Source organism: Amblyomma maculatum, chromosome 3 (assembly GCF_055883805.1).
Source record: "Amblyomma maculatum isolate TAMU_Amacu chromosome 3, ASM5588380v1, whole genome shotgun sequence".
NCBI lineage: Eukaryota > Metazoa > Arthropoda > Arachnida > Ixodida > Ixodidae > Amblyomma > Amblyomma maculatum.
In genome coordinates this window covers 99,453,837-99,598,015 of record NC_139346.1, presented here as the reverse complement: position 1 = coordinate 99,598,015, position 144,179 = coordinate 99,453,837, and the positions used below count along the sequence as shown (strand labels likewise).

General features: G+C 45.3%; 2 protein-coding genes and 2 long non-coding RNA genes across 6 annotated transcripts; 2 read left to right on the top strand and 2 right to left on the bottom strand.

Moving 5' to 3' along the window:
* The first annotated feature begins 26,201 nt into the window (after positions 1–26,201).
* On the top strand, positions 26,202–27,451 carry LOC146195413 (uncharacterized). The gene is made up of 2 exons (XR_014705566.1): positions 26,202–26,276; positions 27,121–27,451. It is a non-coding gene; the product is annotated as an uncharacterized LOC146195413 (long non-coding RNA).
* A 24,645-nt stretch (positions 27,452–52,096) lies between these two features.
* Positions 52,097–58,036, bottom strand: LOC146195412 (uncharacterized). 2 transcript variants are annotated; one of them, XR_014705564.1, is made up of 4 exons: positions 57,933–58,036; positions 56,329–56,448; positions 54,783–54,814; positions 52,097–52,393 (listed from the first exon to the last, which is right to left on the bottom strand). It is a non-coding gene; the product is annotated as an uncharacterized LOC146195412 (long non-coding RNA). The 2 variants fall into 2 exon arrangements; XR_014705565.1 differs by lacking the exons at positions 54,783–54,814; positions 56,329–56,448; positions 57,933–58,036 and adding an exon at positions 54,509–54,728.
* Positions 58,037–87,217: 29,181 nt separating this feature from the next.
* LOC146195411 (uncharacterized) lies at positions 87,218–95,676 on the top strand. The gene is made up of 3 exons (XM_084596230.1): positions 87,218–87,245; positions 94,304–94,370; positions 95,136–95,676. The coding sequence occupies exons 2-3, from the start codon at positions 94,316–94,318 to the stop codon at positions 95,459–95,461; spliced, it is 381 nt and encodes a 126-aa protein (XP_084452356.1). The 5' UTR covers positions 87,218–87,245; positions 94,304–94,315; the 3' UTR covers positions 95,462–95,676.
* Positions 95,677–117,840: 22,164 nt separating this feature from the next.
* On the bottom strand, positions 117,841–134,592 carry LOC146195410 (uncharacterized). 2 transcript variants are annotated; one of them, XM_084597818.1, is made up of 4 exons: positions 134,221–134,592; positions 131,122–131,211; positions 126,918–127,014; positions 117,841–118,106 (listed from the first exon to the last, which is right to left on the bottom strand). In XM_084597818.1, exons 1-3 carry the CDS (start codon positions 134,432–134,434, stop codon positions 126,938–126,940), a joined length of 381 nt encoding a protein of 126 aa, XP_084453944.1. In that variant the 5' UTR covers positions 134,435–134,592; the 3' UTR covers positions 117,841–118,106; positions 126,918–126,937. The 2 variants fall into 2 exon arrangements, with proteins under 2 accessions (XP_084453944.1, XP_084453943.1); XM_084597817.1 differs by having other exon boundaries at positions 131,122–131,244; positions 134,221–134,505.
* Positions 134,593–144,179: the final 9,587 nt, after the last annotated feature.

Below are 144,179 nucleotides of genomic sequence, written 5' to 3'. Positions count from 1 at the left end.
CCTCTTGCACAGCTCTATAAAAATGTCGTCGCTTGTACATTGCCTGGCCGGCGCATTGTGCTCCGTGCTTGTGCGCCTGCTGATTATGCAACCTTTGCTTTGATGTCAGTGAAGAAAAACTAAACAAAATATCTATTCATCTTAGAACGGCTCCTGGACCAACATTATGAATAAAAAATAAAGAAATAAAATAAATAAATAACAGCTGCTTTAAAGTGTCTTTTAAAGTTTCTTTTTCTATTTTCAGTCTTAACATCGCTCCAGGTCTCTTCGCGCGTTCTTTATATGTCGCACTTTCGCAGCGCGACTGTGCACACTGAATTATATCGTCTTTTTAGCACCTAATAAATCGTACATGCTTGTGTGCGCAGATAATTAATGACTCTGGAACCGAAATGGGCCATCGTCGGCCATTTAAAGAGGCAAATAAACAATACTAGAGGTAAGCTGCCCCTGAAATAACGATATAAAACAATATGGTAGTGAAAAAACCTGACAGTCAGCTGCACTCTAGCTTTCATATGCGGAATACGTCCCCCTACCGTCATATTAGTTTACAGTGAGTAAGGAAATCATTCCAGATAATAGGCATTTTTTTTCTGCATTTCACGAGGCCACCAGAACTGCGGAAACACCACATGGCCTTGTGGGCGTATAGGTGCGTATACAGGATTGCCAGTTTTTCTAGGACGATATCCTCCCCGTCCTTCAACAAATCTGTAGTTATCTGAACCTTTCCAGCTGATTTCTCCCTTTTCACAGTTTCTAATGCTTTCGAGACCTCTTCCTTCGTCACTGGTGGAACTTCGGACTGTTTTTCCCTACCGACAATCTCATTACGGTCCTGACTACTAGCTCTACAGTAGCAATCTGTGTAGAACTCCTCAGCTACTTTGACTATCTTGTCCATATTCATGACGACGTTGCCAGCCTTGTCACTTATTGCATACATCTGGTTTTTGCCTATTCCCAATTTCTTCTTTACCGCTTTAAGGCTTCCCCCGTTCATTACAGCATGCTCATTTTTCTCCATGTTATACTTCCTTATATCGGCCACCTTGCACTTATTGATTAGCTTTGATATCTCGACCAATTCGATCTGGTCTGTCGGATTGAAAGCTTTCATACTCTAGAGTTTCTTAATCAAATCTTTCGTCTCCTTAGACAGCTTACCAGTATCCTCTCTAACTATCCTACCGCCTACTTCTACCGCGCACTCAGCAATCATATCTCTGAAATTATTGTTTATTGCTTCTAGGGTAATGTCGCCATCCTCGGTTAGAGCTGAATATCTATGCTGTAGAGAGATCCTGAACTCTTCTGCTCTCGCTCTCACCGCTAATTCGTTTATGGGTTACTTTCTTACAAATCTGTTGCGTTCCTTCTTCAGATTTAGGCTAATTCTGGACCACGCCATCCTGTGGTCAGTGCATCGCACTTTGCCGATTACCTCTACATCTTGCATAATGGCGGGGGTTGAACACATTATGGAGTCAATTTCATTTTAGTCTCCCGTTAGGACTTTTCCATGTCCATTTCCAGTTCTTCCGTTTGCTGAAAAAAGGAATTCATGATTCTTATGTTATTGCGCTCTGCAAACTCAACTAGCAACTCCCCCTGGTATTCATAGAACGAATGCCATAGTCACCTACTGCTTGGTCTCCTGCCTGCTTTTTCCCTACCTTGACATTGATGTCGACCATTAGTACAGTATACTGCGTCTTTACTTTTCGCATTGCCGATTCTACATCTCCATAGAAGCTTTCAACTGCCTGGTCATCATAATTACATGTAGGTGCATAGGCCTGTACAACCTTCAGTTTATAGCCCTTATTAAGCCTAATTACGATGCCTGCCACCCTCTCATTAATGCTTTAAAATTCATGTCTATATACTTCCGCTATATACTTATTGATAACGAAAACCACTCCTAGTTGTTGCCTCTCTAGCAAACCTCGACAACACAGTACATGCCCAGTCTTCAATACAGTATATGCCTCATTCGGCCTCCTAACCTCACTAAGCCCTATGACATCCCATTTCCTACCCTCTAGTTACTCTAACAGCCCTGCTAAACTAGCTTCACTAGCTAGGGTTCTAGCGTTAAAAGTTGCCAGGGTCAGTTTCCAATGGCGGCCTGTCCAGTGGAGCCAGAAATTCTTAGCACCCTCTGCTGCGTCACAGGGCTGACCGCCGCCGTGGTCAGTTGTTCCGCAGCCGCTCGTGCCTGAGGGCCGGGGTTTTATGGATCTTATCATGAGAGGTGACAGACTTGAGAAGTGTGGGCTTAAACTGAATCACAAAGACGAAGATCGTGGCATCTTCCCCTATCAAGTCCTGGAGCATCAAGGGGCAAGAAGTCAAAGCCGTGACAGATTTTCTCTAATTGGGCTCCAAGATTAGCCGGGAAGGTGACTGCAGCCATGAAATTAGGAGTCGCCTGCTTTTGATAAAGAGAGCCATGGCTAGCATTGACCGCCTATTTAAGAGCAGAGATATCAGACTGCCCACAAGATCCGTATAACTCGTGCTGTGGTCTTTCCAGTTGTGATGTATGGATGCGAGAGTTTAACTGTGAAAAAGGCTGACGGCCGAAGAATTGACGCGTTTGAATTGTGGCAGTGTCGGAGAATCGTGCGAGTTCTTGGAATGCCAGAAGATCAAATCAGTCGATGTTGTCGACCATAAACTCGTCAAATTCTAAAGTTAAAGCTCAGCTACCTTGGTCATCTGAACAGAAGAGAGGAGTCGCTGGAGAAAGCTTTGATGTTGGGAAAAGTTGAGGGTTACCGGAGACGGGGTAGGCAGCGAAAGCGATGGTTAGGTGACATCCTCGAGGTGCTGCAGATGCAGTTATGTCATATTAAGAAGATAGTGACAGACCGTAAAGCTTGGCGTGAAATGGTCCATAGGGGCACAACGTGTCGGACATGACTGAAAGACTGAACTGAACTGTAATATAAATTACCGAGCCAGGTGTATACAGATATCTGTACGTACAGCCTGTTATAACCCTTATAGTTAAGATATGAAACTAGCGCGTTAAAAGGGATGCAAACCCCGAATTATGCGACAAACCTAAAGCAAACATTTTGATGTGGGCTGAGAAAAGTAGCATTCACAACAAAAACTTAAAAAAATATAAGTCAACCTTGTAATAACGCAGGTAAAGCTGATGCGCAGAGTCTGGTATAACTGTTCAAACAAAGCGCTCTACCGCGAGTTAACGTCAGCCTCAGTCTATCTGCTATAGTTGTGATCATCAGGCTCTGTTAGCAACCTCTGCAGCAACTGAGGAGGAGTTTCTGTCTTCTTCTCCAGCAGGTGTACGTTTATCAGGCCGTCTCGCCTGGAGTTTACTCGGCTTCTGCTAAGCTGAATAAAGAATAAAAAGACAAGTGTTATTGCTTCGATTCCCTCGAAATTGATGAAATAACGCACGCCAGTACAAGTATTAGAACTAACATCAAACAACACGGGCAATGATCTCACCTTTAGCATGCGGCGTCCATCCTACCAATTTCTTTCGAGGTAGTCCTCATCAGAGTAGTGATAAGAATAGATAACGCCAAAACGTAATTACTGGAGTTAATTCAGAGTAATACAAAGAAATACATTGAAGAAAAAGTATTAAGTGCTGAAAAGATTGTTTTTATAAAAATATTGCTGCACATTACCGAGCCTCAGATATTTGTAAACAATGCGCAGAATGCGACAGATATTCATGTAGAAAACCCAAGAGAAATTTGAATAACATAGAGCGTGGTGACTACGTGTTTACATGTACCACACCGTGCTTAGGCGTTTAGCCCCGCAACAAAATAGGTAGCACGGTCGGGAATGAACGTCGCAATAATCGGGTTGCGAGAATGTACCCGCAAACATAACATTGGCTACATCGCTTGCAACTACAAACGTGCAATATATACAAATCAAAAGAAATAAGCTAGGAGCCTTGACTTCAGATCCGCGAGATATCGGTACCAAAAAAAAATTTTCAATCAACTCTACATCAGCTAGGACACTGCTCGCACAGAAAAACAATGTACAAAATGAAACATAATTCAAAACTGTCTTGCAACTTACCTCGTTGGTATATAAACTCTCACTTCCTTTCCATCGATCCCACTTCTATCTCTCCTTGAGCCTAAGGAGGAATGAAAATAACCTAGTCTTTTACGGGTTTACTCAGCGCACACCAGTACAAACAAACGCTCGTAATGCTCGCTTGGTGAACCTGACAAGCGCATAAGTCACGCTGTCTAACATTATCAAACAAGTACAACCACCAGGGAGACAATCCCAGCCTCAAACAACGCAAGCTTGCTTGCACAGTGCAACTGCTACCGCTCTGAGCGCCCGCCGAGATTCAATATGGCGTCGCGGTGCGAAAGAGACGGCGTGGGTCCAGTTAAGGATGGCCAGACCCTGAACGGCGGCGCTGACATCGAGGCCTCCTAGTGTGGCACCAATTGTGGCGCAATCTGGTGGAGCGGAGCTAGTGCCTGAGTATGAAGCAGCGGCTTGGTGACACGGTGACACCACTGGGTGGAGCTCTGCTGAAAAGGTTGGTAGGCAAAGGCTGTTAAGGGCCATTGGTGACCACCGGCCACCGGCCACGCGACGAGGTTTCAGCCTGGTGTAATGTTGCTTTCGTAATAAAAGTGCCAATGCAAAGGTTGTAGACGTCCTCGAAAAACACATAGCTGCGTTGTTTCCAGCAAAGTACGGTATTCGCTCAGGAATATTTTAGCCAGGATAGCGAGAACATCGCTATCCATGTTTTGAGAAGGTCTACAAATTTTGCATCGACACTTTTCTGGGCAGCCAATATTTAGAAAATAGCTAGTATTCAAATGTAGTGAATGAACAAAACTCTGAAGCTTAGCGTAGGATATTCCTGAACATCTCTGAATTTTGTTCACTGCGCTGCGGCGAAGCGTATTTTATAAACCTTCCCAATTAACCATCGAACGTACGTCGGATGTTCGGTGTACGTCCATGTTCTGGACATATGTATATCCGTCGGAGATCAGCTGATGTCCGATGGACATCTCATGGATCTCCGACGGATGTACAAAAATAATTATTTGAATCTCTCAGGGAGATCCCCGCCGGATATTCGTTGGCGTATCTATTGAGGACATTGAGAAGAGGTGCCTCATCCACTTATAAAGTAATCTGTGATTACTGGAGGCAATTAATGATTCTGGTAGACTCCATGCACTTATACGGGCCCATAAAATCCTAGAATTTGGACAGACGCCCTGAGGAATGTGAGATGCATGCCTCTACAAAGCAATTAACGGCCACAAAGTACAATGGGTACAATGAATCACAATCACGGCAATTTTCAACAGGTTTTCAATCTGGTCCTACCAGGACAACATCGGGCCAAGCAGTACTCTTATGGCAGGATTCGTAGCCAAAGTTGGGATGATTTTCTAAAAAACAAAATTATGCCAAAGCAAAGCACTTTTATCGAAAGGCTAAGCAAATTTTCATGTCCAACATAGTTTACTACAAACGATATTAAAGATACGCAACTCAGTATTTCTGCAAACTTGTCTCTACTCTTCAATGCACCTCCTTGTCTGTAAGGCTTCGAAAAGTATTTGCAGTGCATCTTTTATTATTACCATCAACCTGAATGCAAAGTGCACAAGGCAAAATTGCGCACTTTGAATTTCCACCAGTGATAATAAGGTCTAAAATTTTCAAGATCGCAGTGTTATTCTGTAGCAGGTATAAAGCAAATAATTAATTCAGAAATTGATACTCCCTTTACGATGCAGTTAGCAGCCCTGTGAAAAGCAAGGGTGTGAAAAGGCCGAAGAGAGGTGGGCTGATGTTCGAGATATAATACAAGAAGTTGCTTCTAAGGTAGTTCCAAAGCAAAAGAAATGCAAGAAAGCAAACTGGTTTTCTGAAGAGGCTTTGCAAATAGCTGAGGAAAGGAGGATGGCAAAAGTTATGGGGGAAAGAGAACGATACAAGGTTCTCAATTCGGATTTTCAGAAAATAGCAAGGAGAGATAAGAATGCCTTCCTGAACATACAGTGCCAAGCAGTTGAGGACAATAGCCAATTAAGGAACACAAGAACTCTGTATAAGACAATCAAAGATATCAAAGGAAGCTCCTGTGCTAAGCTGGGCGTGATAAAGGACAAACGAGGCAAGGACCTCACTGAAGCCTCAGAGATAAAGAAGAGGTGGCAGGAATACACAGAAGAACTGTACAAGAAGGACGCGAATATGCAAACCCAACATAAGACGGTTGTGATTACTGATCTCGAGCCGGGCATCCTGAAGAATGAAGTTGAATAGGCCTTAGTCAGCCGTGCTTAGAACAAAGCTAGCGGAATTGATGGCACTCCAGCTGAGTTGCTTCAAAACCCCAACCATGATGCTGTTAACATTCTGCATACATTATGTCAGAAGATTTGGACAACCTTGCAGTGGCCACAGGATTAGAAGAGGTCAGTTTACATCCCCATTCCAAAGAAAGGCAGTGCCAAAGATTGTTCCAACTACCACACGATCGCACTTATTTCTCATACTAGCAAGGTGATTTCGAAAATCCTCCAAGTTAGGCTGCAGCAGTATGTGGATCAGGAGCTTCCGGACGTGCAAGCTGAGTTTCGCAAGGGCAGAGGAACTGGAGACCAAATTGCCAACCTTCGCTTGATCATGGAAAGAGCGAAAGAGTTCCAGAAACCCATCTACTTCTGCTTTATTGACTATGCAAAATTTATTTGACTGCGTGAATCACAGCAGATTGTGGCAAGCTCTCCAAGCGATGGGAGTTCCAATTCACCTCATTTGTCTCCTCAGGAACCTGTATGAAGGGCCACAGTTAGAACTGGGCATGGTCTTACTGATTGGTTTCCGATTGAGATAGGAGTGAGGCAAGGCTGCATACTGTCGCATTGCCTATTTACCCCATGTGCAGAGTGCATCATGAGGAAGGCCGGTCTGGACGAGTCTTCAGCTGGAGGGAAGATTGCTGGAAAACGTATCGACAACCTTAGATTTGCGGATGATACCACTTTAATGACAGAAAGTGAAGTGGAACTCAAGAGACTTCTGATGCACGTACAAGAAGAGAGTGATAAGTTTGGGCTTAAACTGAACATTAAAAACACAAAGATCATGGCGGGTTACCCTATCAAGTCCTGGAGCATCAATGGACAAGAAGTGGAAGCTGTGACAGATTTTCTGTTCTTGGGCACCAAGATTACCTCGGAGGGAGACTGCAGCCATGAAATTAGGAGACGCCTGCTTCTGAGAAAGAAAGCAATGGTTAGCCTTGACCGCCTAGTAAAGAGCAGAGACATTAGTCTGCCAACAAGGATCCGTATAACTCGTAATATGGTCTTTCCAGTTGTGATGTATGGATGCGAGAGTTGGACTGTGAAAAAGGCTGACCGCAGAAGAATTGACGCGTTTGAATTGTGGTGCTGGCGAAGGCTCTTGAGAGTTCCTTGGACTACCAGAAGATCAAATCAGTCGATATTGTCAACCATAAACCCTGACTGCTCATGTGGGTCAAATTCTAAAGTTAAAGCTAAGCTACTTTGGTCATCTGATGAGAAGAAAGGGGTCGCTGGAGAAAGATTTGATGTTGGGAGAAGTTGAGGGTCGCCGGAGAAGGTGAAGGCAGCGAACGCGACAGTTAGATGTCATCCTCGAGGCACTGCAGATGAAGCGATGTATTGTTAGGAAGATAATTAGAGACCGGGAACTGTGGCGTGACATTTTCCTTAGGTCACGAAGAGTCGGACACTACTGAACGACTGAACTGAACTGATCACCACCAGTGGAACTCTCAGGAAATTTCGACCGCGTCGGATTATTTTCATTGCACTGGCATTGCACAATACACGGGCGCCTTGCTTTTTGCCTCTTTAGAAAAGTAACCATGCTGTTAGAATTCGATCTTGCATACTAAGATTCAGCAGTCGAGCGCCCCAACTATTGCAACGCTGCGGCAAGACTGAAATGCAATGTATTTGTTTTCCAGACACACTGTAAACGCGAACCTTATTGCAAAGAGTCAGCATTATGCAACGCAGGTGCTGTAGATATGACCAACTCTTGCCACACAGTTGCAAGTAATCTGTGATTCAGTACATTGGTACTAGGTATAAGTTCACTGAACTATAGCTGGACATTCCTCTGACTACATACGGCAGAAAGCAAAAAAAAGGGCTGATTATGTGAGGAGAAAAAACCTGCGCTACAGTTCAAACGTAACTACACTGTGCTGCTGAAAACAGATACTATACTGTCACTAGCCAAGGCCAGTCACCTCCACAGCACATGGCAAAGGAATGAAGCCTGAGAGCAACTTATGTAACACACATGCACCATACTAGCTGATGTAATTATGCAGCATACTAGCTGTTCTCATTATGCAGCAAAACATGGCCTTTGTCAGAATTTCTCGGTATGAAAGGTTCATTGCTGAATATTTTGTGGTGGTCATTGGTTTTCAATAAGTTCCAGCAGCACATAGCAGGATGTGAACAGTGCATGAGAAACACACAGGATAAACAAGCACTGAATCAGATTTAAAAGTAAAAACGGTATCTATAAAATGAGGGCATAAAAAGGGTGCAAATAATATAAGATAAAACTATAGAAGAATGCAATCTATGTGCTTGAGAGGGATACAGGCTTGCTGTCACATTCATACTTGAGCTTCACGATCATGGCTGCTTCCACTATTTTGCGTATGAGATTATTATGGCATTTGTTCAGAATGGTGTTTGTTAAAAAGCTGGGGAATATATTCCATTGCTGCCACATTTGTACTAGTACACTGGAAGATTTCTGGACTATGAAACTTTAATATCATTGCTGCACTCCACAAATTAGTCTTCTATTGATAGTTCGGCCAGTTTGGCCAATGTATGCTTGCCAGGAGATAGTGGAATGTAGTATATGATGATTTCTGTGCATGCTACGATGGGATTCTTCAGTCATACAGTACGACCAGTGTTTTTCTTTACCGTACCTATCAATAAAAGACTAACAAAGCATTGCAATGACATTATATGCTCCCTGTTCAGAAATTCGCAGTGAGCATAGGAATTGTGACATCAATACAAAATGTACCCCTGTTTTTGGATAAACGACCATTTTGAAAGCCAAACAAAGCTCGCACGTTGATTAGAAGAAGCCGCCATTGTCGCAAACCTGGTGGATGAATGCATAAGCCCAGCCTACGTTTTTCTTTCGCGCAGGAAGGTTGCTTTCATCTCTGATTTTATCTTTGATTTCATTTGCACCCTTTACACGCCCTCACTTTGCACATTCTTTTTTCCTTTTAATAGTCTGGTTCAGCTAATCAACACTGAACGTTTCACCTTTCTGAAAATGAAAAGACACCAAATGTCTTAGCCAAAGCAGTGTCCACGCAAAGAGACAAAGCCAAACAAACAGAAAAAGCACTGTCACACATTTTGACTAGAAGGAGTCACAAGCCACACACATGCCTATACACAAAGCAAGACAGAGCTGAAACACAACCCTCACAACAAAACAGAAAACCGCACCAAGATACTTCATTTCTGTGCATATAGCTCGTGAATGTGTCGCCGACACTTAATTCCGTTTCCTCAACGGTAGCGTACCCAGCTTCCTTCTCTCCACTGGTTGTCTCTCAGCAAGTTAAATGGCAATTATTGCTGAGAGGTGTCTCTGAACGCAACATAAGATACACCCAATACACCCAACATAGCATACACCCAATGAAGCCAGACAATGATTACAGCGAAGGTAGTTGTAAAGTGTAACCAATGTCCTACCGTCACCTCCTGGCTGCGTTCACGGTTAGTTTTGCGGCTATTAAGGTATAAAACAATGACATAATGCAATCTAAAGAGACACACAGCCCAGCAAAGATGTCGGTAGCTCATTGGAACGTTGGAAATTAAAACAAAATCCACTTCGAAGATTCAAACAACATACCACTGTTCAGGTAAGTAGTGTTAATGAATTCCGGCAAAGAAGCTTTTTTTTAGAAGCAACGGGAACGGCAGGCTTCAAATGCACTCTTAATCATTTTGACAATATTTCCGCTGTTTGTCACCAGGTGACGCTTCTTGGAGGGCCGTACTAGAGTTACTACCCTACCAATGAGAGAACGCGATCATGCGTCGCTGACACATCGGCAACCTTTCTTTTTTACAATAAAAGCCGCTAAAATTTCACGTGCCACTTCATGCGTTATGGCAGACACTGCTTTGATTTATTTGGTATTTTTTTATTCTTGGAAAGGAAAAACATTCATTGTTTATTAGCCTTATGCATGGGTGATAGAAGTGTTTTGCGAGATAGCGATGTGCCATCAGCTTAGGTGTGAAGGAAGAATTTAGCTCCTTGTTTTCATAATGATTGCCAATATTGTACATGTGCTTGGGGTTCTCTCTTTGTGCTACTGTCGTTACGCCGTTGTTCCTGTGTTCATTGACAAATTATGCAGCAGGGCATTGACAGCATATCTGAAAAACCAGGGCTGCAATGAAGAAAAAGTGGTCTGCTCACAATTTCGCGACCTGTAGCTCCATGGCAGCCGTAAGGCGCTCATATCTGGCTCAGCATTTACCTCGGTGAGCTATACCATGCTAGTCAAGGCTGCACCAAAGCATGGTATCATCTCACTACGATCGATGTACAAAGATAAAGATTTAAGTAGAGAATATGAGTGAAGTCAGCAAATCTAACAGGACCTTTAAACTTTATGGTACACTTCTACTGAGCAGTGCAACATACGTGCCGTACATGTTTAATCCCTCTGTAAGCAAAAGGGAACGAGTCAAAATTATGCAAATGTAATATATTTACATTTTCAGCCTACCTGTTCTTTCTATAACCTGGTATTATTTTGGCACCAATCCGCTACGTGGGCAGGTCCCATCTACAAAAAGAAAGGACTTAAAAAGATAGCAAAGTCACGCATCTCTGCAAAGCCCTAGTTGTTCTGGCATTATGCTTCATTCACATTCCGTTCAACCACAACGACGAACCTGCATATCATTCAAGATTCACCCATAAAACTATTTTCTTTAACCACGACATCTGCGAGCTTTCTTTTGTCGCCGTGCGGCTGCGCACGGGTGAACATAATAATTACTCTCATTCCAAAACTACACTCTGCCTTGAGGGTTTCCTCTAAAATATTACCAAACACTAATAATAACCAACGCAGACAGCAGATAGAGGCGCGAGACACTCATTTCCGGGCCTTGGTGCTCAGCTCGTAAATGCGAATAATCTTGTGTCGTGGCAGGTATTGCCTCACGCTTGTAACCACTCCGAAGCTTGAAACTTCACGCCATGGTGAACAAAGTGCATCGTAGGTTGCAACTGTGTTATGACCCTTCACAAATCCGGCAATAACATCCAAAAGTAATGTTCACGCACTGTTACATTCGGGTGTGACTAGACGCTCCTTTTTTCATGAAAAGCAACCAAGCACCATCTCGGCGAAGTTAGTTGCACAAAGCTTCAGGACCAAAAGGAGGTCTCGACTAGCTCATAAGTGGAACATAACTTATGTAGCACAGCCAATTAAACACACAATAAACAAACAACTCAAAATAAGCTCGAAAAACGAAATTCCAAACAAGCACCACGGAACTTGTCTGCTGGATTGGCTTTGGATCGGATCACATCGACATTCCGGTGTTTGAGGTGAGCTTTTATGCTGTACTTCCATGATGCTGCCTGGTATGAGGTTCGTTTTCACCGATCGAAGAGTGCATGCCTCGGCACGTAAGACAGCTGGAGAAAGAAAACGGCATTATTTCTCAAATCAGATGCTAGAAAGACATATGATTAATTTAGTTGTTATTTTATATCAGCCCTAGTAGGAAGAAGTCAGATAATTCATCTGCACAACAGCCGAATCACTTGTAAAATAGTTTACGTGGGGACAGTTAAAACATGTATGTCGGTCACAAATTCGATCGTGGTCATAGACGGACATTCTATCATACCTCTCGGACCTCCGCTTGCGTACATCCGCTCGCCATCCAATAACGAATGCCCCTCGAACATACACCGAATTTCCGATTCGGGTATCCGAATTTGGACATATGTACGGATGCCTTGCGAACGTCTTCTCATGGCAATGGAGATTCGGATCCTAATCTGTCGTACCACGGATATCCGTGTGTTGACTGGCTTGGTCTAAGTTAGCTGAGGCATGGTATATACGAGTGCATACATGTATAACAGCAGCCACGAGGGGGCGAGGCCTGGGAAAGCTATTTTAAATTTTGCTATTGACCTGGATGAGTACAGTAAGCAATTCAGGACGCAGACATCACAGTAGGAGCAAACAGAATACGCTAATGGTGGAAACAGAACCAACGACCTCCGAATGTTCCGTCCGGTGTTCTTACCAACTGAACTACATCGAGGTCTGTCGACCCGTCTACTTGTTTGGGTTACCATCGCCTGTAAGCTAATCTTAACAGCGATCACCAGCGCCACCAATCATAGTGGCGTACGTGGAACGTCCTCGGAACCACCAGCGTTAGGTGGAACGTGATTAAGAGGGGAGGGCGGAAACTATGCAAGAGCACCTTTGCGCTATTCCTATAGCTGTGTGTTGGCGTTTACCTAGATTCTCGCAAGTTTTGAAGCAGGAAATAAAAGGGAAATGAAGGACTAAGAGGCATTAAGGAAAGGAGACAACAGTCTGCGAGGCCAATGAAAACGTCTGGGAACTTTTTTTAACGTTTTGCTATTGACTGGAACTAGTGTTGTATTATATATATAAGCATACTGTTTGATACACACACACACACACACAGATATATATATATATATATATATATATATATATATATATATATATATATATATATATATCGACATGGTTTACTTGTGACTAATGGGCCAGACTTAAATTCAAACCGGATATCACAAAGCTTTCTCGATTATCTATTTTATTCTAACAAGTTTCGGGCGGTGGACCTTCCTCCTTCAGGGTAGAATTTAGAATGGAGAATGAGTCCGCACATTGCACCACTGTTAAGAGATGGACAAAGAATTTCCGCTCTCAATGTTTGGAGAAACGCACATCACCGAATACATAGAAAGAAGGCCGAAAAGCTCCCGTTGATTCCTAATATACTGTAGTTCTACATTATTACCTAAAGGAACGCCACCCAGAGCGCATCGCCAGTCCCTTGGAGGTGCCCTGCATTTTTCAGATAAGCATCTCTTCTTCATTGCAGATAGGTGCCGCCAAATATTTGTGTATATTTAGAACCTCCTGTTTATTAACCTCCTGTTTTAATTTTTAAGAAATACGAAAAGCCCGCAGGTCTCTCATATATCCTGAAAATATTTTCAGCCCTATTTTTATTGGAACGTATTCAGGCTTGATGAGTTCTTATGAAGAGCAAAAGGCTGAGGGTCTCAGTTCAGACAGAGGCTTCACCGTTGTCATGGCACATTCTGCAAACTGTTAGCAAAACAAAAAAAACTACGCTATGCCCCATACAACGTGTACGCGACAGGCGACATGGCCAGGTCTATATTGACTGGAAGGCTCTCATGCGTCGCGCAAACAGGTCACCTGGCCTAATCTTTAGAAGGGTAGGTGTTGGCATTGTATGGGCATGGAAACAGAGAACCTTATAAAGAGTGCTGCAGTTGGCTTCAATCTCACGAAAGCCCGTCCATACAACTTACTTAATCGAGTCAGTTTATGCCGTTGTATCTACATCCTTCAGATGACATGTTGGCATGCAACTGCATGCTTATGAGTATTCTAAGCTAATAGATACACACAATCTGGGATCAGTAAGAGGAGATAGTTGAACAAGTTGGAGTTCATTACTGTCAAGAGGGCTATCGGTCTAGAATACAGTTTCAGTTGACATTAAGCGATAAGAAGCTTCCGCTTTTTTATTCGCTGGGCTTCATATCAGCTTTTGCACTAGGGATGAGCGATAAGGCCAAAAGCAAATGTCGCGTGCACGAACGAAGATCGAGAAAAGCAACCACAGACAAATGTTGCCTGCATTTCTGGTCACATCTCAGAGGCCAATCTTCAGGGTATTCCAAATATCATTCCACCGAGCACGTCTTTCATAGGAGAACATAAGGATATCTTGTCGGAAGATATTTCTTCTCATGAGAGCTGAAAAACCGCTTTATATAGCGTTTGAACAAGTTGATGAGCCACTCAGGCTGTATTTTCAACCCGTTTGATTTTAAAAAATACAAAAAAAGCTAAAAAATTGGCCTTTGAATCGGAAATGAGGCACAAATTTACGATTGCTTAAACATTATCATGACCTTCGCCGAGACGGTGCAGTTGGTTAGCGCGCTCGACAACTCTGTCCGTGCATGCGTGATTGCATCTGTTCCTCGGCGGTGGCTTTTTGCTGAAGACCGGAAACATGGTGCCCGAGTGCTGTGCGATGTCAGTGGACGTGAAAGAAACCCACGTGCTCCAAATTTCCGAGCCTTCCACTACCGCATCACTCACACCCCTAGTCGCTTTGTAATGCTAATCCAATAAGTCAAATCAAACAAATCACCATGACGCCTTGTAAATGCGCTCCAAGTATAGCATCAGCATTCTCTTTTCGCTCACAGTCTAATATTAACAGGACAGCGTCAAAGGTTGCTTTCTCCCTGTTGTCCTATACTGTGGCCGAGAAATAAATTGCCAGCCTCCTGCTCATTGTAATGGACGGGTAATATAGCAGGCCGTTGACCTTACTCAAGCTTCTATCAGGCCCAGACCACGTATAAAAAAACTTGGCAGCCCATCTAAACAAGAGTTGTTCCTTTGAAGTGCCATGGTGTGGAATAAATTTTGCGACACGCAAGGATGCCGATTCAGACGCGCCACCGTAAGGCAGCGCAGGTCGGATCGGAGATTTTCGTCAAGCAGGGCTTTAATTTATGTATTGTGGTTTATTACATATCATGGCATTTGAAGAGCCTCTAGGAATGCTGGTAGGAAAGATACTAGAGGGACAAATAAGGGGCGAGTAAAAAGGCGAATTACGAAGTGCAATTATGCGATTAAGAACACGCAAGAAAAGCCGCTGGTGGCATATGTAAACTCTGTCCTGAAAGGTCCCTATATGCGAAGCTATTCGATGTTTCGATTTACTGTTTGAATGACTTTCGGCCGCAGATGTTTTTCATTATCAATGTCATTTTACACAATATTATCAGGCAACATATCGGTACAAATGAATAATTTCAGATTTAGCTGAGCCATTTGCTGCGTGATCGTTTAGCTAAAAATCGTGTCTTTTTTCTGCAGAGGCATTGGTCTCGTGATTACCCAGTGTTAGATTTCCCGAAGAAGTCCTATCCAGGGCTATTTTCTAAAAAGCTTTCACTTCACTGTTGCAAAATAAAAACAGCTATTTCTCATTATTTCACTGAGTTATCTACTGAACGATTCAAAGCGTGATTGGCCTGAATACACTACTATATCAACGCACGCGTTATATTCAATAAAATCTAGCTTTTAAAACGAAAGTTTATACAACAAGAACTACCACGTTAGCAAAATAACTGGTCGAGGATAGTTAGAAGCTAACAATACGTCATGCGTTCAAGCTCCTTATATGTGCAGTAAATGCGAATATGCGTTACAAAAATAAAATGTCATCCTCATGTACCGCTAATTCTCGTAAAGATAAACCTGTTTTCTTTGCATCAATTAGATCAAATATTTGTGCATATATTTTGGGACTGAGTCTAAACATTTTTTCCGAGCACAAAATTTAAGGCTGTTTTTCACATTCTTAAACTGTCTTGTGCCAGACATTATTTGAAAAGTATTTGAAACTATAAATTTTATCTTCCAGTAACCTCAGACAAAAGGCATATAACTTGTTAAACTCCCAAGTAGAGAACATACGCTGGATTTTTATATAATTTCTTTATATTGTGGGAGCATCATAAAACGTTTTCTATTGCATGTCTACTAAATTCGCAAACTCACTAGAGCACAGCACAGAGATTAGTTCTATTTTCGTCATGGCAATGTCTCCCTCGCACGTGGAAAACAATCGTGAACAAAAGCAACAAAAGGAGCACAGCGGTCGCATAAATAAATCTACTCTCCGCACGTGCCAAGCAATCGTAAACGCTAGCATCGAAACAAGCAGAAGACCCGCACAATTACTGTCCCTCCCGACTGCTGTCAGTTTACATAGATAAATTATGCGGGCGTTTATAACGGTGAAGGCACATAGCGAGATACATTGGGAGTGAAAGAAAAAGGAAGCATTGCAATCTTTTGAAGAGTAAATTATTTTGTGCAAATTCGCGTACTTCTGTCCAATGACACGATTTTTCTTCATCAGTAAAAGCAGATGAGCTTTTGATAAGACTCATGTCATTACTTACGAAAATTGATCTCAAATTTGATAATTATGAAATTGCAAAGTTAAGACGCAACAATTTCGGGCTTCTCTATGAGGCCATTTTATCCTTCACAACGGGTAGTGCTATCTCTCCTAGGATGTGTAAGGAAGTGCTCTTTCGGGAGTGTTGTGCACTTGGTGACTGTTCAACGCCTGTAATACTACAAGGGGAAGCTTGACTAGTGATGAATTCAGATTACACCAAGATTTGACTCCACTATATGGTGCCTTGCAGTTGCTACCCAACTTTGAATATCAAAAATCTATCAGCATTTCGACACAAGCCTGTTTGTCTTAATGTAGCCCATGGGACTATTGTTCAAACCAAATTACATAGTCTGAAGTCGTATATGCATAGGGCCTGCTGCTAATGGGTCTCGTTCGTCACTGATGGTACGTTTATATTGCAGTCAAGGATTGCAGTAAGCGCTGAAACGCCTTTATGCGAATAATTAACCACTCGCAGAATTACTTCCCCCGCTTTCTAACTTTGTAATGGATTTGTGCGTGATGCACTGCAGTTAACGTCAAGCATGTATATATAGTAATATACGAAGACGTTATCTCTGCGCAATATCTGGCTACCGGAACAAGCAACTAGCCTTAGATGTTAGACAGAGCCTACTTTCCGTGTATGATCATTGTCAAGGCATGATAATATGTCCCTATATTTGGAGAAATTTGTTTGTTTTTCTCAAAGCATAATAATTTCCCTATATTTCGAGAAATTTGTTTGTTTGTTTTTTGTTTTAGGCAAAGGTAGATGTTTTGAGAATATAAATATAAACCTTCGTGAATTTAATACTGGGGAATAGTCTGACGCGCTTTTTTCTTTGTAGTGGTGACGGGCTGTTGACTAAACGTTCTCGCTGTCACCGTTGTGTTTAAACGTGATCTAAAGCATCACAAGAAAATGATGGTAAACCACACTCCTAATTTTCCTAACTGATGCTCTGATGCCAAGCCGCGTAACGTGCGATCTTCCACAATTTAAACGTTGCGTGGAAAAGGTATTTGAGAATTTCGCAGACGGCCGGTCCAATTCAAAAGTCTACGTTTCGATATAGAAACATCTTTTTTTTTTCACGTTTCCGTAATGTCTGTAAAGCAACTTTGCAGGCATGTAGAGATTGCAGAAAGACAAGGGGTTCAATATTCTGTGCAAAAGATATTTGAATCCAGGGCCTAATTTCAACTAGCACTCCTAGGGACTTATGCCTTGACAACACAATGCAAATTCAGGAGTTGAAACGGCCTTTTTCTTCGCGACCCTCGAATGCACGTTTCTTCTCTCTCACGTTTGCAAAAGACCTGTTTTGCAATTGCATCAACGAGATTGCTCGTTCTTAATAATAATAAAAATGAGGAAAGGCAGGGAGGTTAACCAGTAAAAGCAACTTGTTTGCTACCCTGCACTTGGGGGCGATGAGTGTATATTAAAGTTGTGAGAGAGGGATAGCTGAAGTTAGTACAGCCACATAACAGACACGCCACATCACATCACGTCACAGTCATATCATAGCATCATAGCAAACTCATAGCCTTTGGATTAGGCCTGTGCTTCTCGTAAAGCGGAGCAGTGCCTGGGGGGCCTTCTCCGCAGACGATAGCCGTTGCTAGTGACCTAAAATCTTAATTTCAGTCAATAGGCGTCCATCTAGACGCTCCAGCGCACGGCACAGACACTGTCTTTCCTCACTGTATATCGGGCACTAACAAAGAATGTTGCCTATAGATTCGTCGCATCCGCAGTTTGTACATGCAGGGCTGTTTGCCATGCCTATCATAAAAGAATACGAGTTTGTGAATGCTACACCATCCCACACGCGGCGAAGCAAAGTTTCTTCTCGTCGGGGTAGGCCAGGTGGAAGGCGGAGCTCTAGGTCAGGGTCCAGGGATTTTAAGCGGCAGTTCGCAAACTGGCTAGAATTCCACAGGGAGAGTGTGGGTTCCCGCGCAAGTGCGCGAAGCCTGCCCGCCGCGTGTGCCCTGGAAAAGGGAGTCAAAACACAATCGCCTGTTCGTGAAACCTCGTCCGCCCGAAGATTGCCCGCTATGCTGCTGTGTCCTGGAAGCCACTGGAAGATGAAGTCATATCCTCCATTAATTGCGCAGTGATGAATTTGTCGTATTTCCGCAACGACTTGTTCATCAACTTCACGGCGTAGAGAAGCTTTTAAGGCTTGCAGGGCTGCTTTTGAATCTGTGAAAATAGACCATCAATGGGGGCTCTGTTGACCGATATGCCTAATTGCGACACAAAGAGCGGTCAGCTCTGCAGCTGTTGAAGAAGTCTCTTCTTCTCATTCTTGAGAATTCTTAAACAGACTAGAGGAGCCACTTTGAAATTCACTTACGGCCCTTAAGACCAATTTATCTTCTGGTGAAGGTGCGGAACAACTTTGACATAAAGGGGCTCTGTCCTCATGTTGTGTAAGCAAAGGTATAGATTAGTGTCACGTATGTGCATTCCAAAAAAAAAGAAAGTAGAATGTGTTTAGAAGAAAGTGCGGGCTTAGCAAACTTCCTTGTATCATATCGCTTCTCCGTGCACAAAAGACGCATGATGCAAAGAGACTTTATACTTCTCTGATACTGTATCAAGAATTCCGATATGGAGTCGAAGTTATAGGTGTAACTATTCGCCACTATACCCGCTTAGTGTTGGCGAAGTTGGTTTATACTGGTTTATGGGGCTTATCCTCCGGAAGCAACCAAGCGTATGATAAATGCCTATGAGAAATGCCGTAGTGGAGGACGCCGGTAATTTCGACCCCATGTGGTTCGTTACCTTACACTGGCTTTGTACGGCACACTTGTGCCTTGCTTTTCGCCTCCATCGAAAAGTGGTGTCAACGGCGGCATTTCCTCTATCCTCCTTGTACCCCAAATAGTTGCGCCGATGTGGCAGTGCTTAGTTCCGCCATCGGACAACAATAAGTCCGCCTCGCGCGGCAACAGCCCATTATGTGGCCCTTTTTTTTCCTTCTTCTTGAACCAACATTTTGGTTCATGGCCCCTTTTCCCAAGCATTTCACCCCAGAAGAGCCGACCACCAGGCCGGGGGAAATCTTGCACCCATTGGAAACCGGTGGGTACCCGGCGGCACTGGGGATCGAACCCCGTACCTCCCGAATGCGAGGTGGATGCTCTACCACAAGTGTCCGACCCACTGAGTCACTACGGCGGGGTCTGTGGTGAAATAGCACCGCCGGGTCGCAGACATGTGCCTCAAATATGGACATTGATTAACATATAAATGTTCCACCAGTGGGACCATTGCGGGTTAAATTCGCAAGGCTAATTCCAAAGTGCCTTGCAACAACTGTAACCCTGCTTGATTCACGTAGTCGACTCCTGCACAAGTAAGCAAACTACATTGCTGCCACTATTTTGCAAACAAATTACACATCGAATACTCAATCTTCTCAGTCATTGTGGAAGCCTTATTTGGCTTCCTCATGTGGCTGCCTTCAATTTTGTGTGCCGCGCATTATCTCTCTCCGCTAAAATATCCTAGCAGATGGATGCGAATCAGAAGGGAGGAGATTTGAGCGATGTATTTACTCCACAGCTATGAAATGCAGCGAGTGTGAGGAATCGCGTTAAGCTTCAGGAAGATATAACCCAGGTTTTATTGTGACAGTGTAGTTTTAAGAGGAGCTTCGCTCCAGCTCATTGGTGGTAGTGAAAATACATATTTTCGCACATTTCGAATGCTTCTTGGTAGGAAGTGCGTCATTGCAGAATTCAGTGTGAATTCAACTTTATGCGCTAAAGCTTTTATGCGCTTATTCGCTTTATGCGCTAAAATAACTAAATTGAAGTTCGTGCAATGTAGGGACAATTAAAGTAAGGTATTATAATTAGGCAAGGAGACACAATCTTCCCAGTACAATTCATAGCTTGTTTAGAGGAAGTATTCAGAGACTTGGAATGGGAGCAGTTAGGGATAAGGGTAGATGGAGAATACCTCAGTAATCTGCAATTTCCTGATGACATTGCCTGGCTAAGCAACTCGGGGGATGAACTGCAAATAATGATTGATGACCTAGACAGGAAAAGTAGAAAGGAAGGCTTCAAAATCAATATGCAGAAGACTAAGGTAATGTTCAACAGCCTCGTGAAGGAACAGCAGTTTACATTAGGTAGCGAAATACTGGAAGTAGTAGGCGAATATGTCTACTTAGGACAGGTAGTAACCGCAGATCCGGACAACGAAAAGGAAATAACAAGAAGAATACGATTGGGATGGAGCGCATTTGGCAAGCACTCGCAGATTATGACTAGCAGCTTGCCGGTATCGCTCAAGAGGAAAGTATACAACAGTTGCATCTTGCCTGCACTCACCTATGGGGCTGAAACGTGGAGGCTAACCAAGAGAGTTCTACTTAAGTTGAGGACAACCCAGAGGGCTATGGAACGAAAAATGGTAGGGGTAACATTAAGAGATAGAAAGCGTGCAGAGTGGGTCAGAGACATAACTCAAGTTACCGACATTCTAGTAGAAATTAAGAAGAAGAAATGGACATGGGCAAGACATGTAGTGCGAAGAAAGGAAAACCGATGGTCGCTGAGGGTAACAAACTGGATTCCAAGGGAAGGAAAGCGTAGCAGGGGGCGGCAGAAAGTTAGGTGGGCGGATGAGATTAAGAAGTTCGCAGGGGTCAAGTGGATGCAGCTAGCACAGAACCGGGTTAAGTGGAGAAATATGGGAGAGGCCTTCGCCCTGCAGTGGGTATAATCAGGCTGATGATGATGATGATGATTATAATAAAATTAACATTTTTAAACCATATTAGAGATTTGTTTGGCAATCCGTATGCAGTGCTAAACTTGCAACATTTACATTACATAAATCTGCACTCTATTTTATAATTTTACACTATATAATACGACCGATCACACCGGGCTCTACGTCTCACACTACTAATAATACGTACATAATTGTTGTATATTAGTTTTACTCTTACCTTATTCTCTATCGCGAGACATATTTACCCAACGAGAGAGTTTAAAGCTTCATAAAGCTGCTCCTACTTTGACATTGTGTTTATAAGCGCATAATTAGTTATGTAGCGTCAGATATGCTAAACTCAGTATTGAGTCGAAAAAATTATTGTATAACAATATATTTATAAAAAGCTTCAGTGGCGCAATGAATTAGTTCAAATAAAGTGCTGACACGGTAAGAGGTCGCCGCGAATGAAGCTTTCACTTTGGATCAGGTGTAGAGCTAAAAGGCGTGGCCGAACGCCTCGTCGATTGCTTTACACAAAGCAAATTTATTGAAAAAGGAAAAAATCCACTGCAATAAAAAGGACGAATACTCAGCGCTGTGGACTTTTTTCCAAGGTCAATAGCCCCGAATATCCAAATATTTGTTTTTACTTCACTCCACCCAAAAAGCGCTAGAAGAGTCTAAGAATACTTGATTTAACTTGGTTTTTCTTATTCGATGTTCCATTGAGATTCGGGCTATTGGAGACGCTATTGTGGAGGCCTCCTGATCTATCTACCTATTGAGATTCATCGACGTACACTGACATCGCCCTGCTCATGACATCGCGTAGCTGTTCGTTTCAATAGAAAAGCGGGTGCCATGGGTACCCACAAAAGCACTAGTGGAGTGTAAGATAGCTTGGTTCTACTTTATGTGATTGGATGTTCGAATTCGACTCAGGCTGTGAGAGACACTGTTGTGGAGGCCTTTTGATATTTCGACCTACTGGGATTCATCGACATGCACTGACATCACGCAGCTCATAGACTCTTAAGGTTATAATAGAAAAGCGAGTGTCGCGGCGGAATTCAGTCCCACGTCCTTGCATACAACAGTCAAGTATCGTAAGCACTGCACCATTGAGGCGGGGCTGAGATAATTTGGACAGCTGGGAAAGCAATATATGGTGCAACTACTGGATAGTAAAATACCCCTTTTGAAACTTTCCTTCACAGCTTCACTATCTCCGCTCAATTCACACCACTTTCTTTTTTCGCAATAAATAATATCATGCAGGCTATCGTAAATGTTGCAAAAAATTAAGTCCTTCGAAACTTTGAAGGGCGTTCAAAGGAATTTAAGAGATATAGATGCCATAACCTATTATTTAAAGCTTATAAAGTTTCGAGGGGCAATTAAAATAGCAAAAGGGTAGATCGTAAAACGATACAATCCTATAATTTTAAAATTTTTGACTGCACCGCGCAGCCTGTCAGGAAAGCAGTTTAACGGCATTATTCCATGAAGGATTTTAGAACCACATGTCGCTTCACAAAGAAATAGTGAAGCGGTAGCATCGTTCTTATATGCACCTTTCCAAAATCACTTCGTTGTTAATAAATGTCTTCTTCCCTTTTAGGTGGCTCAAGAATAACATGTATCACTCATAGTGAAAAAAGAAATAAAGTGCGCAAAATAAATCCTTCCTTTCAAAGGTAACGATTACAGATAAGATGTGTTCGCATTGCATATTATTACCACACTAGATTTGTGAGAAAATTGTCCGAGCAAACAAACAGTAAAAGGTATTTTGCTGATTGCCATGTGGAGACAAGTTCTGACACGTGCTTCAATCAATGTGCGAGGTAGAGAAACGGTTATTCAAAATTGTCTAAGTTGGGATGTTGATGGTTCGTACTTCTGATGATTTTAGAAGTTTCTCGGCTTCCCAACGAAGTCCAGGATAAGCTGCAGCCGGTTCACCAAAATTCAAACAATTTATATACATAGTTACTAGCCATGATTAAGGTCGATGACCAAGATGAGAATCAAGATATTTGAACACTTCCCAGATGTTCCATTTTAAGGCTTCCGAATTGGGAGCGGAAATTTTGCTGCGTTTCAAATCATCCAATCAAACCCATTGACGAAAACCCTACCACGGTAAGGCGGTGCCTCCCCACCCTCGCCGGTCCTGCTACTACGCCGCTGGTCGATTGATATAACATCTCTCATTGGAGTGGAAATTCTTCGGGGCCGACGAAGGTGATCTATGCTCTTCCGGTGTCAATCCGACATCAGCCCGCGAACTTGCGCCTCCAAACGGCCGCTTCTCCATTGACTGTCGATTTACGGGCCTGCTGTTCTTCAGGTTCTGTCGCTCCACTTCTATTCAGTAGCTGCTGTTTTACAAGGAAGAGGTCCGCGCAAGTGTCTCCAGAGCGCAGCGGCTGGCGGCGGTTGCGCTGCTGCCATATGGGCGCCGGCCATTTCCGGACTCCATAGGAAATGGGGGGTTGGCGGCGTTTGGACCGCAATAAAATGGGCCGTCACCAGGAACACGTACGCGACCGGAGCAGGTATCCGAACTTGATTCCGGCGACTAAACAAGCACACGCACTCTGTCCTGCGGCAAGAGGCCGCTAATCCCATAATGCAGTCGGTATTCCTGACCAGTCGAGCCCAACAGTCTGAATCTTAAATGTTGCCCTTTCAAACAAAAAAAAATGTATGTATATATATATATATATATATATATATATATATATATATATATATATATAAATACCCGCTTGAAGGCTCGATTTGAAACAATCTCTTTGCTAGTCGTCATGAAATATGCAGTCTTCAGTCAAAAACTGATCTTTTGCCTAGGAGGACACCGTCAACATAAAAAAAGATTAAATATATTATTCTTTCCACATATTAATTAGTCTAATAAAATCCTGACATATTCTGTGGTTTCAAAATGTTGATTTTTGATACAAATACGGCATAGGAAAATAAAGCTCTGACATCCTATTAACAACTATTTCAAAGCGTTTAGAAATTATACGACAAAGCCCGAAATGGTTCCTTCCCTAATTGCAAAGAACATCTGATGCATCATTTCCCAAGAGGTTCTCGAAAATGTTTTGAGAAACAAAACAATTCGTTTAATACAAGCGTTTTGTGATAAAGTTTCAGGCGAGACACAAATTGCTCCTTATAAGCTGCGTTCGGCTGCCCTTAGCTAAGTGTAAACCAGGAGAAATGGGTAATCTGAAATCTTCCATTTTGTTGAACTCTGCTAGCTTTTAGTTTTTCACGGTGGGCGAATAAAGGTGGCTTAATAAATGAGGAAAGAAGACTGAAAGCTTTCTTTTGACGGTGTTGCAGATGAAAGAAGCAAATTTAAGGTATGCAGCTCTCAAGCCTTGTATTTCTCACATCATAACATCCTCACAACGTAGGTCGACGACACTGATGTTTAAAACGAAGTTGACTTCCCAAACAAACATATAATGTGCACTTGAAGAAACGCATTTCACTTTTTTAAACCTGGTACGCATGCTGCTTTGCGCTGCTTCAATGGCTGTCTCATGAAATGTGACATAATAAAAGTGTAATTTTATCGGCGCATTTCTACAGCAACGTCCACAACTTCGGATACGCCCTTTGTGGACTGATTTTCTTTGCCCATATCCGTAAAAGATCTGAAATTATTGGCTGCTTCAGGTATGTTTATCGTCTTTCTCGGTTTTACAAAAGTATGCAGTTTTTGATATATCACTACGTGACATGCTCTCAGGTTAGTATCCTGCTTTTTAGGTCTTGTGAAACTTTGTTCTGCTTCTATTGCGGTAAATCTTCCTGCCTATGCCAAGATAAGTATGTAATGCAGTTTTTGATGGACAAGGTCTGTAATGAAGCGTACATCTATGGTTCTTTTGATTGAGTATAAGCAGACAGCCTACGGTAGGGTTAATATCGTGTTGCTCTCTATTGCGAAACAAAATAGAAATATAGCATATCGTGATAAAAAATAGTTGCCCTCTTCGGCACGTGTAGCTCGAGCCGGATCATATAAATTGTGTAGCATCCAAGCTCCAGCCAGATATCTGAGCAGAGAAAGGTAGAGTTACTTCCTTTGCAACGCAGTCTCATTGTAAAAGGAGCAGGTAATTATTAAAGTGTTATCCAATTTTTGAGCAGATTTCACAGGCGAGAGTGCAAAACTGACATGTTTTTGTTAAGCTCTAATTATTGTTATTTTAGTATTTAAAATTCGCATTTATATTGTAGCTTTTTAAATAAAATCCCATGCTTGAATAGTCCTCACCAACTGCATATATTAGAAAAGAGTCGGAAGGTCTGAACGTGTGATATGAACTTAGCAGCGCTTACTATAAAATACCCGATTAGATACTTGGCCGCTTTATCTAAGCATAAATTAGAACAATCAGACAACTATATCAAGCACCGTTCCTCCATTATTCCTTTTCATTGCACTGACTCAAGTTGGTTACTCGCTGATAGCGGCACCTAAACTTATCACTTACGATACATGCTGGTTTCTTCCGCTTAAACCTGGCGCGTTTGAAGTTACACGTTTGATACACATTTTAAGTTTGGAACGCAAGCGATTAATTTATGTAGAGCCTTAAGTTCTAGGTTTTTATTTCATATAACGAAGCATGGTTTACATGTGCCTGTGTTCTAGGTCGGTATAATAAATGCCACAGGGCATACTGCTTGAACTAAAACATGATGGAGTTTATTAATAATGGGTGCTATGCCTAACCATACCTATGATACCTTACAACGAGCTTGTTATATGTGTGTTGTATCTGTTTGCGCCACGCAGTAGATACAGTACTTCGATTTCTATTCCCACAGACTCTCATGAGCAGCAAAGCGCAAATAATTTAATTTTCTTTACCGCATTGAAATAAACCTTCACAGCTAATACGATGTGTGTTGAAAGGCTCAGGAGCCACTGAGTAGAGTCAAAAAAAGTATTTCTGCACTATTGATCTTTTTATCTCAAGAGCAGTTTATTCTCCTCCTTCTCTTTACAGGTACATTCGCCTGGTGATGTGCACTTCAAAGTTGTTCTTGTCGGTTTGGCCATTTTGGCTTTTTGATTTCAGGTAAGACCAGTCAATAAGCAATTTCTTTTATTCTTTTTTTTTTTTTTGCGAGACACAATGAAAAATTTGTCAATGATTTATCGCCTCCTACTAAATTCATCATTACTGATGTGTGTCTCACTGCCTTTGACTGGTGCATATAAAAAGTCAGCCATTCGAAATCGATCAATGCCCGTTGAATAGCGAAAGTATTCAGCTATAATGGGACGTGCCAGAAGACAGAATACGAACATATAATTAAAAATAAGGATTATCGTTGACTCCTTTGCAAACCTTGAGATAACCGAGCCGTACAGTGCCCGAACATCAGTCAGAACTCGCATTTGTACCCATTAAGAGTTTCACGGCTAAAAATACTCGGTTAAGCAGGAGTTCGAGATCGCTGAGCCAAAATGTTACGGCCGGAAAACCGCCGCGTCTAAACCTTACAGGAGTACAAAAATAGGGCTACTCTGATACAGGAGGAATCTGCCTCGCTTATTATGCCGAAAACTGATGCAAGGTTGCGGCACTAAATACTAAAAGGTCCACGAATTAAGTACATAGCTAAAAAAGGCGAATCTACCCGCTATGCACAAAACCACTCATAGTTCTGCTTCGTTCAGTCTAGCTGATGGAGTACTTGAAAAGGTACAGCATCGATGTTTTCTTTGCCGGCCATCAGCATACAATACAAAATAAAGCATAAAAGTTTTCTTTGTGTTCATCTTTAACAGCTTTATTTGTCCTTGGAATCGTCATGATTTTTGACTCAAGCATCCAGCTACATTTATATCTGGTGCTCAGAAACCCGTCTGTGGGGTGAACCACTTTTCTGAAGTCCGCTTTTTCGCACCATTTTCAGAGGTGGTGCTTAGCACTGCAGAAACGACGTCGGAAGCAAAGCAGGCAGCAGAACCGCACGAACGCGCTGCGTCCGGAGCCCAAGGTGCTGAAGAGCGCATTGGTTCAGCCTGCATTACCACACTCTGTGGCGGTGGCCTGGGCTAGATGCCGAGACTCTGTCATGGAACTGTCCGGAGTGGGAGGAACACCAACTTTTACCACTTTTGCAAAAATATCGAAGGCACCATTATGTAACCAACAATTGTTTGCACAGCTCTCTCACCGTCAGTGGTGCCAGAATCCCTTTTGATAAGATCAATGCAATAAACGTGGATACGAAATGAACACAAGGCCTGCTCACTGGAACGTTTTAAATTGTACGTCTTTATATCCGTAAATAAATAGACGATATAGAAGAGGTCGCGATGAAAATATTAGCATAGTTGGCCTCAATTCTACAGCCTCTTACAACAGATTGTAGATTTGCAAATTGAGAAAGTTAAAAATAAGGATAATTTAAGGTGATTGGGCAAGCAGTGAGCTCTATTTGAGTGGCTGCCTGTCTTTAAAGAGTGTGAAAGAAAATCGTGACTTTAATCTTTCTCTCAAGATCAGCAAACTAGAGTTCAATCGGCTCAGGAATCAGAGCAGCCTACTTGGTTAGCCACTTCTGCTCTTAAGGATTAGCAGCTTGACACAGACAATTTGAACGTTTTGCTAATATTTATATGTGGACATATACTCTGGAACGCGAAGGCCGAAGCATAAGAAACGTTGCTCACCAGTCGAGCACATGCCCATGGAGACATTGCCGTACGTGGTGTACGTAGTTACGAGAAGGAGAGGAATGAGAGGGTAATGAAAGACACATTGTGCAGCTCTGGGATTGGCAAGCGCCTTTTCGTAGCCGTCATCCAGGTGGTTTAGTGACGAAGAAATCCGTATTTGCCTATCCGTAGCGTACAGTGTAGATCCGTTGAGCATAATAAACATGTACCCACACCCCGATGTCGCACAGACGCACGTCCAAAGAGGTCCTTAAGAATGCTCAACCAGTGCCTCTTGCACAGCTCTATAAAAATGTCGTCGCTTGTACATTGCCTGGCCGGCCTATTGCGCGGTGTGCTTGTGCGCCTGTTGATTATGCAACTTTTGCTGTGATGTGAGTGAAGAAAAACTAAGCAAAATATATATATCCACCCTAGAACGGCCCCTGGACCAACAGTATCAATAAATAAATAAGTAAATGAATAAAATAACTAACAGCTGCTTTAAAGTGTCTTTTAAAGTTTCCTTTTCTATTTACAGCTTTAACATCGCCTCCAGGTCGCCGCGCGCGTTCTTTAGATGTCATCGCACTTTCGCAGCGCGACATGTGCACACTGAATTATTCTGTCTTTTCAAAGCATCTAATAAATCGTAAAGTGCTTGTGCGCACTGATAAATAATGACTCTGGGACCAAAATGGGCCATCGTCGGCCACTAAAGATTAAAAAAAAACAATACTAGAAGTAAGGTGCCCATGAAATAGCGATCTAAAACAATCTGGTAGTCTAGAAACCTGACAGTCAGCTGCACTCAAGCTTTCATATACGGAATACTTTCCGCTACCGTCAAATAAGTTTACAGTGAGTAAGAAAATTATTTCAGATAATAAACTATTTTTTTTCTGCAATTCACAAGTCCAAAAGAACTCTGCTGAAACACCACATGGCCTTGTGGGCGTACAGGTGCATGTACATGATGACCAGTTTTTCTAGCACGATATACCCCCGTCCTTCAACAAATCTGTAGTTATCTGATCCTCTCCATCTGAATTCCCCCTTTTCATAGTTTGTAATGCGCTCTTGACATTGTCATTCCTCACTTGCGGAAGGTCTGTTTTTACCCACCGCCAATTTTATTACGGTCCTCACTACTTTTCTACTGTAAAAATCTGCATAGAACTCCTTGGCTACTTTGACTATCTTGTCCGTACTCGTGATGACGTTCCCAGCTTTGTCCCTTATCTTTATACATCTGGTTTTTGCCTATTCCCAATTTCTTCTTTACCGCTTTAAGGCTTTCCCCGTTCTTTACAGCATGATCAATTCTCTCCATGTCATACTTCCTTATATCGGCCAACTTGCAATTACTGATTAGCTTTGATATCTCGGCCATTTCGATCTGGTCTGTTTGATTGGAAGCTTTCATACTCGGGCGTTTCTTAATCAAATTTTCCGTCTCGTTAGACAGCTTACCGGTATCCTCTGTAACTATCCTACTGCCTACTTCTACCGCGCATTCAGTAATGATATCTCTGAAATTATTGTTGATCGCTTATAGGGTAATGTCGCGATCCTAGGTTAGAGCTGAATATCTATTCAGTAGTGAGATCATGAACTCTTCTGCCCTCCCCCTCACCGCTAATTCGTTGATGGATTTTTTTCTTACTTATCTGTTGCGTTCCTTCTTCAGATTTAGGCTAATTCGGGACCTCACCATCCTGTGGTCACTGCATCGCACTTACCTGATTACATCTACATCTTGCATAATGGCGGGGGTTGAACGCATTATGAAGTCAATTTTATTTTATTCTCCCCGTTAGGACTTTTCCATGTCCATTTCCGGTACTTCCGTTTGCTGAAGAAGGTATTCATAATTCTTAAGTTATTGCGCTCTACAAACTCAACTAGTAACTCCCCCCCTGCTATTCCTAAAACCAATGCCATAGTCACCTACTGCTTGGTCTCCCGCCTGCTTTTTCCCTACCTTGGCATTGAAGTCGCCGATTAGTACAGTATACTGCGTCTTTACTTTTTGCATTGCCGATTCTACATCTTCGTAGAAGCTTTCAAATGCCTGGTCATCATAATTACATGTAGGTGCATAGGCCTGTACAACGTTCAGTTTACACCGCTTTTTAGGCCCAATTACGATGCCTGCCACCCTCTCATTAATACTATAAAATTCATCTATATTACCCGCTATATACTTATTGTCAAGGGAAACTACTACTAATTGTCGCCCCTCTGGTAAACCTAGATAACACAGTACATGCCCATCCTTCAGTACAATATATGCCTCATTCGGCCTCCTAACCTCACTAAGCCCTATGACATCCCATTCCATACCCTCTAGTTACTCTAACAGCCCTGCTAAACTAGCTTCACTAGCTAGGGTTCTAACGTTAAAAGTTGCCAGGGTCAGTTTCCAATGGCGGCCTGTCCAGTGGAGCCAGAAATTCTTAGCACCCTCTGCTGCGTCATAGGGCTGACCGCCGCCGTGGTCAGTTGTTCCGCAGCCGCTCGTGCCTGAGGGCCGGGGTTTTATGGAGCTTATCATGAGAGGTGACAGACTGTAAAGAAAATAAAATTATTCAAATTTTTCTCAGATTGAAATGGGGAAATTTTCTTGATTAAATTCATTTTGCAGTATAATTGTCAGATGAGTTTGGCTCAGATTTGAAAAAATTTGTTCTGCGAAAGGTTGAACGTGCCTCAAAAGACAACCTTTGGATCACAAGAGACGTTATCCACGAGCAGCGTCGAGTAAAGCGAATACGCAGAGCGTTCAAGATCAAAGGCGTAAGTGAATTGAAAAGGTTTAATTTAAGAAATGCCGTTGATACGCTCAAGCAAGCTGTGAATCAAGCGTAAGATTACACTTTCAGCGTGACTTTATCAAACTTCTTGAAAATGAATCCTGAACGATTTTCAATCCATTTACGAGACCATGAAAAAGCACCATTCGGGCCTACACCAGAAGATAAAAATTGCACTGCTAATATGTGCAACAATTTTTTTCTTCAAAGATTTCACTTAAGATAACGGAAACTACCCAGGACCTGCACATTATCCATTATCAATATCGAACCTTTCAGAATTACAGATGGTGGCATATTTAACCATTCTCTCATCCTAGATCATAAAAAAATCAAAAGGCCCTGATAATATTCCGAACAATTTTTTTAAGTATGCGGAGTGGTGTAGCAGATACCTATGAGTTATCCTTCGCAAATCTATTTCGTCGTCAGGATTGGCAAAAGAGTGGAAAATGGCTAAATTGTTACCTATCCACAAATCATAGGACACCGCTTCTCCCGCAAACTATACACCAAATTCCGCCAAGTATCATCATCTAAAGTTCTCAAGCATATCATTTCGTAAATTCACTTTTCTTGAGAGCAATAGCATGTTGGCACCTTTTCAGCAAGGATCCCGACGCGGGTTTCGAATCGTTAAAGGGCTGTTAAAGGGCCGGTTTTCTATTGCAGTTCATTGGCCACTGTGTTTGAAACGATTGGTGCGAAAAAAATGAAAATAATACTGGAAACCTGGCACTGACAAAAAATGGCTTTAAGCTCCGGATGTCGCGGTTGCCCTTTTGGTAGAGAAATTCGACGAAGCGTTTTTCACTATGCCCTGAATTGTGACACTCTGCAACTGATGCTTGAGACGTCTCATAAAATATATAATTGTAAATTCAAGAAACAACTGATCAGACAGGTCCCTGCATATGTCCTTCAGTATCGAAAAAATATTTTAATAAAATTATCTTATGACGTTGTTTGGTCTTCACACTTCAAATGGCGTAGCCAGTAGGTGGGGTGTCCCAATTCGTGTACAGGGTGCCTTAATGAAGAAAATATATTGCATGATGCCAGCAAAAGGATATCTGATCCACACTATAGTGAAAGCCTATTGCTTTGTTTCATAATTAAGCAATAACCATACAGTGCACTGCGTAAAAAAGGTGAAAGCAACTGCTCTGAGCAGACACGTGCAATGAGCTGTGGCACTTTTGGAGGCGAATCCAACACTTCGCTGTACATCCCTCCTGACCGCAGTACTGGGAGCCCGGTGTGTTTATATGCTACAGCCAGTGGTGGCCGCCATCATACCTTATAGTGGCAATCGGCAGCGAATGCGGGCTAGCCTTTTTTCTAACATGTTCTTGGTACTAAGTGGTCGGCCAACTGCGGTATTTTGGAGGTGATTAGCTGCACGCTATTAGGCTAGTTGGTAAGTCAGCTTGCAAAACCTTAAGGTCCAATGTACTTTTCTGTGCAAGCTTGTCAGCACTCGTATTCCTCAGAAATTCTAGCGGGTGTTACACATCGCTAAAGATAGCAGGCGGAGAAACTGTCCTAACCGTCCACTGTCTGGTTCTTGACATAAGAAGGTGCAGCGACATAAGTCAAGTTTGTTGATGTCGAATGTGGCTTGTTTTGAAACATTTAAAATAGCCCTTTCATGCGCGAAAAAAATCTTTGCAATACAAAAAACTATCTGAGGGCCATGTATGGTTCTCCACGCTTCAAATGACATGGTCCTGAAGAAAAAAAATATTTATTTTTTGATTGTCGCTTTCAATGGCCCCATTCGAGGACAGGGAACCCCGATACAGAAAAATATCTGGCGCAAAGATGGTCATTGAATTATTGCAAGATTTCCTAAATAAATGGGTAATCTCAGAGTATATATACTGTGGAAAAGGTAAAAGCAATTGTTATGAGCAGAAGTAAAACGTTTTGTTAGGATAGTTGGTCCACAACGATTTGAAAAAACTTCAGTGCAAATAAAAATCCCGAATGCGAAAAGAAGGGACATGAAAGTGCGCTGACTGACAACTAATCTTTATTGAGTAAAAGCGTGCGCAATAAATACTAGAGCGGTGGCAGAACAGTTAGAGGCAGGCAAACGTCACATGGTGTAAAGGGCCTTTAAAGCGATAAAACGCAAAACAGGTGATAATGCTAAAAGATGCTGGAACTCAGATATAATGTTAAGATATTCAGTTGATATGGACGAAGCTATAAACAATATACCAACACAGATAAAAAATGAGGCAGGCATGCGGAATCATTATGAGAAAAAACCAGATGAGTCAACGCGACATATGAAAACGCCATAAGGCTTTTCATTCGCGCTGACGTTTTTTCAACTCGCTATGAGCAGGCATGCACAAAACGATGTAGGACTTTTGGCAGCGAATCCGACACTTCGCTGTGCGTCCTTCACGGCGGCAACGCTGTGACTTCGTTATATTCACATTCTCCGGTCATTGGTTGTAGCTGTCGTACCTAATGGAAGCTGTCAGTAGCAAATACGCTCTAGCCTTCATTCCAGCAGGCTCTGGTTACTCACTACTGGCCGACAGCGCTATTATTGAGGGGTTCTGCTCCACGCGATTAGGCTATTCACATTGTTATTTTAGAATGCCGTCATGGGGGGGGGGGGGTTCTGAATACATTTCTGTGAGTGGAAGCTTCTCAGCTTCTCCCTCGCCAGATGGGGCTCCGTCAAACCCTTTGCTCCATTGATCTTAGCGAAAGTAGCGAAGCTTCCCGTACTTGCTTCATTGCGATCAAGATATTTGTAAAAGCACCTAGATGCCAATATTTCTTAATTTCCTTTTTTTTCTACGACGTTTGACGGGGGTACGTTTTAATCATGTCAGTATGAATTTCTAATGCCAGACGGAATACTGCCGAACTCGGCACTTATTAGGCAGAAGTGAGCCCAAATGTTATATGGATGTTCATCTCCTTTAGGCAACTATGGCTATCATTCTGTAAACGCAAGGTTAAGCATTCTGTTTTGTTAAGGAAGTAACCATTTTGATATAAATAATGCACTTAAGACGCTGGTTTTCTTAATATACAACAACGTGAAAAGCTAAGTACTTCTTCTCCTTATAGCGAAACTGTATAAAATGGTGTCTATTCCCTTAAACTAAATTAATATTTGTTTTCCTTCCTTCTTCCAGTTTTGTACCTGAGAATGATATATTGTTTACTGTGAGCTCTTGAGCGAATGTGTCATATGTTTGTTCTTTTAATTCAATTATTGGAAGGTTGTCCGTAATGTGTTTTACCTTTGTGCATCTACGGTAATAAATTACTTGAATAAAACGTTCCTGATGTGTGCATAATTTTGATTGTTCTAAGATAGCGTTTCTGGAACGCAGTTGTTTACTTCACCTTTCCAAGCATCCTGCAACTTAGTTCTCTTAGCTGCGTGCAAACTTCTAGCAACTCCTTTGTGGCATCTTCACTTCACTTATTTTTCTGCATCTAGTTCGTCCAGCACAAAGTTTGCTCTCTCGCGTTTGCCTTCATCGAAGCGTGATACGCGAAACTCGTTCCCACAAAAAACAAAATAAATGGTCGCGAGGGTTATAGTACTTATTGTTTCAAATTAAACTGTCACGTGGTGGTAACAAGGTCGATGACACAAACGAAGAGTCGGAGATTGCACTGAAGAAACTCTTTATTAGGCTGACTTGCGCCCGCAAAAGAAATAAGCAATTTTGCGGCAGCGATAGCAACAAGCGTGCTCGTCGATGGTCGAATTAAGAATGCCCGTCGTACTCATGAACGCTCAATTTAAAGGCTGCTCAGAAAAATCACGATAACATCGCAAACTGCTACTAGCACAACCTGGAACATTGTAGAAACATACGCTAGTGGTCGCAATCTTCGAGACACATCTCGTCGCATGTTGCGCGAAAACGAAACTGATGAAGGTGCGTCTCGCGACATCGAGCATTAACAAACAAAGAATACAGAACTAATACGTGATCCAGAATCAGTGATAAGGTCATAAGCCGGCGGGTGCCAGAAAACAACAAATACAATTTTGTAGGTTTCGCGGCATTACTCCCACCTTAAAAAAATATCGCCTCAATGTTCCAAAATAAACAAAGCAACTTATATACAAACATTACTCCGTTCAAACATCATGGATTCTTTAACGCACGTAATAAGGCTTCAGATGAACAGCATGTACAATTTCTGGGCGCGCGACACCAATGTGATGCTGTCGTACTGTCGGGAAGGACTTCAAGTTGAGTTGTCCGGCGCGGCGAAGTATTTTGTACGGCTCAAAGTATCGACGCAGCAGCTTTTCACTGAGTACACGGCTGCGAATTGGAGTCCAAACCCACACTTGGTCTCCTGGATTGTACTCTGCGTGGCATAGGCGTAAGTTGTATCGTCGATTGTCGGTGCGCTGTTGGTCTTTAATACGCAGCCGTGTGAGTCGTCGGGCCTTCCTCTGCGAGCTGCAGGTAGATGGGGACGTCAGATTTGTCATCGTTATTTCTGTGCGGCGACATTGCGTCGACCGTCGTCGTGGGCTCCCTGCTGTCCACAAACTGGGAGGGGTCGCTCTGGTCGTCTCCTGTACTGCCGTGTTACACGCGAAGATCACGTGCGGCAAGATGGCGTCGCAGCTCTTGTGTTCAGCGTCGACGTACATGGCTATCATCTCCTCTATCATTTTGTTCAGGTGCTCCGTAAGGCCATTGGTCTGGGGATGGTACGCAGTTGTTCGTCGATGATTGCCAATCATCATTTATTGATGCCTTAAAAATTTATTTTCAAACACAATGACCTGTGCTTGTATTTTCTCATGCTTGTAAACCCACCCCTTATGTAATGCCTCCAAGAGAGGCCTTTAAGGAAATAAAGTGAAGTGAAGTGAAGTGAAGTGAAGTGAAGATTTGTATGACCGTATTCCATGATGGCTTGCGTCGACTCTGCCGTAAACGCTGTTCCCCTGTCTATGATGAGCACTTCTGCGGCGCCGGGTCGCAAAAAAAATTTGTTCAACGAAACATTTGCCGACTTCTGCCGTGGTACCATTGGGTAGTGCTTTTGCTTTGGTGTAACGGGTAAGGTAGTAAGTGTCCACGACGATCCACTATTTACCCATGGACGAAGGTAAAAAGGGATTGAGAATCTGGTTCAGTAGTCCCGCTGGTGTTATCGGCGGCATTTTGCGTTGTTGACAATCACACCTTCTCACGTAGTGGGCAACTTCGGCAGGCAGCCGTGGCCAGTATACTTCTCCTCGATTGGACACAACGTATGCGCAAACCATACATGGCCTGCTGTGGGCTAACTGCGCAACGCCTGCAGAATATCTTCGCGGAGGTTTCTAGGCACAACAAAAAGCTTCGCGGTCCTGTTGGGAGCGACGATCTTCAAGAGGAGGTCATTGCTTATCGCGAACGATGATAAATGTCGCCTGAACACGCCAGGACGTAAAGCGGTTTTTCCATTTAGGCGAGCGGCTGGCGCTTCCAACTCAGGGTGTGATGACCGTTCTGCGAAACTGCTGGCGCTTACTGGTCCCAAAAAGGTGTCTTCGTCGTCTTCCTTCGTCGGCGCATCAACGGGGGCTCGTGACAAGCAGTCTGCATCGGCATGTTTGAGGCGTGACTTCTAGACGACTGTTTTGTTGATTTCGTGAAGACGTAGGCTCCACCGGGCAAAGCGGCTGGAGGGGTGATTCAAATTTGGCAGCCAGCAGAGCGCATAGTGATCGCTTACCACATTGAATGGTCGGCCGTTTAAGTACGGGCGGAACTTTGAAGTGGCCCAGATGATCGCAAAGCACTCGTTCTCGGTGGTCGAGTAATTGGCTTCGGCTTTCGAGAGGCACCTTCCAGCGTAGGTGATTACTTTCTCCCGTCCGGCATTCTTCTGAATGAGAGCGGCGCCTAGGCCTAGATTGCTCGCGTGTATCTTAATCTCGGCGTTCTCATCCAAGTGTCCTAGCACAGGAGGGGACTGTAGACGACACTTAAGTTCCTCGAAGGCTACCGCTTGCGGTGCTTCTCATTGAAATGGCGCGTCTGTGTTTATAAGCTGCGCCAAAGGTTCGGCGAGGCGTGAACAGTTCTTGAAAAATCGTCAAAAATATGCACACAGTCCGAGGAGTCTGCGCACAGCTTTCTTTTCTCCGGGCTGTGGAAACTGTGCGATCGCAGCTTTTTTCTGCGGATAGGGGCGAACTTCCTCCTTGCTTAAGATATGGCCAAGAAACATCTCTTCGTAGGTGAAGTGACACTTCTCTGCTTTTAATAATAATCCTGAACACTTCATTGCGTCAAGTATTGTTCAGAGCCCTCCCAGACGGTCGTCAAAGTTTGACTAGAACACAACGACGTTGTCAAAATAAACTAAACAAATCTGCCGCTTTAAGCCCGCCAGGACAGTGTCTATTACCCGCTGAAACGTGGCTGGTGCGGAGCACGAGCCAAATGGCATTTCCTTGACTTCGAAGAGACCGTACTGTGTCATGAACGCCGTCTTCTCACAGTCTCTTTGGTCGACCTCAATTTACTAGTACCCACTCTTCAGGTCCATTGACGAGAAGTACTTAGCGTTACAGAGCCGGTCCAGTGTGTCGTCGATGCGGGGAAGCGGGTAGACATCCTTCTTAGTTATGCTATTCAAGCGGTGGTAATCAACGCAGAAGAAAAATGTGCTGTCTTTCTTCAGCAAAATGACTAGTGCCGCCCAGGGGCGGTTGGATGGCTTGATCACGTCATCATCATCAGCAGCAGCAGCAGCATCATTATCAGCCTGACTATACCCACTGCAGGGCGAAGACCTCTCCCATATTTCTCCAATAAACCCGCTTCTGTGCTAGCTGCATCCACTTGACCCCTGCGAACTTCTATAGCTCATTCACTCATCGAATTTTCTGCCGCCTCATGGTACACTTTCATTCCTCTGGAATCCAATTTGTTACCCTATGCTACCATCGGTTATCCTCTCTTCACACTACATGTCCTGCCCATGCCCATATCTTCTTGATTTCCACCAGAATGTCAGCAACATGAGTTATTTCTCTGACCCACTCTGCACGCTTCCTGTCTCTTAATGTTACCCCTACCATTTTTCGTTCCATAGCCCTCTTTGTTGTCCTCAACTTAAATAGAACCCTCTTGGTTAGCCTCCACGTTTCAGAACCATAGGTAAGTACCGGTAAGGTGAAACTGGTTTATACCTTCCTCTTGAGCGATACCGGTAATCTACTAGTCCTAATGTGCGAGTGCGTGCCAAATCCGCTCTATCCAAATCTTATTCTTCTTATTTCCTTTTCATGGTCCGGATCTGCGGTCACTACTTGTCCTAGTAGACATATTTGCGTACTACTTCCAGTGCTTCGCTATATAACATAAACTGCTGTTCCTTCCCGAGGCTGTTGAACATTACCTAAGTCTTCTGCATAAGAATTTTCAAGCTATACCTTTTTACTTTTTCTTTCAGATCAGCAATAATGCTTTGCAGCTCATCTCCTAAATTTCTAGGCAATGTCAATGTCATCAGCAAATTGCAGATTACTGAGGAGGTATTCTCCATCTGCCCTTATCCCTAACTGCTGTCCTTCCAAGTTTCTGAATACTTCAGCTAAGCAAGCTGTGAATAGTACGTCATCACGTAGCATTTCCTCAACTTTATCTCGTATGGCCTGGCGTTCTCGTGGCGATACACTGTAGAGGCTTTCGCGTAGCCGTCGAGTGTTTTCGTCCGTGATGATGCGATGCTTTGAAAACAGATTTTGCCGCACTTTCGACGCTGAAGAAAATCACTCGCTGTAGTTTTCAAGAAAAGTGCAAATCCGGCCTTGGTCTGTCTCAGGGAATTGATGGCTAATGTCTAATTTAGGCTGCTTGGTTTGGTTCGGTGCATCGTCTTCAAGCTGACTGGGGAGGACGAAGACCTCAAGGGTGTCCGATAGCTCGTCAAGGACAACGATAGTCATCCCCTTGTTCAGGTGCCGGTATTCGTCGGTGAAGTTTGTGACGAGCACATGAGCTTGTCTATGACGGAAACGGACGATGGCTCTTGCGATGCCAAGTCCGCTATCCATTATCAACTGAGTATTCCCTTAACAACCCTTTCCGTGATTTCAACTTTTTTTGTAACCACAGAGACGATGACGCCTGATCGGGGTGGTACGGTCAGGTATCCGTCGAGGACTCTGACAGCGACGTGATGCGTCAAAGTTCTTGTAGCCGGTATGGCTTTGTTGGTCGAGAGCTTGATGAGTTTGCGTCGAAGGTCGATGATCGCTCGATGTTCATTCAGAGAAATAATGCCCAGAATCACGTCGCGGAAACAGTGCTGTAAGACGACGAAACTGGGGGTAGGTACATCCATTTACCGTAACCATTGTGGTGCATTGCCCTAACGGCGTAATAAGGTGCGGATTAGCGGGCCATTCCAAGTGGTTGTCACCTTCATGAGCTGAGCGGCGAAAGCTCCACTCATGGCAGAGTAGTCTCGCTCGGGTGTCCACTAGGGCGGTAACCGTGTATTCCGTCGACAGCAACCTCAAGGTCGCTTGTTCGCGTCTTAGTATTGCATGTTGTCTTCAATCTTCGATCTCTGCTTCGTCTCGTGCTGAGGTCAACGCCGGGGCACACCGTCGTCACGTCGCTGGGCGGCAATGTCAACTTGAAGTATGGTTGTGATCTCGTCGACGTTGTCTTGTGGATTGGCAATTTAATGGCTCGTCATCATGACTCGTCGTCGGCGCTGGAGGATATTCATGTTTTCGCAGTGAAGCAACCTCACCTCCAAAGGTTGCTCTATTTAGTTTCCCCTGCGCGGTCTAGTGGAACCTGGAGCAAATTCTTTCATAGGTATGGCCTGGCGACCCAAAGCGGGCCCTGTATGGCGAGGGTGAGCGTGACAGATGGATTGGCGACGCGTGCTCTCTCCTGCGAAGCAAGTTGTCGATTTCTTGTGGTCGCTCGCCAGGATGGGGTCGTGGGGCGTCGATGGCGAAGCCGCGCAGGCCGATGCGTCTGTAAGGTTATAGGAGTAGGATGTGGCAGGCTTCACCACAGTGGAAGCATAATAGCCGGTTTTTAGCAGTCCTCGAAGCATCGCACTTTGTGGAGCTTGGGGGTCGTTGGTAGGCTTGACGGGCGGGGTTTAAGAGGCGAATTTCAGGAACAGTAGCGGCGGGGCCTTGGGAAGTCACGTCGGCTCGCAGGGTGACGTAATGCAGCAGAATGGTTCATGGCTGCTGCTTCTTACATTGTAGTAGTTGGAGCCTTCACTTGAACACCGAGTGACTGCTTGACTTATTCACGGACGACATCTTCGAGCGTCGCCAACTGGGGTTGTTGAGATGGCGGCAGCGACCACCGGAGTTCGTCTTGCACGATGTCTCGGATGAGGTTCCGAAGGCTCTCACCGCTCGCAGATGCTCTACTGTAGGGGCTTGCGTAGACCGGCTGGAGTGGTCGTTCGTAGTGGCGCATCCCGGTGTCCATCGTCCTCTCGGTGGTCGATGCTTACTCTCAAATTCCTCCACGGTTTTTGGCGAATTTCTGACCAGCCCTGCAAAAAGAGTCTCTTTAATGCCTCGCATTAAAATTTCACTTTCTCACCTTCGGTCACGTAAGGATCGGCGCGGCGAAAGAGGGGCTTCATTTCCTCAATGTAGACCACGACGGACTCGTTCGGGAGTTGAAGTCGTGATTGGAGGAGAGCCTGAGCACTTTCGTTTTGGACAAAACTTGCAAAGACCATCAAAACCTCTACTTTTAATGCCTCACAATCCTTTAAAAAGTTTCATGTTTTCCAACCAAACTCGGGTATGTCCTTGAAGAGCAAAGTAGACTAGCGTGAGTTTCGCAGCGTCGTTCCAGCCATTGAATTCTGCCACGTGGTCGAAAAGGTACATCCATTCTTCCGCATGTTGACTGGGCAGCTCTTGGAAGATGATGGGCTCCCGGTACTACACGAAGACGACTGGCGCTGTTCACTGGGCCATTTTCAAAGTTGATGCCTTCCGGTGTCGAACGAGGTCAGGCAGCAGAACGTGTTCGGGTTGAAGCCCTTGAAGCTGGCGGCTGGTTCGGTGACCTGTAGGCTGGTCCCCCAGAGCGACAGGAACAAGGCTGGGGTCTTGACATCTGGTGGAGGCAGCACCTCCACAAGATGTCACGTGGTGGTGACAAGGTCGATGACACAAATTAGTCAGTGATTGCATTGAAGAAACCCTTTATTGGGCTGACTTGCCCCGCAAAAGAACTAAGCAACTTGGCGGCGGCGATAGCAATAAACGTGCTCGTCGGTGGTGGAACTAAGAATGCCCGTCGCACTCTTCAATGCTCAACTTAAAGGCTGCCCGAACAATCTAGATAAAGACGCAAACTACTACTAACGCAATCCCAGATAGCAAGCAATGCTTCGCTACTCCAAAGACAAAACTAGTAACTTTGTGCCACTAGAATACCACTTTTATTTCGAGGCGACGCTTAAAGGCAGCACTCAATACGGATATGGTGGCCCCGATATCAACTGAATTCGTAGCAGGTACACCGTTAACTAAATCAGTAACCTTGTTCCGCCACATAAACGCATGCGGATGTACTGATCCAGGAGCGAACGTCCAGCGACCTCACGCCGATCATCATCATCATCAGCAGCAGCAGCAGCAGCAGCCTGATTATACCTACTGCAGGGCGAAGGCCTCTACCATATTTTTCCCTCACGCCGATAGTTCGCGCTTACTAATGTTCCGACGGCTGTGAGCGGTTGCTGCAAGAAGCTGGAGGTTATATGCTTCTGTTCGATGCTGGTGAAACATTCGAAAACGGCGCATGTTACGTTTCTGCAGAATCAAAGGGGGGTGCGCGAATTGAAAAGAAGAGCCAGAATTGTAGTCCTACTGCTGAGGATAATTTATGGAGCCGTAACATGATGCTTGGCGGCGAGAGTATGACGGAAAGCTTTGCCCGGGTTTGCAGCAGCGGTAGCACACAGGAGGAGCAAATGTGCTGCTGGAAATTAGTCACCGATCATAGCATCGCGTTGACACCTGCCATACCTGATATATGTCGGCTGGTAATAGCAGGTCCGTTGCCATGTGGGTGCCGTCAGTATGATGCTCGGCCGCAGCTGCTGCTGTCACCGGTATTCCCAGAACTCCGCTGCATTAACGGCGGATTAGGAGGCTGATGCCAAGGTAATTATAGCAACGGAGTCACATCTTCGCGAATAATCAGAGGGATCATGAAGGCCAGATCGTCAGCCGACGTTACATCAGCAGCATCAACAATGGCCACCGATGTCATGCCAGCCAGACGTCCGAACTTGGGCGTTATCCGACGCATTTTAAGCGACTCAAACGTGCGACAGCGCTCAATCATGCCAGACAATGAGTCAAGGCTTGATTTGCCGGTAAGAAAATTAAAAATATCTTCGGCAAAGCCTTTAGGCAGATGGCAAACTTTGTGATCTTCCGTCATGCGAGGGAAACATGTTTGCAAAGCTTCAAATCTTCCTCGATATACTTCGTGCATGTTAGACCAGGAAGCTGCGCTTTTTGAAAAAGAACTTGTTAAGCTAGGTTCTTCTTTGAATCAGCCTCGTAAACACTTTTCAACTCTTCTACAACGCGGTCTCTGGTGCGGAAAGTGTCCTCCTGGTTCTCATACCGCGTTATGGCCGTGTCATCAAGCTCAAAAACCACGTTTGCTAGCCGGGCGGAAGAGTCCCACTTATTACATTGACTCACCCACGGAAAAGAGTCAACCTCTCATCAACATCTTCACTGCATGAGCACGAGAACGAACACGGCTTCCGGTGATGTTGCCATGAGCTGAGAGGTACACGCCAGGGAACGTCGTTGTCAAGAGACATAACAGGCATAGGTGGTGGAAGGCCAGCAAGAAGGCGATTTTGACCTTGTTCAAGCTGAAGTCTGTTTTTGGGGATTCAGGTGAACATATATCCGGCACCGCGCCCCAAGAGGGTACAGGTGAGGCATCATTAGCCGGAGAAAGAACATCGCAAACCACCTGAGTTCACTTTCGAGCCCGAGCAAGAGCCGATTCTTCGTCGTCCTCATTTTTCCTTGCCTCTAATCATGGGCCTCACAATATTTTCTATTCTAAAACACATATCTTATGTCACAAGAGAGTCATTTTAATTAGCCTTTTTACAAAGGAGGTGAATGCAAAGACTGCAGTCTGCCTCTAACAATGAAAGGAGCCAAGATAGCCGTGGTGCGCTGTCAATGGGTTTTATTCGGAACACTGTCAAAACTCAATTTAACAAAAATCTTCATTAAAACCAAGACATTCCGGTCTGCCGTCAGGCGCTCGTATGGTCTGATTCTTTGAGTAACACGAAATAACGAAACCCATTACACTATCAGTAAATTTCAGGTCTTGTCCAAAATGGTGATGCCAAAGGTAATGATAATGGAAGACGACTCCACATGAGAAGATAGAAGAAGCGAGTAACGGGAGTGTATGCGAAAAATACTTTAGAATATACACACCAAAGTTGGGTAACACATGAATTTAGCTAGCTCGGACAAAAATAAAACGGCGAGTTATGCCAAAGCACAGAACCCTCGACTAGGCACTCACTGGGACTCAGTAATAATGCCTCGGGAGCTAGCCCACTTTTGAATATTAGCCAATTGTACCAAGCTTCACCGATTGTTTTTTCCTGCTTACCAGTCCCTCTAGACTTTCTTAGAGCAATCAACTCTTTCCCGGGGCACCTATTTAATGCAAGGAGAAACAAAACAAATAACAAACAAATGGCGCGCTCCAGAGACCACTTTAGCATGGCGATCCGGAACTCAGCCCCACAAACTTAACATGTACGCAAGCCATTCTCTTACAGAGAAAGGGAACAAGCCACTGGATACCTGACCCTTTCAATGCTTCCCTTCGTAGACCCGTGTCACCTATGCGTTGGCACTGTGCACCTGTTGGCGACCCCAGCGCCGTGGTTGACAACACTAATTTGGCGTCATCGTTTCGCCGTATTCGATAATGATCGCCAGATTCCTTCACCCTTGTTATTGTTGCTGAAGCGACCCCCTCCAAGCAGGTGCATCTACCTTTTACAATGCGCGGGCTCTATTGTTGGAACCTCGACTCCCAGGTCGTTAGACGCTGTTCGCTTTCAATTCCAACAGCCTCCGTAGATGCGGTTCACTTAGCACTGCGCGAATACCAAGATATCGACAGGATCTCTGTCCTGTGTGGGCACAAGGAATGCCGACACTAGATTGGAACCACCACGTATCAACACCGACTCTTTGCGCCTGTAATAAGATTGAGGTAAGGGTTTCAAAGCCTGCGTGAATGAAACCCAAAATAAGGGAAGTGTGCAAGCTGAGAAATAGATGCTAACGCTGAAAGAATAAGCGCCTCTACCACAGCTAGCTGCTGGCGAAATCGATAGGCGCCCCTCCTAGACTCTATAGAGCGCCGAAAATGCCATTGGTGCCACAGTAGCAAATGATCAATATACCCCTCGCAACCAATAATCACTGTTGCAATATCACACGTGCACACAAAAAAAACCTTGCTCAGCAAAAGAAAAAAAAAAGAAAAGAACGGAAGCCAAGTAAAAGATTTAGCATGAAAAACGTGCGCCTTGAGATAAGTTCAAATTATCACGCTGAAGTCAGTTCGCACTTGCACACATCTATTTCGGCACGCAAACACGCACACAAGCAAAAAAAAACTGTGGCGTCCATTTGCGCTTGCGTGAGCGCCCAAATGAACCCCGTCAGTCACACCCTTCGTATCTGGGTGCTTTTGAGCAGCACGTATCTAGCGCCTAACGGTTTATCACGTCATTAGGCTGCTTCCACAACAAGGCTAAAACTCTACGTCTTTGACCCTCCAGGATCAATGACGTCCTGATCATCGAACGTGTAAAACACTTGGCCAAAGAGAGCCCCTGAGGTCCCGCTCATCACATTGCACCGCTGCAAAGAGTCTTGTGGCGTACATGGAGCACAAATGCTGCCTTGTCTAGCCCGAATTGTGTGGTCGCGGTCATTGTTCTTTATCTAGCATACCGTGAGGCCGTGTGCACTGTTGCCTGCACCAGCTTTCGAGGCACATGCCGCAGAGTGGCCTCGTGTCAATTTGCCTCGGTTGGAGCCACTTGCTCTCTTCTGGAATGGGCAACGTTTCTGCTTCCTGCACCTTGCTTGGCATGCATGTATCGGCCCGGTCGCATCATTTATACCTGAGTCTCCCTTGCGCTCACCTGGTTTAACTTTGTCTGGTGGCACTGCACTGCCCTCTGACTGCACGACTGGACTCCCGTCAGAATACTCCGCGGCGCTCTCTATGTGCGCCGCGATTGGCCAATCTCGGTTACTCGCCTCACATGACGAAATACTGCTGTCGCGAGCTTCTGGTACCTTGGTTAACACAGTACGCTCTGGCCAAAGCGGCAAAGTTCCGCTTTCCGCTAATTCGCTGAGATCACCGCTGTCATCCTTATTGATTCCATGCGTGCTTAAACCCTCCCTTTCATACGCTCTCTCAGATAGCTTTTACAAAAGCACTGAACCGCGGTTTTTGTACCGGTTTATAGCCATGGCATCGCTACCCTGCACCATGCGAACTTCAGAGACGGTATTCTCTTCATCAACTACGGAAGCGCTGCAATTTGTCCGGATACTTATTTCTTCTCCTTGGCTGTCCCTTTTAAAGAAAGGAAGCTGCTTTTCTCCCGCTAACTGCTCACCCGTTTCATTATCCGAAGAGCATGCGGGACCGCTGTCTCGTTCGTCAAGAGATCCGGTCTCGACTGGCTGGACACACTCACATTCTACTTTTTGAGGCGTTTCCTCGCCGAGAGGCGCCTTCTCGCTCTTCGGCTTGACCAGTTTCGCCTGAAATGATCTCAAATGTGTCCTATCCGCTTCAAGTTCGAGTTCCAACTCTTGAATGGGTCGGCGGTGCGAATCTCATTTCGCCTTGTGCACGAAGTACAACTGTGCTAGGCTCGAATACACACACAATTAGGCGCAAAGAATGCGACTGAGGAAACACGCCGTTTCGCTGAGTCGCTCCACAATTTTGCCCTTGCTAGCGTTCTCTCTGGCCTGCTAGGAGCTGAAGATCAGGATCTTTGGTTCGGTCACCGATCCTATTGACACGCCGCTGCGCGTTTCCGCTCTGGATCCTAAGTTCGGCAGCTGGTCCTTCTGACGCGCCGCTGTTTCTCCAAATCAAGATCTCGGTGTCTGCAACCAGGCTCCTGCTTGACTGGGCCAGTATATGTTAATTAGGGCCTTTCAAGACAGTGATGCCAAAGACGACAATAATCGAAGACGACTCCGCTTGATGAGGTCGACAAAACGAATAGGTGAAGTTTATGCTAAAAAAAACTTTACAAATATACAACAATATTCGGTAACTGGAACTAATACTCTGGCGTAGCCGAACATGACGAGTTAGGCCATAGCACAGAAATCTCGATTGGGCACTGGCCTCAGTTTTAATGCCTCGAGGTCCAGCCGATGTTTAAATAATAACAGATTGCAGCAAGCATCACCCCGATTTGTTGGTTGCAGCTTACCACCCACTCCGGACTTTCTTAGAGCTACCAACGCTTTCCATGGACATGTATTCACGAAAAGAGCACAAAAACTAAGCATACACATTCTGTGACCCCAGCGATCACATTAGCGTGCCAGATCCGGTTCTCAGCCCCCCAACCTTAACTTGTACGCAGGCCCCTCTCTTACAGAGATGGGGAACAAGCCACTGGATACATGACCCTTTCAACGCTTCCATTCGTAGACCAGTGTCACCTAAGTGTTGTCACTGTGCACCTGTTGGTGACTCCAGTGCCACGGTTGACACAAATTTGGCATTGTCGTTTTACCGTATTCGATAATGACAATCCGAGGCCTTCACCCTTGCTATTGTTGCAGAAGCGATCCCCTCCAAGCAGGTGGGTCTCCTTTTTGCCATACGCGGTATCGTTGTTGCAACTTCAGACACCCAGGTTATTAGACGCTGTTCGCTAGCCATTCCAACAGCCTCCGTAGATGCTGTTCACTTCGCACTGCGCGAATACCACGATGTCCACAAGGGCATTTGTCTTGTGTCCACACAAGTAATGCTGACGCTTATTGTCATCATCATCATCAGCCTGACTATATCCACTGTAGGGCGAAGGCCTCTCCCATATTTCTTCACCTAACCCGGTTCTATGCTAGCTGCATCCACTTAACCCCTGCGAACTTCTTAACCTCATCCGCCCACCTACCTTTCTGCCGCCCCTGCTACACTTTCCTTCCCTTGGAATCTAGTTTGTTACTCTAAGCGACCATCGGTTATCCTCTCTTCGCACTACATGTCCTGCACATGCCCATTTCTTCGTTTTAATTTCCACTAGAATGTCGGCAACTTGAGTCATTTCTCTGACCCACTCTGCACGCTTCCTATCTCTTAATGTTACCCCTACCATTTTTCGCTCCATAGCCCTCTGGGTTGTCCTAACCTTAAGTAGAACTCTCTTGGTTAGCCTCCACGTTTCAGCCCCATAGGTGAGTACAGGTAAGATGCAACTGTTAAATACTTTCCTCTTTAGCGATACCGGTAAGTCATAATCTGTGAGTGCCTGCCAAATGCGCTCCATCCCAATCTTATTCTTCTTGTTATTCCTTTTCATGATCCGGATCGGCGGTTACTACCTGCCCTAAGTCGACACATTCGCCTACTACTTCGAGTACTTCGCTACCTAATGTAAACTGCTGTTCCTTCTCGAGGCTGTTTATAATTTCCTTAGTCTTCTGCCTACTTATTTTCAAGCCTACCTTTCTACTTTTCCTATCTAGGTCACCAATCATTATTTGCAGTTCATTCCCCGAGTTGCTTAGCAAGGCAATGTCGTCAGCAAATTGCAGATTACTGAGGTATTCTCCATCTACCCTTATCCCTAACTGCTCCTATTCCAAGTCTCTGAAACTTCCTCTAAGCAAGCTGTGAATAGTACTGGGGAGATTGTGTCTCTTGCCTAACACCTTTCTTTATCGGAATTTTGTTCCTTTCTTTATGCAGAACTATGGTTGCTGTGGAGCCACTATCTATATCTTCAAGCACTTTCACGTACGGCTTAGTCTACCCCCTGATTTCGCAATGGCTGCATCACCGCCGAGGTTTCAACTGAGTAAAATGCTTTTTCGTAATTAATGAATGCTATGTATAAGGGCTGGTTATATTCCGAGCATTTTTCTATGACCTGATTGATGGTATGGATATGATCGATAGTAGAGTACCGTTTCCGAAAATCTACTTGATCCTTTGCTTGATTTTAGTCAAGGTTGTCGTGATTCTATTAGCGATTACCTTAGTAAATACCTTATACGTAACAGACAGTAAGCTGATTGGGCTGTAATTTTTAAGGTCTTTAGAGTCCCCTTTCTTATGAATGAGGATAATGTTTGCATTCTTCCATGACTCCGATACCGTCGATGACACCAGGCACTGCATATACATGGTCGTCAGTTTTTCTAACATGATATCCCCCCGTCCTTCAGCAAATCTGTAGTTGTCTGATCCTCTCCAGCTGATTTCCCCTTTTTCATAGTTTCTAATGCTTTCTTGACCTCGTCCTTCATCACTGGTGGAACGTCTGACTGTTTTTCTCTACCGCCAATCTCGTTCCGGTACTGACGTTTTTAGCTACTGTAGAGATATGTATCGAACTGCTCAGCTACTGTAACAATCCTGTCCATATTCGTGATGACGTTGCCCGCCTTGTCCCTTATCGCATACATCTGGTTTTTGCCTATGCCCAATTTCTTCTTTACCGCTTTAAAGCTTTCCCCGTTCTTTACAGCATGCTCAATTTTCTCCATGTTATACTTCCTTATATCGGCCACCTTGCGCTTATGGATTAGTTTTGATATCTCGGCCAATTCAAGCTGGTCTGATGGATTGGAAGCTTTCATACTCTGTCGTTTTTTGATCAAATATTTCGTCTCCTTAGACAGCTCTAGCTATCCTACAGCCTACTTCTACCGCACATTCAGTAATATATCTCTGAAATTATTGTTGATTGCTTCTAGGGTAATGTCGCCATCCTCGTTTAGAGCTGCATATCTATTCTGTAGCGAGATGCTGAACTCTTCTGCCCTCCCCCTCACCGCTAATACGTTGATGGTTTTCTTCTTACTAATCTGTTGCGTTCCTTCTTCAGATTTAGGCTAATTTGGGACCTCACCATCCTGTGGTCACTGCATCGCACTTTCCCGATTATCTCTACATCTTGCATAATGGCGGGGGTTGAACCCATTATGAAGTCAATTTCATTTTTAGTCTCCCGGTTAGGACTTTTCCATGTTCATTTCCAGTTCATTCGTTTGCTGAAGAAGGTATTCATGATTCTTAAGCTATTGCGCTCTGCAAACTCAACTAGTAACTCCCCCTGCTATTCCTAGAACCAATGCCATAGTCCCCTACTGCCTGATCTCCTGCCTGCTTTTTCCCTACCTTGGCAGTGAAGTCGGCCATTAGTACTTGATTGTGCCCACCGCATTGTGCACACCGGCCCTTGCACTATCTGATAAGATCTAACTAACGAGCAAAGGTCACAAATTAAATTTGTGGTCTATTAGGCGTAAACTGCCCAAAAAGTTTCCATCTTGGAAAAACTTCGTCTCGTTTTAGCTTAACTGCGAGCCGTAAAGGGGGACATTTATTGACCTTGCCCGGTGTCGGCTTCCAGCACCGTTTGGGACACCGAGTCAAGTTTTCGATGCCCATGATCTATTGCGGCAGTCTGCCGGAGGAAGACATGAAAAAAAGCTTGTCGTTTTTGCTTAGAAATTGCAAGCTAGGCTAGATCAGCCACTTCTTTGCTAACGATGAAGTTTTTACTGCCTTGGCACCACTCTTGCCGACATTCAATTTTCGTTGCTTTTTTTGTTACGCACTGGCGATCACTGACGGTCGTCTACGCAGGCCGCAATTTCAATGTAGCAGCATAGCACAGCGAGAAATTGCTGCCAATATATTTCGGAAGTCATGACACTATAATTTCCCTGATTATGTGTATAGGTTGCGCTGTTGCGTCGTTTCAAACCGCAATTTCATTGCGTCCTTTCAATATGCAATTTCATTTGCATCGAGTTTACGCTTCACAGTTATGATGCCATGGTACTTCTATGACGCTGCTACACCGTATAATTATCATTTTTTTATCGGAATAACTGACCGACGAATGCCTCTCTATTTAACAAATTTTCCGACTTAACGAAGTAATACGCGGTTCCCGTCAGCTTCGTTGAATCGAGTTTTAATTGTAGCCATAACTTCCTGGTGACTCGAAGGCAATCGAAAGGCTTTCTAATACGGAAAGGTAAACCATCCACTTTCATAGGCTGTCAACCAATTAGGAAAGGAAATCTCTAGGAGATACTGAAAGCGAAAGTTTCGTGAGCGTTCGCAGCAAAAACGTTGTGATGTTGATGCCCGCGTCGCATTCTACTGTCTCCTTTGCCAGAATGGGCAGACATCTAATTCGTTACTTATCTAGAGTCTGTTTTTTTTTTTTTTATTGTGTCAAAAATGATGCCTATAAACTGCCAGGTCAACAACCCGCAGCTATGTGCTTGTCCATTCTTATAACGAGTAACAAGCTGCCAGGAGCGACTGGAATTTCTTTGCTTGGCGTATGTTATCTGCCACAATCGCAAAATAGATTGCCGTTAGTTTATGCTTCAAGCAATAGATGTCACAACATATAGTATAGCCCTAATCAGAACAAACAAAAATCTTCATTTTTGTTCTTGGCTATTGTTATCCTTGAGCATAACCATGTTCCCGCAAGGGTAAATATAGTGAACGAAAATAGCTGTTGACTCAGAGAGAAAACATGTCCTGCAGCACTCTCAAAAACCAAGCTAAAAAATGAATTTTTTTATGCGCTGCTTCTTTCGTGTTCATAAGCAGTTTGCGGTTTAGTCGAAGTCATGAACTGCTTCGTCGCTGTATTACTTACTGTATATGGCTATCTAAAGCGCATATTATAATCAAACCCTTATATTTGCAAAACAAATTAAACAATATAATACAAATTGACTAATTGAGACTGCGCCAGTGATTTCAAGAACGTTCACAGCTATTTTTTGCGTGGCGTGAGAGTTCACAAATTATTTCTTTGTTATCTGCCGTCAGGTGCCCTGCAAAACATTACGAGCTTTTGGCCATTCTGCACGCTTATTAGTCCCGTGCAACTGAACTAACCCTCCTCGTGGGTCAAAAATATCCGCTATAGTGCACCTGGTGGCTTGTCGGGATACATTGTATAAACAAAGGAGAGTACCGTGGATGTACGCTTTTTTTTTTTTTCCTTTGTCTGTTTTGGACATAACACAATTTTTCTCGCCAATCTCGAAGAATATTACACGGCTATTCCACTTATATATACAGCAAACATCCAAAGCACGAGAGGTGGAATTTCGCATTATCTAAATAGGATATTAAACGACGAATGTTTTAATGTCATAACTTGGAGAAATTACTGTTTTGTAAACTTTTCTTTGATGGTACACTTAAGAGCACAGGCTTCAAATATTCTAGTAATTGATATCAACAAACAAGGCCAACCCTAAGGAATAACGGCTTATTGGGAGAGTTGGTGAACCATGATGGATAATTTGGAGGATAGTGCATCGGCAGGTTTCACCACGTGCTTGTTATGGGGAGCTTTTTACATGTGCTGTTATATTTTATGAAAACAGATATAACAAAATTTGACTATTCGCATGTACGTACACCAAGTGTGTGTATATATATATATCTGCTCTGTCGTTCTTCCATTAAATCAGTTGTCAGTTCTGCTCCGTCATTGTCCACTTCTCTTTGTCACGTCTTGTTGCGCACTTATATTACTATCCGTCATGATAACCCTAAGTTAGCTTATAATTTCTAAATCCGCATTATTGAAGCTCATTTTATATTGCTCCTAACGAAAACATTATGAAGCATGGAGTTGAATAGTTCTGAAGCTCTTTTGTCAATAGTTCATGTACTTCAATCTTTTCAAAGAGAATGAAAACGAAAGAGGTGTAATTCTTCGCGCTTCACGAAGGTGGATGTTTAATATTGAGGTATCTAATTCTTTGTATTGGAAATAAACATTAGTGTTGCACAGTACCACGTAACCACTATACAATTTTTTTTCGAAAACTGTATAATATCAATTGAATGACCACTGGAACAAACCCAGAGTGTACTCAGGAAGCCTGACCACATTTTTTAGAAAGATTTTAAAAAAAGCCCTTTAGGCCAAATTTCAGTCCGCTTCCAATTTACAGCGAAACTTGTTGCATCGTTCCAGTGGCTTTAAGTGAGATTTAAAGTTGAGTGATTTAAAATGTTATATGGTGTGAAATACCAAGCACAAGCAACAATTCGTCGTTAAGAGCGTTTATTTGCGCGGTAGTGTATCATGCAAAGTCGTTATAAAAATATAAAGACAAGGGGATCGCACGTTGTCCTATGTAATAAGTGCTCCAAGCGGGCCATACATCCGAGGACATTCTTCGCACCTCATAAACTATCTCAAGCTGGCTTCTAGCCACAAAGAGAAGCCATGCAGGCTCCTCCAATGCGGGCCTCAGCTTCCTGGCTTCTTGCTTCACCACGGTCCTGGTCTTGAGCATCAGCCCGTGCTTGTGGCTCAGCTTCGGCAGTAGCCGGAGTGGCCTCTGAAAATGATGAATTGGAATGTTCAAACCCTAAATGATTTTGTGAAGATTCTTCTAAAGGGTCTTCCATGATCTTATTTTAGACGCGGTAATGCAAGAAAGTTTCATACCGGTGTGTAGCTCGGTTAGGAAACACAAATTTTAGTTAATTCGTGAATAATAAAATAGAAACAAGAAATGCAGGGCACTGCTATTTAAAAGGTGGCGATAAGCTATAGATCAAACTATAAGTACTTCTAACCACCGGGGTGGTGCAGTGATTAGGGCACTCGGCTGCTGTTCGCAAGCATGAGGGATCAAATCCCGGTCGTAGAGGCACCTTTTAGATGAAGACGAAAAGCAGAGGATCTCGTCAGCTGTGTGCTGCAGAGCTCGTTAAAAAACACTAGTTAGCAGAAATTTATTGAGTCCTCCTACATGGTGTCTCTTATACTCAGAGTCGCATAGAGATAAACACGTAAGCCGAACCAAGAAAAGAATTTTTGCAAACGAAAGCATGTGTTCCTCCCGCTATTGAGCCTAAACTTTGCCGTCGCTGTGGCATTGAAGGCTTTGTAAATTTTACCTCGAAATGCTACAGACTAATTCTAGACAGATCGACTGTGTTCACATCACTGGTGATGGTCCCTCAGTGTTCCGGCTTAGACGTCATTGTGCAGTTCATGATCGAATTGTAAACTTAGAGCAACACACTCTTTCATCATGATAAAACAAGGCTTAAGCATAAAGCAGAGATAATGATTTAACGTGATTAAGGCATGCATGCGGAAATTCGCGCAGGTCTGTTTCAGCAAAAACTTCCGACTATTTTGCACTCTATTTCAACGATTGCCTTATAGATCTAAACTACTTGAACGCCATTGCATTCACAGTGGTATTGAAGTATCCCAGTGAACGTTGTTTCGGAAGAAGAAACGTCAAGAGAAGCCGAAACAAGCACCTCTTCATAAGAAACTGTACCAAACAAATTCATATTCTCTAGCGAACAAATGTGACGGAGAAATTTTGATTACGTCATTTCACTACTAACAATTACATCGTTAAATGTTGGAGCTTAGTTCGGCTATGTCGACTTACTGCAGGAAAAGCACAAAAATTGAAGCAATATCACACGATATATATTTATCAATTGCCCATATCTGTTCTGACCAGGCGCAGCGTCAAACTAGGGCGAATATTTCTTAGCACATTCACCGATTCAAATCGATATCCTCAAAGTACTTCAAACTAAATCGGAAAAACAAGCATTGGTTCTCATCCGAAATTTAGAAGACTGGCCTGTTAGCAAAGAATGAGTAAATAGCAAGTAGGCGAACAAAGTAGAAGACCAATTCAGTTCCAGAAATTGTGTCGTCAACCACTCAGAAGGCTAAATTTCTTCGCTCCGATGGCTTCTTTCAAGCCGTAATTGTAAACTGCCCTAAATATATAGCACGTCTAGTTTCTTGAACTTCGACGCGAATTTCATTTAATTTTTACCGAACAGAGAAACTAAAACACCGGCATGGAAAAGGAAAGTATAAGAGGTTGGCCAAAAATGCCTGATTTGTTTGAACAAACTCCCTAGATCTAAAGAATTGGTTGCCGCTATCCAGTGATAGCTAATGTGAGTGAGTGGTGTAAAAAAGCACCGCAATGCAGCAGCATTGTTCCGTCAGCTGCCGAGACTAGCGAAATTGAAGGCAAGCAATTGTGGAATAGGTACGCAACAAAAAACGGACGTACCAATGCCCTTCCACTACATTATTTTTTATTCAAGTTAGTGCCGCTAATCAGGAAACATCTTAAGTCTCAGTACGGTACTTCCATGGCATAGAAAATATTATTTGCTGAAATATACAGTTATTTATAAGGTACAAATATAACGACTCAAGCACGCGCCTAGCTGCTTGGATGTTGGCATCGTGCTTTCTAAAGGTTGATTTTCACTATTCATACAAACATATTTTATTTCAGTACAGAGATCTTCAAATCGGAATGTACTCGTTCTCCGCTACATGAATTTTATTAAATATGATGGTGCTGTCTGAGAAATTTGCAAGTAATTTGCGACGTCGTTATCAATGTTGAATTGAAGTTATCTTCACCATGAAGCCAGCGTTTGAATCATAGTACCTGCCTCTGCGAGTCTTTGTCCAGCCAAAGCGTCACCACGTTTGTGTTGCAGGTACTCAGTAGTTACCAAAAAAGTCAGATATGTTGCCAATAGAGCACAAAAGCAGTTCCTATCCCATCATGAAATAGAACTTTGTTATAAAGCGTTACGTGATGTCTAAAATGAAAGTGGTCTTGCTGCGGAGTGCAAGATGTGGTACAGCAAGCTTCCGGCCTACAAAAATTTCCTACCGGTAAGAAGCAGACCCAAAATGGCTAAGCCAATAATAAAAACCTTGATCTTCATAGTTGTGAGATCTTGGCAACCTGGATATATGGAAAAAAAAACGCATTGGCAATTTGTGCGAGGCTAGTTTAACTGCGCCAAAAACACTATTTTTCGTTTTTACCTTCTTATCAGAGGAGGTAACCAAACATGAATAACGAGCGACATCTGCGTGTGTATTTAAGATATATTTTACAGGCCGTTGTTCCCTGCGATGAAATTGTTATATTGAAAAAGAATACAATTTCTGATCAAAAGTTTCTAACTTTCAGCTTTATATTACAATAGCCAAATGATTGTTATAAAATTTATCTTGTATGCTTCCTAATCAAGCGAGTAATATTTCCAGTATGATAGTCTGATACTGATTCATCACTAAGCGTTTATGCTCACCGAATAAAATTTGCAGTTGCATACTGTAGTCTCCGTTGATTTGTTTCATTAAATAGCTCTACCTCTAAAGGCGGGTTCATTCATAACAAAATCCTCAATGATGGCTTTGTGGCTTTCTCGTTAAGCTGCTGCCGGCAATATAGGGCATTCAAATTGCTGCTGAAACTCCACCATATATTTAGACAAAAATTGCAAATGCAAGATAAAATGCCTATTGCGGGACCAATTCACTATTGCGTACGAAAGACTTCGTGGGCCACGTTTCGAACGACAGACCTAAGATCGACGTCACATAAATAATTATTGCCATTAGAAGCTTTTATGTTTTAAAATTTCTCATACAGGTACACATTCGACAACAATTCTCACTATGACTCATGGTTGTGAAATCATGCTTAAAAATTTGATTTTTATTATTACATATTCCGTTATACACCCCTTGCAAAGTGTTGCCTCTAGCTGTGAATATTTCCGCGATTTTATTCCTGTGTCAAAAATAATTCGTATATGAAATTGTTTCGCAAGCATGAACTCTTAAGAGAGGAATTACACCGCACTAAATCCTCACTTATCTTTGTTTCCCACCTTTCTCTAATCAAATTTGTTGTAAGTCGTTAAACTGTTCTAGAATTGCGCTGCTTGGTTTATTGCTCCGAAATGGTCATGAAATGAGTATCGTCAAGAAAAACACAAACATTTTTGGTGATCCCGATAATAGTATCCATTATTAATCTAAACAGCGCGAACAGGAAGACACAAGACAAGATGCAAGGAAGCCAGCATACTGTGGCTTCCTTGTATCTTGTCCTGTGTCTTCGTGTTCGCGCTGTTTAAATTAACGATGGATGTTTAGCTACCCACCCTACAAAGTATCCCGACAATAGTATTCCTCAGAATCTGGGAATTCGAATCGATATGTCGTATCCCTCAGAAACATGAAACTGGTAATCATTTTCTACTGAAAAAGCTAGTGCTCATTTGCTTCTTCTGGCAGCTTCGCATTTTGAAATAGTGATTTACCGTTTTGCGTTAAGATATTTCACAGATTGCAGTCTTTGGTTTTCTAAATATATTGAGCAGAAGATATTAGGAATTTAGGATAACAATTGATCAGCAATAGTCACTCTTGAAGTCAATCACAGTCTTTGGATTCGCAACTCACCGTTCTGCCTTTAGCTCGATGAAGACGCAACAACGATGGACGCAACCGCAATCACGGCCTTTTATTCTTCGCCACTGACGCATACTGTCGGCTTCATGGGACCGACATAGAACATCATATCTGTGTAATTAAAAATAGCATTCTCTATTTCATCTCGGCATCACGAGAAATAACTCAATTGATACGGCGAACTACATTGCATCCCACTAAAATGCAATTTAAAACTTATCTGCATGTACGGGACGAAAATCTACCTTGCATTTTTTTAATAACAAAGAATCTGGAAACTCAATTATAGCGGCCTTAGTGATGCGCACCACCAGAGCCCGAAACTGCATCCGATTAAAAAAAAAAAAAACGGACTTTTACAACCATATGATGTCTTTGAATGCCACTCCAATTTACGCTCTCTTCAAAAACACAAAGACAAAAGAAAATGCCGACCATATTGGCCGTAGCTGGTGTATTATCGTTGAAATGGAAAGTCAGCGACTGCAATACAGTTCATGTAAACGCTAGAATGCGCTCGACATTTACACAGCACTCTTTCGGGGAACATAATACATCACAGCACGCAAATTCATCAAATGACATCCATGAATAACTATTTTGTTATTTCTTCTAACGAGAGCCGTTTCCTCTTCACTAAATGAGGCCAAAATATATACTTGTCCTAGATTACATGCGTTACATTGCGGCCTAACAGAGGATGTTGAACTTAGGAAACAGCAGATGGCATAAGGTGTCTAAGCATCAAGATGTCTCTGAACAAATGCGTGCGCATATACGAATAGCCTGGTTTTGAAGTTATTCAGCCAGGCATGATGTAAACCGCAGCTGTAAAGAAAAGCTGAAATATTTGCATTATATTTATATTGATTGCTATCTCAATGTATCATGTGATGATTAGGCATTTGCCGCACAGCAACAATTTTAGTTTCTGGTTTCCTGGGTCGACTATTCACAAGCTATTCGCAAATTCATTGGCAGATTCGTCATGCGGCAGTGCACAATATGAATTATCTAGTGAATTCTAGGGTTTTTACGTTGTGCGCAAAAAATAGTTATAAAAACCCATTGACGCCTGTAACGGAACTAAGCATAGCAGGCTGCTTCGCATGCGTCGCGCAGGATTGCTGAACTCAGCTGGTTCTTGGATATATACTCTTCCATGTACAATCTTGAGTAAAAGAGTAATGCGGTAATGAATGTGCAGCCTTTGTCAAACGTTTAGAGCCCCGGGGTCTACTTCTGAGCCATACTATGTGGCTCGCGATGCATTCCCAAGTTTCCAGACATGTTAAAGGCAAGATTATTTTTCGTCCTATCCCGTCCGATGGCTAGGACGTCCAAAATTTTTAAATAACTCATAATGAACGGCTTGAAAGAAAACCTTCTGGGCTCTAAACGTTTGACAAATGCTGTACCTGTGAGCAGGAGAAAGAAGTGTGAAGATTTTGACTTGAGTCGAGGACGAGATATGGCGGGCACTGTGCTGACAATAAATCTGGAGCCTTTTTTTCTTGAAGAGACTACAGTGGCTTTATATCGCATGAATGGCAAGCTGTCTAAAGAGGATATATGTGTTCGAGAAGTGGACCTACCAAATATTTGTATGATGTGAGCTTGGAGTGTCTTGCGACAGTCTTCAATCTACGGTTAAGAAATTCATGTTTCTTTCTCGCTTTCGTACAATGTTATCTGTATACCAGTGCCATTTAAGTTTAGGTTAAACATCATTCCTGAATACTTAATTTTGTTAACCTGATATAGGTCACTGCATTTATTATTATATGTGCACTCAGTTCGTCCTTTTCTGTTCGTATATGTCAAGAAAATAGTTTCTTGAACTTATTCTACAGCACCTGTTCCTCATGCCAATTAACAATTATTGAACTGGTATTAAGAAAGATGAGGCCAGGTGGGCTAGAGGGCGCCATTGCTATCCATGGAAAAAGCTGAAACCGTCGTATAGAGCGCGGCCGTGTCACATGCTCAGCTGCAGCGCAGCATATGAATTTTTGTTGTCGTGCGCGCTGTTGCTGTTGTCCTTTTCTTGTCGACGTGCGGTCGCTGTCGCGTTTCCCCAAAAGGAAAAATTACAAGAATAAATTAGAGCGTGCTTGCTCGTTGCACCGGTCAAGGTGGTGCCGGCCCTTTTTGATAATGCGGCCGCTGTGACCGCACACGTCACAATAATACTAAGTCTACTGAATGCTCCTACCTGCTCCGCTGAGGTCATTACTGAACATAATCAGCCTCAAGGATTAATGAAATCTAATAGAGTGCGATGAGGGGCTAGTTGGCGATGCATTTATTGGAAAACCTTAGCGAAAGCCGCAATTAAGTTTTTCTCAAGGAGAATCTTATCAAACATTTTATCGCCATACGATACGCTGCCTCCAAATGTCTAAACTTCGAGCGGATAACTCAACCATGATGTGCACAAAATACTGGTAGCACTTGCATGTTGAAAGTTTTCTGAGAGAAGCAACTTTGCCTGCATGAAAAGTCGTCTGGTGTAGACCTTCGCTGTCCGTCAAATTAAGCTAAAGAAATCATGCAACAATGACATGCATTGGTGTGTAGTCAATTGCCCAGGTTAGTACCAATCACCGTCATTAGGAGCACACATTTTAATGATTTTTGTTAGCAGTGCTGCTTCTGTGAACCGACAAGTTGAGTATGAATCAAAAGAGAAGGTATGACGCTTTGTGCCACTGTAGAGAGCACGTTCTAAACGTCGCCTGTTACAGGCGCTGCCTCCCCAGCAGTACTTATATTTCCCACATTGCTAAAGTGAGTGGTTAGTGGTAGGTATAAAAGTCCAGTTCCATTGACTTGCTTAGATGCTGGGCCTAGAACGTCTGTGTTCTAACAGAGTCAATGAGGGGTCTACCTAGAAGTGATTGGCAAAAAAAAATGCAAGCTGACATCTCGCAGTTTATTCGCTCCCAAACCGGGGCCCACAGCACGCATGGCTTGGTAACTCGCATCAATGGCCGCCAAGGCAATACTTCCCCCTTCTTTCCCTGAACAACAGGGACAGCGACATCAGAGCGCGAACATATTTCGTCTGACTCTCTGACGTCTTAAAGACAGCATAGCTGCCGCTTCGACTCCCTAAATATTCCGACCGCTTGCCAGTCCCATTCTAGTAGTCATTCGGCGTCCATGATTTAATGCGAAATAAATTCCGGTCTAATAACCTGGATGTAAACACAACTAGCGAACAAAATGCCTTCGCATGAAGTGTCAATCATCATTTACGCGACTATGTAATAAAGCAATTAATAAATAGCATATGTATTTATTTCAAAGGCGGCATTGTAAATACACGAAGAACCATTTATGCGTATTACAAAAGGGGGAAGTATGATTTTTCTCATACAAAGAACATATGAAAGAAAATCAGCCCTATACAGGAGGAAGAGCTGTAAAAAGTGTATTGTAATTTTTAGTACTCTAGCCTCCTCGGCAGCTCGTTCGAATGTTTAATATCTAAAAGCAAAACTGAAAATTAGAACAACTTAGTCCTACCATGCGGCAGACATACGTTGACTGGATTTTCGGTGCGATGAGAGATTTATGATTCATGGTTAACTTGCAAATTTGTTCAAATTGAAAATTGGAATTTCTGAAAAGAATAACTATAGAAATATCGACTCCGCTGGAGAAGTGCTTGTACATTTACGATGTTCAAAGGTTTGTATTACTATCAGCTGGGTAGTTTTGTGTTATAAAACGAAAGCAGGATTCTCGAATGATTCCATAGACTCCGTTAGCTAAAATGAGGATATCAATTAATATAGGCATATTGAAGCTGAGATCAGAGAATAGTTTTGCGACAGTAGATTTGGCTCTGGTTTAGTCATGCAGAGTGTGTTGCCAGTTAGTCCTATCCATTTAGTTACTTTGCTGGTTGTGTACTGTATGCAGTAATTCTGATTTAGTTTAATTTCAAGATGACAACTGGGTATTATATCCGATAAACCTGTTCTCTGGCAGCATTTTTAGTAGAATAACATTTTCTTGGTTTGTTAGCGCAAATCTGTGTTAGCCACGTGTCACGCTATTACGCTGATGGAGGAAAATTGTCCATTAGAAAAAGCGCATCGCTAGTACAAATAATCTTATAATATATGAGCAGTCATCTTCTTAATGACGAATTCGTGAAGAGTTATTTTTGGGAGGTCGCTTACGTGCAAAAGGAATTAAGTGGACCGACATCGGATCCCTGAGGAAATTGAGATTTAAATGTCGGAGGTGAGCAAATTATATTATCTAGCACGACAACCTGATATCTATCGTGTGAAGAACTTTGAATTCAGTTTATTATGGTAGTATTACGATTAAAGTCTCATTAAAGAACTCTGCCGAATACTTTCGAGAAGTCTACGATCGCGGCATCAAGCTCGCGTAGCGAATGAGTGCCCTCGAGCACTCATTCTTTTTAGCAGTGATCTGTTCTAGAGGTTTTCCCCGCTCAAAACCATTTTGTGGTTAACATTAGGTTGTTATATATTAGGTGCTGGATAATATTACTATATAACATATGCTCTAGGACCAACCGAAATCCTTTTGCGCTCATTCATGGGCAAAATAGTTTTCGGACACTTCACCCTGCAAAGGTAGTTCGAGTTACCCTGTTTCACGGGACTCAAACCTGAAAACGAGTTGAGACCTACCCACATGAAAATTCAGAAAAAGGTCTAAAGTTTCCAGGGTGAAACAATCTCTAACCACCGTATTTGGAAGACCTAAAGATTCATTGTCGCCAATGAAGTTCAGTCCACAGAGAATCACAGCAGTCCTCGGAAAGGCCAGATTTCCGGCTGTCAGCGTTTTCGAGAAAATTACAATTGGTAACTACATTTGTGTTTATGCGAAGTGTTCTCTTTTAAAAGCGATCGTCTAAAACGAAATGCGTCGCAAATAATATAACGCAGTTAAATTGAATATGGCAGTTATTAGGGTGCAAGAAAGCAGAATCTTTAGAAAGAACACAGCGGAACAATGAATGTTAATACTCTTTAAGTAGGTACTGAGCTTGCTGCATCGCGGATGTTTGGGTGCCTTATTTGCTTGCTGGTTTATTTAAATCGTTTATTTCGTTTTCGTACATTATTTACAAAAATGATCGGGGTGAAGACTGGAAAGAAAAATCTTAGATATTTAGTAATTAGTAAACAGAAAAACAGCGATTAGCCGCCAGCGATGTCTACATCCTCCAACATTGATGCAAGAGGGGTATTTGCTAACAGATAGCCAAATAGTCTGCATTCTTGCTCTGGTACTTGCATTTGTGTTTAAACTAGGGCTCAGTATCCGCAGCATGTAACAATTAATCCGCATTTAAAACAGGGGGCGGTGTAAATCAGTTAACTGTATATTATTGTCACCAATAGCACTAACCACACAATTGTCTTTTAGAACGAGTATGATTGTCTCGCCAAGCTCTGCTCGACATTGCTTGCCAAACTACTGGAGAGTGATACCGGACTACAAGAAGAAGAAGATACAAAGTGTTTCAAATTCTTTCTGCAGAATTCCCTCTTGCAATCAACATTCGCGCGCTACTTATATGCAATATCAACACAACGAAGAACTTAGAACAACCAAGCGGCATACACGATGTATGCTTCGCTGTATGAGATCTCATTCTAACGCAGAAACCCAACTGGTTATGAAATTTGGCTTCTACGTCGGGCAACCTAATTTTAAGTTTAAACGAAAATGTTTGCTTCGAGCTAACTCAAAATGAAAAGGATCCTTTGAAAGTTCCTTTAAAATAAATTTTTCATTATTGCATTTTATCTTGCTCCCTTTTGTCTCTCCCTTTGGGGATTTAAAGAACATGCCTAATATTTCTGTATCCTCCGTAATAAGCCGAATTGTGGCCTCTCATATGACTAGCACTATCAAGCTATAACTTTGGTTTCGCCGGGAGACAGGTGAAAAGTCCACCTGAGAAGTGGATTCATATTTTGCCTTCTTTTTATTCAGCTTTCCCATATACCATGTGCTGTATAAATTACAAACTTTTCCTTATTTTTTATTCTTGATGCGAGCCCAAATTAGTTGCCCTGCGAAGCCATTCCTATTTGTACTATTTTTTTGCACTGAGCGTGCATGTCTGCAGCTATATATACCGTTTCTCATTCAATCGTTAAAATATTTCTCGTATCGTTAAAAACTTCATGTTGGCTCATGTTCTTTGTATGACAAGATAAATGTTTAGAGCGTTTCGTTTTAAATGAACCGCATAGCTTGTGTTCCATTCACCCTGTTGTTCATGTCAAGACAACAGTTAAACGCTTATACCTTAATAATATGAATATGATAATGTCACGCGCATGCTCGAAGGGCACGCGTATACAAAAAAAAACTTTAATTTCAAGCAATCATGCGTGGGTGCGTCAGCATAGGTTTAGTCCTCTAAAGATGGTCAAGTATTATACTTTATAATCAAACGCTGCGAAAGATAAAGCAACAATTTCTCTCAATTTTATGCTTCATTGTTATCGCATTTCAAAGATACAGTGAATAAGAAAAAGAAAGCCTATATTAGCTCAATTCGGCACAGGATATGATATGATGTTTAATGATTTTTGTTAATAAATTGTACATGGTCAAACCCTAAATTCAGAAGTTATGCATGAAATTATAGTTTTGTCACTCACTTTACTTGACAAAATCTTTACTTCATCATTCTACAATGAAAGTATTTCTATTGCTACAAATGGCTGTATTGTTTAGTGAAGGAGTAATTTCTTATCTTATCATTAGACTCAATCGTTGGAAAAAAGTCGAGGTTTGAATTTGCAAACAATGCAGAACATTCATGAATAGTACAGCTGTGCAGTTAGTATCCACTCGAACTGAAACGTAGCTTGCCAGAGTACCCCCTGCTGTGTGCGTATCTCGCGCTCATTGTTTAAGTGCAACTCTGACGCAGCAAATTTGATTCATCCTTTTTCTATACCATTCCATGCTTCCCAAGATCGACTACCACATACATTCAGTCTACTAGTTGGTACCATCTCCCTCCGCTAGCAACCATGCACCATAAGCCTACACAGCAGTCTAACAGCAAGCAGTGCAAATTAGCTTATTATTTTGACGCGATGGTGTTCAAAGTAATACAAATGTGGAAGAAAATATGCTGACAAATAGTTTTTTATCGTTTCCTTTAGTAAGCATATGTTTCTTTACTGCTAAAGAATTTTTGGCTGATGAGAGGCGTGGATAGGGCCTGTCTTTAGAGAAGATCAGAATGACTTGATACTTCGAAAAAAAAACAATCATGTCACTGCGGGGAATTGCACCACCATCCGAACAGATCAGCTTCCTTAGCCCAGGCACGAGACAACCGCACTATCACTGCTTTTTGCTACATTGTATTGCAATCTACATATTCTATACGCATGAAGTATGTACAGTTTACCAAAAAAAACACTATCAGAAAAACGCGGTTAGCCACAGAGATACAGAATAACAAAAAATAAAACCATGTGGAAATAATGAACACGCAACTGGACTAATTATCTTCCAGTTTGAACTTGACATGTTGAGATTAATTTTCCTCCTATCACAAGTAGTTCATGAGCTGTTGGAAGTTTGCCAAAACTATACATCGGACCACCACAGCTTACCATCCTCAAATCAATGGCCTCACAGAAAGGTTTAACCGAACTCTTGGTGACATGCTCGCAATGTATGTTTCTTCAGACACGTCTACTTGGGATCAGGTGCTTCCGTACGTCACCTATGCCTATTACACAGCATCTCAAGCAACAACTGGATTTTCTCCATTCTTTCTCCTATACGGTAGTGAGCCTTTCTGTCTACTGGACATCATACTTTCTTACCACCCCGACAGTTCAGAGTACACTTCTCTTTCTGCTGTTGCCCGTAATGCTGAGCAGTGCCGACAGCTGGCTCGCTCATTCACGTCGGACATTCAAGATCTTCGCCGACATGAGAGCGATCACGGCAAGCCTGCTTCTGACCAACACCCTCTTTGTTTGACGCTGTGTTCCGGGTGATTCCAAATTGTGTGAAAAGTATAATGACCCTTATCGTGTATAAAGAGCGCACATCTCCAGTTAACTACGTTGTGGAGCAGGCAACGCCTTCTTCGGACCACCGTCGTCGCGGGCGAGAAGTTGTTCATGTCAGTCGACTTAATCCATACTACGATCCCCTTGTCGTCCCCAGGATGGCTCCCTCTTTCTGCCGGGGCGGTTGCAAGATAATACAACGCCCACACAAACGACGATGAAGACTGCTGGATTCCTGGCCGATCAGCTGGCGCGCGCACTGAAAGCTCGGACTTTCTCGTTCGGACAAGATTGTGCTTCACTCTACGATCGTCGTGCGTTAACGGTCGCCTTCTCCAGTCCTCTAAATAACTTCCAATAAACACCTCTTCACTCTCTTCGTCAGTGGATTCTGCAATAGCGAAAACCTTTGTCTCCTTGATCCCTCGACATTTGAATCATGTACGGGTATGGGTACCAGGCCACAGCAATGTGACATTAAATGATTACGTTGATAGATTGTCAAAAGAGTCCCACAATGACCCCATATTATCTATCCTTCCGGTGACAGCGTACATCACCGCAGCAAAGTTTCAGAGAAATGTTCTAATAAATTTAAAAGTGGATATTTTATAATATCTTATGACTACGAGCATGTAAATTATTCTTCGAATAGAAAATTATGTCATTCACGCAACGCCAATTTGAGATTTTTCTAGCAAGCTGAGATGCCGTATCCCACCTCTAAATTTCTATTTTTACAGTTCTGGTTTGGCTTTTCCTCCAGTCTGCCCATTTTGCAATGAACAGGAATCATTAGATCATGTTTTATTGTTTTGTTGCCGCTTCACCAAGTGGAGAAGATGGTTGATGGAAAGGGCTTTGCAACAGCTTAACCTCAGTTAAGGTGCCTGATATTTTTATCATTTGGCGCCACCATCCTTGGACACAGTCGCAGTTCTGTTTTCACCATGATGACAAATTTTTTACCAGAATAAAATCGTTTGCCTTGCTAAATATTTCACCATCACTTGTTCTTTTCATTTTATATTTCATCTGTTTCCCTTTTTGTTTACTTTCCTGATACCCAAAATTATTTTTCTGTTTTTTTTTCATGCAAATATAATTTAAAAATTCTTGGCCGATCCCCCTCTGTGGGTATGTGCCATATGTTATTTGGTCAACAACAACAACATTGAAGTGAATCGGTTCCGCCTTAAAAGGACGCACCTAAAACTGTGGCCGTGGACTTTCGTGTGTAGCGGCTCACCTAATCTAGCCCGTCACCACCGTTGTGAAAAATCAGGTGGATGTGAGGTATGATGTCCCGTACCCCTCCGCTAAGCAGGAGTGCTAGTTCCATGTTCTAGGAAACGGCTGTTCACCACACCAGCCGCAGTCAACGAGGCCTACCACCTGAGTTTTTCCCCATCGATCATGACTACCGGCAGACACCACGTCGTCGAAAGGCCTGACGCGTATACCACATACATGATGTATCAGGACCTGCGCGTCCCAAACACCTTTCACGGGGACACCTGTGAAAACGTCGATGACTGATTGCAGCAATATGAAGGGGCAGCTGCATTTAGCCTCTGGGATGACGCTGCCGGCTTCGAACCGTCTACTTCAGCCTTGACGATGGCGCTCGGACATGGTTTGAGAACCCTAAAGAGCAGCTGTCTTCTTGAAATGAGTTCAAGAGTCATCTTGAGGCAACTTACGGTAGCTCAGATTGCCGCGAAGAGGCCGAACCTGCTCTCCAATCGCGGGTTCAAATGCCTAACGAAACTGTCGCGGCGTATTCGAAGACTTGACGCGCCTTTTCAAGCGCGCGGACCGCACGATGTCCGATGACAAAAACCTGCGCTAGCTCATGTATGGTGTCAAAGAGCAACTTTTTGTTGGCCTGGTTCGCAACCCTCTGAAAACAGTCGCAGAATTTCTTGTCGAAACATCCCCGATAGAGAAAGTGCTGCAGCAGCGAGTACAGCACACAACAGTACCGTCCACGCTGCCTCCGTTTCTGCCGAGTTACCAACTCATGGCAATGACTCATCTGCACTACGGCAGCTCGTGCATTCGATTGTGAGCGGCGAACTCCGACTGCTGCATGGCGCACCTCAGCCAGCACCTACCTCCTTGTCGAGCGTTATCGGCGATGAGGTGCAGCAAGCGCTCCGGCCTCCATGTCCAAGCGCTGAACCTCGCCCTGCTCCTCTTCTTACGCCACCTGAGTGTCACCGCCCCATATACGTCGAGGTTCTAGAATACTCCCCGCCCCAGTCGCCGTCCCATTCCTGCTAACGTAGCTGTGCCGATAACACCAGCCCCACTGATCCAGTAAGTAACAGATTCCCGACCGTCTACGCGGCAAGCAGACGAGTGGCGTGCCCCCGACCGACGGCCGTTATGCTTTCACTGCGGTGAACCGGGTCATGTCTATTGGTGCTTTCCCTATCGTCCACTGGGCCTCGAAGGTTTTTTCGCCAATTCCCCTCAGCATTGCTAGGGCGAACGGCCCCGAGCCGTTGAAGCGTTCGTCAATGACCAGTGCTGTGGTGTTCCGTCTCGTCTGCGGCAAGCTCGATCATCGTCGCCCAGGGCTCGCCCTTCGCGATCTGCTGCGAGGTCTTCATGGGCAGCGCAGGGCCGATCAGCCAGTTCCCAGAGGGAAAACTGAAATCAGCGACCTTCGGGGGTAAGCTCGCTGGACATCACAGCGCGGAAGACGCTCCCATCGATGCGGACACGGAAAGACTACGCGTCACAGTGGTAAAGTCCGTGGTAACTGATCATAACGCCACATCGACGCCACTACGACGCACCCGAAATGTCGATAAATTGGCGGTGGAGCCGATGATGCAACAAAGCACCCGCAACGACGACGAATTGCCGGTAGAATGGAGGCCGCAGCAACGCACCCGCAACGACGACGAAGTTCAGGTGAAGCATACCGCATACACCGACGCAGAGCAGCCAACGAGTCAGAAGCCTAACATACGCAGGCGTTTACCATCTTTGGGCTATATATTTGTACACACGTGTCCTTCAATAAACTCAGTTGGAGTCAGCGCCTATCCCGTTCGTCTTTCTGCGCGTTCTGTCTAATATTTATCGCTGTTTTTTGCTTTGGTTAAACACAATGTCAGACCAACTCGCCCAGCAAGAGGTACAGTTCACAGAAGTACGCACTGACGCAACTGGTCATGGAAGTGGTGCCGTTGTGGCACAACGTCAGCTCGCTTCCTCTCGCGTCGTCACCTATGCCAGCCGAATTCTCTCTGCGGCCGAACAGATTATTCCATAGCTAAACGTGAGTGCTTATCACTGGTTCGGCCTATTATGAAGTTCCGCCCTTACTTGTATGGCCGGTCATTCACAGTAGTCACTGACCACCACGCATTTGCTGGCATTCTACACCCCGAGTCCCTACTGGCCGCCTTGGACGTTGGGCCTTGCGCCTTCAGGAGTACAATTTTTCAGTGGTTATAAGTCTGGCCAGTTGCATCGAAATGCGGATTGCCTGCCCCGTCATCCAGTCGACCCGCCAAGCCAACCTGAATGTGCCAACGACGCCTGCGTGCTATCTATTTCTGACTTTTCCAACATTCAACGTGAGCAACGCCAGGACCCTCAGCTTCACGAAATTATCAATCGCCTCAGGGCCGATCCTCATGACCCTTCCCTTCGTTTGCTTGTTCTCCACGACGGCACCTTATGCCGGCACAATATGCGACCTGACGGCCCCGACCTTCTACTAGCAGTCCCTAAGCTCCTACGCACAGCCGTCCTTGAACAGCTTCACGACGTTCCCACAGCGGGTCATCTAGGCGTCTCCCGCACATACGACAGTGTGCGCCGTCGGTTCTTTTGAACATGCCTATACCGCGCAGTCCGCCGCTACGTGGCTGCTTGTGACCGCTGTCAACGCCGGAAAAAGCCATCAGTTTTACCAGCTGGACTTCTGCAGCCGATCGACATCTCCATAGACCCATTTCCTCGAGTAGGTCTGGACCTTTTAGAGCCTTTTCCCCTGTCCGCATCGAGGAACAAATGGATTGCGGTGGCCACTGATTACACCACACGCTACGCGGTCACAAGAGTAATACCAACCAGTTGTGCAACTGATGTCGCCGCTTTCCTCCTCAACGACGTTATACTTGTCCATGGAGCTCCCCGCCAACTGCTCACCGACCGTGGCCGTTGCTTTCTTGCGCGTATAGTCGACGAGATCCTACGGTTGTGCAACGTTCGTCATTCTTTCACGACTGCCTACCATTCACAGACGAACGGGTTTACCGAGCGCCTTAACCGGACATTAACTGACATGCTGTCAATGTAAATTTCTCATGACCACCACGAATGGGATATAACACTGCCATTTGTGACATTTGCATACAATTCGTCGCGTCACGACACTATCGGCTACTCCCCCTTCTGTCTTCCATACGGCCCTGAACCTCTGCTGCCCTTCCAGTGAACCAATTATTATTATTCCTTTTGACAGCCTGCTTCCTTCTGTTGCCACTGACAGCTCAAAAGCTCGTGACGCCATAACACGAGCTGATGCTGCTCGCGTTGTTACTCGCAACCGACTCGCAGCCTCTCAGCACTCCCAGAAACGTCGCTATGATTTCTGTCATCGCAACACCCAGCATTCTAGCGGGTCTCATGCTGCTTTGGAGCGTAGCTCGCCGCGTCGGCCTCTCGAGAAAACTTTTGCCCCGTTATACAGAACCCTACCGTATTTTACGACAAGTGACACCAGTGACATACGAAATTGTGCCCTTGCATCCCGCACGCCATACCTCTACACCACGCACCGAGACAGTCCATGTTGCACGCCTAAAGACGTACTACACGGACACTGGTTTAGACGCTAGTACGCACCGGGACTGTGCTTTTCATCCGGCGGGGTAGTGTTACGTTAGGCGATGCATGCGCTGGTATGCGCATAGGAAAAAAAGCAGAAGAATCTGAGTAGTTGGGCGAAGACGACGACGTTCGAGCAGTGTCGGCTGGTGCCTGCAGGAAAGGCCCGTTCTGTGAAAGCCTTGCCTCCCGTCTCCGCTCTCTGAAACCTCAAGCTGAACTACCCCCGTAACACTATTTTGAGCAGCAGGTTTGCCGCAGTTCTCAGGAAGGTTTTAACTCCGTGGGCTGGCATACACGTTCGCACTGCAGGTTGTTGTTACTCTTCTCTACTACTGTTACTAATTACTCTTCCAGGCATAGCAAGAGTTCAAATTCAAGTCACCGTTTTTGGTAAGCTGCCTTGTTCTGAAAAGCTGTTCGCATGACTAGACTTTTGGCGTAGATTTTCTTCGTGAATATGGATCTTAAGGTCTCGTTTTCTACTGCGAGAGTGGTGGCCCTCAGCAATACAAAGCAACCACTCAATGTGCTCCTAGTTTATGCGGAAAGTATCACGCTAGCACCCCGAACTAGCACTTGCGTTAATGTCAAATGCAATATTGTTCACGATGGTGATGTAATATCCGTAACTAACGTCTCGTTACTGTTGACACAAGGCGTCTGCGTGGCCCCCAGTTTGATGCATCGGCACTGTGGTCAGTCACAGGTATTTGTTACCAGTTTTACGCACGCGTATCGGCACCTTTTTAGTGACACTTCCATAGCTTTCGCCGAACGCATCTCTGATGTCTCCGAGTGCTCGTCCTCAGAAACCGTGCCATCGCCCACATCCCTCGACAATATGGATGTCAGCTCAGAGCTATCAGTCAACCAGCGTGAAAAGCTGCTTTTGTTCTTATTCGATTTCAAAGTGTTTTGCATCGCCGTCAAAAGTGCCAAATTGTGACGTTCAACGATGTGAGTTCAATCCGCCAGCATCCTTACGGCGTCTCTTCGACGGAGCGTGAAGTTAAGTCACAAGTTACGGTAATGCTCGAAGATGACGTTATCCGGTCTTCAAATAGCGCGTGGTCCTCCCCGGTCGTTCTAATTAGAAAGATGGCACGTTACGTTTTTGCGTCCCTTACCGCAAGCTAAACGCCGTAGGTAAGAAGGATGTTTACTCCCTGTCGCGCATTGACGACTCCCTGGACAGCCTTGGATGTGCACAGTATTTTTCGTCCATCGATCTAAAGCGTGGCTACTGGCAGATTGAAGTAGATGACCGAGATCGTGAGAAGGCTGCTTTTGTCACAACCGGCGGCCTTTACGAAATTAAAGTTCTACTTTTCGGACTTCGTTCTGCCCCAGCTACATTCCAGCGGATGTTGGACGCTGTCCTCGCCGGTCTTAAACGGCAATGTTGCCTAGTTTACCTAGATGATGTGATGGTCTTTGCAGAATCGTTTGCAGAACATCTTCAGCGCCTGCGGACAGTAATCGACGCCCTTCAATCCGCTAACCTAACACTTAAGCCGCAGACATGCCACTTTAGCTACCTAGAGCTCAAATTTCTAGGCCATGTCGTGAGCGCCGCCGGCGTGAAGCTCGACCCTGGTTAGCTTGTTGCTATTGCGGAATTTCTGATTTCGCGTGACAAGAAAGCTATCCGCAGATTTCTCAGCTTGTGCATTTACTACCGGCGTTTTATTTATAACTTTGCTTACATCGCTGAACCACTGACTCGCCACACACGGTGAGACACCCCTTTTGTTTGCACTCACGAGCAAGGAGCTGCTTTTGCCGAGCTGCGTCTTCGTCTCCAATCGCCGCCTGATCTAGCTGATGTCATTGAGCAGGGTGAGACCGAAATACACACCGACACCAGTAACATTGGCCTTGGAGAGGTTCTCGCGCAAAGCAAAGAGGGTGTTGAACTAGTAATCGCCTATGCCAGCCGCACTTTATCGCACGCCGATATGAACTATTCAACGACTGAAAGGAAATGCCTGGCCATTATTTTGGCTGCTGCTGGCAAAACTGCGTGACCGATGCGGCCGCCTGGTGCGATGGAGCCTTCGCCTACACGAGTTTGACCTCACTATAGTCTATAAGTCCGGACATAAGCATAAAGATGCTGACAAGCTCTCTCGTGCTTCTGTCGCGCTCGCTTCACTAGACGCGGATGACGCTGGCAGCTTCCTCGGAGCTGTTAATCTTCCGATAATATCTAATTAGGAGCGTGCCGATCCGGAGTTGCGAGCCCTGATTGATTATTCAGAAGGTCAGCTAGCTTCCATACCTAAGTACCTTTCTCGGAGCCTCTCAACATTCTGCCAGAGAAGTGGAGTTCTCTGGCAGAGATCCGAGTAGATAATCTACCTCCTCGTGGTACGAACAGCTCTCCGAGAGGAAATACTTTACACGTGCCATGATGAACCAACTTCGCGCCACTTGGGCTATTCTTGCACACTTGCTAGTGTACGACAGACATTCTACTGGCTCAACCTTGCCACTATTCTTAAGCGCTGTTTGTAGAGATGGCGGCAATGTCAGTGTCAGAAAGTCAGAAGGTTCCTCAATCAATGCCTGCAGGCCTCCTCATGTCCATAATACCAACGCGCGCACCGTTGGATCAAGTCAGCATGGAGATTTTGGTCATTTTCCTTGGTCCTCCGGTGGCTGCCATTGGATAGTCATCGCTACAGATTATCTAACTCGCTATGCCGAGACAAAACCGCTACCTAGTGATACAGCATTTAAAGTTGCCAATTTCTTTGTCCACCAGATCATACTGCGGCACGGTGCTCCTACCTGTGTTATTACCGATAGAGTGACTGCCTTTACTTCGCAAGTGATAGCCAAAATTTTTCATCTCAGCGGTACAGCGCATCGAAAAGCTATTGCGCGCCATCTGCAGACAAGCGGGCTGACGGAAAGGTTTAATAAGACCACGGCGGACATGCTGCGATATATTTCGACGCCTACCATTAGACGTGGGACTTGATCCTACCCTACGTGACATTCGAGTGCAATACGAGAGGCCAAGAGACCACATGTTTCACGACATTTCACTTTGTTTACGGCAGGAAGATTTGGACGATGCTTGACGCAATGCTCCCTTGCGAAACAAATAGCGAGCTTTCTACTGACGCCAAGAGTTTGCGCGAGATGCTGAGCAAGCACGGTAACTAGCATGCGTCCACATCGCCTAGCACCAGGATATGGATTCACGCCGGTACAACCTCCGCTACAGACAAGATTCCTACAACACCAGGAACGATGCCTTGAGGTGCATGGACTCCTGTTCTACGCCGTGGCCTATCAGAAAAGCTGATTTGACGCTACTTCGAACCATATAAAATCATGCGGCGTCTCAAGGACGTCAATTACGAGGTGCTCTCGCATGGCCCAAAGCAGAGAGGCCGTCGGCTACCTCGTCCAGAGACAGTTCATGTCTTGCGAATGAAGCCGTATTTTGCGCGGTTACTGAAAAACGGCATCTGCAAACTTCCTTTTATCTCGTTTGCTTTTGTGCTCGTAATAATAATAATAATAATAATAATAGTATTGTAAGGTGTTTATAGGAGCACCAAGACCGTAAGCAACGTCCGCAAACCAAATCGACGGGGGTAGCGTTCGAATCAACAGGGCAGTGCCAACAAGGCTCCGGCTCCACTTCGTCTACCTCTTCGGGTTGGCGCGCGAGCTGATGGCGATCGGGATTACTACAATACCCCCCGGCGGAAAAGGAGCCATCCTGGCGACTCATGGTGAGGAAAGGGTAGGGGGATCATAATACGGCTTGAGGCGGTCGACATGTACAGTTTCTCGGCCGCGGCGGCGATGATCTGGAGATGGGTTCAAGGGCTCTACTACGTAATTGACGGGAGAAGATTGTTCGAGAATGCGGTAAGGTCCATGATAGCGGGATAGGAGTTTGGATGAGAGGCCGGGTGCAGAGGAAGGCACCCATAGCCAAACGAGGGCACCTGAGGGATATGAAGGCGCTGGATTTGTAGGGTCCCGGTTATGCTTTTGTTGAGCCTGGTTCTCCGTTGTGAAGGAGCGCGCCAATGGTCGGCATTCTTCGGCAAATGTGTGCGCTTCAGACAGTAGAGTGGTCTCTGAAGCGTCGGGTTGGTAAGGCAGGATAGTATCCATGGTGGACGTGGGTTCACGACCATATAAAAGAAAGAAGGGGGAGAACCCAGTCGTAGTCTGCGTAGCTGTATTGTAGGCGTACGTTACGAAAGGCAGCACTTGGTCCCAATTAGAGTGAGCGCTATCAACGTACATGGCTAGCATGTCACTAAGAGTGCGATTAAATCGCTCAGTCATGCCGTTCGTTTGGGGGTGATACGCTGTGGTGCTCCGGTGAATGATCTGGCACTGTTTGAGGAGGGCTTCGACAGTGTCAGAAAGAAACGCACGTCCGCGGTCACTGATCAATTCTTTCGGTGCGCCGTGACGAAGAACGAGGCGATGCAGAATGAACGAAGCAACATCCCGTGCGGTGGCAGACTGCAAGGCCGATGTTTCCACGTAACGGGTTAGGTGGTCAACGGCTACGATGACCCAGCGGTTGTTAGCCGACGTGGTCGGAAGCGGGCCATACAGATCGATACCGACACGGTCAAAAGGGCGGCTGGGGCAAGGCAATGGCTGCAACGGAGCGGCTGGCTGAGGGGATGGATTCTTGCGACGTTGGCAGGCGGTACAGGATCGGATATACTGACGAATGAAGCGGTACATGCCGCGCCAGTAATATCTCATACGCAGTCGAGAATAGGTTTTCATGACACCTGCAAGGCCGCATTGGGGATCGGCGTGGAAAGAGTCGCAGATTTCGGCACGGAGATGTCGCGGAATCACGAGAAGCCACTTTCGCCCTGTAGGATGGTAATTGCGGCGGTATAAAAGTCCATCACGAGTGGCGAAGTGGTGGGCCTGACGACGAAGTGCACGTGATGAAGACAGCTCTGCGGGCGTAGACAGGAATGTTAAGAGGGAGGATATCCATGGATCCTTCTGCTGCTCAGATTTCATGTTGGTAACGTTGAGCGGCGACATATCGTAGGCACAAATGAAGCCAGCCGTCGAGTCGTTAGGAAGCGGTGAACGGGAAAGGGCATCAGCGTCGGTGTGCTTGCGTCCAGATCGATAGATGACGTGGATATCGTACTCCTGAAGACGTAACGCCCAGCGGGCGAGGCGGCCGGAGGGGTCTTTGAGGGAGGATAGCCAACAGAGCGCGTGGTGGTCGGTAACAACGTAGAATGGGCGACCGTAAATATAAGGACGAAACTTGGTAATGGCCCATATGATGGCCAGACACTCCTTTTCGGTCACAGAATAGTTCGATTCCGCTTTCGTGATGGTACGACTAGCGTACGCGACGACATACTCGGAATATCCAGGTTTCCGTTGAGCAAGAACAGCGCCCAGACCTACGCCGCTTGCATCAGTGTGTATTTCGGTCGAGCAGGCAGGGTCAAAATGGCGGAGTATAGGGGGAGAGACCAGTAGACGGCGTAATGTACTGAACGCAGCATCACAGGCTGGTGACCAAGAGGAGAGGTTCGGGCCTCTGGCGAGAAGTTGCGTTAAAGGGGCGATGATACTGGCGAAGTTTCGGATAAAACGGCGGAAATACGAACATAGACCGATAAAACTTCGAAGTTCTTTCAACGTTGTGGGCTTGGGGAAGTCTGCGACGGCACAAAGTTTGGTAGGATCCGGTAGAACGCCATCCTTGGATATGACATGACCAAGTATTGTGAGCTTGGTAGCGGCAAAATGACATTTCTTCAAGTTGAGCTGTAGGCCGGCTTCAGTAAGGCACGTAAGGACACGCTGAAGGCGCAGAAGGTGGGAAGGGAAATCTTTCGAGAAAACGACAATGTCATCTAGATAACAAAGACACGTTTCCCATTTGAGCCCACTGAGAATGCTATCCATCATTCTCTCGAAGGTGGCGGGGGCGTTGCACAGTCCGAACGGCATCACATTGAATTCATACAATCCATCGGGAGTGATGAAGGCTGTTTTCGGGCGGTCAGCGGAAGCCATTGGTACTTGCCAATAGCCAGAGCGCAAATCTAGCGACGAAAAGAACTCCGCTCCTTGCAAACAATCTAGCGCGTCGTCATTTCGTGGTAGTGGGTAAACATCTTTGCGAGTTATCTTATTCAGACGCCGGTAGTCCACACAGAAGCGGATAGTGCCATCTTTCTTCGTCACCAACACTACGGGGGAGGCCCAAGGGCTATGAGATGGTCGTATGATGCCCCGTTGAAGCATATCGGCGACATTGTCACGAATGACACGGCGCTCAGTGGGCGACACGCGATATGGTCGCTGCCGCAGGGGAGCAGGAGGACCAGTGTCGATTGCATGCGAAACGGTCAAGGCGCGGCCCAAGGAAGGCTGGGACACGTCAAAAGATGCACTGAAGCGCTGAAGGAGGGCGACTATTTGGTCCCGTTGGGCGGACGTAAGGTCGGTCGCGATAGCTCGATGAAGGGCGTCGACAGGAAGCTCATCACTCGTAGCAGCACAAGACGTCAGGGCAGCAACTTGAGGAAAAACTTCAGGTTCGGAGAACATGTAAGTGCGATCAGGGTCCAGCTCTTCAATGTAGCCGAGGCATTCCCCGCGAAGAACAGCCGTTGGGCAGGGAAAAGGGTTGGAAGCATAGATGACACAGCTGCCATCAGAAATTGTTAGAACGGCGAAAGGAAGAAGGAGGCGGTTATGGTGGGCGGAGGCGAGTTTGGGAGTAAAGAGAACAGGACTAGGGAGGGCAGATGTCGAAATAAGGGGAACGAGAACAGAAGAAAAGGGAGGAATGTCGGTGTCTGCAGCTACAAGGAGTTTAGCAGGGCGCACAGGCGGGTCACACAGGGAAACATTACACAAAGGGGAAAGCTCAACTTCAGCACGGGCACAATCAATCACAGCACTGTGAGTTGACAGAAAGTCGTAGCCGAGGATGATGTCGTGGGAGCAGTCGTAAAGCACCACCATCTCGACGAGATAAGTAATGTCTTTGATGCAAACTCGTACCGTGCACGCTGCCACAGGGGTGATGCGCTCTGAACTGGCCGTACGAAGCGAAAAGGCAGAAAGCGGCGTCGTGACCTTGCGAATTTTGCGGCGAAGGGCATCACTAATTACGGAAACGGCAGCACCTGTATCCACCAGCGCAAGAACGGGAAAACCTTCTACGAACACTTCAATGACGTTGGCGGGAGAAGGCGGAGGACTTAACGAGTTCGTCAAACGCGCAGTTCTTGCCTCCGGAACTGCGGCATTCAGTTTTCCCCTTGCGTAGGGCTCTGTCGCCGGACCATTGGCGAAATGGAACGTCGGCGAGGCGAAGGCGAACGGCGTGTCGAGTACTGAGCCCGAGGTGGAGACGATCCAGAAGAGACGTTGCTCAAGGGCGGCTCGGGATCGTAGTGGTACTGACGGACTGTGTTCTCAGGATGAAGCGGGCGCTGACGGCAAAGGCGAGCGACGTGACCCGGGAGCCCGCAAGCATAGCAAATTGTGCGATATTCGGCGGTTCGCCATGGGTTCGTAATGCGGCGTCGCGGTCGAGGGATCTGAGACTGAGGGGCCATGAAACGAGGTGGAGCATAAAATGTAGGGCCGTTCTGGTACGACGATGTTGGAAGCGGACCGCGCGTTCCGGCGGTTACTTGAGCGTAAGTGAGTGGTACTTCCACAGGAGCGATGGGAACACTAGAAGGCAGCGCTTCGGCGACTTTCTCCTCGATAACTTGGCGGATAGCCGGCGAGATGGATGGCGCGTTGGCCGGCGCTAATTGCAAAGTGCAGACGGTCGGCTGAACTGGGTGGAGGAGGGACAGCTGGCGTGCAACTTCTTCGCGGATGAAGTCTTTGATATTCTGCATAAATTGAGACTGTTCCGCAGACGGCGTAGCCAGTGCCAAGCCAGCAATGCCGGCAGGTGTGGCAGCCCGCCGCGTAGAAGCGCGTTGCTTTCGTAGCTCGTCAAACCTCTGGCACAGTGTTATAATGTCGGATACGGAAGTAGGGTCTCTGGCCGACATCATATAGTACGCATCATCAGTGAGACCTTTTAGAACATGTGTGACTCTTTCGGGCTCGGGCATGGACGGATTGACCCGCTTGCAGAGGTCAACCACGTCCTCAATGTAGCTAGTAAACGTTTCTTCGGGACGTTGAAGCCGTGCATTGAGGCGTTGTTCGGCGCGGAGTTTACGTACCGCAGGACGGCCGAAGACATCCGCGAAGTTCTGCTTGAAGACTGACCACGTCGGAAGATCGGCTTCGTGGTTTCGAAACCACAGATTCGCCACGTCCGTGAGGTAGAAGAGGACGTTGCTCAGTTTGATGGAATCGTCCCAGCGGTTGTAAGTGCTGACGCGCTCGAAAGAGGCCAGCCAGTCGTCAATGTCGTGGTCGTCGGTACCACTGAAGAAAGGTGGGTCACGGGGGCGTTGTGCCCCGGGACAGAAGATGGTGGCAGGAGTGGCAGGGATGGGCGTCGATGGTTGGCTGGGAGCGTCCTGCATGGTTGTGACCGAAGGCGGTAGCGTGCGGTTCCGAAGTTCCAGGGTGAAATTTGCCAGGAGGACTGGGGCGACGACCGAACCTCCACCAAGTGTAAGGTGTTTATAGGAGCACCAAGACCGCAAGCAACGTCCGCAAACCAAAGCGACGGGGTTAGCGTTCTAATCAACAGGGCAGTGCCAACAAGGCTCCGGCTCCAATTCGTCTACCTCTTCGGGTTGGCGCGCGAGCTGATGGCGATCGGGATTACTACAGTATATATACTTTTAATATATATATATATATACTAGTAATGTAATATTAATTTGTAATATGCACTTAACTTATCAGCTCAGAACTCAAGGTGATTTCTGTGAGCAAATACCGTCCGTTCTTTCTTAACTATGTAAAAAGCACTGGCGGTTAACTGTATACAACACTCACGCAAAGCGCCACAGTTGCAGAGTAAGGCAGAGCGTTGTGAATTTGTTTTACAAAAAATTATCTAATATAAAGCCTGAGAAACATTCCTTGTAACAAAGGCTCTCCCTGTATAATCAAGTGGGCTAATATTTGTACGACCCAAGGGTGAAAAAGGAATGAATAGGACATTAGACCAATGTATATGCCAGATGATATTGCAGCAGCAGCTGCTGTTTGTGGCCGTCACTACATCCGTACGCGCAACATTTAAATTATATTGTATTGAATGGCCCCTTAAGCCACATGTGTCAGGTGTTCCGTTTATATCAGCCATTATACAATTCACACAAGTTGAGGGGGTATTAGCAAAAATTTCATAACATTCCAAAGTGACATAGGCCTGTAGCTGTCTGAAAATTGGCATTATACATTTCAACCAGTTTTTGGTGGTAACAAAAAAATTCGGCAAAAAACTTTGGCATAAATCCTACATTTCTGCCAATTTCATAAAAATTGGAGTAGAAAATAAAATAAAACTGCTTTATGCGAGTTGTAAAATTTGCCTGCAAGACCATCAGGCCTCGTTGAGAGCTATCTACTTGCACGCATTCTGATAAATTGGCACACACGTAGACACAACACGCCAAACATGAACACCAACGGCAATGCTTCTAATGGCAGAGAAAAAAGGTGTATATATATGAACTCGTTTATTATTGCATGTGTGATATCAGTGACCAAGTCACCGCTACACTGGAATGCAGATACTCGCATGGCAGGTACTCATGCAGATACTCGCATGAGCGTCACCGCATGGTGACGCTCATGAACAATTGTCTGCCTAGGTGGTTCCTCAGACTGTAAAGCACGATTGCTACGAGATCTCACACGTGCAGCCTTAAAACCACCCTTGATAGAACGTTTGAAAGAGAGACTTCACAAGGGTATCAATATGTGTGTGTGTGTGTGTGTGTGTGTGTGTGTGTGTGTGTGTGTGTGTGTGTGTGTGTGTGTGTGTGTGTGTGTGTGTGTGTGTGTGTGTGTGTGTGTGTGTGTGTGTGTGTGTGTGTGTGTGTGTGTGTGTGTGTGTGTGTGTGTGTGTGTGTGTGTGTGTGTGTGTGTGTGTGTGTGTGTGTGTGTGTGTGTGTGTGTGAGCGCGATACCAGAACTTTCGCCTCTTTCACCTGAATATACGCAGCCTCATCATCATCATCATCATCATTCTCCGGTGTTCGGGAGATCATGCGCAGATTTCGAGATTCCAACTGTAGTAAAGACGTTTGCTCGAGTGGTGGCTCACAACTGGTGGTGGTGCCCTTAGTATACCGCTTTAAACCTGTCTATTGTTCCCCCTGGAGCTTCGTTTCTGCCTTCGCTTGCCGTCACTCCCCGTTGGTATGAACGAGGGCAGCGAAAACCACCCGCTCCCAGCAATTGCCCCTACTGTTGTGGCTACCCCTACCTGGACCGGCACCAGCCGCCAGCGCGATCCTCAGCTCTTTGCCGGCCTTCGCTGCAACGATGTCGAAGACTGGCTTGATATTTACACCAGAGTGAGTTCGGTAAACCTCTGGAATGACTCGCACAATTTAATGAACGTAGTCTGCTATTTCATTGCCGTCGCAAAAACGTGGTTTCTTGATCACGAGGACCACATCCCTGACTGTCAACGTTCACCTAGCAGCTGCGGAAAATTTTCGGCAAGACATCTCGTCGTTCTGAGATGTCTTGCCGTCGTTCTGAGAAGCTCGCCACCCGTCTTCAGCAGCCTAGTTAGTACTACCCATTGTATATCGAGGACGATTTAGCCCTTTGCCGACAAATCTATGCTGCTGTAACGGATACTGAACGCGTGAACCATACTGTAAAGGGCATCGGAACCATCGCACCAACTTCCTGCTGGTTCAGAACTTCTCCACTTTGTCGGATTTTACCACTACCTGCCAATGCCTGGACGAATCTTAGTCATGTCGCCTGCAGCAAAACAACATCAATGGCGACGTTCCTGTAGACGGCGACCTGTGCTCTATCATCCTTGCTATTACACGAGAGGAGCTATCCGGCCACGCAAGCTTAGTTCCTGGAAGCCCGAACCTCCAGCCAACTACTCCCGATTTGCGCAGTGTCGTCAGTGACGAACTGGCCGCTTTCGCCTTCGCCGCGGCACCACCCACGTCGACTACCGCCTACCGCTCCCCCACGTACGCTGAAATTGCTTCGAAGCCACCTGCTCAAGTTCGTTCCCCGTGTCCTGCTCCTATGTGTGGTCATGTGGCTGCAGTAGCCCATGCTCTCAACCGCCCGTTATTATCCATCCTGACTGCACCTCAGCACTGACTTGCCGGCATTGCAGTAGGCTGATACTTACTGCAGCACAATTATCGCTCGCCTCTACGTTAAAGCACTGGCCCCCAACAGTCGCCTGCGTCGTCGGCCCCGCCTTTTCTGCTTTCCACATGGAACGCTTACCGCTCTGTATACCACACGACTGGTCACCAGTGGGTTCCCGATGTGCCTCGTACTTTCTATCATCGATTGTTGGAGGCTTACCACGACGATGCAACTGCTGCTTATTTAGGATACCACAAGACGTACAACCGTATAAAAAGCTGTTACTTTTGGTCCGTGCTTTCTACCAGCGTTGCTAAATACATATAATTATGCGCGCCTTCCCAGCGTCTTAAGCGGTCAACATCTCTTCCTTGCCCATCCGTGCCTTTCGATTTTGTCACCGTTTAATTACACGACCCCCAGCCTCTGAAGCCCGTCAGTCACAGATGGGTTGTAATCGCAATCGACCATCTGACGTGGGACGCTGAAACAGCCACTTTTTGCTCCGGTGCCGCATCAGAAGTTGCCAAGTTGTTTCTGTGGGTAATCGTCTTGAGCCATGGTTCCCCTCGTATTTTGATGAGCGACCGTGGGAAAACATTTGTTTCCCAAATCCTAGCGGAAGTACTCCGCGCTGCCCACACCATTCCCAAGACGTCTTCAAGCAGTCATCCTTTGACCAATGGCCTCGTCAAGCGCTTTCACCGCGCACAGTCCGACGTGATTTCCGTGTATGTCACTCCTGACCATAAGAACTGGAACACCATTTTGCCTTTCGTTACCTATGCGTATTATTCCGCTGTTGAACGCGCCATTGGATACAGTCCTTAATTCTTTATTTATGGTCGTCAACTAACCACACTATTCGGCACCACCTTCTTCTGTGCTGGTCCCTTTCCATCTGCCTCCTTGGGCGAACAGTTCGCTACACGTATGACCAATTGCCGGCAAATTGCTCGCCGCAACACTGAAGCCGCCCAGCAAAAAGAGAAAAACGAGAACAACCGCACTCCCTTTTTTCCACCTGGTGATGAATTTCTACTCTGTACTCCAGTCCTCACCCCTGGATTGTGCGAGAAGCTTATTCTCCGCTATATTGGTTCTTACGCTATGCTCCAGCAAACTTCTCCTGTGAACTACCGCGTTGTCTCGTCGCCGATCTGCATCAGCTGTCAGAATTTGTTCATGTTTCTGGCATGAAGCCGTAAACCCGCCGACCCGATTCCATCTAAACAACAAACAGGGTGGCCGCTTCGTTGCCGGGGGGTATTGTGTGAGCGCAGGCGCCAGAACTTTCACGTGAACATACGCAGCATCATCATCATTCTCCGGTGTTCGGGCGATCACGCGCAGACTTCTAGATTCGAGCTGGAATAAACATGTTTCCTCGAGTGTTGGCGAACAATATATATATATATATATATATATATATATATATATATATATATATATATATATATATATATATATATATATATATATATATATATATATATATATATATATATATATATATATATATATATATCGGTAACTGTGTAGATCCGTTCACATTTTGTCAACGTGCGGCGTGCGACTTGCTCGCGAACAAACTGATAGATGCGCTGAAAGAGCGACTGTTGGTCCAAAGTACCGTCCCCGGAGAGGGGCAAGCTAAAAAGGATGGCCTGCTGAAGACCAGCGCGTTTTGTGGAAAGCCACCGTTTGTGCAGCTCAACGAAGCTTTGGCAGTAGGTGATAACTTCGGACACGGTTTGTCGGCTTTTTTTGCGACGAGCATCTGGAAGGCGTCGTCATCAATGCCTTGCATAATGAGCCTGATCTTATCGGCGTTGCTCATGGTAGGGTTTACGCGTACGCGCAGGTCGACGACATAGTCTATGAAACTGGTGAAATTTTCGTCGGTTTGTTGTGCACGACTTTGCAAGGGTTCCTCGGCGCGAAGCTTACGTATAGCTTGGCGGTCAAAAACTTCGGTCAGGCTGGTCTTGAGAGCCGTCCAGGTAGAGATGTCACTCACATGGTTGCGAAACCATAGATTGGCAACATCGCTGAAATGAAAGATGACGTTTGTGAGCTTGATGGTGTCGTCCCACTTGTTGTACGCACTTACGCGTTCATACGGCGCCACCGAGTCATCCACATCCATGTCATCGGTGCCGCTGAAGATGGCTGGGTCACGCTGATGCGCTGCGCCGGGACAGATGACAGGCGATGGGGTGGGCGGTCTTAGTCATCGCGGAAGTGGTAGGCAATGCGCCTGCTGCGATGCTCCAGGTTATGAGATTGCTGTCACCAACACCACTTGTAGTATAAGAGACCTTGTAAAGGGCGCTACATAGTGAACAGTCAAGGGAATGTTCGGTGATCAGTCGTAGAGCTTGTGTTAGCCCACGCACGAGCGTCGGAGCGAGCGCCGTCGTCGTTGTCTTTCCTGACCGTCAGACGTTCAACATGGTGGTCTTCGTTCTCTTCAGCATCAGGCACTGAAAATATCAGAGCCGAATACATCTTTTAAACTCTTGTTTTTTGCCTATACACATAACAAAAAATGAAGCTGACGCGGAGGCCTGGTGTGAACACCTAAATCGCGGATGTAGTTCGTCCGCCGGAAAAAAGCACCACCACACGTCAAATGACTAGCCCATATAAATAAAACAACTTAAATATCACACTGCTCGGAACCTGGTTCAGTGTCAAGCCAAGTATCCACGATCAGTAGTGGACCTCCTTAGCCACTGATGCAACGTGGATAGGTAAGAATCAATAAATAAATAATTCGGCTGCAATCTTTCCGCGCGCAACAAAGCTTCTGTGGTCTATGTAAATAGGACAATTCCCCAAAGTGTTTCGCTCGGAAATAGTGAATCGAAGGCCAGACGTGAGCCTTCTACGTTCAGGGCCATATCTGCCGTCAGCAGGGGTGAGAAACATGGAACTGGTCGCCTGTGTGATCGTCCTTTGTAGTGTCCTGCGTCCTTCACTTGCTCGTCACTTGCTGTAGAGGCCATCTTTGCCTGACAGAAATGGGTATATTTAAATTCTGCCAGGTTTGGCTGAGTAAGCCCGATGTCTGGGGCGCCCCAATCTACTCGTTGTGGTGAGACTCACATGTATAACCCTATAGGGGCGTGAGCATTCTGGCGAGATTTCGCAAAGCCACTGCGTATACACAGTGTAGGGTCGAATAGTGTCACAGCATTGGTTTATAAAGATTAGCAAGCATGCGTATTATAAAGGAGCTTTCAAATAGAGGACACCATGCTGTAAAACTAAGAATAAGTATACGTGTGAGACGATTTACATATCACTTTTGCAGTCTTCAGACCGAACATTCTTTCACTACTAGTAAATGTCTCATGGTATTGCTCCTGAAGTGCCACAAAACGTATCGAATAAAATATATTGGCACAGTGCTCGAAATTTTCTTTGTCACTGCCCTGCTCTTTCGTCTCTTCAGATAATAAACATATTCAGCTTGCGAAATATGAACTGTAATTTGGTGTATTATTGGTACCTTGTGAAATTCATGAAATATAATAAATGTTTTTTTTAAAGACGGGACTCAGGTAAACTTAAAGTAAAGCGCTCCATTTTGTGGACAGTTTACATATTTACACGTACTCTGTGACAAAGGGGCGAGACTCGAAGGCACAGAACTGCAAGACAGGGGTTTTATGTTAAAACAGTGCTAGAAACACGGACAGATTGAAAGAAAAACACATATTACTCTGTGTGTGTTTGCCTTCCTATCTGTCCGTGTTTCCAGCACTGTTTTGACATAATGGCCAACCAACCCGCCCAACAATCCACTTTGCAAGACAGGGGGTTTAGCCCAGGGTGAACTTTGGAAGTGGCACACACGCGTAAGCGCGACACAATCTTCTTCGTCCTCTTTCGTTTAGAGAGGGCGTCACCTGGCAATGCTAGGTCGAATTACTCCTCACTCCTAAAAATATCAATGAATTCAAAGAATAAATTTGGTAATTTGCATCTTTTTTTGAGGATGATAATGGTATTGCAGATACATTTATCAAATTTTGGCTTCGTGAATTATCAACTCAAAATTCCACTTTATCAGAATTCTTCGCAATAGCTTTAAACTAGCAGTGCTACAATGGGTTCAGATATGAATCAATTAGATAATTTACATCTCTTTTAAGGATTCTAATGGTTTTGCAGATATATTTCGCGATTGTTGGCTTCGTGAGTTATCAACACAAAATTAGACTTCATCAGAATTCTTTACGCCCCGCCGGGGTGGCGCAGTGGTTACGGCGCTCGACTACTGTTCCCAAGGACGCGGGATCGAATCCCGGCCTCGGCGGCCGCTTTTCGATGGAGGCGAAAAGCAAGGCGCCCGTTTGCTGTGCGATGACAGTGCACGTTAAAGAACCCCAGGTGGTCGAAATTTCCGGAGTCCTCCACTACGGCGTCTCTCTTAGCCTGAGTCGCTTTGAGAATTTAAACCCCTCAAACCAAACATCAAAATTCTTTACCTCAGATGTAAACTAGCAGTGCTACAAGATGTTCAGATGTGCCCTTTTCTCACAAAAAACCAATTTGTCTTCAGAATGTGGAACAGCAATTATTGCAGTTCGATTCACGTTAGAGTAAAAATATACGAATTTAAAGTTAAGTGACTTCTAGGAACCAGTTAAAATTACGCATGCTTCTGCGTTGCAACCTTTAGTCTCCTTCTCGAGAATAAGTGATATTTTTCACACTTATTGTTTTTGCGCTCGCGGCGCCTTCTCTAATATAGCCTCATGGACGACGTGAATTGAAGCAAAGAGAGTAAAACGACTTTGTTCTTCCTAAAATTGAAATAATAGTTCTGCAGCTTATAATTGTTCCATTGTTTCCTCATTGCCCAAATGCAATCGACACCGCATGGAAGTTGTCTGGGGCTGTGAGTATCAGAGAATAAACATATTTTAAAATATAGAAGTCTTCGTACCATAAACAGTTGGAAAGAAGAATATAGAGAAAATGCTGCAAAATACTAGTTTGTCTTAAATGAAGAACGGGCAAATCTAAACTACTTCATTCTTTTGTCTCACTGAAGGATGTTTCTGGGAAGTCCCTGCCAGGGTTGTGCACTGGTTACAGCGCTGGACAACTATTCCCAAGTATGCGAGATTGCATCCCAGCCTCGGCGGCCGCTTTTCAGTATCGGCAAAAAGCAAGGCGCCTGTGTGCTCTGTGATATTAGTGCACGTTAGAGAACCCCAGGTGGTCGACTGTTTTAAGAGTCCCCCACTATGGCGTCTCTCAAAGCCCGAGTCACTTTGGGACAATAGCCAACACAAATCAAACCATTTCTGGTAAGCGTTAAGAAATATTTATTTCTGCATCCATGAGCTGACAGCACCTTAAAACGTGAATAAAAGGACATAGTTTTTCTTGAAAGGCCTTAAAAAAACACAAAAATGAATGAATTTCATAATACTTCCTGGTGGGGAAGGCTATTTAAAGCACGTTATCCTGAAGGGAAGTAGCGCCAAAGAGACGACAGAAATATAAATAGGGCAAGCGCAAGAGCGAAAAGAGATAGCACACAGAATGGTATACAAGTGTGATGTAAAATCCTTTAATGTGAGCATGCGTCTGGCGTGTCTATTTTTCTGTGAGCAGCTTGTTTTGGAGCTACATGCACTCAAGAAGGCATTACACTTACGGTTCTTATGTGAAAAAATGGTTTTGATTTCCTATGTGCGAGCACAGACATGGAAATGTTTGATCACTGGTCCACATGCTGCATGAAAAACTTCACAAAAAGAAGTATTTACGCAAAACAGGTTGCCCCTTATGTCGAAATTCGGGTTGGCAGCGGTAAATACTTCTATGGCAATGAGACGCAACTGTGAATAATGCACTGAATAAACACAGCAGTGTTGAACTTTCCTAAATATAGTGAGTTCATTTTTAGAGTGCATCTTGGTCATTCTTGAGACAATTTTCTAAGCACATTGTGCGAAAGGAATCACCCACTTGTTAAGCAAAACACAAGAAAGCAGTGTTCGTAGCGCGGAGAACGCAGTGTTTCTCTCAGATGCATAGAAATATTGACAGCTGCTCTTTACTTCATTATTATTGCCTTGTTGGATACAAATGTCCACTGTAGAGCCTAGGCTAGGCCTCAATATAAATTGTTTTGTATTGACAAGATCATGTCAGTGACTTAGCGCACAGCTAGTTTAATATTAAAATAGCATTAGAAAATGTGAGTGTGCCTTATCCTAAACGAACTGCGCTATTTCTTCTACACTTGTTTTTTTTTTTTCACTTTTTTGGGTAGTCGAGGACAGCCTAAATTGGAATGTCGCTCAGACCGTCCGTGTTATCACCGTGTGCGAAATATAAATCCCTGTCCAAACGGCCTACATCACATTGTGGCTTGCTCATATCTAGCTCCGATACTGTCGTAGCATTCGAGCTAAATAGAATTAGCTCATGGCATCGCCGCATTCGGAGTCTAGGTTGAATGACATTTTTGTCAAGTAGAATTTGTAAATTTATATCTGCCTTTCAGTTTAGTGATGCAAAAGTTTAAATGTGATTATGCTTGTCATGGTTGATATACCTAAATTGAAACTTAGGGTCCATGTTTCCAGAGGAAAAGCAACATATCCTAGTCACGTGTCGTTCCAGCAGTTAAATAAAAGGCGGCCAATATCCGACCCCATACCATCTGCCGCCTATTTGCTGTGACGAAAGGTATGTTTGTATTCTACAACGTCGGAGAGATAGAATAGGTGGAAGTATTTTAGAAATCAAACATTTTCTGCGAAATTCATATGGCAGTGCTGGATGAATCCTCGACATTTTTGTATCATACAGGCAATTCTTTAAGTTAAAGTATTTAAAGTATGAACAAAGAAATGTAAAAGCAACACCTTGAAAACATATTTTATCGAGTTTGAGGCACTGGCCCATTTATAGAGCTCTTTCAACTATATGAGTGTAAAAGACGTATTGTGCAGCAGTTTATTGATTATCTAGGACGTCGTTCATCACTATTCCAAACACATGGCTTCAAAATCTATACGCCTCACTTCTTTGTAATTCATAAGCCTCGGCGCTCGCTACTACGACAATAACAGCTTGTTTACTCTTCCAAGTTATAATTTGCCTTACTGATAAAAATGTAACCATCATATAGTATATTGGGTTACTTAAAATCTGTCACTGAGAACACAATTTTTTCATTTCTAAAACTGCCGTATTTAAGATTACTCAAAATACCACCATCTGCGTGTTAACTAATCAATTAGGAAAATGAAGTTCTTTAAGTCATTGTTGATTGTTATAAACAATTGTAGGGTGGCGTAATTCTAGTATATGTTCTGAAATCTAGATTTATTATCATTATATGTGAAATTTTTAACGGCACTTGAATTCATTTCATAGGGTGTGAAATGAAGGCGTCCTAGAGAAGTTCATTGAAACAATTAAATGCACATGACGCGTTAAGGATCTTGAAAATGGTGCAGGAAATCTCTGCAACATTGCTGATAAAAGGGAATGTTTGATATAACGCTTGTAATTCTGATAGTGCTGCTGAAGTCAGTTCTAGTTGAGAAATGCCTCTGAACGAGATCTATGATAGAAAATAGCCGTTTTCAGAGTTCTTTTAAATGGAGGAGAATATATTTATTGTAGGTGTGTGTTAATTTAGTCGACGCAGATGGATTCAGCTGCTCAGGATGAACTCGCAGCGAGCGTCAGGCGTAGCGAATCACAAAGACAACAACCACCGTCTTCGTCCTCGATTGCGCCAGCGCGCGATGCATGTCAGTGGCTATGATTACGAAGATTACCACACTGCATTTCCCCCTCGGGGTACAGAAGGAGCCATCCTGGCGACTTATGGAGCCGAAAGTACAGACGGATTGTAGTAGTGCTTGATTCGGTTTACATGAACTGTTTCGCGTCCACGGCGACGCAAGTCCACAGCATTCGTAACAGGCTCAACTGCGTACTTCAGATGAGATGTTTGTTGGAGGAGTCGGTAGCGACCGTGATATCGAGGAAGAAGCTTCTTTGAAAGCCCGGCGGTTGTGGCAGGAACCCACAGCCACACCAGGGAGTTAGGTGCATCTGACGACGCCTAGTCGGTGTCGCGGTGGTGTTTTTGTTGCCACTGGTTTTCCGTTGTAAGGGAACGAGCAAGCTGACGGCATTCTGCTGCGTACTGGGCGGCGTCCGAAAGTGGCGTCGATTCAGAGACATCAGGGCGATAGGGAAAAAGCGCACGTTCATTGCGCAGTTGGCTCGCGCCCGTAAAGAAAGAAGGGAGAGAATCCAGTGGTGGTCTGTATCGCCGTGTTGTACGCGTAGGTCACGAAGGGAGGAACCTGGTCCCAGTTGGAATGAGCGTCGTTGTCGTATATGGCCAGGATGTCACTCCGAGTACGGTTGAAGCGTTCGGTCAGGCCATTCATCTGAGGATGGTAAGAAATAGCGGTGCGGTGAATGCTGCGGAATTATTTCAATAGGGCCTCAAGAGCGTCGGACAAGAAAACGCGTCCGCGGTCACTGAGCAGTTCCTTCGGAGTCCCGTGGCGAAGAATAAAGTTGTTGAAAAGAAACAAAGCAATGTCTCTTGCGGAGGCAGGGGGTAACGTGGATGTTTCTGTGTAGCGAGTAAGATGGTCCACTGCCGCAATAATCCACCGGTTTCCAGCTGAAGTACTAGGGACAGGGCCATAGAGATCTGTACCAACACGGTCAAACGAACGAGCAGGACAGGGTAACGGCTGTAACGAAACAGGGGACTTCGGAGGAGTTTTCGGCGTTGACAAGAGTCGCAAGCGCGCACAAAATGTCGTACAAAGCTGCAGATTCCACGTCAATCAAATCACAGACGTAGGCGCGTGTAGGTTTTCAATACGCTACAGTGGATACACTGTGGGTTACCATAGTATGCATCACAAATGCCGGCTCCGGAGATGACACGGGATGACTAGATGCCACTTCCGTTCATCAAGCAAATGACGGCGGCGATAGCGGAGACCGTCACGAATGGAGAAGTGGTGGGCTTGTAGGACGAGCGCTTTGGATGAACGACCGGAAGTAGGACTTGAAAAAAAAATCCAAAAGCGCACTGATTCACGGGTCATTCCGCTGCTCGGTAGCCGTGTCGACAGTGGAAAGAGCGGACAAACCGTAACCACAGACATGGTCAGACGAGGTATCACTAGGCAATGGCGAGCAGAAAAGGGCATCCGCGTCCGTATGCTTCGGACCTGATCGATAAATGGCATGCATGTCATACTCCTGGAGACGAAGGGCCCAGCCAGCAAGGCGACTGGAGGGTCTTTCAGAGAGGCCAGCCAGCGCAAAGCGTGATGATCGGTAATGACATAAAACTGTCGGCCATACACATAGGGACAAAAGTTTCCGATGGCCTGAATAATGGCCAAACATTCTCTTTCTGTTTCTGAATAATTAGACTCTGCTTTCGTCAATTTTCGGCTGGCGTATAACACAGCATACTCGCTGAAACCAGGCTTACATTGTGTAAGGACGGCACCAAGCCCATTACCGCTGGCATCAGTGTGGATCTCCTTAGGCGCCGTCGGATCAAAGTGGCGTAGAATGGGAGGCGAAGCCAAAAGGCGGCGTAGAGTGTCGAAGGCTTTATCGCAGGCTGGAGTCCAGGTGGAAAGGTCGCAGCTGGAGACAAGGAGCTGGGTAAGAGGAGCGATGATAGAGGCGAAGTTCAAGATGAAACGTTAAAAGTAGGAGCAGAGGCCGATAAAGCTCCTGAGCTGCTTCAAGGAGGTTGGCTGCGGAAAGTCTGCAACTGCGCCAAGTTTGGTGGGGTCGAAAAGAACGTCATCTTTAAAAACTACGTGGTCTAAAATTATGAATTTTTGAGAGGCAAAGTTGCACTTCTTCAAATTGAACTGAAGCCCAGTGTCGGCGAGACACGTGAGGATATGCTTTAGACGGAGAAGTGAAAAGATAAGTCGGTAGAAAAGGCTGCGATGTCATCCAGATAACAAAGACAGGTCTGCCACTTGAGTCCACGACGAACAGTGTCCATCAGGCGCTCGAAAGTAGCCGGGCCATTGCAAAAGCCAAACGGCATAACGTTGAACTCGTATAAGGCGTCAGGTGTTATAAAGGCAGTTTTCGAGCAGTCATCGTCAGTCATCCGCACCTGCCAGCAGCCACACCGCAAATCCAAAGAGGAAAAATACTCGGCTCCCTGTAAACAGTTCAAGGCGTCGCCGAATCGTAGCTGAGGATAGACGATTTTGCTCGTGATCTTTTTTAGCCTACGGTAATCGACGCAAATCCGAATGAAACCATCTTTCTTGTTGACGAAAATAACCTGAGAAGCTCATGGACTTTTTGATGGCTGTATGACGCCCCGACGAAGCATATTGTCTATGTTAACAATGTCTTTGCGCTTAGAGGCCGACACGCGATAAGGACGCTGTCGTAAAGGTGCGTTAATACCAGAGCCGATTGTGTGAGTAACGACAAACTTACAACCCAGAGCAGTATGAGGAAGGTCGAAGGCAGAAATGAAGCTCGGTAGAAGGGCAGTGAGTTGATCGCGCTATTGGGGTGGAAGGTCTGCATCAATAGCTCGTTGAAAAACATTGGGTGGTGTCGAAGCGGTCGCTATATCGCAAGAGCTGAAAACATTAAATTGTAATGAGGTAGGCGTGCCAGGAAGAGTATTTACAAGATGGGGTCAAGTCCTTCAATACGGCCGAAGTACTTGCCACGTAGCAGGACAGACAGGCACGAAAATGGATTCAAGACGTACATTGCACTAAGACCGTCTTCGAACCTCAGAGCAGCAAATGAAAGCAGTAGGCCTGAATGGCATAAAGCGACATCGGAAGGTGGGAAGAAGACAGTCGAAGTAGTAGCACTTTCACAGGAGAGTGAAACGAAAGCAGCAGAAAATGGAGGAATGTCTGAGGTCTGTGACGACAAGGATTTTTGCAGACCGGGTAGGGACGTCGCACAAGACGGTATTGCAAAGAGGAAAAAGGAAACTCCCGCGCGGGCGCAGTAAATACAGACACGATGAGCGGAAACGAAATCGCAGCCCAGGATGATGTTTTGTGAGCAGTGAGACAGTGCAATAAACTCCATGGTGTTTAAGACGTCTTCGATAAGAATACGGGCCGTGCACAGCGCTGAGGGATGAATGCGCTGTGATGAGGCGCTGCGAGGCGAAAAGACGGAAAGCGCGGTGGTCACCTTACAAAGACGACGGCAAAGAGCTTCACTGTTGACGAATACGGCAGCGCCAGTGTAGACAAGAGCGAGTATTGCGACGCCGTCTACGAACACTTGTATTACTTTAGCAGGAGAACACGCAGGACATGAAGAGTTCGAACCAAGCGCTATTCTCGCCCCGGGAACTGCGACTGTTAGTTTCCCTCAACAGCGCCTGTAGAACGTCGGAGAAGCGTGGACGGGGAACGGCGACGAGGGAAAGGTGATCGGCGAGTGGGATACGTTTGTTTGTAGCGAGATACAAAGTTGGAACCGGGCGGAGTTCTCGGCGAGGGCAGGTGCGTATCGTAGGGGTAGTTACAGACGTCAGGGCGAGAAGGTGGAAGGCGTTGGCGGCTAAGGTGTGCGACATGGCCAGGCAGCCCGGAAGAGTAGCAGATTGGCCGGTTGTCCACAGTACGCTAAGGGTCCGTAGGGCGTTGGCGTACTCTTGGAATAGGGACATGAAATGCAGACTCAGGCAAAGACGAAGTAAGTTTGGAAGGAGCGGTCTGGTAGGAAAGAGATGCTGATGGCATTAGCGGTCTGGCTGCAACTTGGGCATAAGTCAATGGCGCCGTTGCTTGCGCCGGCACGGGGCTGGGAGGCAGCACAGTGCTCGGCAGGAGCATGGAGCTGGGCGGAAGGACATCAGCGATGTGATCTTGCACGGCACGCCGTATCGTAAGGGCCACGGACGGAGCCTTGTGGGGAACAAGGCGGCCAGTATCTGGTAACTGACGGATCAGTGATAGCTGGCAGGCGACGTCTTGAACGAAGGCTTTGATTTGTTGAAGTAAAGGGCCGTCCTCTGATGCGGTAGAGCCACCCAGCGCTAGTGCAGAGATGGCGTCGTCTCTAAAACCAGACCGCCGGGTAGAAGGACGTTTTTTACGAAGGCCGTCGTAGCTCGGGCAAAGTTTGATCACATCACTGACCGTGGCAGGACTTTTCACCCAGAACATCTGGCCGCGTCCTCAGAGGTGGATGTCAGGGTGTTTTCAATCTTATCCGCTTTAGACATTAGGGGTATTCGACAAACTTGGACAGGCCAACGATGTCTTGAATATAACTGGTGAAGGTCTCTTCGGCATGCTGAGGGCGCTTGCGCCAGCGTTGTTCTGCTCGGAGCCTGGGAATGCAGGGCGACCTAACACTTCCGCAAAATTCTTCTCAAAATGCAGACCAAGATGGCAGGTCTGCCTCATGGTTGCGAAACCAGAGGTTCGCCACGTTAGTCAGATAAAAGATTAGTTACTTCGTTTGATAGTTTCGTCCCATCTGTTGTAACTATAAGCCGTCAGATGTTATACATACATACATACATACATACATACATGCATACATACATACATACATACATATGTCAGTGCACGTTAAAGAACCCCAGGTGGTCAAAATTTCCGGAGTCCTCCACTACGGCGTCTCTCATAGCCTGAGTTGCTTTGGGATGTTAATCCCCACAAACCAACCAACCAACCAACCAACCAACCAACCAACCAACATACATACATACATACATACATACATACATACATACATACATACATACATACATACATACATACATACATACATACATACATACATACATACATACATACATACATACATACATACATACATACATACATACATACATACATACATACATACATACATACATACATACATACATACATACATACATACATACATACATACATACATACATACATACATACATACGTACATACATCAAACGCTCGTACGCGCGCAACCAATCGTCGACGTCTTGATCAGCTGTGCCACTAAAGAGGACTGGATCACGCTGCCGTAGAGCTCTAGAACACAGGACTGTGGTTGGGAGGGGCGGCGATGTCGAGGCGGTATCGTCCGGCATGGTGGAAGCAGGTGGCAATGTGCGGCTTCTTAATTACAGGGTGGACGGGAACATACCCAGCACATCTGCCAGTTGCAGGGGTGTATTTATTCAGTCGACGCAGATGGATTCAACTGCTAAGGATAAACTCGCCGCGGAGCGTCAGGAGTAGCAAATCACAAAGAGAACGACCATCTTCTTCGTCTGAGTGCGCCAGCACGCGATGCATGGCAGTGGCTATGAGAGGAAGATTACCACACTATATTATACACAAATAATATACAGAAGAGGCAAATATTGTACGTTTTTCACTCAGGAATAAATGTATACGGCCTCCCAGGCCCTCAATCGTTACTTCCCAAACAGAAGTAATCATTGATGCACCTAAGCCCAAGGTACTAAGGAAATGAAGAAAATGCTATTATGTGCTTTAGAGGTTACGGGAGAGATAAAACTTCAATATTTTTCATGATTGTTTTCTTGAAAGCAGTCTTGAAGGTAAGCTGTAGGTTTCACAGAAATTATATTTCCTGGGTAAACCATTCCAGTAGCACATATTTTGTCGTGTAAATGAAGACGCGACAGTAGTGAATAAAAAATAGAATAATTACTTTAAAAGAACAAATTTCTCATAGCGGAATTGCTCACACATGCTTCTCTTTTCCAGCACTATTCTACTATGCATTTCAAGGCCCTTCTCCTCGGCATGGGCATTTCTGGCTTTCTGTTGTCAGGTATGCCGTACAATAAGAAAAAATATTTTTAAGCGCCTTCTATAGTTTTCTTTGCTTTATCTGCGCTAGCAATAAATAGATAATTTTAAAAAAGTGGTGCTCTCTCATCTACCGAATCCAATTTCAATTTATTATGTTGGCACAATGCTAGAAGTAAAGCTGCGAAATGAACAGTAAATTCTAAAATGTTTCAAGAAAGAAGGCGCGATTAGACTAAGATAATACAATACCCGTTCTTCTTTTTATTCAGATTGTAAAACAGATTAATACGCGTCACTTAACAATACACAAAAACACCTCAGTAGCGCGACAAACGCTGGATGTTTGCCGAAAAAAGAAAAATAATCATGATATGCCACATGCGTGCTCATAATATATGTTGCGCCCCGTTCACCCACCCAAAGGGAAAGTGAATTGTTTCCTCACGTACTCTCTGCCTTATAAAAATGACAAAATTGCTGCAAGGGTGCTTTCTAACGGGCGAACTATAGCAATGTATTTTACCAGTAGGCAGAAGACTTTTCGAGAACCTGCAAATTTCTATGTATTAGTACCCCCGTTATTACATTGTTCTCGTTCCGTCAGTTCGTACGGAATCGCCTAAATGCCAGCTGCCCTCATTGATAGGTCTAAAGAAAAGTGCTTCCACCAATACCATCAGTCAGGCAGAATTAAGCACAATGTTAGCTCTTGCCACGAAGGCGAACAGGAAATATGACTGTTGTATGACCGTTTGTTGTGCCGTTTTTCTTAAAACATCTTCAGAGGCCATGCTGACATTTGCAAAAGCTGTGCCGGAAGCACGAGCTGCAGACGAAGCAAATGAGCGAGTGGCAGAAGGACCCCAGGAGGCAGATGCTCGCATTGGTGCTGACTGCTTGGGATCCTTATGTGGCGGCGGTATCGGTCGAGTAGAGGAAGGACTAAAAGAGGCGGAAGCACGCATTGGTGCTGATTGCCTGGGCTCCCTATGTGGTGGGGGTCTCGGTCGAGTTGAGGAAGGACCCCAAGAGGCGGAAGCACGCATTGGTGCTGACTGCTTGGGCTCCCTATGTGGCGGCGGTATCGGCCGTGTCGCGGAAGGACACTAACAGATTGCATCGTCTCTCACTCCGGCAGCGGCATCGGTTAAAGCCTTGAAGAGCATTGTGGATGTTTGCAAGCCACACAGCATTAGAAGTTTTCTTCTAATCTTCCGGTAACCAGCACTTCCCACTGCACGGCTCTGCTATTATTTACAGTAATACTAATCGAATCAATTAAAGAAGCATGCAAAAAGCCCAAACTGACTCTTCTTGACTCTCTCTTGCTGTTTTCGTTACATTGTTTGTCGCATTCGAAGCAGAGGAAAGCTAGATAAGAATAATGCGCTTAAATATATATCAGTTTGGCAATGTTATAGTATCTGATCTTCAGCTGCCTTTCAGGGAGAGATGTCAGACCAACAGGCAAAGGGCTATGGGAGACGTATAAACCGTAAGCGAAAATACTGCCATTTAGCGGCAAAAAACGAACCAAGCAAGCGACGCGTTCTGTGAGGTTACTCGCAATGAATGGCGCAGAGGACTGGGCAAGGGTGGGTCGTGTTAACGGCTTCTCGTTGAGCGATTATTTTATTTCATGGTTTAAATAAAAAGCGTTGAGTGACGAGAGGTGCGGGAGCATTTTTATATTGCCCACATTTCCCAGATATTTTGCCTATTCATATTACGCGTCGAAAGCACTGGTGAAGAGGCACCGGCAGCAAAGCTAGTAGTGCACAACGGAGTGATGTGTCAGTCTGCCTGCGCCGCACACAGAATGCAATGGACAAGTCTACTTTTCCTTTCTCTCTTAAAATATTAGGCCTTACAGTTGTTCTACTGCTGTGCGCGGATTGTTTGTTTCGGTTACGCGTTAACGATCATGTCGTCAAAGATGTGATATGGTTTCGGCGCCCACAATGCATCGATGATGGCGCATTATGATCGCACACTCACCTACGAGTAGGCTTCGGTGAAACTTTAAAGACCAGTCTTTCTTCAAAGTGTTTAAAGGAACAAAATATGTCATGAGATTATGGTGGAGATGAAAAGATCTTGCCTCCTATAGTACAGATCGAGCACTACAATATCAAAGAAAATAGGCTTTGCAATTTTAATTTGCTATTGAAAATCACATAATAACAACCGAGGCGCAATCTAGCGGATAAACCCTAGTACTCTCAGCGTAGCCCCAACGTGACTACATGTCAGCAAAATATCGCTGATTTTAGTAACTGCACACTGTTCTTTTCTCTTCTAAAAGTGATGGCCAAAATTTTTTATATTTTGCGCTCTCTCCAGTGCGTCCTTAACAGTAAACCACCCTCGCTTTCGCACCGCGAGAGGGATGCTTTCAGGTTTTGCCACTAGATGGCGCCACAGTGTTTGCAATTTTGTGAATGAAGCGATGACTGTGTCCACTAAAACTTTCCTTGACGAGGGCGTGCGTTATTGGGCCGTAACTGCATTGAATGTGAAACTGAATAGGACGTTACTCTTCACAAAAAATGCCTGATTACTGTCTGGTGAGTGAAAGCCATATTTGTTTTCAGTACGTCGTTTTTGTCGACCACCAGTTGTCACCGCGGTCACTGCTCATGGTTTCCAGCATCGGACTACATAAACACAGCGCACGCATTGATCGAAAAATTCCCGGTAAAATTTTGCTACAGCGTTTCTATCAAAACCGTTATGGAATTGAATATTTTAGAGATCAATCTTTCCACTGCGGCGAAAAAAAAAATCGAGACCTAAATTCCAGTCTTCTGTCCCTTTAAACAAACCTTACAGTACTGTGACCACTTTGTTTCTATTACCACGCCCGCATTGCATGGACGATAGGTATTATGATCGCGCACTCGACTACAAGTACATCTTGGTAAATACAGACTTTTCCGACTGTTTTGAAGCAGCCCGATGTTATTGCGACAGCTTTGTGTCCGTTAGAATATGTTGTGAGGTTTCATTGTACACAAAGCGGATATGTTTTATGGTGGAGTACAATCTTAAGGCAACAAAGGTGGCCGGGGCTGGCGCTTTGAATGATTCCTGGTAAAGCCACTGCTTAGGCTTTGAAAAACCAGCATTCTCTCCGGAAAATTTGTTCTTTCTCTTGCCCACGACTCAATTTCCATATTACTCTCGCTTGCTTTAAGCAAGCTTACTCATATGAACCTATATAATAATGCAACATTTCTGGTGATGCAGATGAAAGTATGATGCCTTTGGATTAGAAACATGCTCCTCTCCACCTGGATACTGACAGGTCACTCACAGAACAGTCCACAGTCCGGTGGCTTTGTTGCGAATGCACTGAGATTTGAAGAACCTAACCGTACTTTTCATTTCATGTCTCGATGTCATTTTTCTTGCTAAGTGGAAAATTGGAATTTACAGAATCCTGGCAGTTGATAGGCATTCAATTATCACGAAAAAGCGAAAGCACAATAGACTTAAAAGGAAGATGAACAGAAAGAAGAACAAAAAAATCATGTTTACCTGGCTTTCTTTTAAGACCATTTTTTTGTGCTTTGTTTAAATGGAAGTAGTACTAGTAATCGACGTCTATATAATAATGAAATAACACTCTGTCAAAGCTTCCATTTTGCCACAGTATGACTTAACTATTTATACTAGAATCGTGCGCATCGGAAAACTAGCATTAGAACGCTTTTATCGTTAATTTTCTAATAGTAATTTAGCACCAGCTAGATGGTCTTAACAAAAATGCTTGCACTGTCCTCTTTTTGCTTTTTTTCCCAGAAGGATAGTGCAGATCCGTACATAGTGCACTTTGCATTGAGGGCAAACTGCTACGATGAGCAGGCCCATTGAACTTATCCAGTAGGAACGTCTCGCTACTGTAGTCACCTGAATGGGGTGCTCACAAGTATAATTTAGCTCCAGAACCTCGGATACGTGGAACAACCCGACTAGCTTCCTACTGAGCTGCTGCAGCTGTGCCGCCGGCCAAGAAGCACAATGTTTTTGCATCGCTTCATGGATCCTTGTGCCACATGGAGTAGGGATGGCCAATGGCTCAGCTGCAGTGCACTGCACAATACATCATGCCACCAGCCCTGAGATGGAAGAACAAGCAGATAGTGGTTACCCTCTCAGTGACAAATAACGGGGCTAATGGCTGCTGGGCCCCCTTCTAGCTATATCTGCAACAGCAAGCCCTGTCCAAAGATATTTGGGCACTTTATGAGTGCACAGAGCAGGCCCTATAGACGCCTCTGCTTCAAGCGAGGCTTGAGGGCTTTGGCTCGAAACAAAAGAGCAGCCTGAACTAGGTACAGACCCAAGCTACAGAGATTTATCTAATGACAGTTGCTCGTATCCTCTCGAGAGAGTATAAAACAGTGAGGTTTTGAAAATACGATGCGCCTTTGATAAAACATTCTTATATTGTGCTTAGTTAAGTCTTGTTCCAAATGTTTTGACAGCATTCATTTCTCCTTCTCTATAACTACAGATAACACAGCCGTGGCTTTTTAGCAAGAAAGAGGAAGCTATGAATAATTTATTTGTAATGAAATGCACGGCCCCCACAATTAAATATATCAAACAATAGATAAGTGACATTGACAGCATTGAAGTTTAAGCACTGGTCGATAATATCCCTTTTTAGAATGTAAGAAGTATATAATGTTGGCAAAGAAATTATGCTGTATTTTGTTTGTTCACAGGCAGCAGGATGCGATAATAAAGAAGAATGTGGGACTACTTTGGCCTATTGAGGCGTAGAGTATATCATAATAAAGTTTAACCAGGCACCCTTTCACAAGATTTTTGGCAATCGAGAGCACGGGGGCATATATACGACACAGGTACGCTTGCGCTTAAAACGTGGCTCTAGACGAAGGCCAAGATGAAAGGTGCATATGCCAAAAAGCTCAGGGGATTAAATCTTTAAACAGTTCTGTGCAAAATCCAGCTATGAACAGAACGAGTAGTTGCTAACATCACACTGTCAAAGCCAAGCATGTTTACTTTGGACAGTAAGGTAAGGAAAGCTATGTGTGCCCTAGTTAAGAGTTCATAATTATAAGCCTGGTTCTTTAGCCTACTGCATTATCTCATTTGTCATCCTGGCATAAACATAACTAGTGTTTGTTCCTTACCAGCCACTGGTTGTAATAAGATTGCTCACCGATGACGTTTGATGGTGCTCGTTGCAACGTCATCTATAAAAGCGTGCAGCTTCCTAGAAATAAAACCTTTCGCGTTGCTGGCACTGGCTCGTCTCTGCTGTTGAGAATAGAAACTCAGGCGACGAGGATGGAATCCAGCATGCAGTTAATCGCTGCTGGCCAGCCGCAGTCACTAGGTTGAACCATCCCCGGCGCATGGCGACACGGAGCACTTGCAACTGGAATGTCGTCAACGGCACGGAGAAGCGCAAGAACGTCGTGAGGAAGCGAGGCGTCACGAGCCCGTACATGGACTTCAGCGACTGGTTGGAGCAAGCCAACGGGAACGGGCACTACGGAAAAGGCGCATCGAGGAAATCAGCTCTACAGTTAAATAAAGTTTGCTGGTAGAGCATCCGCCTCGCATTCGGGAGGTTCTGGGTTCGATCCCTGGTGCCGCCGGTTACCCACCGGTTTTCCCCGGCCAGGTGCTCGGCTCTTCTGGGGTGAAATGCTTGGAAAAAAGGGCAACATAATGTCTTTTGCCGCACAAGGCGAACTTATTGTTGTCCGAAAGCGGAATTGATCACTGCCACATCGGAGCAACTATTTGGAACCTTTGACCCCTTTCCCAAACATTTCACCCCAAAGAGCCGAGCACCAGACCGGGGGAAAGCTTGTACCCATTGAACAGCCGGTGGGTACCCGGCGGCACCAGGGATCGAACCTGGTACCTCCCGAACACGAGACGGATGCTCTACCACAAGGCCACGTTTCGGTGTTGACCCTTTTTTGAACACCGAAGCGTGGTTGCTGCCACTCGTTGATGCGTTATCTATAAAAGAGCCCTACTATCTCAAAATAAAGCCTTTGTGCGCTGCTGCTACTGGCTTGTCTATCTGCTGCTGAGAATAGAACAGTATCCTAACAAATTTTGCTTACAACTTGAAGACAAGTGACTTGTCTGTAAATACTGGCAGACTCAAAGATGTAGCCCCATAATCTTCTTTTATAGTTCACTAAATACATATATTGTATATTATTCACACTCTACACGTATAGATATCAACTATTCTGTATTATTCTCTCTCCATGTGTCCTCACATATTCCTATTTGTACCTCTTTTACACCATCAGACTACACTGGTGCCCATACCGAAGAAAAGGCAAAATTAAACCGTCTGGTATTCCTTTGTTTCGACTTTTTCTTTTTATGCCTTGATATTGAACGTGCATTTTAGTTTGTTCTTTTTCCCCTGCACTCCTTATAATGTATAAATTCTGGAACAATTACAGACATTTTGAAGAATGTTACTATCATCCGACCTTTATGTAGACTGCAGCCTTTGTCCTCCTGCGCACATTAAACCGACGGATGACTTTGACATCTTAGAACTGGTATTTTCTCATTGTTTCAGCATTTATAGATGACAACGAGTGTAGAGCAAATAATAATTTATTAAATTGCACTTGATTAGCAAGGCAGCTAAGGCAATGATGTCAAGGTCTATCAGAAGAAATACTTTACTGTACATTGGGATGGGCAGCAGAATCTCCCGCTGATGTCAGAGTGGTAGACGTACGAAAAGGAAGAGAGAGTCACCTGCAGATGAAGAGACTGATCATGGGGACGTTCTCCCGCTTGTAAGCTCTGACTCTCGCTGCATTTATAAGAGATAAGGAGTGTACTGCAAGAACTAACGTAGCGACCTGCAAGTTTAATTACAATACAGAAAAGCAAATGATAAACAAGAAATAGGTCTGCCAGAAAAAATAAATTTACCTTACGTCAAGACGGCCTCCAGTAAGGCCTGCTGGTCTAATGAACGAAGATACAAGTAGGAAGGAAAAGATGGGCACGTTGTAAGAAAACCGAATGATAATCTATATTTGTTGCTGCATTTATAGATAATAAGGTGCGTAGTGCATAAAGGACAGAGTGAAGTACAATGCGTATATTGATACGGGGTAGAATGACACTCGTCTATGATGCCACTGTAGGATACCACGGACACTTTCACTAGACCATAACCGACTCTATCATCATTCTCTTCAACATGCTCTTTCTTCCATGCGATAGTGCCGAAGCTTTGCACTATGCTTCCTCTTCCTCATGTGCTGCGCTCTTGCTCGGTGTATGGCGTACCATCTTTCCAGAGGGGGGGGGGGCGAAGACACACTAACGTGCCTGACCACAGACACGCAGAAACAAAGACTGCACATGCCAACTTAATGAGAAATATCCGAGAAAAATACCAGTAGAAGAACGCAGAGACTATTCGAGAGACACGACGTCGCCACACTTGATAGGTTTGCTGGGGAAGTAGCTCCGGAAACAGATCTTTCTGACCGTTGACAACGCAGTGGCTGTTGAGGCCGTTGTGATGCTGCGTGAGCGGCCCAAAGTACTGGTTGCGAGCGTTCCCAGTCCAGCAACGGTTTTGTGATTTTCCCCTGTGCACGTAGAGCACTGTACATATGCTCGATTGATGGCATGCCGACGCGATTTGTACTGTTATGCGCTACCCGGTGTTTAAATCGGGGTCAACGTGTGCACCTGCTAACCTATGGCTTCATATGGGAAGCATGATTTGGAGAAATACTGTGCACATTGCGTGGGTGACGCTTTAACAGTTCTTCTAGACGGTACGTCACAGGAACAAAGCGGTGCAACTACTAGGTAAGGGCGCCAGTACCGGGGCCAGATCTATGCAGCACAGCCAGTCACGAGAATGGTGCGACGAACCCCGCCAGGTTGGCGCAGTGGTGGTTACGGCGCTCGACTACTGTTCCCAAGGACGCGGGATCGAATCTCGGCCTCGGCGGGCGCTTTTCGATGGAGGCGAAAAGCAAGGCGCCCGTGTGCTGTGCGATGTCAGTGCACGTTAAAGAACCCCAGGTGGCCGAAATTTCTTGAGTCCTCCACTACGGCGTTTCTCATAGCCTCAGTTGCTTTGGGACGTTAAACCCCACAAACCAAACCAGAATGGTGCGACGAACCACGACAAATGCGCCGGGTGAGGATGAGGTTTTGTTGGAGCAGCTGCACCGGCGATTTGTGCACGCGTATGAGCTCTGAGGGGTTGCGCTGTGCATGGAGAAGGGCGGTCTGAAGTCGTTGAGTGGAGTCAGACGCCGACAAATCAGTGTTTGGCGGACCCAACAACAGGTTGAGAGGAACAAAGGGTGTCCAACCATACGCAACTACCGCAGTGTTTATGGTAAAAGCTGCTGCAGGTACAAAACGGTCCTAATCGGTTTAGGACGGTGCGGCGTAAGAGACTATTATATCTATCAGGGTGAACTGATGTGCTGTACACTGTTTCACTGCAATGGGTGACTGAAGTTGTAGAGTGCTGAATGCCAGAATAGCGGAGACCTCGCTAAAATTCACGTGATTTGAAGCAGCTCCCAAAGAACGTTACGAGAGGCGGAGTTCTCCATGGCAGAGAACAAGATGATGCTCAACGAACAAAACAGCATAGGTAGGCGATATATGTCGGACGGGCAATGCTTCCATCCACTTGGAGAAATAATCGATTGCAGTGAGGACGTATCTGCTTCCAGCCCACGTCTTCCGAAAACCGGCCCGAACAGTGTAGCACAACGAATTCGAAAGGCAACCTTGCAGGCAGAAAGGTTATTTTGCTGGCCTTATTGCTGGCTTCCTACGCTTGAATGGCTAGCACAGTGCCATGTGAAGCTTGACGTCTCGATACATCATGAGCCACCGATATCACTCCAAGACGTGAGCAGAGCTCTCCCTGCGACCAAGGTGACCAGTTGTTAGTATCGTGTAAGCTGCGCAACACCTGCGTTCGTAATGCTTCAGGAACCACCGGCAACCAGACAGCACGTCGGCACCGGAACAAATTCACATAGTAAAAGGGGCCACCCTCCATCCAGTAGACCCAGCGCAGCTTTCGGTTGCTTTGCTCATCAGCAGAACTGAGGGAGCGGATTATGGCAGCGATGGCTGCTGCTTGAACTTGTGCCGTCCGCAAGTCGGCCAAGTGCTCAGTAAAACAATCCTGGAAGGTGAGAAAGAAAATGAGTGTCCTGATGAGTAATGCCGCTTTCATATACGATGGTGAAATCGTACTCCCGTAGTAGGAGGAACCAGCGTTCAGTCTTCGCATTCAAGTATTTGGAGGACTCGAGCCAATCCAAAGCGCTATTGTCAGTTACAATAGTGCGCTTACACTCACATAGGTCGGGCCGGAACGTCTCGAAGACACAGACAACGGCGAGACATCCTAGTTCCGAACACTGCGGCGGCGTGCAACATCCGAAAGTTAACGGCTTGCATAGGCGAGAACTCTCTGCTCAAAAGACTCGTATTCCTGTAGGAGAGCTGCTCCTAGACCCTCTTGGTTCGCGTCCGTATGTAAAATAGATGGGGCCGATTCATCGTAATGGTTCAAGATAGGGTTTGTGGGAGGGAACTCTTGATGTCCTAAAAATGCGCTATTGAGTCGGTGTCCAATTCTAAGCAGCGTTTGTTTTCAGTTCAGCGGTCAGATACGCTTGGATTAGTAATGTTCCGGACAAAGTGACGTAAACGGGAAGGGAAGCCGAGAAAAGTTTTGAGGTCATTCGGGGGGGTTGAGAATTCGTAATCTTTAAGAACTCGTAGCTTTTCAGTGTCGGGTTGGTGATATGAATATGATCGATAGTAGAGTATCCTTTCCAAAAACCTGCTTGGTCTTTTCCTTGTTTGCAGTCTAAAGTTGCCCTAATTCTATTAGCGATTACTTTGGTAAATACTTTATATGTGACAGACAGTAAGTTGATTGACCTGTAATTCTTCAAGTCCTTAGAGTCCCCTATCTTATGAATCAAAGTAATGTATGCGTTCTTCCATGGTTCCGGTATCGTCGATGCCACCAGAGAGTGGGCATACAGGGTGGCCAGTTTTCTAGCACAATGTCCTTTCCGTCCTTCAACAAATGTATCGTTACCTGATTCTATCTAGCTGCTTTCCCCGTTTTCATAGTTTCTAATTATTTCTTAACTTCAACCTTCGTCACTGGCGTAGCATCGACTTCATTTCCCTAGCCTCAATCTCATTACTATCGTTACTTCTTTGACTGCTGTAGGATCAGTATAGAGCTCCTCGGCGACTTCGACTATCTTGGCCATATTTGTGATGACATCCCCCGCCTTGTCCCTTAGCGCATAATCTGGTTTTTGTATATGTCCAATTTACTCTTCATCGCTTTAAGCCTTTCTTTTTCTTCACAGCATGCTCAACTTTCTACATTCTATACGTCCTTAATACGGCCACATTAGACTTATTGATTTGCTTTCCTATTTGAACCAAATCTAGATGGTCTGTTGGATTGGAAACTTTCAAACTTTGGGGTTTCTCAATCAAACCCTTCGTCTCCTTAGACTGCTTACCGGTATAGTCTCTAACTATCCCACCGCCTACTTCTACAGTGCACTCAGTAATATCTCTGAAATTATTGTTCAATGCTTCTAGGCGTTGTCATCCTCGGTTCGAGCTAAATATCTATTCTGTAGCGAGATCCTGAACTTTTCGGTCCTCCCCCTTACCGCTAATTTGTTGATGAACTTCTTTCTTGTTCTGTTTTGTTCGCTTTTTCAGATTTAGACTAATTTGAGTTCTTACTATCCTGTAGACACTGCATCGCACCTTCCCGTTTACCTCAAATCCTTGCACAACGGCGGGGTTAGAACACATTATGTAGTCAATCTCTTTTTTAGTCTTACCATTAGGGTTTTTCCATGTCCATTTCTGGTTCTTCCTTTTGCTGAAAAAGATGTTCATGATTCTTAAGTTATTGCGCTCTGCAAACTCAACTAGTAACTTCCCGCTGCTATTCTTAGAACCAATTCCGTAATCACCCATTACCCGATTTATATATTGTCACGTAGTGGTGACGAGGTCGACGACACAAATGAAGGGTCGATGATTGCACTAAAGAAACTCTTTATTTGGGCTGACTTGCGTCCTCAAAAGAACTAAGCAACTCGGCGGCGGCGATAGCAATAAACGAGCTCGTCGGTCGTCGGACAAAGAATGCTTGTCACACTCGGCAACGCTCAATTTAAAGGCTGCACAGAACAATCTAGATAACGTCGCAAACAGCTACCAGCACGGGCTGGAACATTGTGGAAAGGCACCCGAGTGGCGGGAACCTTCGAGACAGATCTCGGTGCATCTTGCGCTACAACAAAACTGATAAAGGTGTGACTCGCGACATCGAGCATTAACAAAGATTACGGAACTGATACGCGGTCCAGAATCAGAGTGATAAGCCTGTATGCCGGCGGCTGTTAAAAACAACAAATACTGTTTTGAAGGTTTCGCGGCAAAACTCCCAACTTAAAAAAAAACATTGCCTCGATGTGCCAAAACAAAGATACTTAAACATAAACGCTGCAAAGTTTAAACACCACATATTCTTTAACGCGCGTAATATGGCTTCAGTCGTACAACATGTACAATGTCTAGGCGTGCGCGTCGCCGTTGTGATGCTGACGTTCCGTCGAGAATGACTTCATAGTCCAGTGGTCCAACGCGGCGAAGGATTTTGTATGGCCCAAAGTATCGACGCAACAACTTTTAAATTAATTCGTGACGGCGAATTGGTGTCCAAACCCACACTTGGTCTGCTGGATTGTACTCTGCGTGGCGTCGTCGTAAATTGTATCGCCGGCAGTCGGTGCGCTGTTGGTCTTAAATACGCAGACGTGCGAGTCGTCGGGCTTCCTCTGCACGCTACAGGCAGGCGGCGACGTCAAGGTTGTCTTCGCTGGTTACATGCGGCAGCATTGCGTCTAGCGTCGTCGTGGGCTCACTGCCATACACAAGCTTGAACGGGGTCGCTCCGGTCGTCTCTGGGTACTGCCGTGTTACACGCGAAGGTCACGTGCGGCAAGATGGCGTCGCAGCTCTTGTGTTCAGCGTCGATGTACATGGCTATCATCTCCGCTATCATTTTGTTCAGGTGCTCCGTAAGGCCATTGGTCTGGGGATGGTACGCAGTTGTTCGTCGATGATTTGTATGACCGTATTCCATGATGGCTTGCGTCGACTCTGCCGTAAACGCCGTTCCCCTGTCCGTGATGAGCACTTCTGGGGCGCCGTGTCGCAAGAGAATTTATTCCACAAAAAATTTGGCGACTTCTACTGCGGTACCATTTGGTAGCGCTCTTGCTTCGGCGTAAAGGGTAAGGTAGTCATCGGCCACGGTGATCCACTTGTTACCCATAGACGAAGATGGAAAGGGGCCGAGAAGATCCATCTCAATTTGTTGAAAGGGCAGGATTGGGGGCGGAATCGGGTTTAGTAGTCCTGCTGGTCTGATCGGCGGCGTCTTGCGTCGTTGGCACTCACGACACGTCTTCACGTAGTGGACAACTTCGGCAGGCAGTCGCGGCCAGTAATACTTCTCTTGGATTCGACGCAACGTGCGCGCAAATCCGAAGTGGCCTGCTGTGGGCTCATCGTGTAACGCCTGCAGAATTTCTAGCTGAAGGGTTTTAGGCACTACGAGAAGCTGCGCGGTCTTGTTGGGTGCGAAGTTCTTGTTCACGAGGAGGCCATTGATTAACGTGAACGATTATAAATGTCGCCTGAAAACACCAGGAGGGGAAGCGGTCTTTACTTCCAAGTAATCGGCTAGCGCTTTCAGCTCAGGGTCTGATCGCCGTTGTTCTGCGAAACTGCTGGCGCTTACCGGTCCCAAAAAGGCGTCGTCGTCATTGTCCTTCGGCGGAGCATCGACGGGAGCGCGGGATAAGCAATCTACGTCGGAATGCTTCCGGCCCGACTTATAGACTACAGTCATGTCAAATTCCTGAAGTCGTAGGCTCCATCTGGCAAGGCGGCTGGAAGGATCTTTCAAATTAGCCAGCCAGCAGAGCGCGTGATGGTCGCTTACCACCTTGAATGGTCGGCCGTATAGGTATGGACGAAACTTAGAAGTGGCCCAGATGATTGCAAGGCACTCCTTCTCGGTCGTCGAGTAATTGACTTCTGCTTTTGTGAGGGACCTGCTAGCGTAGGCGATTACTTTCTCCTGTCCGGTGCTCTTCTGGACGAGAACGGCTCCTAGGCCTACACTGCTCGCGTCGGTGTGAATTTCGTCTCGGCGTTATTATCAAAGTGGCCAAGTACAGGAGGGCATTGCAGGCGGCGCTTAAGTTCGTCGAAGGTTTCTCCTTGCGGCGCTTCCCATTTAAAAAGTACGTTAACCTTTGTAAGCCGCGTTAACGGTTCGGCGATCCGCGAAAAGTTTCTGACAAATCGTCGATAATAAGCGCACAGCCCAAGGAATCGGCGCACAGCTTTCTTGTCGGCAGGCGGTGGGAATTGTGCGATTGCAGCTGTTTTCTCCGGGTCTGGGCGAATACCGTCTTTGCTAACGATGTGACCTAGGAACCGGTGTTCTTCCTAGGTGAAGTGACACTTCTCTGCTTTTAGCATTAGTCCCGATGACTTGATTGCTTCCAGCAGTGTCTGTAGTCGTTTTAGGTGGTCTTCAAAGTTCGACGAGAAGACAACAACGTCGTCCAAATATACCAAACAAATTTGCCACTTCAAGCCTGCCAGGACTGTGTCCATTACTCATTGAAACGTGGCTGGTGCGGAGAAGAGGCCAAATGACATCACCTTGAACTCATAAAGGCCGTCCTGTGAGATGAATGCGGTCTTCTCGCGATCTCTTTCGTCGACCTCAATTTGCCAATATCCGCTCTTCAGGTCCATCGATGAGAAGTACCTTGCATTGCAGAGCCGGTCGAGAGTGTCGTCAATGCGAGGAAGCGGGTAGACATCCTTCTTCGTTATGTTATTCAAGCGGCGGTAATCAACGCAGAAGCGAAGTGTGCTGTCTTTCTTCTTGACCAAAACGACTGGTGCAGCCCAAGGGCTGTTCGATGGCTGGATTATGTCATCACGCAGCATTTCCTCAACTTGATCGCGAATGGCCTGCCGTTCTCGCGGCGGTACACGATAAGGGCTTTGGCGCAGAGGTCGGTCATGTTCGTCCGTTATAATGCCGTGCTTGGCCAGTGGTGTTTGTCGTACCTTCGATGATGACGGGAAGCACTCCCTGTAGTTTCGAAGAAGATTGCGAATCTGGTTTTTCCTGCTGTGGGTCAATACTTTGTTGATGTCAAATGTGAGCTGACGGAATTGGTCCGGTGCGTCTTCTAGTAGTCTGTCGTGGAGGGCGAATACGTCTTTGAGGTCCGCTAATTCGTCGAGAAAAGCGATGGTCGTGCCCTTGTTGAGATGCCGGTATTCTTCAGTGAAGTTTGTTACCAGCACCTGAGCTTGTCCTCTCTGGAATTTCGTGATGCCTCTTGCGATGCCGATACCTCGTTCCAAGAGCAATTGGATATTTGCTTCGATGATGCCTTCAGCGGTTTCGAAGTCTGTGCTACCTACGCTGACGGCGACGCTTGATCAGGGCGGCACGGTCAATTCTCCGTCGAGGACGTTCAGAGCGATGTGTTGCGTCGAAGTCGTCGTAGCAGGTATAGCTTTGTCTGCAGAGAGCTTGATGAGTTTAAATCGGAGGTCGATGATAGCCGTATTTTCATTTAGGAAGTCCATGCCTAAAATCACGTCGCGGGAACATGGCTGCAAGACCACAAAGCTGGTGAGGTAAGTACGCCCATTTACGGTTGTTGTTGCAGTACATCATCCCGATGGAGTAATCAGGTTGCCACCTGCGGTGCGAATCTGCGGGCCATCCCAAGCGGTTGTAACTTTCCTGAGATGGAAGGCTAACGGTCCACTGATGACTGAATAGTCAGCTCCGGTGTCTACAAAGGCAGTGACTCTGCGACCGTCGATATCAACTTCAAGGTCACTTGTTCGCGTCCTCGCATTGCATGTGGGTCTTAGTATCCGATCTCGGCTCCGTCGTTTCTTCAGGTGATGGCCGGGGCATACCGTTGTTACTTCACTCGTCGCCACTACGTGACAATATATTTGGTTCACAGAAAAAGAAAGGCGCCGTAAGTGTCACACTTGCTCTGTGGACACCTGTACCGCGCCGTAAGGGAAGGGAGGAAGGTTGCAGTGAAAGTGGACAGAGAGAAAGAGGAGCCGTAGTTGAGGGCTACGGAGTAATTTCGACCACCGGGGATCTTTACCATGCGCTGACATCGGACAGCACACGGACGCCACTTCGTTTCGCCTCCATCGAAACGCAGCCGCCGAGGACGGGTTCGAACCAGGGAACTCCGGACAGTAGTCAGGCGTCTTGCCACTGCACCACCCCGTTGGGGCTCTCCCGCCTGCTTTTTCCCTACCTTGGCATTGAAATCGCCCATTTGTGCAGTATACTGCGTCTTTCCTGTCCGCATTGCCAATTCTACATATAAATAGAAGTTTAGACTGCCTGGTCATCATAACATGTAGGTGCATAGGCCTGTACAACCTTCAGTTTATACCGCTTATTAAGCCTAAATACGACGACTGCAACCCTCTCATTAATACTATAAAATTCATCTACATTACCCGCTATATACTTATTGACAAGGAAACCTACTCCTAGTTGTCGCCTCTCTGGTAAGCCTCGATAACACAGTACATGCCCATTCTTCAGTACAGTATATGCCTCATTCGGCCTCCTAACCTCACTAAGCCCTATGACATTCCACTTCAAACCCTCTCGTTCATCTAACAGAGCTGCTAAACTAGCATAACTAGCTAGTGTTCTGGCGTTAAACGTTGCCAGGGTCGGTTTCCAATGGTGGCCTGTCCAACGGAGCCAGAGATTCGTAGCACCCCCCGCTGTGTCACAGGTCTGACCATCATCGGTGGCTGAGAGGCGGGATTTTGTATTACTAATCATGGCAGGTTGTCTCCAGTTACTGTACAAGGGTGGTTAATTCCTGTTCTGTTGAGGGAGTGCTTTTCTGCAGGTGTTCACCGGCAGCAGGTCGCACCACAAACCCTTCTGCTGAAACGCTCATCATAACTCGATAGCCCCAGGCAAGGTCGCCGCGCCGCGGTGCTCAAAGATTCCGGAGCTCTCAAATCCGGCGAAAAACCGCCAGCGGGCCGCGAAGTTCGTCCGCAGGAATCAGGCGCGGGCGGGAGTCCGCAGGAGCAACGCTTATCTGCGTTTAGTCGGCCGGATTCAAGAGCTCGGCCCGGTGAAGACGGACGCAAGCAATGGCCGCAGGTTTTGCCCGCGAACAAAGACCGGCGGTGGAATAAGCCCGGTTAAAATTCGGGTCATGATCCCGCAGGTCCCCCGCGGTGATGGCGACCTCAATATGCCAATACAATATATAACAATGTGGTTTCCCGATATTTCAGAAAAATTGTTGCATATCTATAAGCCTTTATAGCGGCGTCGCTGATGAATCTAATATAGAAATGGGAATATATTGCAAAATATGTTACAGCTTTCGGTTTTCGGTATGTAGGCCTTTGTGACTTTTTTGCATATGCTCGCTTTCATGTATCGTCGATCTTAGCTTGTTTTTGAAAAATGCAGGCAGCAGCAAGGTCCTAGCACCCTATTGCCGGTAGAAGTGTTCATGGGATGCTCAAGCAAAAGTGTCGAGCTCGGCAAATGTCAAAACATTGCCACGCTCTCGAGACGCAACAGGGTGAATAAGAAATTGATGTCAAGATTTGGAAATCAACCATCAACACAGCAAACAATTTCTTTGCCTTACCTAGTACACCTTTGGCGTTATCAACAGGGAGAGAAGAAAAGTACGGCTTCTTTCACGGCTAGCTCGATGAACCCCCTTCTCCTTTGGATGTTAGAGTAGAGCGCAAGAAGGCATGTGTCTCCCTTTTTTCTCTCTCGACATCTCTCTAACGTCTCTTCTCTCGATCGTTTCCAAATTTTCGTCTTCCGCGCTGCCGCCGTCCCGCTACCATTCTACCGGGAATCGCTTAAATGGTTCGCCTTTGGTGAGATCCGTCTACATGGCTTTGCCTCTTGAGCACGAAAATTTTGACCTATGCTACTTTTTCGCTTTGTTTCTTTGCGTGCTCGTAATGTCATCATGTCGATGTAGAAATAGGCATGACATATTTTGATTTTATGCTTGTCACCTTCGACGTTTAGGCATATCATGGTGATGCAACTTGTATTTGGTTTTGCTTCAGCGGCTTGCTTTGACCATCTAGCAAAGTGAATCCTTTCCTTGTTAGTTCATTACAGTCACGGTGTTCGATACCCTCATTCTGACCTTCGTGTTGGGCTCGCTCATCACTCCTTACGTTAGACAATGATATGACGCTGGCCCGCGCCTTTTAGGGCTCTCCAGAAGCCAACGAAGAGCAGCGTTATCGGTACATTAATCTAATTCGACACGTAGAACAATCGAGACGTCGTGGTCGACTGTGAACCGAGCTCTGTGATGCGAGTGCACTCTGACTTTTCACCCATGATGTATATATTTCATTTGTGTTGCGAAAGAGAGAGAGAGAAGACTGTATAATGAAACAGAGATTTCAGCCGGGGTTAATATTCGCTGACATGACTAATCTGCATGGGGAAATAGGAAATAAAGATGGAGGAAGGGTGAGAGAAGAGTGCGGTCCTGGATAGCTTTTTGGATAAAACCGAAGTCCGGTAGTGTGATTGTATAGCGTGACAATCGATTGGGTGCCTAATTTAGAGTTTGGTTAACATATCAATAGAATCTAATAGGGAAATAAGAATGTCATTGCACGGCGCTGCGGTCTGTAGCAGCCCAAAATGCCCTAATGTAGATTCCACGTTAAGCGGCATGTGGGTGGGTGACAAACTGCATGCATTGTTGACAGTACGCACGTGCGTTGTAGGCTGGAAATTTGCGGAGAATACAAAGTACACTTTCAATTGAGCCGCAGTTGTCAAAATGCAGCTTGTCTACTTGCTTGAAACAGTACTGTTGGCTGTTTGTAAAGGCAGAACTGAGAAGGAGGCAATGATAAATTGTGTCTCACTGAAGGGGATACGCGAGTGTTAGAGAAGTGGGTTGACGGAAAGGAGAAATGAATAATGATGACTTGGCACGTTCCAGAGGCCGTTTCTCTCACACTGGGTATATCGCTTGGCGAGCAGAGACACGTCTATTTGTGAAGTGAATATGGTTATAGTTGTAACATTGTGCACCGTTGCGGGTGCTTCGTATGCTACGTCATTGGCCAGGGTGCCGCAGTAAGCCAGAACATATTGAAAAAATATAGCGTGGCCTTCAACAATAGCCAAGTGGTACAGGTACTCAATGTCATGAGAAATTGGCTGGTTCTCTGCGATATGTTTGAAATTTTAAAGCGTACCTTTCGAGTCCGGAAAGAATACCCAGTGTCCTATGTTAGGCCACAAAATACAGGATAGATTCTTTTGTTCCGTATAGCCCTGCTGTTGTCGAGGATGCTCTAAGCGTTAAGCGCCATGACAGAATTTGACCTAAGGCGGATACATAAAGTCCGCATGATGATGAGTCGTGAGTAGTTGATTGATTGAATGTCCTTTATTGGATTTGAAGGCTCATGGCCATGGATGGGGATAAAGGGGAGTAGACATAATCTTCATTGTTTAGGTTGTCACTCGAATCACATTGCTCTAACCAGGCCACTAAGCGAGCCATACTTGGCAAATATCATCTGTGTGTTAGCATCAGTTTCTAGAAGGGAACGGTAGTTCAGGCGGTAGGGTTCGATCTCGGGGCGTCCAGTAGAAAAAGCAGGGCAATCCTAAAGTAAATGAGATATGCCGCCGCAGGTTAGACTCGTACAGGGGGGCACATAATCATTTTCTCCGTATACTGACGCCAGCGGGCCATAATACGTGGCATGTTAGCCGCATAGGCAATGAGCTTATTCAAAAATGCTTCTTGACTTCGGGTGAGGTGGGTTCTTCTCGTAAAAGGTGAGTCTGGTGTGGCCACCTGCATGCGATGCTGACTGAGGCCACGAAGACTGGTCCAAGTATAGTGCATAAGGGCAAGAGAAGGGGTGAGTCGCCCGCCCAAGGTCGAATAAGGATGAAGCAAGGGAGGTGGGGAAGTAAATGTGGACATCCCCCCTGTCAAGGCAGGCGCGCCGTGCGCCGCCGCATTGCCCCCTGATTCGTCCGAGTGACCTGGGGTCCAGTGAATAGCGACAGTTCTGGTCGCGAGTTGGTGACGTTTAAGGGGGCGCTGTATAGCCGTAGCTGTTCCATCTTGTGAACCCGGAGTAGCGGTTTCCTTGTAAGCTTCAAAGGAATCAGTAAGAATACGTATTGACCCAGTTCCGGTGCAAGGCACTCCTGACAAGGCTCCCCAAATCGCGAGGAGTTCAGCGTGAAGAGGGGTACTTTGAGGTAGATGGCAGGCATAAGCGCCTGAAAGGGAAGGGTTGTCATCGCATACCCAGGCCATAGATGCGAATTCGCTTGCAATCGATGCGTCGGTGTATATGTCAGTCGTATCAGGGATTCGCTCTTGTCGGTGATGGGCAGCGAGGAGCTCCCGGGGAATGACAAAATCGCGGTTTATAGGTCGGCGATGGACGCGTGTGTCTACTGGCATCTCCCAAGGGGAAAGTGATGCATATAGGGCTGGTGTTTTGTCGTTACGCTGTTCATCCCAGGACAGCAGGCGACGCCCCTGGACAGTGTTCTCTAGACGTATTCGATGACGCGTCTGTGACTCGGTAACGATGTTAGTGAGCGGTGGAAGAGCGGCCAAACGCTCAAGTTCGGCTATAGGAGTGTGCTTAGGTAGACCGGTAATAGTGCGTAGTGTTGCGCGATGAAGGCGTTCGACCTTAGCGAAGTCAGTCTTCGACAATTGGAGGACGGGTGTGCCATAGAGAATTTTCCCGACCGCCGCTGCTCTGGCCATCGCACGGCAGGCATGCTGCCGCGCACCGCCATGCCGGTTGGACAGGCGACGAATTGTATGTAGCAGTGCTGGCCAAAGGCGTTGGAACTGATGAACCCATTTCTGGGGGCTGTTGCAGCTTGATATGGGCAGGCCAAGAATGCGGATTTGCCCATTTGAGGAGGTGATGGTGTTGCCTCCGATGTGAAGATGGATCTGCATACTGGGGTTGATTTTATGTTTTCCGTCGATACTAATCAATTCTGTTTTATGTGGTGCGAGTTCGAGGCCAATTTTGTTTAGTGTGTCTTCAAGAAAAAGAAGGGCCGCCTGAAGTTCAGTCTCCATAGAATATTTGTCTACGTAATCCGCTGCCTCAGTCCAGACGGTAATATCATCGGCATATATAGCGAATCTTGCGCTTGTGCTGATTTCCAGATTCTCGGCGACGCGTGTCATGGCCAAGTTGAACAATATGGGTCCGAGAATGGAGCCCTGAGGCACACCCCTATCCAAGTAATAGGATTTGGGCACCCATCCCGGAGCTTTGCCATGTAGCTGAATGGGTCTAGATGTCAAAAAATTGCGGATCCAGATTTGGGCACGAGTACTAGGAAAGCGTTTGGCGAGTTCCTCCAGGATAACCTCATGGCGAATATTGTCAAAGGCTTTGTGTATATCAACAGCCAGGAGATAGTCAGGTAACGTTTTACCATGAGCTCTATTCAGAACTCCTCGCAAAAGCCAAAGGCAGTCATGCGTTCCGAGGTTAGGGCGGAAGCCGGGGGCCAGATCCCGCGACGGTTCCGTTCGGGAACTGGTTCCTTTCGCCGCTCCTAATTGGTTGCTGCGTCACGTCCAGCGCGACCCCCAAAACTTCCGGAGGCGGCTCCACGTTTTTCGCCTACGTCACGGAGCGGCACGGGGCGGGGCCACCGCTCCGAAGGAACCTCTTTGCCGGCCGGAGCAGGAACCGCGACGAGTTGGTCTGCTTCGAGATGGAACCGCTCTGCGCTCGCTGTGGCGCCTCATGGCCGTAGTCGAGCGACGGCGCGCGCCGCTCAGCTGCTTGAGTACGGCCGTGGTATCCTTTTTTTTGTGTGTGTGTTTTTTTTGGGGGGCAGCGCTTTGCGGGTTTAGTAAACTGACGCAGCAAAAAAAAAAAAAGAAAAACGAGACAACACCTTCTACATGTCTCAGGAGGTTTTGCGGCAACACTGGCTAAGGCTGCGTGCCGATCGCGAAGCGAAATGGGGACGAAGGGGTATGCCGGGCTGCCGTTAGAAGCAAAGGTGCTCTACGCGCTTCGATCGCTACTTTGCGATCGGGAGCTCTCGGCCAACAGCAGTGCGACCATTTGAATCCGGCGGTCGTAGAGACAAATAATTCGCGTCCGTAAGTGCGAGCTGAGTTTTCCCTCCTTCTACGTCAGCGGAAGGGGAGCAGACGGTGGCTGACTGGGTCGAATGCAGTCGGATTCCATGTGTCATCGGCTGCGTCCTACATTTACAGCTATTCACGGAAAGGTCGCGCATACTCACGACACTTGAGCGGCCGATAAGGCTACGGACGCTGCCCCGCTACATAGGCAGGCGCGGACGCGCCGGCGCGGGGCCGGTATCAAGCAGCTCGTTCGTACTCGCAACGGCGGCAGCAATTCCTCCGTCAAAGAGTTAGCGTCATTCGGACTGCATACTACTGGCGTTGTAGACATCGTTATTAGAATATTTGCCACTCTGTGCGAAAGGCAGAAGTTACAAAAACTTCACAGCGAGCGAGAAAGCAGACGACGCCGCCGCGCGCGCAACACCATCTAGCGGCGAAGAAAGGTACTCATGAGCCAAGATAATTGCTTGGCAGTTGTTAACAGGATGCTTCTAAGAATATTTCAGTCTATTATTCACTAGTTTGCATTACTATGTAATTATTAGATTTATTTCGTGCTTAACACCACTTTGGTACAAGTATTTCCCTACTGGAAAAATTGTACGATATTTGTACAAGACTGCTGTACGCAATTATTGCTGCGTAGAGCCTAGGTGAACGTACAGCCTAGGAGAACGTACAGCCTAGAACGTACAGCCTAGAAGAACGTACAGCCTAGGAGAACGTACAACCTAGGTGAACGTACACCCAACGTGGCCATACAGCCTACGTGAAGTGTACGACATACATGGCATGCATGACTGCGTAATCCCATCACAAAACTAAACGCGTATATATGCAGAGCTGTATGTTAAGAGCTGCCACTGGTCTGTGGGCCAGATGTTTCATATCCTATTTTCTTCTGCTCCTTGAGGTCTGCTGCATGCCAAAATTTAATCAGTTTATCACCACCTGATTTGCCCGTCCCCTTCGCAGGTTGAATTGGGAAGTTGCGCTTTCTTGTCATGTATTTGACATCGTCGATCAAGTGCAAACCTTAATATGTAGCAGGAGTGTAATGTCACACAATTTATGTTTGGAGACTCTTCAGTCTGAGTTACAATTCTTGTATTTGCATCAAAATGTTTTGAAAATATGTATCATAGTACTGTTGCATGACAGCTAGGTGTGTAAAAAATTAGAGCAGTGCAGAATCTGCATTGGAGTAATATGAAAGCACGGATGCTGCTGTTGGTTGCTTAATTCACTTCTTGTTTACCCATTTTAGTCTTTGGTACTTTCAAATTGCATGCCAACACCCTCCTATGCCCCTTTCCGGCTCTACTTCCGGTTGCGTGTCACATCCTTGACGTCACCCTAATTGACTGATTTGACTATTTTAGTCTTTGGTACTTTCAAATTGCACGCCCAATCCCTTCCTATGCCCTTTTTTTGGCTCAACTTCAGGTAGCGTGGCGTCAGCTTGACTGGTTTAATTAACATGTATTTGATACATCTCTGCCGCACCCTAACTGACTGACTTAACTATATTTTAGTATTTGATACATTCAAATGTGTCGCCAAGCCATTGGATCACGGTAGACAAGCGGAGTTGTGAACAGCGTTTAACGATCTGGGGGTGGCACAGTGGTAAAGCGCTTGGCTGGGGATCCAAGGGATGGAGGTTAGATTCCCGGTGGAGACAATTTTTTTTTTTTTTGAGGAGGAGTCGCACACCTCTTAAGCGTTGCTAGGCAATGCTGGCAGAGCTTGGCGAGGAGGCTGCACAGCTGGCCTTGGCTGTGACGTCACACGCATGCGCAGAACTAGGCTATGTGAAGCCACGCGAAGCTGCAGTCTGATACGCGTAGACAAGCTTTCGCTTCAAAAGGTACGGCATGCAAAAACCTGTGCATGGTTACCGACCCGCACACAGCGTGAGGATTGTTCGAGACTCAGGATTCAAAAGATGCAAAACAGCAGTGTGATCTTAGAGGACGAGAGACATTGACATAGGAATGCTACCATGCTATAATGATACTCTGCATGGTTGCAAGGCTCCTACACCACTCCTCATGTTTGTGTTGCGCATAATACTAATATCCCAGCTTTAGGCCTTGTGCAAGGTCTCAATCAGTGTTTGCTGCAGTTGTGACAAAATGTTTTGCCGAAATGATGCCCTCCATGAGATATGCCTCATGTGTAAAGCATGCATGCTTGGAAAAGACACATGTGGTCACCTGGATTGGCTTTATTCATGCCATGTCTCAGCATGGCTGACACACTGCGGTCACAAAACATCTGCTTTCGGTCCACCAGTTTGGAGCTTGGATATAGGTTCCCTTGTTCTGCTGCTGTTGACCTGTTGGGTTCGGGCTTGGATACAGGTTTTCACTGTGCGACGTCTGCAAAATGCAAAAAAAAGCAGGACTATATCCCAGATCCGAAAATTCAGCTCATGTCTTTCCAAACATTTTGGGAAAGGGACAAGTAGGTGCTATACTATTATTTGACAACAATTCAATTCAAAAAGTTTCGATTCTGAACTACAGAAATCTGAGGAACTGACACGAGCATACAGACTGTTCAGCATCAGACCCCCACAAAATTTATTACCTCAGTCGAACAGATATTTCAAGGGCCTTCGAACCATGTCCTATCGATCAATCAGATAAATGAAGGGGAAATGAGGGTATTCGTTATAATACATGAAGAAAAGAAGCCAACAGTCGGCGAGGCCAAGGAAAGCACTGAGGATTGTACTTTTTTTTTTCTTTCAATTTTTGCTTCGGTAATCACACAAATTAGTAATGTAATCTGTTTAGGGGAAAGATAAACACAAAGTAGAAGCAAAAACAATGTGCCGATGGTGGGGACCGAAGCCACGACCTCCGAATATCGCGTCCGGTGCTCTTCCAACTGAGCTATGTTCCACCTGCTACTTTCTTACGTATTAATGCTGTCTCTATACGAACCTTGAGAGTGTTCACCAGCGCCGCCCTCAACCATAGCGGTGGACGTGGAATGTCCTGTGTTACCGCCAGCGTCACATAGAATGTGATCAAGAGCGAGGGCGAAAGCTGTGCTTTATGCTACCTATGGCTTCAAGACTTCCAGAACCGAGACCCCTGTAGGCGACAAGCAGATAAATGAAGGGGAAATGAGGGTACTCATTATAATACATGAAGAAAAGAAGCCAACAGTCGGCGAGGCCAAGGAAAGCACTGGGGATTGTACTTTATGGGTTTGGTCCCCACCATCGGCACGTTGTTTTTCCTTCTACTTTGCATTTATCTTTCCCCTAAACAGATTACATTACTAATTTGTGTGATTACCAAAGTAAAAATAAAAAAAAAACACACAAAGTACAATCCCCAGTGCTTTCCTTGGCCTCGCCGAATGCTGGCTTCTTTTCTTCACTATCGATCAATGACATTTGTACACCGCTTCATGAAAAGCTACAATAACTACAAAGTCAAGAGAGCAGTGCAAAACTGGAGATTTAAACGGCCTTCGAGAAGTAGAAGTGTGCACTCTTGGATATGGCTCAGCATACACGGCTAAAAAATAAAAATAAACCTGAAAGATTATGCAATCCTACATATATGATCATATGAAGATGCACCTCGACTCAACCTTCTGCCTCTGCTCCAGAGTGAAGGAAACAGCTGTTCCTCTACTCAAGGCTTGGTTAGAATTCATGACGGCCTCCGAGCGTTCCTTCCAACAAAGTCTTCTTGAGAAATACCATGCGGAAAGAATGCATGGAGACCTTGACTGAAACCTTTAGTCCCAGCGATCCTCGAGGCATTTTTTTTTAGAAATGAAGCTTTATTTTAATCGCTCCTCGAGTGCAGGAGAAAACTCAAGTTTTCTCACGAATTTCAAAGTTGAAATGACGTTAATATAGGGCCACTTCGACCTCCACTTGCAAACATGAGGCATTGTAGCGTTCACACGCTGTGCGGACTTCATTCTACTGCATACAAAGCCTTTCATTAAAGCGGATACAATAAGATTCACAGACCCACTCTTTGAAGCATTGGCTCTGTGGGAACCTCAATCTGACTCGAAAATACTGAAACATTGTTTCAAGTACGACCAAGACAAGTCTCCCGAAGTCCATGCAGCTAACGATGAGTATGGATAGCTGTTGTCAGGTGCAGCTTTTAATGCTGTAGTTGATCACCGCATTATACTGCTGTGGTATAGGCATATTTCAAGTTGTCACCGGATGCCTCAGCAACATTTCAGAGCGTGCCGAGTGCCAAATTGCAGCAAGCATTTGACGGCTAACAGCAAACAAAGCATGTGCAGGGGTTTCTATGAACCACTGTGAACAGTGGTGCAATTGTAGGGAATGGCATATTGTAAATAGGAAGAGGGAGGTACCGGAGGTGCAGTTGTGCCATGGAACACCTCTGCTGCACACATCGATGGCTTGCTGATTGCCTCGGTGCATAATGTTTTAGATGCACGGTGCTGTGGGGAGGGGGGTCAATTCTGTCTTCAGAGTGGCTCAGGGATATTCGCAGTCAAGTACATTTACAATTACAGATCCTAGCTTGCTTGGAAACAAGCGGCATTTGATTCTGGAAAGCCAAATTTCTTGGCTGGGGTGCATGCGCTGCAATATGCTTCTTTGCACTTTACATGTGCTCAACGCTCACCGCCGAGCACTTCGAGTGCAAACACGCAACTAGGTCACTAGATTTCACAGCAATTCTAGCACTTCTCAATGCCTAAATCCTGTTCTACACAAGCTTTATGTCAATGACAGAAAATGTTGCCAGACGTGAATTGTTTTCAGCCATTTTTCACAGCTGCCTTGTTCATGCAGTTTGCAAAACATATTTTTGTTCTGTTGTGGCCAAAGAAAGACACAAACGCAGGCAGCCAGGAACGTGAGTTTTATTCACGAATGCCTTTGCTTATATAGCCCTTGTCTTGCGCATGCGCCTAAACTGACATCTGATATTGCGTAAAACAAGGGCTATATAGGCAGAGGCGTTGGTGATAAAACTCACTTCCATTCCCAGCTGCCTGCGTTCGTGTCTTTCATCGGCCACAACAGAGCAGTTTTACTAGGCTGGGACTTTTTTTTTATGCAATAAAGCAACTCAGGCTATGAGTAGTGAAGTGCTCTAGAAATTCCAATCACCTGGGGTTCTTTAATGTGCACTGATGTTGCATAGCAAACGGGTGCCTTACTTTTTGTCGCCATCAAAAAGTGGCTGCCGCAACCTATTAGGCTGCGACTCTTGAGACAGCTTGTTGATGTTGTTCAGAAGGACTTCACATTCGAAAATGACCAGGTTACACGTAGTGGCATGTACTTTCCAGGCCAAATTTTGGCCTTTGTCTTGTCCCTGTAAGCCATGTGTGCTGCGTAGAGTGGAGGGATATTTCTAGAGGATACGAAGTCATAAGAAATGCTGAAAAGCATTCAAGAATCTCAACTGAACCTTGAGTAGAGAAGACTGTTTTCTTCACTTTATAGAGCTGAGGTAGTGTCAAGTCGAGACATGTTTGTGAATTCGACCCCAAGGGCAAAATTTGAATTAAATCTATTCCACAGGCATAACAGACTCATGCCCTAATGTCAAGTCCTCTGAACGTTCAGAAGCAACCTCTATATTCACAGGCAAACAGAACATGTTTCCCAGGATGCATGAAAAGGCAGCTGTGAAAAACAGCTGAAAACACCTCACTGCCGCTGTGATACAGTCCATGTAGAACATGACATATGCATTGAGAAATGTGAAATTTAGTGACCAAATTTGTTTATTAAGGTTTGGTTTGAAGTTGCTGCTACACTTGCTCTTTGACCTTGCAGGGCTCAGGGGCAAGGGGAGAAAACATGCATGCTGCTTTGCAACGTATGCACCCAAACAAACAAATTGAACTCCCTGATTGGTTTACAAACAAAGCTGGGAGCCACAATGGTCACTGTGCTTGAAAAGCCATGCCTTCTGCTTACCGCGAATGTGTCTCCACAGAACGAGTCAACCAGCCACTTAGACAGCACCGCGAGTCTGAAGACGTCTGTACTACCCTGATATGACAACTAAGCCATTGATGCCTCTAGCACAAATGTTCATTTTTCCAAAGGCTCAACTGCGCTGCTAGTGGGCCCCCAGCTTCCTTTATACGCATGTGCTAAGACCAAAAATGGGAAGACTGCCCAATAGGGGGTGATGAAGAGGCCATGTTTGATGTTTCAATGTCCGAAAGGGGGGGGGGCTGCCTCTTTCAGGCAGTGTCTGATGAGTCCTAATCTAAACATCCTGAGCATACACACATGCAGCAGCAAGCGTGCAATACATGTCTAAAGGTGTACGCCGAGATATCTACAGGCCGTCACCGAGTGTTCTCGCTATGTCTCCATAGCTAAAGCAAAACTGGTCTGCGTGCCCACCACCGCAGTTTTCTCTCAGCACCATCGGAGTGCTGTAAGTCTTCAATGCAAAACCATTACTAGCCCTTTTACACGTAATGTCGTCTGCGACCGTTGTTGGCTGTGATGGTTCTGAAAGAAGAGCAATCACGCCATTGTTGTGCATAGAGCAGCTTGGTAAGATGAGGCATGCGGCTGAGCTCAATACAGGAGGATCAGATGGCGTGACATTTGGAAAAACCCTTTAACGTGAAGTGCACCGAGCAGCTGCCCTTAGTTCAGATCGAAAGCGAAGCCAGCAAAGCATCTATATCTACTGTGGCTGCATTAGCTGTGCACCGCTGCCTACAAGAAACGCAGTACATCAACTGTGTGTGCAGCCAGCCACACCTACTCTCGCTCAGCTAAAGTCTGCTTTGATTGATTTCCTGCTTAGCCGATGATGCCAATGGTGCTAGTGGGGCCTTTGATGGAGATGCTGGCAATTAAGACGTGGCTGCTGATTCCGCAGTGCCGGTTTTGCAAAAGCCATTCTTTGCAGGCAGAAGCCCCTTATCGAAACATTTAGGGCAGTGATCGTGCAATCAGAAAGTTCGGTCAAAAATCTGGTTTTCTAGAAAATCAAAGGGTTGGAAGGTATGTACGCAACATGCCTTTCCCCACAAGTGTGTCCCTGTCTCTGGAAGTCACCATGCAGAGCAAACTTGCTCTTAGTCCTCAAATGTGTATCATAGCTCTGCATTAAGTAGGTTCTGAAACATTGCTCCCATATAGTGACAATTTGAAATGTGCAGCACCACAGAAGTATGTGATGATCAATTACAGCATTGCAGTTTGTGATAGGCCATGGTTATGCATACTTGGTGTCAAAAGCTGGGATGTCAGGAGGGTAGCCAAAGCTGTATCCACGAAACAATATGCCAGAAGTTCTGGGTTGAACAGGGTTGACCTGGGCAGTCACTCAGTCAATGCTTCACAAAACAGATCTGTGCATACTCACTGTATCCACTTTTGTGAAAAGCTGGATAAACTCGCAGAACAAAGCACAAATAGCGAGCAAATGATATAATGTCCCGTGTTTACAAGTTGAGTGGCAGTCGATGAGCCCTCAAGGTCACCTAACTGCCAACAAATGAAAAGCAGGCATTGAGGGCTGCATGGAGTTGAAGTTCAAGTGAAAGTATTTTTTGTAAGTGCCAATTTCCTGTCACGATACTCAATCTCACAAGCTGTACGCTGCCCTGCGAATGGCACAAGAGCCCTGGCCCATTCAGGATCATACAGATTATAATAGGTAATTGTGCTCCTACGTGCCTCTTGCTCCTTGAACTGACCAGGGTGAAAATGGGGGCACAATTATCTACAAAGGCTCTTTGCAAAACTCAAGAGTATCAGCTATCCTGCATAGCGCAATTCCTGTGGGAAAATATTTTTGCAGGTCCTGGGTGCACAGTCACGTCACACATGGATGACGTAGCCTATACGACACATATATGTATCTCCTAGATTTTTTTTTAACAGATGCGCACTGCTCAGTCAAGACGAGATGCGCGGGAATGTAGTGAGCACTGATTCTGTGCGTTTGCAATTTTTTGCTTTCGTTCTGTTTCTTTCGATAGTTTAGTGTACAGCTTGTATGGGTATGCAAAGCGACGCGGGGACTCTGGAGTTGAGTCGGCTTTTTCGCATCATGTCACCGGGATGGTGCGTTTGCTCTCCGCAGTGTAATGAATATGTGCAAGAGTACTTGCCGTATGTGGGGCTGCATATATTCAGTACCAGAGCTTGAGTTATTTGCGTTATACACATGCAGTTTTGTAGTGGCGCAAAAAATTATTCTGTCAAGACAGAGTATCTTCTGAACGGTGCATAAACATTGATGTTTGGATTAAGCCATGAAATAGTATACAAAATGTTTCACACAAGGTTTGGTTTGGGGTTTAATGCCCCAAAGTGATTCAGGCTTGTATCACATAGCGGGCTTAACTTAAGGTACAAAACCTGCCCCAGTGCACGGGCACAGAAGCAGCCAAATCTTCAGTGCTCCCTCCACTGCCACTCAGGCTATCGCAGCGCACACCTCGCTGCTACGGGAAAAAAGGAGCAAGCGTGCATACTGCTCTGTGCTTTGCCAAGGGCAGCTCCAGGCGGTCACTCGTTTGAAACAGCACCACCTTCGCTGGCCAAGCCCCCCCCCCCGCCCCCATTTTTTTATCCTCTCCGCACTACTAAGTAAAAAAAAAAAGGAAGAAGCATACATGCTGCTGTGCGCTTAGCTCGGAAAACAGCTAGACCCCCCTCTCACTACCTCCACTCCCCCTTCCCACCCACCCACAATTTATTGAGCGCCCCGGGCAGCTTGAAGCAGTCACTCGTTTTAAAGCACTTTGACAGCCAACCTCCCAGTACCCTTTCGTCCTTCCCGCATAGACGAGAAAGACCTTGCAGCCCTTTTCTCACTCCCTCCCAGTAGAATGAAAAAGGAAAAAAAAACCGCCACGCAGGATATGCAGGAATAATACTGACACGTCACTTTTGTGTCAACAAGGTATGAGTTGCTTTGGCCTGAGCAGAAGATAGGGAGGACTAAAGATTTGACTGCTTCTGTGCACAGTGTGTTAGAGCACAGGGCTCAATCGGCCACCTTTGTACCTTAAGTTAAACCCGTTACATGAAACAACTATAGTGCTAAAAAATTGTTAGTTCAATAACTAAGCCACATCTTGTATAAATTCACAGCTTAATTTCAAACATCAACATTTATGTGCCCTTAGAAGATGCTCTCAGTCTTGACAGCTACTTCTTTTCACCACTACAAAACTGCAAGTGTGTGGTGTGCATGTGTGCAAATAACTCATGCGCTATAAATATGTTCGCAGCCCCACATAGGGTCAGTACCCTTGCACATTTTCATTACAATGAGGAAAACAAACGCACGATCCCACTGCGAAGAAGCAGACTCATGACTCAGTTCTTGTGTCGCTCGAATATCAGCAACCCTGCCAAACCACCAGAAGAAAAAGAACGAAAGCTAAGCAAAAATTGCGAACACACAGAATCAGTGCTCACTCCACATTCCCCTGCATCGTGCCTTTTGACTGAACAGCGCTTTTCTCTCAAGAAAAAAAAGAATACAAACTCCACGAGTAATGTGTAGGTGACATATAGTAGGCTATGTCAATGAAGTATTATGTGATTGTGCACTGAGGACCTGCAAAAATATTCTCCCAATCCCCGTTGCAGCAGAAGTTGGGTGCCATGCTGAATATTTCTGTATTAAGTCTCATGTTATGCACGAACCTTGGGAGGAGCATGCCTTCTCTATTGAAAACCAGAAGGGAAGAGAGGGGGGTTATGAATGGTACCTGTAAGGTTAAGGTGCTCTTAAGAGCTTAATCCCTTTAATAGAGAGCGCGAACCAAGGCAGAGTGGAGCAGGTAATGGATGTGGTCATTGTCACAAGAGATGTCTCTTGGCAGCACCCTATTTCTGCCCCCAAAACAGGTTTTACCGCCACAGTGAAGGGGTTTTCGCTGAGGAGAGAAGCACTGCAGAAGTATTCTGCCAGAACAACCCCATACCGCCATTTACATTTGCTGAAACTTGTGAGTTCTCCCTCCTCACTCACAAATTATGAGGATGTGCTTTGGTCTACTCTCCATGGAAGGGGTATGGTATCGGTTACCTTTAAGCCTCAAAACAATGCTTTTCACAAACACGCACATATTTCAAGGTGGAAGCAAGGCCACCTGTTTCTTGCCACATTTGTTATCATCAGCAGCTGCATTTCAACGAGGACAGAAGCCAGCAACACTTTCCTCAGTAGTTTGTAGTACCTCCGCCGCCAATACAGCTAGCCGAGAAGTAATAACTGCTTGACGTGATTCCACATGCACAAATTACATCAGCTTAACACTTAAAAGTACAGATAACACTGAATTTTCCCATCCAATTAAACGCTCAACCACTTCCTTCTCAGTTGCTGCAGTGCTACTGGCATCCCGGTACGTGGCATTCCAGCCATGGCGGTATGGTGAAAATCTGCAACCAGTATGCACTCAAGAACTCTGATCACATGTGGCCGGCCTGCCACTACTCAGAATACTGTCAATCATATTCAAATGAAAGATGGTAGTACTTATGTGAAAGCAGTGCAATGTCAAGACTACTGAAACCTACTGAAACCTATATCGACTGCATTGCCCCTACTGTACTCTGCTAATTTAACTTGCAGTCAGAGGAATATAACTAGCCCAACAACTGCAGCAACCACAGTGAAGATGCATGAGCTTCACTTCAAGGTGTACTATCCTCACATCTTATAAAATCAGCTGGTAATGAGATTTGTTTCAAAACTTCTGGCTTTTCCTACCTTAAAAAGAAACTTGCATTTTCTGTAAAATAGCATTTTAGTGAATAGAATGCAGAAATGTATAACACAAGCTAGCTTCAGCTTGTCCTCAATGTCCTTTTATTACTCTGAAGCTGAACATGAGCTATGAGAGACATCATGAAAGAGGGCTTCTGGGCTAATTTCCAGAGCCCTCCCTCTTCCACAAAAAGTTCTTTAAACTGTGCACTGGCACTGCCCAACATGTAGGCAAATTTGCATTTTGCCTGTATCGACAGGCCCCAGGCACCATTCCATTCCATATTCTCAGGCTCAGCAGCCAAATGCCATAGCCAGTAAGCAATGGCAGCAATCAAAGAAAACACTGAAGAAACCTGAACTTCAAAATAAACATAAGGAGCCACAAATGCAATAGTAGGTTAGGCAGATAAGAAACTACACATGCTGAAAAATGTCTTCAGCACTTACATCAATGTCCTACTTGCCCATCATAGCACTGTGTGATTCTGGCAAAGGGTATTGTAGAGCTTGAAGAAGCCATTGCTTTGAAGCCACATGGAGCTTGCTGTAAGGTAAAAAGTACCATGAACCAACAAATCAAAGCGTAATATAGTGCAAGACCTACATGCAGAGGCTTTGTGAGCAAGAAATAAAGGCATAGAATAGGAACACCACAATACTTTTTTTTTCTTGAAATGATGCGTGGCGTGCTGGTGTAAGTCACTGTATGAATTCGCCTCTGCCTGCTAAGTAATCCTAGATTAATATTTTTTTGGATTCAAACTTTCACTTTAGGATTGAATTCGTTGAAGGGCGACTGCCTATAAAGCCAGAGAAGAAACAATGTTGACATCACCCGAGACATACCAACACTGAAATAAATCCTTTCACTCCATCTCGTCGCCAGCCTGGCAAAAGAACAGGTCAGGCATCACAGTGCCCCTAGTTACAAATAAAGCATTTACTTGATTTTAACTGCAAGTACATTTTAACATCAACCTATCCATAATCCACTAATGCCCACTAGGCCCAAGATCAGACAAGCTCTCCCTTTATGCATTATATCGAGCGAGCCTCTTAATTTGTAGTGCAGGGCCTTAATACATGCCTGTAACTACAATACTACTTTTCTAAGAGATGTGGAACTTCATTAGAATTCAGTTTATGACCTAAGTAGCAGAAATTGTATTTTATCTTGAAACAAGCAGCCCGAAAAAACAAGGCTGTGAAAGGAGACAAGACAGGCGCTAACTTGCAACATATAAAGGAGTCAAGCAACAATGCAAACCACTCAATCACTTATAAGCAGAAAGCAAAACATGAGTCACTAAAATTTAAGAGCACTTCCCTAATCTAGATATCCCAACTCACTGCATGTTACCACGATGGACGGCTCACTAGCACATTCATTACCTAGTCGTGAAATGCCTTCAGCTTCAATGATTTTCCAGCTGATTTGAAATGGATGACAGCCAGAATGTGCGCAGCTGAAAGAAACTGAAAGCAACCAGTGCATTCTTTACAATGCACAGCCAAGTTGGTACCTCTACCTATATCTACATAAATGGAACCGCTCGGATATTTTAGTGATTGATGTTTTGCTGTCTGCTTATCAGTGACTGAGCCGTTTGCGGCGTTGCTTGGCTTTATATATTTCATGTTTGCATCAATAAAATTTAGTTGCGAGTTACTGCCTGCTTGCCTCCTTTCACATCCTTGTTTTTTCGTGCTGCTACTTTCAAGATGACGCGTTACCAACTCATGCAAATTGCCATCCTTCTCAAAGTATGTTAGTCAAAGAAATTTACTTCATTTGGTACTGACCAACACACATGACCAGGTTTGATGCAACTTAAAGGCGATCAAAGAGAGTATCATCATAAAGCATGAAAGTTGGCTCAGAAATGCACCTCTCCATGCCAGTGTAGCTTGCACAGACATGAATTTCTGTGGTAAACAAAACACTGGGCTGCTGCAAGGGTGGTACAGCAGAAGCAGAGGGTGCTCCGACAGTAAGAGGAAATATGGCATTGAATCTTGCTATACACGGAGACATGTTGTGGGCTAAGCAGCCAAGGTACGAAAGGAAAGGAGACAAGTTTTAGTCTCTTTGCCGAGGAGAGTGGTTTGCTCACTATTTGGGCTAGGCATGTGCAGGCTTGAAGTGAAGGGAGAAAGTTGGAGAGTTAATGCAAGGTCACTAGCGCTGAAGTAACCCACTCTACATGGCAAGGGAAGAGAGGTATGTTGCCTTCACTTTCTTGCCTAGCTTCAGCTGCATAGCCAGACATTTAATCCTGAGTATAGTGATGTGCTACCGTGCAGAATTGAACACTGAAAGTAGCACAGGAGTACAGCATCATTATTCTATCCATGATAAACAGGTAATACAGGTAAAGAGCATGCTGCGCTCTAAGGTTGCTGACGGCGTATTTACTTATCTTAAATTAAAAAAAAAAAGTTAGTGACCCATAAATATGATACTTCTGCTATTATGAGAACTCCACAGCTATGTAAATTGCATGAAGAAAGTGGACCTATGGATAGCTTGCGCTGACGACTCACTAGGCACCCACTGGTGAACCAAAAGTAGAGCAAACATCTGTCTAATTTGCATTCACCATCTTCATCATGCAGGTATTGCAGACACTAAGCACAGTTCACCATCATAGCACTTATGATATCATCCAAGCCATCTATAAAAGCTACCCAGATTATCACATGAACATTTCAGTAGAGATATGACTTTCCAAGGGTCATATTATGACACTGACCAAATTCTCATGAAAAAAAAATTATGACCAAATCAGCACCTTTCTCGGAGTTCAGTGCATGGGCGTGAGATATGCTTTTACACTTCTTTTCGTCAACTGCTACTGTTTCAGGAAAAGGGGTCATCAAACTAAGTAACCTGAGTAGAGTTGCAAACAACGAAATTTAGGAGTGTGGTGAGGGGCAGACTGTGGCATTGCGAAGGTACTCTACTAATGCTAACAGTAGGCAGCCTTGATTTGATCATGGTGTTCAACATGCCAAAGAAACTGACTTCGAGGGTCAGCCATTGTAGATAGCTCTGGATAATTTCGACCATCTACGCTTCTTTAATGTGCACTGACACTATAAAGCACATGGGCACCTAGCATTTTTCCACCATCGAAATGCAACCACCCCAGCTAAGACCGAGCCCGCGTCACCCAGCTCACTAGTCAAATGTCCTAAACGCTGAAGCTGCCACAGCAGGGTGTAGGCAGCCTTGAGGCAGGGTTGCATTTGCAGGCATGTTTTGTACAAGTCAAGCTTATATAAGCTAGGTATGGCCAAACTGTGGCTCATGAGTAGCATGAGGCTCCTTGCAAAGTCCAGGTGCAGTTCACGACTGCTTGGCACCTGTCCACCTCTCACCATTCACAGTATTTCTGCATCTACAGCCAGCTTCTTTTTTTAGGAAAAAACAAAACAAAAATACAGCCAGCTTCTCTGTTCTTTCCCCTTTAAGTTCCAAACCACCTTTTGTTTCGTATTCTTTTGAACAATGAAACAATGTGCCACCCTATGGACACACATCTAACAGAGCTGCTCACGACTGTAAACATGCTCATTCGAGAACTTCAATCTGCTTGCTTTACAAATGGGGCAGTAGAGGCATATTAACAGTCGTGGCATGAGTTCTTCACTCTGACCACCTGCTTTGTTAAATAAAAAAAAGTCATTATCATCATTTACTTTGCTCTTTGTAAAATTGCCTTTTTAGTCTAGAGTTCTCATTAAAGGTATGGCAGCTGTTGCTGTAGGCCCATAGTTAACGAGCTGTCTGACATATGCCCGCACTGCACTCGCTTGCTCATACATGGAGCTGAGCATTAGCAACCTTCGTGGTGATGCAAAGAGACGTTTGCCCATGCTAACATCTTGGCATTTCCATAATGGCGCAGATCAGTGTCTCCACTCCCACTTGTGCTTTGAGCATTCCTGTCACTAGCACATATTGAAACCAAAAGCGATGGCAGCAGGCAATGTGACATATGCCAGCAGAGAGATGTTCACTTGCTTTTCCTCCACACATAGTGAATTACAATCCCAGAACTTAAGTGGATTGCCCGCTCCACAACAGAGCACCTGCATCCAGCACAGATTGTGTCCCGACTGTGTTTGGAACTCATGCTAGCGCAAGTAGGTAGTGCCCATGGACTGACAGAGGAAATGCCAGTCATTCTGTGCGCTAGCCTGTGCTTCGTGTACACATGTCGTCTGTTTTAAACCTGTAATAGGTCTTAGAATGGTGTTGACCTCAGCAGTTTATGCCATTCTTTCAGATAGTCTAGTGCGGGCAAGCACGGTAAGATTTGTTTGGCACTATTCTCAAATAAAACAAAGGCTCAGATCACTGTTTTCACTGTTTCAGAGTTGAGGAATGGCTTCGAGTTCACAAATAGCACACAAAGATTGTTTCTGCACATAGTTTTCCAGTCGCACTCTGAGCTGAGGTCTTTAAAAAAGATTATTGCAGAATACTGCTGCTCTCAGACTTGATGTCCTCAAAAGTGAGCACTAGTTCATGACAGCAATTTGCATTCGTAGCAGCGGCAAGTACCAATAGTCGATTATTGCAGAGGGCACAGCAAGCACAGCAGCGACAATCTACTGGAAATGGTAGGTGCAGCTGAACGCATACTCAAGTAAATTTCCAGCCGGTCCTGTTGATTTCGGCAGAGCAATCCAGACTGCTCCATGGAGCGATCTTGGCTCAGCAATCGCTCCTCATCTGCATTTGGAAGATGAAACCTGTGTTCCGGATCTGCATTTGGAATACAGTTGGTCCAAAATGAGCAGAAAAGAATGTTCTGTAAGTGACCGCAGTCTGTTATTGGAATTCACCATTAACAGAGTTTTACTATCTACCACCTCGATCTGCTCATAATTTAAGTAGCATTATAAGTTTGTAATCCTGCAGGGACCTCCGATCTCACACAAAGGATTCAGTGGCGCAGCAGGCACAACACACATCAAGAGGTGCCAGATAGTGTAACTTGTAAGAAATGTTATGCTAACTCTTCGTTACTTGCTAGCAGAGCAAACAGTATGTCCGTCATCAAACCTTCTTTTAAACCCTGCTTCATGGCAATGGAAAAAGGCATTTCGAGTCCACTTGAGGTCTAACTTAGTACAGTAGCGATGAACAAGCCCCTGAGCCTGCCATGTGCCAAGGCGTAAATGCGCTTCACTGTATTGCACGGGTGAACAACCGGAAGGCTGGAAGCTTGAACAATCTGTTTCCAGAAAATGGTGACGTTGTTTGAGCAGTTAGGTTGGAATAATAAGCAAGCACTCTGCCCGTACCTTCATCTACTGGATTTCCTCTCAAAGGTATGTATGCCCAGCAAACAATGTCTGCAACTTAATCCAGGAGTAAAATCACAGCATGTTCTGAGGACTTCGATCATAACATTGAGTTTTTGATCATTCCAGTCGCCTCAACATCAAATCCAAGACATATGTGGCAGCTTATGGAACATTCGCACATACAAAACACACCGAGAAATGCAAGCCAGTCAGTCTAAAGGCAGCCTATCATCCTCATATTGTTCATAGCCTTCCTAGTGCCACCAAGTTTGCTTCCCTACCACCCTCTGAACATGCAATGTTCCACCCCAACTCGGGTTACACACAAGCAGTGCACCAAGAAAGGCAAAAGTTAATCCCTAGCTCCCACTACGTCAACTCGGAAGAATGTGCAGAGTCGGACCAGATATATAAATTTTCACGAGAGAATTCAGTCAAGTGCCATCTTTCCATCTTTCAACTTTACTTGCTCTCTAGCAGATCTAGCTTGGATTCATTTTGCACTCAAAGCTCAAGTTATGTTTCAACAACTTCAACATATTTATCAGGACTGCAGTGCAACTGCCTCTATTATCCAACCTTTTTTTTTTTGCTGAAGTTGACATGGTGAGTGAGCAGTCTAGTTATACAATAATTTTTTCCAGTTTTAACAGACAATTAGAGAAATAATTTTTGTGAGCTTTCCTTTTTAAAGCTGCTTTGCTGACAAGTTCCTGCCTGCAAGCCAGTGAAGAAAATGTGGGATTATAACTATCTGCACACTTCCATTAAATGATCTCAACACTGACATGATGATCAAGTGATATCTAGAAAGATATTGGCACCAGCGCAGCAAGCAGTCTGCTGCTTGTGCATCATGACGGGCCAATGCTATCGAACTGCCAAACCTTTTATCATGTCAAAACACGCTCACCCGATCAATTATGAATTGTGAAAGGCTACGCACTCAAAAGTGGAAACACATCCATCCAAAAAGTAAAAAGAAGTAAATTGCAGAATGTAACGTGACTGTTCAAACTATGTATGGAAGTGCATGCGGCCACCAAACGATTCATAAATGTGGTAGCCATTCATGAGCTAGATCCAGACACACCACCACTTGTTGTTGTGACTAAAGGAAGATAACGAAAATGCATGGGCCTACTACTGGCTCTGTAGCTGAGCCACCTCCACTGCCTCGTGCGGACAGAAGAGAAAATAGAGAAGAAAAAAGTGGGAGAGAGAGGCACGTCGCAACAGCCGTCGTCCACCACTGAAACGGTAGTAGGTACAAAGACTGCCTACAACAGATAGAAATCCAGTGGCAGGCTAGCCCCCGCCGCAAGCTGCGGTGACCTACCAATCGCAGCACCGTAGGGCCAGGAGCAGCCACCCCCCGAAACCACTTCCTTATCAACATCTACAGTTGTTTCTACAAAACATGCATAAATTTAAACAAAAACACCACACTGGAATGATACCTTGAGCAAAGGCTTGTTTTGCTTGGAATCCTGCATGCACTCCTCAATTTAAAACCTGCATGAATTTCATACACTGAGTACAAAAAAACCTGCACACATTTTGATTCACATTTCATATCAGGGAAGATGTCGATGGGGCATCTCAGCACAATTAGTTCAGATTTTTTTGCTTCATTTGTAGATAATTACACAAGAAAATCAATACTATTGGTACTGTTGAATGCATAATTAACTTTACACCTTACTGCTATTTTTGGACTGAAGGCCTGAGTTTGGTGTCTGTCATTTATATGCACTTTGTAGTTTTTGTGGATTACTTCAGTCAAAACAAATTATGCAAAAGAAAATGTGAAGCCAATACAGGTGAAAAAATTCAAAAATAGCTAAAAAAAGCTTTTTTTTTTGCCTTCTACTTGCACCCAAGGCTCGACAATGGTGCTTTAAATACGATTACAGCTGAATCATACTGCCGTCGCGTGTTCGCCGGCTCCTTATCCCATAATCCGCAATATTTATAGAACATTTGAATAATGAGCTAGCCCTGTCGTAACGCAGGTAGGTTTTACCGCTTATTCAGTCCGTGTAAATTCAATGCACAAGCGCCGGAGCTTCAACCGCAGCACAACGTAAGGACCGGGTCGAGGCACTTACGAAGCTGCCCATACTAAATTCTTGCCGAAGGCTGAGTCGCAGTACGGCACCGGCATCATGCACCCCGCAATGAGCTTACGAATGATGATTTGTACGGCATATTTTACTCCAATCGTGCAGCCCACGACACTGTCTCTTTTCCAAGACACTGCAAAAGCATTAACACCCCCCCCCCCCCTTACTTTGTCAAAACCAAACAACCGTTTGTTATGAACGCGTCTTGTTGTTTACGAACTAACAAACTAGCATTGTGTTGGCATGCATGACCAGTTCTGCGCTGTTTTCAGAAGAATGTGCAGGACAGAAGGAAATTTACTTACATCTGAGATGCCAAACGTGTCCCGGGTGGTGACCGCCCTCCAATAGTCCCGCCGTCAGCGTAGTGTTTCCAGTGAAAGCGCACAAAGGAAGACGCACTATCTGTTGGGCACGCCGGCACACTTTTTGCACAGGTTTACACATAACCTGACGACGCTTCTGCACATCGCACGAGCTATTTTGCTGCGCTTTGTGCCTCGCAAATCTCGAGAGCATGACGCCGCCAGCAGCACAAAAGAAAGCGCGACGCCGCGACGCCGCCACCAATGGCTATGACTAGCACTACAGCTTCGGCTGCTTCGGCTGGTTTCGACTTGTTTCGGTTTCGGAAGTTGCCGACTTCAACGGCTTTGCTGTTCGCCTAACAGCGGCAAGCACGATGTCAAGTGTCTACGCACTAACGCTACATGTTTGTCGTGTATGCGCGCCTGTAGTTTGCGCATTCGGAAATGTGGCGGTGCTAGCGAAAGCTAGCGGTGGCGGAAAAGACCACCGTGAGTTTCGCTTCTTTTTTTGCGATGCTGGAAAAACTATGCGTGCTTGTCATGTACGTCGGGTTGACAGATAAGAAATGCGTTGCGGTGGTTCAGCAAATCGGAGCTTTGGCCCAATGCATCGCCAAGTTCCTTGCGAAAATTCCTGATCATAAACAGCGACAGTGGCCATTGTTTTAGTTGTGTGTTTATATTGGAAGATCAAGTGATTTGTTTGGAAACAGACGCCGAATCCTGCTCGCACACTGTTCCACTGGTCACCCGCGAGCGATACTTTCTTTTGTGATGTGTGCATCACTACTATCAGTGTTCAACTCTTGAATGGTGATGAAATTTTAATGGCTCTAGCTTATAGCAAAAGCAAAAACAGTTGTGTGAAAGCATGGCGCCTGCAGTCAGGCAAGATATGCGACATGCAAAAATAGCTTACCGGTCAAGCTTCAAGCGAAGACAGTGTGGGGTGTTTACGTGGGGATCCGGTAAAAACGTCCCCGGAAAAAATGTCCCTATTGGCGAAGTAGGAAAAAATGTCCCCGAACGGGGCTGGAGTCTCGCGCTATAGGACGTAGACTACGTTTCTCCGTGGCGAACTGCAATGATATGAATGATGCATGTAAACTTTATTACAGCGGTTTCACCTGTCGGCTTGGAATTGACCGCGAACATTGAATTGATGCGGGCATTCATGACAAAAAAAAATTATGGCAGCGGTAATACAGTGACAGTGACATGCTTTAATTTATGCAGTTCTTGTAAACATTTCGGGTCCCCAGAGGACGCAGGTTCCATATGATGATTACATTTAACTTAAAGCCGAGAAAGAATGGCATAACATTTGTTGGTTTTTTTCATGTGTGTTCCAGAATAAATCTTTTTTAGGGCCGATTTTGGCCTTGGGGACGTTTTTTCCTAGTTGCCGCTTCTTCAGGGGACGTTTCTTCCGGAGACGTTTTTTCCGGGGACGTTTTTACCTACACCTGTTTGCGTGCACGTTACTTCCATTAAGCACTAATGAAACTGACCATACAAATATTTCAACTTGTCTCTGTGGCCTACAGCATACATGCAGTAAAGAAGCAAAAGCAGCCAAGCTGCTTGTTCCATGCAGCATAAATAATTATGCACTGCTGTTGGAAACTGCACAGCATATATTGGTGGACGATCGTTGAACGTGCAGCTTTCTTCAATAGGTTACGCATCTCACGTGACGCAGCCTACAGTGACACTGAAAAATATGCCATCTAAAAGACATTTCCTTGCAATATTATGCTGCAGCATATATGTGTATAGTATGCATAGCTTCGAGATGCAACACATATACTGTTGGTATCGCCCCTCATAAAGTACTAGGATTTTTGCATCTTTTCATCAGTCTAAGATCACCGACTCAATCGTTTCTTTTTTTTTTTCATTTGACAATGAGACTGACAGCATTTGCAAGTGTCATTATGCAGCAGAAAGCTTCAATTCAGAGTAGTTCAGTTCAGCAAGGGTTTGTTATAGTCTCAGGAAACTTAAAAATGGCGTATAGATGTAGATGTGCAAGTCAAAACTCAAAAGGCTCTAGCAACTTTTTTGCTCGGCATATCCTTGCGCTGAAAAAGAGAGTCAGTCCGGTTGTTTATAATCAGCCAAATGAGTGATGTAGAGAAAGAAGCAGAATTGTTGTCATCTTCTCTCCCACCCCATCTGTTAGTGCTGTTCAGTCGTTTGAGAATTGTCTTTCTGTGGTCTTTGCAAGGGATTATGAGTTTGTGAAGTTCAGTACTGGAGTTGGCTTTCACATTTCTGTTATCACACTTACTTTTCCTTCTACAGATGAAACTCCAAGCCAATTCTTCATACCAACTTGTGATGCCTGACGGTGATAAAGCTGTGCAGTTATAGTGCGTCACCTCCATTCATATGCAAAACACAATATAAGGGTGATTTTGACTGCCAGTTTGACTATCGTATACATGGCAGCGGCAACACATCAACATTGTGCACACAGCATAGTGGCAGATACAATGAACGAAGGGCAGTGCTAGTCAAGGTGTGCAGCAGGAACATCATTTACTAAACTTTAAGTGAACAGTTCTCATTCGACTGAAAAGATTCTGCACAATAAATACCAAAAAAATCCCGATTAGTCGACATATTGGTCATGACATCACAGTTACATGACCTCGTGTGAGAATTTCAAACATCTCACAGTGAAATAAAGCTAACAAAATAGGGAGGGTGCAAATGAAGCCAATTATCAAGGAAGCTCTTCTAATGAGGACATTTCAGAAAATAGTAGTTTAACAAAATAAATACGTTGATACTAAAGCTCAACCCATGTGTGCCCTCTGCATGCAATGTCTATAGCCATGTAGGGTCAAAGGTGTGTTAGTGGGGCATTTAGGGAATGCTGTTACATTGGTAATAATTTTGAAAAGTAGATAACTTTAAATGAGAAAAATTATATAAAAATTTGCAGAATGAAAATGCAGTTCATGTTTAAGATGCTGTCACGTCTATTATTGAGGTAAACTAGCTGAAGCTCCAAAATTATTTTAACTTTGTGTAGCTACATTCTCTTCTCATATTTTGCACTGATCATTATAATTAATCTTTGACCTTCTGCATGTTATGCCACTGATGTGCGTTCAATGAATTAAGTTACAATGCTCAAATCTTGTCTTAGTTCATCTTATTTCTTCCCCATTTCTTTCATGCCATGATATATATATTGCGGATACATTTTTGTTTTGTGATATGTTCATGCTGAACTCTGTATTTATTAAAGAATATGTATTCTATTGCCTGTATTTTAAATTCAATGTAAGCAGCACGCCCATGTAGATATACGAAAGCATTAAACTTGAAATATATATGGCATATATATCAATGATTATTCAGGAATTAACATGTAAATACAATATGGTTCGCCAACCAGATGAAGGAAATTGGTATCAACTGTCTAACTCGGTGATAAACTGTAAAACTATGACACAAACTTTAATTCTCTTAATGATCTTTTCTATTTAACTGTCAAATATGAGGACATACATGCGGATGATACCACTAAATGGCAGAAAGTGAAGTGGAGCTCAAGAGACTTCTGATGCGCGTACAAGAAGAGAGTGAGAAGTTTGGACTTAAACTGAACATTAAAAAGACAAAGATCATGGCGTCTTGCCCCATCAAGTCCTGGAGCATAGAGAGACAAGAAGTGGAAACCGTGACAGATGTTCTCTTCTTGGGCTCCAAGGTAACCCCGGAAGGAGACTGCAGTCATGAAATTAGGAGACGCCTACTTCTGGGAAAGAGAGCCATGGCTAGCCTTGACTGCCTAGTAAAGAGCAGAGACATTAGTCTGCCAACCAAGATCCATATAACTCGTGCTATGGTCTTTCCAGTTGTGATGTATGGATGCGAGAGTTGGGCTGTGAAGAAGGCTGACCGCCGAAGAATTGACTCGTTTGAATTGTGGTGCTGGCGGAGAATCTTGACAGTTCCTTGGACGGCCAGAAGATCAAATCAGTCGATATTGTCGACCATAAACCCTGACTGCTCATTGGAGGTTCAAATTCTAAAGTTAAAGCTCAGCTACTTTGGTCATCTGATGAGAAGAGAGGAGTCGCTCGAGAAAGATTTGATGTTGGGAAAGGTTGAGGGTCACCGGAGAAGGGGTAGGCAGCGAACGCGATGATTAGATGGCATCCTCGAGGCGCTGCAGATGAAGTTATGTGATGCTAGGAAGATAGTGAGAGACCGGAAAGCGTGGCGTGATATGGTTCATAGGGTCACGAAGAGTCGGACACGACTGAACTGAACTGAACGGATGAGGACATACGTCTATGAATATCTTCCAAACCAACTAGAACATCCAATTGAGAACTATATATATACCATATGAAGTGCCATTTGAAATCCCGGGAACCAATTCAAATTTTCAAAACCACTTTGAATATCCAATAGGGTAGGACATATATGAATTGTAATCCTGTATAATATGGAAAATCCAGTTGGGATTCTAAATGATCATTATGAACGTGAGAACAATTGGGAGTGCCCATTGTTTGCAAAACCATTTGGGTAATTCCGTTACCTGCCATATTGGTCGTAATTTTGTGCCCATTTGAGCTCATATATGGCTGTATCTGATTGGGTCAGTGTGGGGCCGAATGGAACCATGTTATAACTGGTTTAATTTTTTACGGGGAGGCTTAGTGAGCCAACTGAACTCGCATGGACCCTGAATTAGCACTGCGAAATCGAATGCTGGTGCTGTACGAGCATCGTGATTTTAAGCGAGCATTACGATGTCTCCTACAACTGAGCGAACGAGCTCTACGAGAGTGCGTACGGCGTCTGCGGGGGTTTTACGTGAACTGTACGAGATCTTCTACAAGCTGCTTGAGCCCTCGTACATCTGTACAAGACATCCTACAATCCTCGTACAACCCTACGAGACATCGTACACGCTCTAGGAGACACCGTAGACGCCCTACGAGACATCGTACAATCCTCGTACAACTCTACGAGACAACGTAGACGCTCTAAGAGACCTCATAGAATTCTTGTACAAATCGCATAGCTCTTAGAAATCTACCACATTTCTCGTACACATCGTAGCAATCTCGTACATTTCGCATACACTTTTTCAGTAGGGTTGGTACCAGAAAAAAGCCACATGCTCGTGATGGACACGCCTACGATCTGGGGCCATCGCTGATTGGCCGCTGTCTTTCCCGTCTTCGCCGTGAGGTGGCGCCCGCTGCCTTGCTGACGTCACATTGACGTCATCTTGAAAGAGAACGGTTCCCGAAAGGAACCTCCGCTGGATACGGCCCCGGCTTGAGCTGGATAAAATCCAGGACTGACGTATTCAATGTAGTGACGCAGCTAAGTAGGTCAGAACACCTAGCAGCTCAGCCTGCGGCATGTCGCTCTTCGCGGTGACACCTGATATGGGCTCCTTAACTTTAAACATGAGAGTATTCAAGGAGGAAAGGTTCGAGCCAGCAATTTATTTGTCCTACAGATGGCATGAAGGTCCAATATTAGAACTGCTTGACCAAAGCCGTAATTGCTGTGGGTTATATGGACACAATATAGCAAGTGTTTCTTTCCTGGAACTGATTATTGAAATGGTTGCCCCGGTATCCACTAAAGCCACTGTCGCTACACCATCCACAAGCACATAGACCGTGTTCTTTACCATAACAACAGATGGAGGAATTTCTTCAGGCAGCGCACTGTCTCCAGCGGCCTGACCTCCAGCGGCCGCGCTGACTAGTTTTCCGGCAAAGGCGATGCCGACCGCCGCCGTGGCCGTGGTGACGGAAAGCGGCGCGCAGAAGAGGCAGGTGGTGGTGAGACACTTCGGTCGGAAGCAGGAGAGTGGCTGCTCGGTCATTGGTCTGGGGATATTCATACGAGGATGGGGGTCATTGCCAATTAGAGTCGTAGAAACGGTTACGTGGCGGAGCATTTTGGATGGGCCGATCGTAACGGGTGAGTGGGCGGCTGCGGCAGTATCGAGCTATGTGCCCCTCAATGCCGCAGCGTCGGCACATGGGGGTTGTGCGAAGAAAACCTTGTTCCCTGGAGGGCTGTGAGGAGACAGGGTGCATTGGGTAGCGAAACGATTCTTCAGGTCTTCGGGTTGGACGCCGGAAATAGCGAGCAGGTGGTGGTTGAGGATGGTACTCATAGTGCTGATCATAGTGCAACGAGAAGATAGTCGGGCGCGAGTCATAGCGAGGCGGGTGACCAGGGCTATCGAACCTTGGCATTGGGCTGTTGGAGCAAGCATCCGCGTGTGTCGTATGATAGAATTCACAACGAGCATCGAAGGGAGCAAGGAGGGAGGCCCTCGAGAGCTGATAACGTCAGAGGGCGAAGATGATGGAGACCGTACAGGGGGCTCAAACCGCTGCAGTTCCTCGCAAACTATTTGCCGGAGTGTCGACGACAAGTACATGAAGTTGTCTTCAATGCTCGCCACAGATGGAACGTTGGCGAACCGCCCAAATTTTGGCGTTATGCGACGCGTCTTCAATGTCTCGAATGTGCGAACATGCCGAATTACATCAAAGACGGCGTTCAGGCCACCTTTCGCAATTATAAAACTATAAACATCATCTTCGATGGCCTTCAGAAGACCTCCTACTTTATCTTCCTCAGTCATATTAGAGCTTGCTGTTTTGCATTGCTTCAGGACCTCCTTTATGTAAGTTGTACATGTTTCCCCAGGTAGCTGAGCTCTGTGCGTGAGCGTGTGTTCCGCTCGCTTCCTTCGTGCAAGGCAGTCGCCGAAGCACTGGCGCAGTTCGGTAACGAAACGGTCCCAGGTGGTAAGAAAGTCTTCGTGGTTTTCGAACCAAACAAGAGCAGTGTGTGTTAGGAAGAAAACCACGTTTGCGAGCTTAGCGGCGGCGTCCCATCGATTGTAGCGGCTCGCCCGTTGGTAGTGGGTCAACCACTCGTCAACGTTCTCGCCTGCCGCTCCCGCGAAAATCCGAGGCTCCCGATAGTGATGCGAGGAACTATTCGCTGCGCCCGAAGGCCGGTCTTCAGCCTGGATCACTGCGTCACCACGGGCTGCTTGCGGGTCATTGGCCGATTGCATGGCGCTGGTTTGTGGTTCGAGGCCCACAAGGCGACGACTCCCGTGGGGCTCCAGTTGTATTGGTGCTGTGTGTAGCGCCAGGGATCGTTACCCAGCACCCCCACCACAATGTTACGCCCTTAGCGTCGCGACCGAGAGGTTCTAGTCGGTTCAGTACGCTAGGTACACACAGCCAGCGGAAACGATCGACACAGGTGCCACAAGACAAAGGTCGAACGGGAGCGCACACGTCTTCCTTTTCCTTCTTTCTTCCTCCGTGCTCTGTTTGAGAACAAGTCCGTAACACTATGACGTAGATCGGCCCAAATAATTTTCCGTTTGGTGACCAAAGAGCTCTTCCAAACGTGGAAGAGCTCTTTTAAGGCCAAGGCAAAATTGCTGGCAGGTGGTCCGAGCTGCCTACGGTACCCTCTTTTTGTTTTGGACGTATGCAAAATTGGTAAGCTATACAGCATAACACCATTAACGTAGGCCTTTTGCAGGGGAGCTATAGAGCGCAAATTGCAGCCCAAACTGTGTTATAGCCATATATTTGAAGATTTGTGGTGCTGCTGCTATTCTCGCACGCAATTTTATAACATGGGGTGTTAAAGAAAGGTTGCGGTCAGTGCCAAACCGAGGACTCGTTGTGTCCGTACGTAGCGTGGTGGCTCCCACAATGTAGGAGTATATCCCTACTGAAAAACCAAAAGTTCTACGGGGCAATAACCTCATAAAATCTCATTTAATCGCATAGAGTCTCATACGGTGCACATCATTATCATAAAATATCGTACATAATTTATGATAATGTACAAGAAACTATGAGAACTTATGCAATTATATGCGACTTGTACGTGATTTCTTATGTGAATTGTGTGAGATTGTGTGAGAAAATGTGAGGTTATTGCCCCTTACAGTTTTTTCAGTAGGGATATGTTCAATGTTTTCCTGATGAACGCTATGGCAACATTTTTTCCAGAGAAGATGAAGTCACTAGGAAGCCAAGTAAGTAGAGAAGTTTAGTATTGCTTTCATAAGACGTGGATGCGTAACGTGGCGGAATCTAAAATGTTGAAACCTTCCAAATTGCCTGAACCTTTTCACGAATGACGCGCTCTTTTTATATCAAAAAGACAGTAAGCTGTAAATGTTCAGTCCTGTGCATAACCACTTTCCTAACGCACTGGGGTGAACACTCCACCAGGTCACAAGTAGTGCGGTCGTATCAACTAGATCGTTCTGAAACTTCCTGTAATGCAATTTTCACCTAATTTGCCATTGGGTCTGCGAAAAGGCTCAGTGGACAGTAGGTGTATAGTTGTTGTGTGCCATTCCACGATTGCACTCCTTTCGTACATATGCTGGGGAGCGCGAGAAAGCTGCTTTTAATGAAGTTATTCATTTTCTTTACCATGACTGCTCTGTGCTGGTCACACTAGACATGACACTGGCACCAGCGCTCCGCTGCATAAGTAAATTAGGCAATAAAGTGCATTAAAGGCAGCTAGGTAGCGCTTGTGCACATAGTCGCCTGCGGCTTTTGAACTCCGGAGAGCTCATACCATTCTAAACTATTTCAGGACCTGTTTTGAGGCTCCCCGCTGTTCAAATTTTCCCTCCCCCGTACTAAAAATGATTGTAGCCTTAGTTCAGCCTCCACAGTGTATGGGTTAGATGGAGGAAGAATTGGCGCTAGAGTTGTAATTTGTAGCGACTGGGAGTGTCTATCCCGTTTTATCTTTGATTTTGTTTGGATTTTCGGGCTTTAGTGACGTCACTCACGCAATACCAACACCCACCTGTCGTTGCCAGAAAAAAGAACCCAGCAGGTGTATGTGATAGAGAAAAGGAGGCCGCCGAAGCATGCGTGCGATGCCATTGTGGCGAGAGTGTGGAGTCAGCATCAAGACTGCCGGCGAAATACAACACCCTTTTTTCATCTGAATTTGTGTTCTTCTTCGCATGCAAGCGTCATTACACACATGCAAATCTGTGTAGGGGCGACTCCGTATGCATGCAGGTAGCGAAGTGGAGCTCCAGTAGACGAATAAGGGGCTTCATTCGAAATTGACTTCGTTTGTTGGAGGAAGAGCAGATTTCTCTTCACCGTTCAAGCGCCGTGCTCGTCAAGAGAACTAGTTGCGAGCTCAGTAACATTCGGACAATTACGGCAACTGAAAGAGACCGAGGGCCTGCCTCTAAATCGCCAGTAAAGGTCAGTGATGCGGCAACGAGATGGAGAGTCGAAACACAGCAAATAAGAGGAGCACGAAAACATTCAAGGAAAAGCAGCTGTATTGACTTCGCATTACCTTGCCCCGCTGTGGTGGCGCAGTGGCTAGGGCACACAACTACTGTGCTCACGCAATTGGAATCAAATCCCAGCCGCGGCGCCCGCTTTTCCATGACGGCGAAAAACAAGGCTCCGGTATTCTGTGCGATATCAGTGTGGAATACTGAAACTAGGGGGGCAGGAATTACCACATTAATCCACTACGGCGTCTCCCATATCATGAGTCACTTTGGGACGCTAACCCCATAGACCATTATTACACCTAAGCAGCCCTAAATCTCCCTGTCCAACTTTTCACTTTTCATGCCTTCGCGATATTTGCGCAAATGTGCTTTAGAATACCTTACATTTATTAAATTATGCTTTATTCCGCGAGGGAAAGATACAGGGCCTACTTTGGTCAGGATGATGCTTGCGCACATATTCTATAGAGAGGAAGAATCGGTTTGTCTGGTGTCCTGGCAGAGCACACGAATCATTTCTCTGGAAAAATGGTTAGGGAGGCCAGGTTTCAACACCTACAGGCAAACAATGACGTCCACAATCGTTAACAACAGTTGGACATAATTGATATTTATATGCCTGCTT

What these genes read in the sequence shown, in the direction of transcription:
- LOC146195411 (XM_084596230.1), top strand. Translation starts at nt 94,316, where the DNA reads ATGCATTTCAAGGCCCTTCTCCTCGGCATGGGCATTTCTGGCTTTCTG. An exon ending in TTCTGGCTTTCTGTTGTCAG is followed by an intron (nt 94,371 to 95,135) that starts GTATGCCGTACA and finishes AAACATCTTCAG; the next exon opens with AGGCCATGCTGACATTTGCA.
- LOC146195410 (XM_084597817.1), bottom strand. Translation starts at nt 134,434, where the DNA reads ATGCTCTCGAGATTTGCGAGGCACAAAGCGCAGCAAAATAGCTCGTGC. An exon ending in ACACGTTTGGCATCTCAGAT is followed by an intron (nt 131,245 to 134,220) that starts GTAAGTAAATTT and finishes TTCCAAATGCAG; the next exon opens with ATCCGGAACACAGGTTTCAT. An exon ending in CCGGCTGGAAATTTACTTGA is followed by an intron (nt 127,015 to 131,121) that starts GTATGCGTTCAG and finishes TTTACCTTACAG; the next exon opens with CAAGCTCCATGTGGCTTCAA.